General features: G+C 41.6%; 3 protein-coding genes across 6 annotated transcripts; 1 reads left to right on the forward strand and 2 right to left on the reverse strand.

The window, feature by feature from the left end:
- The first annotated feature begins 5,493 nt into the window (after positions 1–5,493).
- On the forward strand, positions 5,494–27,579 carry SHCBP1L (SHC binding and spindle associated 1 like). Its single transcript, XM_036272735.1, has 10 exons — positions 5,494–5,916; positions 7,334–7,483; positions 10,398–10,612; positions 11,590–11,676; positions 11,748–11,966; positions 16,785–16,890; positions 23,519–23,672; positions 25,163–25,413; positions 26,229–26,351; positions 27,331–27,579. The coding sequence occupies exons 1-10, from the start codon at positions 5,509–5,511 to the stop codon at positions 27,577–27,579; spliced, it is 1,962 nt and encodes a 653-aa protein (XP_036128628.1). The 5' UTR covers positions 5,494–5,508.
- Positions 27,580–32,639: 5,060 nt separating this feature from the next.
- DHX9 (DExH-box helicase 9) lies at positions 32,640–76,168 on the reverse strand. 3 transcript variants are annotated; one of them, XM_036272152.1, is made up of 28 exons: positions 76,043–76,168; positions 72,828–72,960; positions 72,028–72,168; positions 63,472–63,586; positions 62,410–62,522; positions 61,631–61,779; positions 59,412–59,458; positions 57,541–57,677; positions 57,127–57,216; positions 56,865–57,026; positions 56,409–56,486; positions 55,710–55,901; positions 50,468–50,609; positions 49,775–49,857; positions 48,346–48,502; positions 46,147–46,247; positions 44,447–44,660; positions 44,177–44,271; positions 43,828–43,901; positions 42,538–42,690; positions 40,671–40,831; positions 39,796–39,907; positions 39,055–39,216; positions 38,838–38,965; positions 37,216–37,445; positions 36,929–37,044; positions 36,006–36,206; positions 32,640–33,281 (listed from the first exon to the last, which is right to left on the reverse strand). In XM_036272152.1, exons 2-28 carry the CDS (start codon positions 72,936–72,938, stop codon positions 32,945–32,947), a joined length of 3,801 nt encoding a protein of 1,266 aa, XP_036128045.1. In that variant the 5' UTR covers positions 72,939–72,960; positions 76,043–76,168; the 3' UTR covers positions 32,640–32,944. The 3 variants fall into 3 exon arrangements, with proteins under 3 accessions (XP_036128045.1, XP_036128046.1, XP_036128047.1); XM_036272153.1 differs by lacking the exon at positions 76,043–76,168 and adding an exon at positions 60,309–60,438 and having other exon boundaries at positions 72,828–72,959; XM_036272154.1 differs by lacking the exons at positions 61,631–61,779; positions 62,410–62,522; positions 63,472–63,586; ... (1 more) ...; positions 72,828–72,960; positions 76,043–76,168 and adding exons at positions 60,309–60,438; positions 61,437–61,599.
- Positions 76,169–80,492: 4,324 nt separating this feature from the next.
- NPL (N-acetylneuraminate pyruvate lyase) lies at positions 80,493–114,893 on the reverse strand. 2 transcript variants are annotated; one of them, XM_036272849.1, is made up of 12 exons: positions 114,860–114,893; positions 111,256–111,341; positions 102,543–102,616; positions 99,806–99,893; positions 96,783–96,840; positions 95,107–95,182; positions 93,014–93,106; positions 91,876–92,024; positions 91,702–91,748; positions 88,724–88,808; positions 85,332–85,371; positions 80,493–81,292 (listed from the first exon to the last, which is right to left on the reverse strand). In XM_036272849.1, exons 2-12 carry the CDS (start codon positions 111,321–111,323, stop codon positions 81,108–81,110), a joined length of 963 nt encoding a protein of 320 aa, XP_036128742.1. In that variant the 5' UTR covers positions 111,324–111,341; positions 114,860–114,893; the 3' UTR covers positions 80,493–81,107. The 2 variants fall into 2 exon arrangements, with proteins under 2 accessions (XP_036128742.1, XP_036128743.1); XM_036272850.1 differs by lacking the exon at positions 88,724–88,808 and having other exon boundaries at positions 81,186–81,292.
- Positions 114,894–144,179: the final 29,286 nt, after the last annotated feature.

Consider the following 144,179-nt stretch of genomic DNA (forward strand, 5'->3'; position numbering starts at 1 on the left):
CCACTCTTATTCAACACAGTAGTGGAAGTCCTAGTCACAGCAACCAGACAAGAAGAAGAAATAAAAGCATCCAAATTGGGAAGAAAAAAAAAGTAAAACTGTAATTTTTAACAGATGACATCATAGTACAAATAGAGAACCCTAAAGATTCCACCAAAAAACTACTAGAATGAAACTGATCAACGAATTCAGTAAAGTAGCAGGATACAAAATAAATATTCAGAAATTGGTTGCATTTTTAGACACCAATAAGTACTATCAGAAAGAAAAACTAAGAAAACAATCCCATTTACAATTACATCAAAAATTGAACACATAAAAAAATAAAAACAGACCACTTTCTTACACCATACACAAGAATAAACTCAAAATGAATTAAAGACTGAAATGTAAGACTTGAAACCATAAAACCCCTAGAAGAAAACATAGCCAGTAAAATCTCTAACATCTCTCTTGGCAATGTTTTTCTCTGATATATCTCCTCAGGCAAGGGAAACAAAAGAAAAAATAAATAAATGGGACTACATCAAACTAAAAAGTTTTTGTACAGCAAAGGAAACCATCAACAACATGTAGAGACAATGTACTGAATGGGAAAAAAATATTCACCAATGATACATCTGATAAGGGGTTAATATACAAAATTTATAAAGAACTCAAACAACTCAACACCAAAATAACAAACAATCCAATTAAAAAATGGGCAAAGGACCTGAATAGGTACTCCTCCAAAGAGGATATACATAAGGCCAATTAACATATAAAAAGATGTTCAATGTCACTAATCATCAGAGAAATGCAAATTAAAACACAATGAGATATCACCTCACACCTGTCAGAATGACTATCGTCAATAAATCACCAAACAAGTGCTGGAGAGGATGTGGAAAAAAGGGAACCCTCGTGTACTCTTGGTGGAAATGCAGATTGGTGCAGTCACTGGGAAAACAGTATGGAGATTCCTCAAAAATTTTTCAAAAAATTTAATGACCCAGCAACTCCACTTTGGGTATATATTTGAAGAAACCCAAAACACTAATTCAAAAGAATAGATGCACCCTCTGTTTACTGCAGCATTATACACAATAACCAAGATTTACAATAGCCAAGATATAGAAGCAACCCAAGTGCCCATCAATAGACAAGTGAATAAAAAAAGTGGTGGCACATCTACACAATGGAATACTACTCTGCCATAAAAAAGAGTGGAATCTTACCATTCACCACAGCATGGATGGACCTAGAGCGTATTCAGCTAAGTGAAGTCAAACAAAGAAAAATAAATGTCATATGATTTCACTTGTATGTGGAATCTAAAGAATGAAACAAACAAACAAAATAGAAACAGACTCGTGGATACAGAGAACAGACTTATTGCTGTTCAGAGGGGAGGGGATTTGAGGGATTGAGTGCAAGAGGTGAAGGGATTAAGAAGAGCAAATTGGTGGTTACAAAATAGTCACAGGGATGTAAAGTACAGCATAGGGAATATGGTCAATAATATTGTAATAACTGTGTATGGTGCCAGGTGGGTACTGGAAATATTGGGGAGATGACTTTTTAAAGTATATGACTGTCACCTGGCAGTGTGGCTCAGTGGTTGAGCATTAACCCATGTACCAAGAGACTGCCAGATTCCCAGTCAGGGCACATGCCCAGATTGTGGGCCCGATCCCCAGTGGGAGGCATGCAGGAGGCGGCCAATTGGTGTTCTCTCTCATTAATGTTCCTATCTCTCCTTCTCCCTTTCTCTCTCTCTCAAATCAATAAAGAAAAACATTTTTTTAAAGTATATGATTGTCTAACCACTGTGCTGTACACTTGGAACTAAAACAAGATAATACCGAATGTAAACTGTAATTGAAACATAAAATTATTTAAATAAATGTTTGCTGTACTGTAGGCCAAATGTAGGCTAATTAGCTATTCTTTCTCAGTGTCCTTTGCCGACAAGACTGACGCGTATGCCTTCTGATAGTTATCAAGGCAAGTTTGGGCCATTAGTTTTTTACCACGGGAGCTATAATCTGTGGTTTTCGGCTGTGCCTTGTCTATACCCTGTATTGCCTCTCGTTAGTAGAATGCATGTGCCCCGAAACATGTCTGGTGATTCTTTTCTTTTGTGTGGCTTATGTAAAATTAAATTAAAATCCTGTATCTACCTCAACAACTGCTAAAAACAAAACAGAACACAAAACAAGTAGCAGGGAGCTAGTCCATATTGTCAAAGTTTGGAGATTTAGCAGAACGTCATGTTTGAGGTGAAAGAGGTGTAAGACATTAGAGAAATGTGTCTGAACTTGTCCTTGGAGCAAAGTGGTGTGCAGTCTGCTTCTGAGTCAGAGGCTGGGGCTGGCGGGACTAAAGGAATGCTTCAGGCTCCACCCAGCCCTTTGGGATGGGGGCCCTTGCACAGCCCAAAAGCTCTCTAGTGCCCTCTTCTGGGAAAAATGAGGAGCTACACGCTTGCAAGAGAGCCGCTCCCCTGTGCTCCCACCGTTCAGAGTATTTGTTTACAAAGTGAACCTCAAAGTGTTAAGAAAGAGGTAAAGGTTAGAGTTCTAAGAGAAAAAAAATTAAATTATTTGGGAATAAATTTCTGATTGGAATACTTATTAATATTTATTTGTTCAGCTGGAAAACAAACACAACTACATTTCACAGCATCCAGTGTGTGCACCTCCATAACAATAAAAACCAGATCTCCACCACACAAAAGTAAAATTCCCAAATCCCCAGATACACTCATTTAGTGTTTTCTGACCGGTGTGAGCCTTATTTAAATGCTTATCATGTAGGGAAATATGAAAATAATATGTTAGTAGTATTAAGAACTTTCTAGAACTATGGCTATTGCGTGTTTATCTGTGCTCCTTATATCTGAACTACCCTTTGGGAATGACCACTTGATGGAAAACTCTTTCCTTCCTTTGCAGCTGTCAAAGTCTAGGATTTTCCTCTCTCCCTCCTTTAGATCTTTACTCAAATGTCACCTACCCTCCCTACTGTGTATAAAAATTGTATTCCCAGCCCACCCTCCAAAACTCCCCCATCCCTGCTTGCTCCTCCCCACATTTTTATCATTCTTCATAGCACTTCCCACCATCTAAGGTACTATGGATTTTACTTTTTCAAATTGAGGTACAATTCATATACCATACTATTCACCCACTTAAAGCATAAGAGTCAATGGTTTTTTGTATATTCAATTGTAGTACATTCTCATTGCCCAGAAAGACCTCGTGGGCCCATTAGCCACATTAGGGCCCTTCAAAACATTCCTTTGCCCCTTATCCTAGGCAACCACCAATCTACTTCCTCTCTAGATTTGCCAGTTCTGGACATTTCATATAAATGGAATCATATGTGGGCTTCTGTGAGCGATTTCATTCACTAAGCTTGTTTTCAAGTTTCTTCCATGTTGTAGCACATATCAATACTTCATTTCTTTTAATGGCCATTTTAGATTCCATTGTATGAATATACCACATTTTCTTTTTCTGTTTATCAGCTGATGGACATTTGGATTCTTCCCACTTCTTGGCTATTATTAAGAATGCCGCTATAAACATTCAGGTATGTTTTTGTTTCTCTTTTTAAACTTTTACTTAAAAACAAAAACACAAAAACACATGTTAATTGCCTGTCCCCCCCAACCAGACTGCAATCTCAGAGATTTTTGTGTATTTTGCTCTATTCCCAGCCTCTAATACCATGTCGGCACAAAGCCAGTGCTCAATACACGTCTGCAAAATGAACATGTTTTGTTCTTTGGAAACCTGAATCTTTTGCTTCATGGAATCCCTCAATTTCTCTTCATTCTGATCGTAACTTTTCACCTAAAGTCAGGTTAGTCATCACTAGGAGGAAAGAAGGTGAATCGTCCAAGCCTCTGCTTCAGTATCACTTTTGTGGGAAGAAAGGTCTTTTCTCCCCACAATGGGTGTTAAAAATATACACACACACACACACACACACACACACATAAAAGTGTATATATATATATATACACACACACATACATGGTCCTCACTAAACACAATAATCTGCTTACCCATCATGGTCCTTACTAAACACAGTAACCTGTTTACCCATCTGCACCGCTCCCTGGGATTATGAAGATGGGAATTTTGCCGTTCATTTCTATAACTCTGGCGTCTATGGACTGCCTGGCACACAGCAGGTTCCTAACTAACAGCTGTTTGCTCGTGGGGGCGGGAAGAGGAGTTGTTTTTTGAATTTTGACTAGGACAAGTGGTCTCTATTATTCTGAACCTAAGAATAAAAACCCCACCACAACTTATTAAAAAGCCAACATTTTGAAGAAATGTTAGAGTAACAGATTTTACCGTGAGTGAAATCTAGTTAGATATCATTTTAAACAAATCCAGGACTCCTGACAAGAAGGAAGAACTTCAGGGTCAAAACATGATGGATGTGGTAATCGTTCCCTGAACTGTGGTAACACAATATTAATACTAATATTTTCCTCAAAATAAGCCCCAAATGCAGCACAGTGTCCTTCCAAAGGAGCGCGGGGGAGGCAGGTGTTCCCCCAGGGCCCTTCTCGGGAGCCGCGGGCCCCAGAGCAACACAGCCCAGCTGGACGGTAAACAAAAGTTATTCCAATTGGCTCACTGTTCCTGCGAGACTAAAATAACAGAAACCAGTGGTCTGTTTTTCTCCAAAATGTATTATCTTGATCAGACTTTTATTGTGAAAGTGTTCACAGTTTGCACACATGAATTACTTCTGAGCTGGAAACGGGCGTCCAGTGTAAGTTACATAATATAATCTTTTTTTTTTTTTTTTTTTTATAACTTTGAGCAACACAACAGAGACACGAAAATAGACGAACTTCTCTTTCTTGGCAGAACGTGGCTGTCTTGTTTAAAATGTAGACAATTTTACTTGGGGAGCTGCGTGAATGGGCTGGGAAACTCCAGGTCCCTGGATGTGGTCACGCGGGTTACCCTAGAAATAACTGGAGGGCTCCGGGCACCAGGGCCTCCCGGTGCCAACGTCCGTCCACTTCCAGGCTGCGTCCGTGCAGACGGGCGTGTGCGGATTGTAGGCGGCTCCCATTTGTTAGGTCAGTGACCTGGAGGGTGACCCACAATCACCTAGACAGGGTACGAGGACCCTAAGAAATCCTACCTTTGGGTTAGAATCCTGTCATTGGGTGATTCCAAGAAGAGAGAGGTGGGGGCACCGCTCAGAATTGTGCGCCTCGACACCCCAGGCCCAAGCCCCGCCCCCGCGGTTGGCCCCGCCCACAGCCCCGCCCTCCAACACCTGCCTGGGAACGGTCTCACGGCCCGGCCCGCCGCGCCCCCCACCATCCCTATCCATCCCCACCACCCACCCCAACACCCCACCCCCAGCTCACCCGGCGGGACCCCTCGAGCCGCCGCGCTCGCGGGGGCGCCGAGGCCCAGCCCGCCCATTGGCCGGCGCGGCGCAGCGCGGGAAAGGTGGCCAACGGCTGCAGCCGGCCCTCGGGTGCAGATGGCGTCGGCGTCCAGGCCTCCGGTGCCCGAGGACTCGGAGCGAACCATGAACCCCGGCAGGCGAGGCGAGCGGGTGGTCTCCGCGCTCGGCGAGGACGCGGCGGCGGCGGGGACCCTGACGGGCCGCGCGGCCCCGGCGCGATCGGTGGTGGCCGCCTCTCGCCCCGTGAAGGGGAAAGCGGGCCGGGAGGCGGCCCGGCGGCGGCTGCAGCTGCTTCCCGTCTCTCGGGCGCAGGGCCCTGGGGAGGGGGCCGCGGAGGAGGAGGAGGAGCCCCTGCCCGCCGTGCCCGAGGAGGAGGAAGGGGAGGCGCAGCCGCTGCCCCCCGTCTGCATGGCCCCCATGAGGGGCATGTGGCGGGAGGAGAAGGTGGCGCTCTACTGCGACGAGCTGCTGCAGGGCTGCAAGGTGAGGGCGAGGAGAGACGGCGGCGCAGGGCCCTGTGGGGGTGGTCAGCGGGTGACTGCGGGTCTGACTCGGGGTGCTGGGCGTACAGAGGGCACAAAGACACCCAGCATTTCAAAACGCCAAACTTACTCAGCATTTATAAGGTTTGCACCTTGTTAGGTGTACCCAGGCCTGACCTAAAGGAGGGAGAGTTAGATTTCCGGAAAACTGCCAATTCCTCAGTTAAGGGGACAACTCTGTTAGTGGTTTTTGTTTTGTTTTTGGATTTGTTTGTCTTTTTTTTTCTAGAGCTTCTAAAAAAATGAAGATAGGCCTTATCAATGCCCAGGTATACATCTTAGTTTCTTTATTTAATAGTTTCTGCCCAAACATAAGGATAAGACTCGTGGCCTTGAGTTTTACACCACAATACTAAAGATATTTACACCCTCAGAATGGTTCCCACACATCAGTTGAGGGTGTGGAATGTTTTGCATAGAACATATACACTGTACCTGTTAATACTGAATAGAGCAAATATTGTATGTTTCTGACTTGTTTTTGTTTTTTTAAGTTATAGCAGAAGAATTTAGGTACCAGGGTATTCAGTGCTGTGATATTTATAAAAATTAAAAATTAGAAACTAATTTCCAGCTAGGGGGCAGTAAAAAATTTGAGGCTTCATATAACAGAAAACCATGCACCTGTAAAAACTATGATTGGAAAAACTACAGATATGCTTATGCAGTGATGTTAAGTAAAAAAATCAGGAGACAAAATGTATGATTCATATGTATGACGAGTATATGCACAGAAGAAAGACGGGAAGGAAATACACCAGAATGTCAACAATGGTTTTATTCTGGCTGCCAAGATTAGAGATGATTTTGTTTTCCTTGTATTTCCTGTATTTTTTCAGATTTTTTGGATATCTTAACCATATTTTATAATCCAAAAATAATATATTTTTTAAAACACCATAAAATTAGGACAGTATTATTGGCTAGGTCTCTTAAAGGCATTGGAAAACATTTATATAAATTATTGTGTCATTAAACAGGGTCTAATGACTGAGTTTCATAATACCTTCGATTATCATTCTTGAGGCAGCTGAATTAAATGTAAAAAAATCAAATGGGAAAATATTAAATGTTTAATATACTCATTTGTTATATAGAATGGAGTACTATTTTAAATTTTTAGGTACTGAATATGTTTTAAATAGCTAAGTCATTACATTGTTAAAATTCAGAAAAAATTACTTAAAATGCAATAATTACTGTGTTTATACTTTCCATTAAATATAGATTCAGTTCTATATTTTTCATTATTTAAGAGTATATTGGGTCCATTTTTAAAATTGAAATCAGTAAAAATATAGATAAATCTAGAATTTCATATAATTTTACATATATATGTATTTTTTTTCTTTTGCTAGGCAGAAGATGCTGATGAGGCTATGAGTAACTACCTGTCAGAAAAATTAAAGTTGAAAGACAAATGGCTTGGAGTCTGGAAGACTAATCCTGAGTTATTCTTTCTGAAATATGAAGAAGCTTCTATCCCTTTTGTTGGTATATTAGTTGAGGTAAATAATTTTTCCCTGATCTTTGTTCTTTTGAGTGAAATGATCAGTTCTTTCTAGACCAAAATATGACCTTATTAATTTGGGGCTTTGATACTTAAACAGAATTGGCAAACGTTAACTTACATTTTAAGTTTCTAAGCAAATTAGTGTAAAAAAGAAGGTAAGGGAGAATATTAGCACCCATTTACGATAGACAGTTATTAAATGTAATTCAGTAGTATCAGACAGTATTTATTAGCCTAGTTTTAATTGCTCAAATAATGTAAAAATAACAAAAACATATTTATTAAAAATTAGTAATTTAGGCTTTAATAAATTTGAGGCTTTCCCCATCATTTCCCTTCTTCGTTTATCTCAATTCTGATATTTAGTTAGATTAGTAAAGAAAAAATGGATCAGTATAATTTGAAATTTTTTCTTATGAAAAGCACCCTTTTAATATAAGACATCAACTTCCAAACCTTCAGCTGATAAGATTTTGCTTTTCTATGTCTCTAGGTTAAATATGGTGGCATATTTGATGTCATAAAGTTGACTCCCTTAAAGGTCAATTATCCCTGTATGGAAATTAACATGTACAATCACAAATAGTGCTCCTGCCTCAGATTTGATATGTCAAATCTGTAGTTTTGTTCACAAGAAAAACTTTTGTTTGCAACACATAGCAATACACACTACCTAAAAACAATTCAGCTCTGTGTTCTGTGGAAAAATAAGTTACTGGTATTTTTACAGATAAAGAATGGCATATTTTCAAACAGAGACTACCCTTGCCAAGTTGTATCAAGGCACACTAACCCCACCACCAGTGGTGTGAGAGAAGACCTATAGGGAAAAAAATGGAGAACTAGAAGGAACTTCCCCTACAAGCCCCCCGCCCCCTGTCAGTGTTGACTACATGGGAAGCCTGAGCTACCACTTCCACAGTGAGGAGAGACTCCTTCCACTCCCTGCAAGGTGGTGTCAGAAAAGCTCTAGTGGAGAATCAGGACTTTCATACACACACGTCCCACTGCTGTCAGTGGAGACAATGAGGGGGGCAGTAATGAGGTGCTTCTCTCCCCCAGCTAGGGCGGTATCAGTGGAGACCTAGTGGGAGGAACCTGAACTCTCACCTCTGAACAGCAGTTACACAGAACCACCCACCTCCAACCAGTGCCCATAGAGCTGAGTGGAGAATCTGGACTTCCATCTCCACCGGGCAGTACCAAGGTGGCAATTCCCTTTTTGTGTCAGATTGATGTCAGAAGAGGACTGATAAAAGATTTAAATAAGCCCAAGAATCTAATTGCATAATACTCAAAATGTCCAGGTTTCAACAGAAAATCATTTGTCATCACTTCTCAGTCGCTTCTAAGAACCAGGAAGATCTTAACTGGAATAAAACAATAAGCACCAACACTGAGATAACACAGATGAACATTTGCTGACAAGGATTTTCAAGCAGCCATCAAAAAATGCTACAGTAAGCAATGGTGAATGCATGTGAAACAGAAGAATAATCTCAGCAAAGAAACAGTCTCTGCAAATAAATGGAAGATACAAAGAAAAACCAAAGTTTTAGAACTAAAAAAATGCAATAACTGAAATAAGCCCAATGGATGTACATGCCCAATGGCAGAAAGAAATCTGAGGAAATAAAGAATTTGAAGATAGAAATGACCTAATTGAACTCCAGGGAGAAAATAGACTCAAACAAACAACAACAAGAAACAGACACATTGAGCTATAACAAAAACCTAACATTCATGTTTTCAGAGTCCCAGAAGCAGAGAAGAAAAGGTGGAGATGAAAAACTATTCAAAGATATAATGCCTATTTCCCAAATTTGGCAAAAAGTATAAACGTACGTATTTAAGAAACTGGCTTTGATAATCCCACTGAGAAGGATTGGGTAAGAACGTTTACTGGTAACTGATGTGGGAATCCTCTTCCTTCTACCCTGACTGCTTCTGGAACACAAGCAGTTAAGTCATATCCCTCCAGGCGTGAAAACTGGAAGATTTTTCTATGATCAGCTCAAAAGAAAAGACCTAAAGATAGAGATATATGGAGTTCCCATGGAAAGAGCCTGGGTAGAACATAAGAGTAGAAAAAAATATTTTCAATTGTGTGAGATCTCAAGAGTTATGTCCCCTCTCAGGAAGTTAATGGATGTTCTCTTCAGTCAAGGAAATAAATCAAGAAATATGAAGACATCAGATCCAAAATACAGAAAGGCCAACATAAGAGAAAAGGGAATTCCCAGAATGATGGTGAAGAGAGAACCGCTATGTACGTAGTGGGCCTAGAGAGCTGGTTCAGATTGGAACTAGCGAACTCTGGAAGGAGTTTGAAAGGAGATGTACACAACTCAGGGAATTTGGGGTTAAATTAATGAAAGACTCCCAGAAAACTGAGCAAATGAAAAGCAGTATAGTTATTGACTCCTGAGAAAATAAAAGTTTGTTCAGGAAAGAAAAATTAATCAGCTTACACTATATGGATCACCTATGAATGGCCTTTTCAAACACGTTAAGATAAATGCTGAATACTAAGCTATAATGGCATTGGTAGACGGTGGACCAGGAGAGTGTGGGTACATGTGATGGGGATGGGGGAGATGGAAGAGAATTAAATTCTTATCTTTCAGAGTGAGATGTCAATATATAATGCCAAAAACTGAAACAAAACAAAACTGTAAATGGCAATATAAGAATATTATTTCAAAACAAAGAGATAAATGTCAAGATAATCAGTTAAAAGAGAAGTATTTGCCTCTAACGAATAAGAATTAGAGGGTGGTGGGAGATTGTCAAGAAATTCTATTTTTCATAACAAACCTAGTATAGCCATTTGATTCTAAACTATATGCATGTATAATACTAATTTTAAAAAATTAAAACTAAAATTTTAAGATATATATTTATTTTAGGCAACTTGTATACCACGTCAAAGCTCATCATCTTGTTTCAAAGTGACTGTTTCTGTTGCTGAGCCTTTTTCTTCTAATATTGCAAATATTCCAAGGAATTTGGTTGATGAGGTTTTAGAAGAACTAGAGCATAGTGTGCCTCTCTTGGAAGTGTACCCTGTTGAAGGACAAGATTCTGACACACATGATATTGCTTTGGCCTTGGAAGTTGTGAGGTATTAGAGTTTTTTACTTCTGACAGTTAAAATGATCATATTCAAAATTTTAATTGAATATATAAGTTTTGTTCATACAAGCACTTTGTGAATATTTATTGATTTAATTTTTACTCACTGAATTCAATTTGTCCATTTTTTAATGAACATATTTGTAACTCTTAGTTAAGGCAGTCTCTTGTGAAGTATTATCTATGAGCAATAAAAGTTTGCTATTTTTCAATCTTGAATTTTACAAAAATTGAATTAAAGAATTCTGAGCAATAAGTACTATTCAATTCTGTTCATATTTAAGTATCTTAAATACATCAGATTTCATTTTTCACATTTAAGGGCATTATAAATATTAGAATGTCATTCACATTATGATTGCTTCTTATAATTTGATACAATTTGAGAGAAGCCATCCATAGACTTAATACAGAATATTCTGGGGGCACATTTTGTTTTTTGAATGCTTTCCTCCCCTCAATATACCAATTTGATGATATCTTAAGTATTATTTTTTTGGTGAACAATATAATAACCCAAATCTATGAATTATGAACCCTGAAATTTACAATTCCATTTAAGGAACATTATTTTATCTGTAGTAACCTAAAATAGAATATAGATCATCACATTTTTCAAGTTTACCTTTAATATTAGTTCATTGAAAGCTCATTTAAAATATTTTTCTGCCTGGCCAGTGTGTCTTACTTGGTTGGAGCATCCTCCTGTATAATGAGAGGTGGTTGGTTCGATTACCAGTTGAGGTGCGTGCAGGAGGCAACCAATTGATGTTTTTCTCTCACATGATGTTTCTCTCTCTCTTCCTCTGTCAAAGTCAATGAAAAGCATGTCCTCGGATGAAAGAAAAAAAATATTTTTCTTGAGCTAAAATTCATGTAAAGAATTTTGATACCAGAATTTTTAAAAATTCTAAATGTGGTGCTTGCTGTTTTTGATCACTTTCATCTTAATTTGACTTATCATAGGTTTTTTTATGACTTTCTTTGGAGAGACTGGGATGATGAAGAAAGTTGTGACAATTATACTGCTTTGATTGAAGAAAGAATTAATTTGTAAGTATACTTTAAAACTTATTCAGCACACTATATAAGCTACACATTGTAATTATATTGATACTTTTCAGGTGGTGTGATATACAAGATGGAACAATACCTGGTCCGATTGCACAACGTTTCAAAAAAACTTTGGAAAAATATAAAAGCAAGCGTGTGGAGCTCATTGAGTATCAGAACAATATTAAAGAAGACCCCTCTGCAGCAGAGGCAGTTGAATGCTGGAAAAAATATTATGAGATAGTAATGCTCTGTGGATTATTGAAAATGTGGGAAGATTTACGCCTCCGGTAAGAATTTGCTCTATTTTAAATGGAAACAAAAATATTACATTGTCATTCTTTTACCATGTCACTTAAACTATATATATTACCCTGATTGATATGATCACAAAAATAGATGTCCAATTCATGAGATAAGCACAAGGTGCAAGTACCAGTATTGGAAAATTGTGTTTATATTTGCTGAGTTGGCTGAAATTTTTTAATGAAAATATCTCAGCGCTGGTCTTTTTCTTATTTTGCATTGTCTCCTTTTTTATTATGACCAAAACATAAGAAAGGAGGTAGACTTCCTCCACATATAATATGCAAAGTAAAGAGAGAGAACTGACTAATTTGGCTGCCTCCTAATTTCTGCCTTTCTAACCAACTTAAGTTGGTAAGTTATTTATTTGTTTTTGCTGCAGAAAACTTTGTTTCCATTTGGCCCAGTGCACGGGAGAGGGCTCCAGGGTGGTTAAAGGGATGGCTAGTGGTTTCAGGGAGAGGCTCAGGCAAAAGCCAGAGGCCAGGGGAATGCAGAGGGGCCCTCAGAGGCCCGTGGGCTCCAGAGGCTCCCAGTCGTGCCTGAGGGTGAGCCTTTCGAAGATGCTCGCCCAGCCCAGCCTGGGGGCCAGGCAGCCTGCGGTGGTGAGTCGCCCATCTGGATGAGTTTCACCTCCTCAAGGAAGTCACAGAGATGAGGGTCTGCACGGGTAGAACCAGGGCATGCAGATCCAAAAGGGCTTGGTTCAGGTTCTTCTCCAATGCCAAAGCGGCTTCTTGAGTTTCGCCCCACTCATCCTGGGAAGGCTTCAGCACGTCCTGGAAGAGGACGCGGCCACCGCGCTGGTGTTGCAGCTTTAAGAGATGCTCAGCGCCCTGGTGCTTCTTCGCCAACTCGCGGAAGAAGTGCTCCCCCACCCCACCCCAGCCACATCGCCACAGAGGAAATAGAAGCCCAGAGAGAGGTGGGTGCAGATGCAGGTTGGCCAGGCGATTGACCGCAGCCGCCACCTGGGTGGAATAGTTCTGATGAATCTGGGAGCTCATGGTTGTTCGCAGTTGGGCGTTAAGGTCAGAAAACGGTGTTGGCTGGTCTCGGAGGCTGAGACGGTTCCGAAGGTGGTGCTTGGAAAAGAGGTTGGGAGGTGGTTAGAGGCTGGAAGAGGGGGCGTCCCTGGGTCTGTTCCGTCCAAACACTGTTGAAGCAAGAGACAGATCCCAGGGCACTGCCGATAAGTTATTTTTGATGATAAATAGCAATGCAGATTTAACCAGCATCATTCTCTTCTAGAATACTTCCAAATGTATTAAAATATGTTTACATTGTTATGCAATATATATATATATATATATTTGTCTTTGTTTTAAAAAGAGGGGAAACAGGGGTTCTTGCTCATGGCCCCCAAATCAATGGAAAAATCTTGATTGGAGCCAAAGAACTAATGACTGTTTCATGTTAAACACCTTCTTTTGTGTTCTAGCTTTACTCATTCTTTCTCTTAGAAATTCTGAGTTACATTTTACATTTTACATATCCGTTAACTGTGAGCCTGCATCTTTTTTTTTTTTTAATCCTCACCCGAGGATATTTTTTCATTTATCTTCGGATAGAGTGGGAGGGAGGGAGAGAGAGAGAGAGAAACATCAATGTGAGAGAGACACATTGAGTGGTTGCCTCCCACACGACCCCGACCAGGGTCGGGGACGAACCGCAACCCAGGTACATGCCCTTGACTGGAATCGAACCCGCAACACATTGGTCCGTGGGCTGACGCTCTAACCACTAAGCCAAACCTGCCAGGGCCCTACATCTTTTTAAATTTTCTTTCTGATTTGATCACTAAGAATCCCATTCCAATGCCTATTTTTTATGTTTCTTTGTTACTGGGATTCCTATGTAACAAACCCTGGGGTTACTTTGAGAAATCAATATGGATACGATTTTTGAAATTCACCTAGAAATGCAGCTCCAACAAAAGTTGAATTTGAATACAAGTTATTCTCACTAGACTTTATATTCTAATGGCATAGGACAACACAGAGTTCTCTCATCTTAAAAGTTATAATCACAGAGAATCTAGTTCTGGGAGTGGTGCAGAAAATTGATTGGTAAAACCCTTCCATAGATAACAATTATAAAATCTTTTAAAAATTTATTAAAAGTATTCAACTATTTTTAAGGCACTATGAAATGACCAAAAGCAGGCAGCAACCAGAAACGTGTAAAAAATAGGAATTTGTGGCTTTTTGGTCTGAGGGTAATCACCAATGCTCACAGCTCTGGCAGCAACAACTGCAGTCTGTTTCAAGGTGACAAAGGACAGAGATAAGGGCCAGCGGAGCATCTGGAAATTTAGGTGGGATGTTCTGAAAGTAAAAGAGGTGCAAAAGGGGGATCCACAAATTGGGCATAAACTCTGTCACTTCAAATCCTTGGATGACCACCAGGTAAACTGTGCTAGCATTGGTAGGGCAGGGAAATCTGGGAACTATGCTAAAAAGGAACCTGGAAGTCGAGAGAACTGAGCAGAGATGTCAGCTGCTGTGTACCTCAAGGGGAAGAATTTGCATGTTGGGACCAGGCAAGTTAACTGCGTCATAGAATACAAGACTAACAGGCCTCAGAAGAACATAACACAATCCAGAGTTACTAAAATATATTATCCAAAATCTCCAGTGTTCACCCAAAAATTAATAGACATGCAAAGAAACCAGAATGTTAGCTCCATACTGAGGGAAAAAGACAGTTAATAGAAACTGATTTTGAGGGGGACTAGATGTTGGATTTATCAAAAACTGCAAAGCAGCTATTATAAATATGTGTAAAGAATTAAGGGAAAACATGATTACAGAATTAAAGGAGCCCTGGCCGGTTTGGCTCAGCGGTTAGAGCGTCGGCCTGCAGTCCTGAGAGACCCGGGTTCGGTTCCCGCTAAGGGCATGTACCTTGGTTGCAGTTTGTCCCCGGCCCTGGTCGGTCGTGCGGGTGGCAGCCACTTGATGTGTCCCTTTCACATCGATGTTTCCCTCTCTCTCTCTCTCTTCCTCTCTCTCCCTCCCACTGTACCTGAACAAAAAATGTCCTCGGGTGAGGATTAAAAAAAAAATAAATAAATAAAAAAAATAAAAAAAAAAGAATTAAAGGAAAACATGATTACAGAATTAAAGGAACATATGGTGTTAATAAGTACATGGAAAATCTTGCGAGTTATCATTACCATGCTTACAACAAGAAAAAAGATTTCACATAAATCAAAGTGATCCATAGGCCTAAATGTAAAACAATACTATAAAACTTCTAGACCAAAACAGAGGCAGAAACCTAGGTGACCTTGGGTTTGGCAATGAGTTTTTAGATACAACGCTGAGTGGGATGGGAATGTTCTATATCTTGATTATTGTGATTGAGTTAAATGCATGTATACATTTGTGAAACCTCATAAAATGATTCATTTAAAATGAGTATCTGGCCCTGGCAGTTTGGCTCAGCTGTTGGAGCTTCAGCCTGAGAACCGAAGGGTCACGGCTTTGATTCCCAGTCAAGGGCACATACTTGGGTTGCAGGTTTGATCCCTGGCCCCGGTCAGGGTCATGTGGGAAGCAACTAATTGATGTCTGTCTGTCTGTCTCTCTCCCCCTATCTAAAAATCCATTCTATCTAAAAATCAATTAAAAATATCCTCAGGTGAGGATTAACAATAAAATAAATAAAATTAGTATCTGTTGTGTGAATTATACTCTAATATATACATTTGTTTTTAAAACTAGGATTGCATAATTATTGTTATTTCCTGAATATAGGATGCTATATTCTTTGAGCAAGTAGTATTTGGGTATATGGTGAAAAAAAATGTATGAGTAGTTCCTATTCTCAGTATCAAAACCACTTGCTTAAATAGGTATAAAAATGCTGATTGGGTTTGATTTTGAAATGTTAAATGAAACTTTTGCTTTGGAGGACATCACTAATATATTGGAATTCAAATTTTAATAACTTGCATGATAAATTCTTAGAGCCAGTTTCCTGAAAATTTAAGCTTCACAAAAATATTTTATAATTAAAATAAAACCTGAAAAATATTGGTACTAAAGCTGCATCCCATGTAGCATCAAACAATAATCAAAGTGCTACAGAGAACCCAAAAGTTTACACCTAAGGAGATTAATGGTAAATTTACATCTATTGGAAAAGGAATATCCCTTCAGCTAATAGTAATGATAAAAGTTACACTCATATTTATTTTCTTTCTTTTGATGACACTTATATGATTAAGAGATAGAAAGCAGGAACTGTAAAGAAAAGGAGAAAAAATGGAATTAATTAGAAGTGCTGAATAGCAAACAATATGAAAACAACTAAGAGAGAAGCTAGAATTGTTCTTCTGGGAGGCCAACAACCAACTATTTCTATGGAGACCCTATCCTTTGAAACAAAACGATCTGTTAATTGAACATAGTATCTAAAATTAGACAAGTCCTATGCCTCAATACCACAGGCATAACCCACCTCTGCTCTGTGTGAGTCTACAAATCAGTGGATTGTGAAAGTACAATCAGGAAAATTGTCTACTGTATTGAAAAGTTGAGGGGACTGAGGTATTAATTGTAGTGGGTTGCATGCAGATTGCAGGTACAAACCATTAAATTGAAAAGATCTTAGAGTTAGAGGGTTTAAATACTCAGTTATCTAAATTATTTTAATCATTGTTCTCAAGTTGCCCTTTGCTCTCAAGGAGCTTAAAATTAGTAAAACCCATTTCTCAAAGATTCTTAGTGCCAAGTTTTTATTTTCTAAGAATCTTTTCTCATTCTTAATTTAATCATAAATGTTTTCAACTCTAGAGTCCATGGACCCTTTTTCCCAAGAATTCTGAGACGTAGGAAAGGAAAAAGAGACTTTGGAAAGACTATCACACATATTGTAGCAAAAGTGATGACTACCGACATGGTAAGAAATACACTCAATTCTTACTCCTTTGAGTTGAGCAGCATGTGATCAGAAAAGCAGCACTTTGAAGGCTGGGTTCTTGTCTGACTCAGGATTGCCTTATTTTCCCGTTACATCCAGCTTAGTGATTGGCATACGGTAAGTACTAAATGAATAAATGTCAACAATTATTGGCTGAATACTAACCTTTGTTGCCAGGCACTATGCTAGTAGTTTGGAAAGGATGGGGAGCAAATATGAGAAAGACGGCACTTGAGGAAGATACAGTGTTGAACCAGACCCACAGTCTGGCTTTGTCACATAGTCTACCAATTTGCATATGGTGGAGAAATGAACAAGTAAATAGGCAATTAGCAATTCTGGCAACGCTGGCTGGAAGAAATGACTCAGCTGAAACCTGCAGGAAGACTGTAAATTTAACCAGCCCAAGAAGGGGAAATGCTTTAAGTCAAAAAGTAAATATTTCCATCTCAATCTCTCAGTAGCATTTTACAGCTCTGTCCTTGAAATACTCTCTCTCGTTGTCTTGTTACTATACTTCCCTGGTTTTCATTCTTTCTAGTTGCCCCCTCCCCCTTCTTCTGTCCTCTAGATGCTTGGTGCTTTTTTCTGCACTATATTAGCCCTAAGTGATTTATCTGATCTCTACCCATGACTTAAGTTACATATACTAATAACCAAAAATGTATAACCACAGCCCAGATTTTTGTTCTAAGCCCCAAACCTCTATGTCCAACTGCCTAGTGCTCGTCACCCCTCGACTGTCTCACAAGAACTTCAACTCAAATGCCCCCAATTAAATGCATGACCTCTTCATTGACTAGTTTATATTTAGAGTTCCCTGTTCCAGTAAATGGTTCCACCACCTACCCAGCTGCTAATTACAATTTTCTGTGTGTTACTCTCATCCCTCATCACCTCACTATCCACTTGGGTGGGTACCACAGAGCTGCCGCACCTCCTTCAGGCCTCACTGCCAATATCCTTTCCCGCCGCCTCAGCCTTGCAGGGCACGCGGACTGCTGTGCATCTTACCAGCACCTGCCCTTTCCCTTGGGGCACTTACCTTATCACGACTGTACTTTAGTTTTTGTTGGTATCTGCTGAATGTCTGTCTCTTACTGGAATATGAGCTTGAGAGCAAAGGGTATATGGTTACATCCATCACCTCGCATGGTGCTTGGCACTGGTAGGTGCCTGACTGTTCTGGTTGAATTAGTACATGGTGCATGTTGGACAGGGAGCATGGTGTGTATGAGAAACTGAGAGGAGTCCAGCAAGGAGTGGGGAACAGGTAAAGCTGGCTTACTAGACTGGTTTTGTCTGCTATTCTGCCCATTCGATTATTTTCAACAAAATTTAGTTTTTCCTTTTAATTGATTATTGGATCAGATTATTCGGTAATATTAATTATTCTACCAATTGCCTTTGTGACAGCTTTATAAAAAGGTATAGATTTTCTGTTTATCTCCAGCCTTATTTTATCATTTTAGTTTTTACTTATTCTTTTCATTTTAAATCTGTTTCTGACTTTATTTTCCTATGTGATGATGAGAGGTTTCCTTGACTTTTCTCCAGTGCTCTGCAACCCAGTCTTCTTAGTGTAAGTAAATATCCTCAACTTGGGAGGCCAGGCTGACGGGAGAGGAAGGTTGCCCTGAAAAGGCAGCATCAACTTCCACTTCCTTAGATCTTTGATTTTATATTTACCTTTGAGGTTCACAAAATATCTGATAGTAGAAGATTCTTCACTCCGCGCCCTTCCTGCTCTGTGCTCTCTCCTTAGTTGTCCCCATGCCCATCGTCCTCATGCTGCTGATCCACACGCGGTGTAGGGAAAAGACATGGCTTTGTAGTCAGTCGGCCCCAGTTTATACAACCTCCCTGAGACCACTTAACTGTGCAACCTCGGGCAGCTGCCTACCCTCTGAACCTCAATGGCCTTACTTGCAGAGTGCTTTAAAAAGGTAGATACAAACTGTGCACTGTGCTGATTAAGGACGTGGGCTCGAGCCTGGCTGGTTTTCTCAGTGGTTAGAGCATCTGCCCACGAACCAACGAGTCTCGGGTTTGATTCTGGCCAAGGGCATGTACCTCAGTTGCAGTTCATCCCTGGCCCTGGTCAGGGTTGTGTGGGAGGCGACCACAGTCGATGTGTCCCTCTCATGTCAGTGTTTCTCTCTATCCCATTCTATCTGAAGATAAATAGAAAAATATCCTTGGGTGAGGGTTAAAAAAAAAAAAAAAAAGAACATGGGCTCGAGCTAAACTGCCTGGATTCAGAGTCTGGCTTTGCCACTTACTAGTTGTGTGATTTTCAACAAGTTATTTACCCATCGATGCTTTAGTTCATCACTTGTGAAATGAGGCTAATACTGTTCCTTATTTATAGAGTTGGGAATATTAAATGAGTTTATATTTGTAATATACTTAGAATAATGCCCAGCACATATCAGTACCACTGCCTCATGGGTGTTTTTGAGGATGAAACGAGATGTATAAAACACGTAGCAGCGCCTGGCACACAGTGGGTTTTCAGTCCACCGGTTGCCTCTTCTCTTTCCCTTCTGGCTTTTATTCTCTGCTGGCCAACATCACTACCTGTCCTTCCGAGCATCCTTTCCTGATGTCTCACAGACATACAGCAGTTCTAAATGTGAGCTTATCTTTTTGGACACAGCCCTTCCTCGTCCTCCTGCATTCTCTAATGTCATAATACCCTCCAGTCAACCAAAGTGAGATCAGTCCTCACTCCTCTCTCGTATCGCAAACTGTGGCGACTGTCTTTGGGTTAGACCCTCTAGCTTTGGGATCATTCCTGGCCAAGATAAGAAGTGCTTGTTCCAGTGCTTCAACTGAAGTTCAACATCAGTCACTGCAGATTCAGGAGACAGGATGGTGTGGTAGTGAAGGACACAGGCTTCGAAATGATGAAAACCTGGGTTTGATCCACAGTTTCGCTTCTTAATATGTGTATGAGATGAAATAAGTTATATAGTTCTCTTATTTCCTCATCTGTAAAAGGAAGCAATGAATTCTGTCCTAGAGTTGTTAGTCTTAAGTGATTTTTACATAAATCTTTTAGCAAAGTACCTACCACAAAAAATGCCAGCTGATATTATCATCATTACTGTTTTGCCATTCATATCCCAGTAATGTATCATCATTGCTCATATTTTCCCTGTGATGCTACAAAAGGTGATAACTGTCTGAAAATATACCAGATATAAAGATGAATTTAATTTCCTTCCATCAGCACTACTGGTTCTTGTTGCTATCTGACTCCTCAGAGACAATGTATTCTTTCTTATGTCTTTTTCCCTTTTTTTTGAGGTAAAATTCGCATAACAAAATTACCGTTTTAAAGTGAGCAGTTCAATGACATTTGGTACATTCACAATGTTGTGCAACCACTAATCTCTCTTCTCCCAAAACATTTTCATCATCTCAAAATGAAATCCCATATCCATTAAACTGGTATCCCATTCCCCTGCCCTCCAGCCCTTGACAATGACTAGCCTCCTTTTCTGCCTCTGTAAATTTACCTGTTCTGGGTATTTCATATAAATGAAATCATACACTGTGACCTTGTGTGTCTGGCTTCTTTCACTTAGCAGTAACATTTTCGAGGTTCATGTAAATGGAGCTTTCTTTTATGTGCTTTCTTTTTATGGCTGAATAATGTTCTTTTGTATGTATATACCACGCTTGGTTTATCCACTCGTCAGCTGATAGACATTTCAGTTGTTTCCACCTTTTGCTGCTGTGAATGGTGATGCTATGAACATTCATACACAGATGTTTGACTATCTCTTCTCAATTCTTTGGGGAATTTACCTAACAGTGGAGTTATTGGATAATATGGTAATTCTATATTTACCTGCTTTAAAGATACTAAACTGTTTTCCACAGTAGCTGAACCATTCCCACCAGCAATGTATGAGGGTTCTGATTTCTCCATATCCTTACAGCATGTTACTACCCCCTCCCCCCAGTCATGTTAAAGTGTATGAAGTTGTATCTCACTGTAGTTTTGATTTTCATGTCCTTAATGGGTTGTGATGTTGAGCATCTTCTTTGGAGAAATGTCTATTTAAGTCCTATGCCTATTTAACTGGGTTGTCTTTTTGTTGGTGATTATGAATTCTTTATATATTGTGGATACTAGATTAGATGTATGCTTTACAGATATTTTCTCCCATTCCATAGTTGTCTTTTCACTTGCTTGATAATGTCCTTTGATGCACAAAAGTTTTAAAGTTTGATGAAGTTCAGTTTATCTATTTTTTCTTTTGTTACTCATGCTTTTAGAGTCATACCTAAGAACCCATTTTCAAATCCAAGATCATAAAAACTTTATATTTTCTTCTAAGATTTTTATGGTTTTAGATCTTATAATTCAGTTCATTGATCCACTTTGAGTTAATTTTTTATATGTTATGAGGTAGGGGTCCAATTTCATTCTTCTGCATATCCAGTTATCCCAGTACTGTCGCTGAAGAGTCTGTTCTTTCCCCCACTGAATGGTCTTGGCACCTTTGTTGAAATTAGTTGGCCATGGTGGTATGGGTTTATTTCTAGGCTTTCAATTATATTCCATTGGTCAATATGTTTATCCTGTGACAGTGTCATAGTTTGATTTCTGTCGCTTTGTAGAAATTTTTGAAATAAAAAATGTGAGTCCTCTAACTTTTCTTCCCCCCAATACTGTTTTGTATATTAAAGGTCTCTTGCAAAGGTCATATGAATTAGAGAATGAGGTTTTCCATTTCTGTAAAAAAAAAAAAGCTATTGGGATATCATAAGGGATACACTGAATCTGTAGATCAGTTTGGGTAGTATCGTCATCCTAGTAATATTAAAACTCTTCCAATTCATGAATATGAGATTTTCCTATTATTAGGTATTTTTTAATCTCTTTCAGCAACGTTTTATAGTTTTTGACATACAAAAGGCTTTCATCTTTTATTTAATATAATTTTATATTAAAATTATCCCTAGACCTTTATTATGTTGGATGCTGTAGTGAATGGAATTTTTTTCTTAATTTCCATTTCAGATTGTTTATTGCTGGTATATAGAGACAAAACTGTTGATCCTGTACCTTGCAACTTCACTGAATTTATTAGCTATTATACTTTTCTGGTGAATTCTTTGGGATTTTCTATGTATAGGATATAGAGGATCATGCTGTCTACAAATAGAGATAGTTTTACTTCTTCCTTTCCAGTCTTTTATTTCTTTTTATCTCATTGTGTTGGCTAGAATTTCTGGCTAATATAATATTGAATAGCAATGGTAAAAGTAGGAGTCTTTGTCTTGTTCCTGATTTTCGGGGGTGTTATGGGCTGAACTGTCTCCCGAAAATTCCTATGTAGAAGTACCTCAGAATGTAATCATACGTATTGGGAGATAAGGTATTTAAAGAAGTGATTAAATTAAAATGAGGCCATTGTGGTGAGCCCTAACCCACTTTTATAATAAGAAGATATATGAATGATACTGCCATTTCTGTTGAGTAAAATAATAGGTGTTTCTCAGAGTACATGTTTAGTTTCCAAATGTTATTTTTATAGTTCCCCACTCTTCATGGCACTAATAATGCCTCTATGTAGTCTTTTCTACCCCAAGTGAAAAATCTTAGTATTTTATTTTTTAGTTCTACCATCTTTAAGATTTTTTGGATTTACCAAAATTGTAGGGTCAGTTTGAGTTACATAAGTATGTTGGAAAAAGATCTGGTGCTGCCCTGGCCGGTTTGGCTCAGCGGTTAGAGCGTTGGCCTTCGGTCCAGAGAGACCTGGGTTCGGTTCCCGCCAAAGGCATGCACCTTGGTTGCAGTTTGTCCCCGGCCCTGGTTGGGTCATGCAAGTGGCAGCCACTCGATGTGTCCCTTTCACATCGATGTTTCTCTCTCTCTTCCTCTCTCTCCCTCCGGCTCTGTCTGAACAAAAAAATGTCCTCAGGTGAGGATAAAAAAAAAGAGAGAGCGAGAGATCTGGTGTCCTAAACACTTGGACCTAAAGTTTTGTTTTATTGCTCACTAACTCTGTGTCTGTAGGCAAACCACTTAATTTCACTACGTATCTATGTCCTTAACCTTTTTTTAAAATATGTTTTTATTGTTTTTTTGAGAGAGAGAGAGAAACATCGATGTGAGGGCGAAACATCGATTGGCTGCCTCCTGCACGCCCCCTACTGGGGGTCAGCCCGCAACCCGACTGGGAATCGAACTGGGACCTCTCAGTCCATGGGACAACCTCTGTCCACTGAGCCACACCGGCCGGGCTATTTCCTTAACCTTTTAGAGGAATAATAATACTTCCCCTCAAAGAACTGCTGTGAAGCTTAGAAGGTAACAGGTAAAGTTCCAAATGTGATTCTGGCACACAGCATCTAACAGCTGTACAATTACTAGGGATCATAAAGAAAATCTCTCTTCATCTCTCCCTTAAATCATGGACTGATACTTGGAGCATTTAAGAAATATAAATACATATAATAATTCAGTGTTTTACTGATACAAGGTAAGTCTTGAGAAAATCACGTTGCCAATTAAGTGAACTGATTGAAATGACCTCTCAGTTCAACCTGTTTTTGAAGGTGCTGCCTTATTTCATCTTTTCAGGTAAAGGACTTTTCTTCAGACACATTTCTCCAACAGCATGACGACTTGGATTTGGCTTTGGACAGTTGCTACAGTGGAGATACCGTAGTTATTTTTCCAGGAGAATATCAAGCTGTAAATCTTGCTTTATTGACTGATGACATCATTATAAAGGGTTAGCAGGGTGTCCTTTGCAATCTTTTTATAGCAATGTGTACTGGACAAATTGTATATTAACGTTAATCAAAATTAGAAATTAGAACAGAGTTGCTCACAAAAATCCCTTATGTGCCTTTTACAATTGGATTTTTCTCACCTGTTCATGTGTGTATTGTCTGTACAGGTGACCTCATTTGGACATACTGTACCAGAGCGAATCAGTCAATGGGACTGCTGCTTCCCCATGATAATGAAAATCTGTTGATAATATTTTCTCTTAGCACCATCTATACTTTTACTAAACAACTTTCTTCTCATTTGTCTCCAATGCACTTCATATCATTTTAGTGGGAAAACCCAAATGTAAGGCTATATTAAAATATGCTCAGCATTTTCTCAAAAAAGTTAATTCACAGGCAAACTTACTAAAATACAAGTAGAAAAGCAGAGCTTACTAACTTTTTCTTAAGGTTCTGAAAATACTTAGTAACTTTAATTCTGCCCTTTTACACTGAAGCATGGGTGTTCCCACTGTCCGGCCAAAAGAACAGGTGACTTAAATGTTGCCTATCTATGCAAAAACTGAGCAGAATTCTCACTGGATTCTGATGATTGTAGTCAGTAGGATCGTAAGGGTCATATTTGTAATTTAAAATATTTGTAGCCTTTTTGAAGATTCAGCCCCTTATTTATGAATTGAGGTTAAATTTAGATGATTGCTTTGACTATTCTAGAACAAAATTATATGTATGATAGCATTAATCTTGTAACCTAATTCAAGTCTCTGCCAGTCCTTTTTAGTATGGTAATTTATTATGGTTTTAAAAGTAGGTTATGGGAAGATACTTTTTGTGTCTTAGATGTTTTGTAGATGACTGCTGATTATAATTTAGGGAAATATATAGTGGAATGAGTATGTTAAATGATTATCATAGGTAGATTTAGATGATCATAAACCCAGAATCTAGCATCAAAATAAGGACAAAAGATTATATTAGATGACCCGTCCCGCAGGTCGAGCAACGAGGACTCTAGAGGGGGAGTGAGGATGAGGAGGGACAAGAGACATGAGAAATGGAGACAAGACAGGATTCTGATCAAGTCTCGTTTATTCAGGGGGAGTTCACACACTATATAGGGGGAAAACAGGTGAAACAGTTAATGAGTATCCCACCTGAAGCCAATTCCAGCAAATACCCCAGGTGGAACAAATGATAAGCAAGAATGGAGTAAACAATTATCTAGAGGAATGCAGACACTGTGTGCAGAGAGACCCCGCCCTGGGGCCGGAGACAGCAGAGCAGACTCTAACAAGATGGATGCCATGCAAATGGTCTCCCACAATTAGAGGTATCTAATTAGTTAATAATTGAATAATTACATATTTACTTATTAAAAATATGTGAAAAGAAAAACTTAGTAATAGCAAGTATTATTGAATGACCAAAGAAAGGGCTTTTCACTTTGGGACTACTGATTTAATTATGTCTTTGTCCTCTGATTCAGGTGTTGGAAAGAGAGAGAAAATTATGATTACTTCTGAACCTTCTCGTGACAGTTTTGTGGTATCCAAAGCTGATAATGTGAAACTAATGCATCTATCTTTGATACAACAAGGGACAGTGGACGGCATTGTGGTGGTGGAGTCTGGTCACATGACTCTAGAAAACTGTGTATTAAAATGTGAAGGAACAGGAGTGTGTGTTCTCACAGGGGCTTCCTTGACCATTACAGACAGTGAAATAACGGGGGCCCAGGTATTTCATCTCAAACACTGTGGTTTCTAGGACTGTAACTGTAACTGCGAGTGCTCTTCATGTGCGAACAAAGGGTAACGGTCACTTCATCTTTGAATTGAATTATAATTAAGCTTAGAAACTGATGAAAATACACAAAATGAGGACGAGTGAAAGAGTGTCACAGTACATTAGGAAGGGTGAACTGCCTCAGTCCAAAGAGAGGAATTACTCGCTTTCAGTGTTTGTTTGTTTTAAATGGTAGGAATCAGTGGCTATAAAATAGGTCATGAATCAGTTACCTGCTGGTTTATTTAAAAAGAAATAGTTCTTATAAGCTGCAGACACTTCTGTAAAGTATTGTGATTAGTTCTAACAGCTTGAGTTTTCAGGTAACAATCAGAGATCGTTAAGGACTGAAAAATTGATTGAGAAGCAAGATTAAAGGAAGCAGAAACTAAGAGGACCTTTGCACTAAAACGAGTAAACAGACTTGAGCAGCACTTTGAGAGATTTACAGTATATATAAGTAAATTTTTGTAACTGAAAAGAATTGCTTAAAGAAATTTTTGTCTCCCTTCTAAAGACTTCATCTGGGAGAGCAACGTAATGGATTATATGATTTCAACCTTTCTAGGCCTGTGATTCTCTTAACATTTAATAGTTTCCTACATTTTAAAAACATCTATACAGTAAATTTTTGCTTGCACTATTGTGTATTTTCACGTAACTTGAGTGTGTTTGGATTGCGAATATGGAGTTACAGTTCTGAGTCTAGAGGACGTGTTAGAGAGGCACGTGTGTTTCACAGACCTGTATTGGCTCTGAATGTACAGGGCGCTGGTGTGGAGCTGTACCCCGGCAGCACAGCCGTTTTGGAGAGGAATGAAATTCATCACTGCAGTAACCTCAGGACCAGTGACAGTTCGAAAAGCATCTTAGGTGGAGTTAATATGAAGGTATTCTTGTACTTCTTAATATGGAATTGTTATAGGAATTATACATAATTAGAAAGATACTAAAATATTAGTTTTAGGCTTAAAATTTAGTCTAAATGTTATCATTGATTTGGAAAAGAATAGTACAAATAACTGAGATGGTTTAAATGATGGCCGATAGGAAACAATTTTAGTCTTATAATTTAACAATTTCAACTTGAAATTTTAGCACATAACTTTGAATATAAGAAAGTGGGTAAGTTTGCTCTTATAAAAACGTTTTAGGCCCTGGCCAGTTTGGCTCAGCGATTAGAGCGTCGGCCTGCGGTCCGGAGAGACCCGGGTTCGGTTCCCGCTAGGGGCACGAACCTTGGTTGCAGTTTGTCCCCGGCCCTGGTTGGGTCGTGTGGGTGGCAGCCACTCGATGTGTCGCTTTCACGTCGATGTTTCTCTCTCTCTCTCTCCCTCTCACTCTATCTGAACAAAATATCGAAAAATGTCCTCGGGTGAGGATTAAAAAATAAATAAATAAATAAAAATAAAAATGTTTTAGATTTTTCATTGAGCAGATGCGTAAAGCAAGAGAGGAATAAATATATAAAGAAATATTTCGCCTTTCAAACTTTGTGTAATGTTTTTCCATAGAAATCTAGTTTACATATCAGTAGTTGCAATTTTTTTCATATTTATCATTTTCATGATCTGAAATCATTTAATATTTATCGAGTTATAGTAAAAGAAAGCTTCTTGGAATACTAGTGTAACCCCATCTAGAATCATTTATCAATAACTGGCAAAACATAAATTGAAAACCTCATTCAATATTTTTTCCTTAGACATTTTTGTAGTTAATATTACATTAACCCAGTGAGAGGAAACAAACTCTTTTTCAAAACTGAGATTCTGTTGTCTGAGTTCTAGAGTTTATGACATGTTCATTAAGTTCAAAATGTATTTTTATAGAAATTACTGAAAAATGCACCTTTGAATATTTTCACAGGTTCTTCCTGCACCCAAATTGAAGATGACAAGTAATCATATTTACAGCAACAGTGGTTATGGAGTAAGCATTCTTCAACCAACAGAACAGTTTTTTATTGTAACAGACGCCTTCAACAAAGGGGCTGCTTCAGGAGACAAAAAAGATGAAAACAGGCTCTCCAAAGTAATGCAAAATATGAATCTGGAAATGAATGATAATACAATAGAAGCAAACTTAAAGGGGGATATCAGAATAGTCACAAGTTAAAGCATTGGGTTTATTGTTCAAGTTTTATATTTCAGAGAGTTGTTTAATAAATCTCATCTCCCACAGAAATGGTAGTTCTAATTAAATTCAAAACCTAAATTTAATTAAAAACATTTAACATTTTAATACTCTTTCATTGAATGATTCATTTTAGGGTATTTTTAAACAACAGTTTTGAAATATAACTCACAAATCATAAAATTCATCTTTTAAGGATACAATTTATAGTGATAGTGATGGTGGTGGTACCATATACTAAAAATAAACTAATTCCAACAACAAACATGGTTTTAAACATTGTTTTTAATACTCTTGTCCAATAAGGAGCATTAGGGGGTTCTCTGTAGAGAATAGAAAAAATTAAGTTTAGCCCTGGCCGGTCTGGCTCAGCAGTTAGAGCGTCCGCCTGCGGTCCAGAGAGGCCCGGGTTCGGTTCCCGCTAAGGGCATGTACCTCGGTTGCAGTTTGTTCCCGGCCCTGGTTGGTCGTGCGGGTGGCAGCCACTCGATGTGTCCCTTTCACGTCAATGTTTCCCTCTCTTTCTCTCTTCCTCTCTCTCCCTCCCACTCTGTCTGTACAAAAAGTGGAAAAATGTCCTCGGATGAGGATTAAAAAAAAAAAGAAAGAAAAAAGAAAAAATTAAGTTTACAGCTAATTCCTGATTCATTCCCATTTATATGTGCTAGTAACTGGATTAAGGTAAGATAGCCCTATATATAACACAGGAGCAGGTTCAACTGCAGGAAACATTCAAAATCAGAGAGGTAACAATATAGAGCTGTACGTCTCCTTCATGTTCAAGAAGTCCAGAGGCATCAGTCTAGGCTAGTAGATGCCGCCTGTGGCTCCTTAGTGTAGGGCTAGTAGGCGTAGGTGTTCCATGCTAGAAACTCGAGTTTCTTCTATCTTGTTTTACCATCAGATGGTTTCCAAAGTCACATGGTCAACATAGCAATGGTTGCTCAAGCCATTATGTCTAAATTCCAGCTAAGAAGAAAGGATAGGGCCTTTCTATAAAGCTGCACACGTTTTTAGCTTCCATCCCTCTCTCCAGTTAGAGTCTAATCATCTGGCTACACCTAACTGCAAATGAAGATAGGAAATAGAATCTTTAAGTCGGATGGCCATGTGTCTTCTAAAAGGGGGGCTTCATTTATAAGAAATTGGCTTTTCCACAAAGCAAAACTTATATTGACTTTAGGATAAAACGGGAAATAAGCATTTAGGTTCAAATACTTAAATGTTTCCTTCCTCAATTTGCTTTTCACTTTGTGTTATCTGTAACCTAGCAAGTGACCCTGTGTTGCCATAGAGAATCTCTTGAGGCTGAGTTGAGTAAGGAATAGCAGTTCAGTGTTTCATTGAAGTCTTTTTCTTAAACATAGGTCTTGTTAGCTGGGTGACGTGAGATAATTCCAGGGATTGTCCAGGGGTCCTTAACAAGAACAATCTTTCAGTGAACTGAATCAGCAGGGGGGCTTCAATGGGGCTTCTTCCTCCACGTCCGTTTGTGGCTTCAGAACGGTGACAGACAAAGGAAGGATCTTCCGAGAGTGAGCAGACAGCAGTGGCCTTGTGGGGCAAACGTGCCACTCACTGGCATCTGCCTCCTTTCTGTGGCTACCACTGGTTTCTAACCATCTCTCGCCCCAGGCCCACTTTAGAAGTGTTCTCCTATTCTCATACTCCTAAAGCACGCACAAAGCAGATTTTCTAAGAAATTGGATCTTTCATAAACTGTTTTATCTCCCTCCTTAACCTTCCCACCCCTCCTTTCCCCCTTCACAGTAACAAATTACCTCGAATTTAGAGGCTCGGGCAACACTAATTACCTTACAGTTCTGAAGGTTTAAGTCTGACATGGGTCCCACTGGGCTCAAACCAAGGCGTTAACAAGACTGTTCCTTTCAGGGTGTTCTAGGGGAGGGTGTTCTCTTGCTCATTTGGGTGCTGACAACTCAGTTCCTTGCAATTTTAGGCCAGACGTTTTCTTGACGGTTGTCAGCCAAGGGCTATTCCCAGCCTCTAGTGGTAACTGCATTCCTTGGGCCGTGGCCACCCCCTTCCATCTTCAAAGCCAGCAACAACGGATCGAGTCCCCTTCATGCTGTGCACTTCCGCTGCCTCTTCTCCCTGGCCCACTCCTGTCCGCCCTTCCACTTTTAAGGACTTACATAATTAGACTGACCCCTCCTGGATAGTCCAGGGTAATTTCCCCATCTCAAGGTCTTTAACTTGAATCACATCTGTAATGTCCCTTGTGCCACATAAGTAAGTATTCACAGGCTCTGGGGATTAGGATGTGGACATCTTGCGGGGTTAGGGTGGTAATGGTGGTGGTACTCTGCCTACCACCTACCTTAACCAGTTTTCTAGGTTAAGGGAAGAAAAATCCTAACTCTAGTCCTCAAATGGGATTTAAGATGTTTCCTCCACCATGACCAGATATCCAATACACAGCCTGTGTACTTTTGAAAGAAGTTCTGATTTAGTACCTAAAGAGATGGCTCCGTATTTCTGCTGTCCTTCCCATGTGTGCACACGTTTGGATTTCCTACTAGCCTGTACATTTCTTGGAGTACAGGCACTGGGTCTTAGTAACCCAGTGCCTATGTTGCACTGTGCATTGCAACTAGTAACTGATAGTTTTAAGAGAATGCACTAATGGGTCTCTGCCTTACGTGAAAGACTGAAGTGAGGTTTAAAATCCGGGACTTGAAGAACATTTCATTACAGTTGCTGGGGGATGAAAATGCTAGGATTCTAGAGGTGAAGATGACAGTGCTAGGATTCTAGAGGTGAAGATGACAGTTGGAGAGGAGGAAGAATCAGAACCCCTTTGCCTTTGGTAAGGGGCAGGCGGTGGGGGGGGGGGGTGGGCGCAGAGCTCTCCTCTGGTCCACGCTTTGCCAGCAGCAGCTAGGGTCAAGCCTCATTTGAAGAGCAGAATAGGAACCGTAATGCTAGAACCTCTTTTCAGTTTGTGAAGAAGCAGTCAGTAGCGAATAGCTACAAACCAAGACTGAAAGGCACTCCTCAGCAGCACAAGGTACAGAAGCTGCTATGACTGCAAGAGACACCCAAGTTGGGAGGTGCATATTATCTTATAAATGTAATGGTTATAACCAGAAAGCAATACATTTGAGTACAGGGGTCTAATTTTTCTAAAGTATTAAAGTGGAGAATGAGAAAACTATATACTTTCAGTGATTGAATCAAATCAGTTGTTATGGGTTCCCTGTCTGGACTACCTGAAATTTTAATTAAAAAGTTGTTACATGCCCTTTGTGGAGAGTCCATAGCTCCCATTTTACTCCGAGAGCCTCTCAGCCCCCAAATGCGCAAGAAAGCACGCTGCGTTGCTGAGCCCGAGCTCGGCGGGGCTGCTGGGTGGACGGCGTAGAAAAGGAGTGAGGGAAAGGTGTTCAGCCCTTGTCCTGAGGGCAACATTAGGTTTGTATGGGAATGTTGACCCCTGGCGAGTGTGGGAACGCACTGCAGACAGGACTATAGGCAGCAAAGATCAGTTTAGAGGTGGCTACACCCAAATTGATGTCACCCAGAACAGTATGTAGGCAGCTGCTTTTAGAAAGCATGACTGGAAGTTGTTTTGGGAAGTAGAAGTGACTAGATTGGGTAATATATATGGCTTTGGCAATTAAGTAGCTGAAACTCCTGTGATGAATGAAAGAAAGAGAAAGAGAGGAAGGAAGGAAGGCAGGAAGGAAGAGGGGAGGGGAGGGGACAAGAGAAGAGGGCACAGAACACAGGGCATAAAGTGCATTGGAGGGTTTCCTGCAGTTTGGAAGTACAATTGACCCTGAACAACACAGGCTGGAACTGCGAGGAGTCCACATATATGCAGTTTTCCCACAGACAGTCCTCTTTATGCCCAGGTTTTACATTCACAAGTTCAACCAACCACGGATTGAAAATAGTACTTCCAAGGGTTAGACTATGCATTGTTCCATGCCATTCTGTGTAAGGGACTCGGGCATCTTCAGACTTTGGTATCTGCAGGGGCAGGGGGAAGAGGTTGTAGAACCAACTCCTGTGGATATTGAGGGACAAAGGAAGTTTTTGGAGAGTCAAAAAAGTTGTAAGGGAATTTTCGAATGCGTGAGGAGTTGGCAGCCCTGACCCTTGTGTTGTTCAAGTGTCAACTGGACTGAGCTTTGAAAACATTTTCAGTAGGACATCTAAGCAGAAATGTAAATAACCATTAAGGTAGCTATTTATACTGTCTGTAAGTACGGTAGTCTGATGCTCAGAAAGAAAACCCGAGTTGGAGATACAGATTTGAGTCTGTAGACTGGAGCCTTTGGCTTATCAACAGTAACTGCTGAAGGCAAGCTACAGAACATGTCGACTGAGAACAGGATTATGAAAAAGACATGAAGGCAAAATAACTTGCCCACCACCACCTACGTGTCAGAAAGCAGCTTAATGAACCCAGTTCTGTCTAATCCAAAGCCTTTGTAATCTCGACTGTACTGTGCTATTTGTCAAATGCGAATATGTAAAAAAATTAGTAAACTGTAAAGTGTTACAAATGTATAAACATCTCTACTAATATAAACTAGCTTTAAAAATACCCTTTGAAATATATGCATGTTAATGTGGACAGAATTAACTGTCAAATATATAAACTTAATGCATTGGTGAAACTTACCTTCATTCTTTGCCTAAAAATAACTTTATTCAGAGTTTTGTAGGTTAATTTTTAATAAATTTTTACACTGGAAACTAACTTAGAAAAGAAAATGCTGACCTTGGCCTCAGATTTTTAAAAAAACAAAGCTTGGGAAAAAGCCAAAATGTTCAGCCCTAGGTCAAAAATCTTACTTGCATGCAGAGAGCCATATGAATTGTGTACTGGCCACTATTTATTGCAAAAATAACAATTCCATTCCAAGGCTAATTATTCTACTATAAATAATATCACTTCATATACTCTGAAACAGTAAAAACAGTTTTTCCGCTAATGTTTTAAACTAAGAGATGTAGCTGGCATTATAAAATTATTCTGTGTAAGATCAATAATCACATTGCCTGTATTTGGTGTAGTACTTTATTTTCTATTTTATTAAACTAAAGCCAAGAGAATATCAAGTTAATTTTAAGGCAAATCTTTACTCCTTAAAGAAAAAAATACAAACTGGTACTTTTATAACAGATCATTATATTTTACATAATATAAACAAAATCACTAACGTGTCTATATGCTTGGTTTCCTTACACTACAATGAACCACAGAGTATGTGAAAAATGGGTTTACTTATCAACAGCAAATAAACAACTTGGGAAAACAGGTAGCATGCATTTTTGTCTACTGTCTATGCATAGGCCTGAAGATAATCAAGCTTTAATAGCCACCACCCCCTCTTCCTTGCCCAAAGTAGCCACCCCCATAGCCCCCTCTGCCCCCTCCTCGCTGGAAGCCCCCGGATCCTCTGTATCCTCCACCACCACTGTAGTCTCCTCCGGCACCACCTCGATAGCCACCGCGGGATCCTCCTCTGTAGCCTCCGCCACCACCTCCACCATAGCCTCCTCGATAGGAGTTAGAGCCACCACCATAGCCGCTGCCATAGCCTCCGCCAACTCCGTAGCCTCCACCGCTGTAACTAGAGCCTCCCCTTCTATATCCACTTCCATTGTCATATCGGGCCATCTTGGGAGGACGCGGACCATCTCCATACCTACAAAAAGCACAAAGCCAGCCCTTCAGCAAAGTATCCTTAATACTTCTCAACTAGTTGCAAAATATAAACGTTTAGTCATATTTGAAATTGTTAGGTATAAAGGAAATAAAGCCAACTGCACAAACACAAACGGAAATGAAATGAATCTGCTGTCCCACAACAGACACGGCATCACTGTGGCCATCTGCTTTTCTAAAGTTCTGGTTCACTCTCAGAGATCTTCAGTTTGGGCAGTAAGTCTTTACAACTTTAAGACGTTCACTTTCCCTCAGCTCAATTATAGAGCATTCTACGAAAGCAGTAATATGTTAGAAAGAGGTTCCTGGAGCTAGTAATAATTTATTTGATCTTGACACCAAATTTTTCCTGCGTTGACTCTGAAACATGTTTTTAAAACTGTCTGGGTAATCTGTTTATGCCTAAATCTGTTTCATGTGACAAAGAAAGTGAGGGGTAATGGAAAGTCGCAGAAATCAAGATGTCTTGCCAACAACTCCAGCAACACCCCAAACTGCTAGTCCTCCTGTGTAGCTTCGAGACTCGCACTACCAATCGGCAGCTGGCGAAGTCAGGGATGTGGCTGGGATCAGCCGTCATTCCTTCACTGCACTGCGCTCGCCCCCATTTCAATTCATCACCAGTTCCTACTGACTCGACTGCTGGCTGTCTAAATCTATTCGATTCTCCCACTTTGATCCTCCCTATTATACAACCCAGGGCACCATCATATTCATACATCCTGAACTTGTTCTTACATTTATCTCATCCCTTCTAGTTTCTGGACTTTTGTCCTTCACAGAGATTATCTGTGAAGCCCCTTGATCACCACCCCTCCTGCCAAAAGTAATAGCTCCTTTTCTAAACATCTATGAGGACTGCATTTGTTATCTGCTTACACTTTTTTCCAAATTTGTTTTTTAAGAGTCTCCTTAATAATACTTCTATGCATTTGACCTACTGAGAGGACCGCAGTACAGCTGACCCTTGAACAATGTGGGGGTGAAGGGTGTTGACCCCCCACCCCTCCTCTGCCAAGAGACTTCAGTTATTCTTCAGTATTTGTGGAGGATTTGTTTCAGGTTGCCTGCCCCATACCCAAATCTGCAGATGCTCAAGTCCCTTATATAAAACGGTACAGAACAATGCAACAGTCGGCCCTCCTGCATCTGTGAATTCCCAACTGTAGACTGGAAACACTGCTTTCAATCTACAGTTGATTGAATCCTTAGATATGAAACCCAGGAATAAGGAGGACTATTTATTTTTTTAAACCCACGTATCAGTGGACCCACATAGTTTAAATCCATGTTGTTTTGGGGTCAACCATAAAGCATCATAAATGAGAGAACCGTTTCGGGAGCCGTCATGCCTGACTCAGCACCCAGCTTTCCCCTTCACTAGCTGTACATCGTTGGGTCTTTATTCCTCTGTGCCTCATTTCCTTACTCATATTAAAGAGAACAACAATCCATGTACATCATAGGTAGATCACATATGATATTAATGAGTTAGTATCAGGAAAGCATTTAGTACAGTGCTTGGCACATACTAAGTACTATGTGTCTGATTAATAAATTTAAAAGCGAAAGAAGTAGGCATGTATGTAATATATACTTTCATGAAAGCAAGTGTCTCAGAATTCTGAAAATTAGTGAACCTAAGTTAGGAGACTGTATGGGTGTTCACTATACTACTCTTTTCTGTAGATAACCAGTTGTTTGCAAATAAGAAGTTGTGGACAAAGACAAATTTAAAAGGTACAAAAAATTTAAAAAAAGAAACATTTAAAAGAAATTTCACACTTCTTTGCTTTAAGATATTCGTGTTCTTCTACGTCCCTAAGATAAACCCTGATGCTTTTCATTTGAAGCAGCAGCAACTGAACCCGTCATCATCTTTTCTTTGGAGATGGCAAAACAACACTATGGAACGAGGACTAACCGGGTTCGGTCACTTTCTTGAACTCTACACAGCAGGCATACCTTGTTTTACTGCGCTTCATAGATACTGCGTTTTTTACACACACAGACAAGACCCTCTACCAGCTTAAACATGAATCATTGAAGGCTCCGATGATGGTTAGCATTTTTAAGAAACACGGTATTTTTAAACTAAGGTATCTAATGTTCACACATAATGCTATTGCACACTTAATAGACTATAGTATAGTATAAATGTAACTTTTATATGTACTGGGAAACCAAAAATTCATGTGACTTGTCTTACTATGGAGGTCTGGAACCGAACCAACAATGTGCCTGTATATACTGAAGGTTCCTTAAGATCTCTAGCATGCACTGATGTAAGAGATTATCAACACAGAGACAAAAGTAAACATCTTTATTCTGAGTGTGTTAATCAGAACTAAATTTCATATTCAGTGTACGTCTAGAATTTTAACTTAAATAAGATCTCTATCAAAAAACTGTGGAACTTGCCCTGGCCGGTTTGGCTCAGCGGTTAGAGCGTCGACCTCCGGTCCTGAGAGACCCGGGTTCGGTTCCCGCTAAGGGCACGTACCTCGGTTGCAGTTTGTCCCCGGCCCTGGTCGGTCGTGCGGGTGGCAGCCACTCGATGTGTTCCTTTCACATCGATGTTTCTCTCTCTCTCTCTGTTCCTCTCTCCCCCTCCCACTCTACCTGAACAAAAAAAAAAAAAACTGTGGAACTTTTTAAGATTACTGTTTAGTTTAGTTCAAACAGAAGTTACTGTGGTACTCACCGTGGACTGCCAATCATAAGGTTGATACCAGCAGCCGAGGGCCGGGAGATCTGGCGGATCGTGTTCAGCATACGTTCATTTACAGGGTCCAGCTGGCTGATGATACTTGGCTGTTTGGTCACCTCAACAACCAGAGCCTCCATGGCTGCCCGGAGAGCAGTGATACAGGCAGCAGCTTCATGAGATATCTGCAGCCTGATCCTAAAATAGAGAAAAATGATAAAAAATGAGAGGGGACACATAGGAAAAAATCATTATCTCTCCACTTCACACACGGCAAGTGATGAAATAAATTTTAACTTCTTACCAAGCACCAATACTTGCAACTACTGTGATGCCCCTCTCCTCCACCCAGAGACTTAGGCAAGCATGAAAATAACAATAATCTACCCTAATGTCTTAAAGTTCCCTGCTAGCTGCTGGCAAGAGTTGTAAACCGCAAAATCCTGTTAGCAATACAGGGCACTCAGCTTCCAAAGGAAGAAAATAAGACATTCGGGTCGTTGGAGTTCTGTAAATTTTCAAGGATAAGACTAAGCCTACTTACTGTTCACTAAGCTCTACTCCATTTTTTTGCAAAATGCATACTATATGCTTACCCTTAATCTGTAACCAAAATATAGAGAACATGAAAGAGGTACCCAAGCTCCAGTGTGGCTCTACTTCCTTAATGTAGTATTATTCATGGTGATAGATGCCTAATGCATCTACTGCTACTGGTACAGTTGATTTAAGACTTACTACCAAGTATAAGCCATACTACCAAGATGTAAAGAGAATGAAGAGAATGACAAAGTTGTAAAGCACCTCATTTGTGCCACCAAACTTTGCCATGTTTGCTTTACAAATGAAGTTACATCAGCAGCTAAATTTTATGACATCTGTTCTCAGAACTGATGGGGTTCACATCTGAAAATCCATACCAGTCATCTACAAGCACAAGCTGCCCATCAGACTGGACTTTCTTGGAGGCAAAGAGAAGCAACTGCAGGGGAGTGACTAAGGTCATGCCTTTAGCAGAGATGGCCCGGGTTCGAATCTGCAGATGGAGAAAGAGGCAAGGGGTAAGAGATGAAATGCCATCTGCAAATCAACCGCTACATAATGATAATGAATAATACTTTGAAAATTAAAACTCATGTTCCCACTGAATATTAATAAGACAATTTGAATTTTAAACCTAAACTTTTCTAAACTAATCTTTTCTTACCTTTTCACCAAATACAAAGAAGGGAGATGGGTACTTCATGTCTTGGCTGCTAAAAGGACAATTAACGGATGACTTGTGGATAAGTGCATTACGCCCTTCAGTGGTAAGAATCTTTCTCTTTTCCTTATGATAGCACACATTGGGGTACACGCCAAAGGCCAGAAGGGAAATAACAACATCCAAATTATTATCTGGTCCAGTGTTAGTAAACACTTGTGTCAACAAACAATCTGTGAAGAGGAACAGTGTAAAAAAAAAAAGAAATTAGATATCTGGCTGATCCTCACATTACATGTAAGCTATTCAAGAGAAGTAGGAGAATTGACTTCTCCAACCTTTTTTCAAATAACCTGCCTAACCTCCTCTCTTTTCAGAATCCTTATACCCAGATTCAGTTCAAGAAGAAATTCTGCTGAGTCTCCACAATAAAAAAACTAAGATATCTGTATGTTCTTATACACTCAACCATAACAAAAGTTTGATTACTTTTTAAAAAACACACACATTAAAAAAAAAAAGCCCAAAATTATCTACTCTCAGAGTTAGACTGATAGGAGCAGTTAAAGTAGTCCTTCTGATGTTCTTAAACAGCTGGTCCTTCTGGAGAAGACAGAATGATTATTCAAGGGAAAACCACTAGAACGAGGTGGACGTTTTCCACCAGACTCCACTCTAGGAGGACTTCACCATCGTTTGAGAAAAGAATGGTGGCGAAGTGCCCACTGCATGGATATAGTTTGTTCAAGACAAACCTGACTTCTGGTCTTAAAGCCTCCTAATTGAATGAGTTTGGACAAGTAATTGCAATTTCTGTGTCATTTCCTTATTCATAAAATGGGGTAATAGTATCTGCATCTCAGGACTGTTGCAAACATTATTATCATATAAAAAAAGCTCTTCCTTTCCTTTGATATAAATTAAAAAATATCAATTAAAAAATTAAAAATTCAGCCAGTTTTACAACAGAACTACTTTGTTTAGTTTAGATCATATCCTTTTAAAATTCGCCATCCTGCCAACTACCTTCTAACAAGCCCTACTTTTGGTTCTGTGTTCTAGTTCCCAATGTTCTGGGGAGTAACTGTCTGCTGATCCAGTTGGGGAAGGAAAGCACAACTTCATATCAAGATGAACAGCTGGACCACTGCTTCTACACCACAAGTCCTCTGTAACTGCCCACACACTGAAATTCTTAAATAAAGCCACTTAAAATGTAACATAGGCAGGGGTTTACTTCACATGTAAAAATGAACACATGGGCAGATTGATGAATCACTTCATAAACCACCATTTGAGGTTACTCAACAAACTACTCATCTCAGAGTACTGAAAGCTAGATTGGTCCTCTTCACACAAAAAAAGATTAAAAAACCTCCCAAAGTAGTACAATTTTTAAATCTATCTTCCACATTATAACTTGAGTATCATAACCTTTTGCTTCCTTTTTAAAATGACTGAATTAAAGTGAAAAACTGATTCCCACCGTAGTTCAAAGAACTAATAGCCAGGAACAGAGAAAGCACAGGGTGCGAGTCTGAATGAAGCTGAGACAGACTGCCCTGTCAGTGTATACTCTACATAAATGTCCCTCCAGATGTGTCTTAAGACTGTATGAGTCTTACCTTCTGGAAATCCAGAATTGATCAGAATCTCTTTGAGTTGAACTTTGGCTTCCCAGGTCATTCTTAGTGTAGCCATATTGAGTCTCTTGTGCTCACAAAAACGTATCTCTGCTTCTTCTCCGCCCATTCTAAAATAAATAGGGAAAAAGAGTCATTTTCAAAGCCCAGAGAACTATTAGAAACTCGATCTTACAACTGTCCTCTTCCAAACCCATACCTAGCATCATCCCAAGCTTGGAATACCGATAAAAGGGCCACATGATCAGAAAATCTATTTCCTGCAAAATTTCGATGAATATAGCCCAGTCGCTTTCCTTCGCTGATGAAAGGTTCTGGGAAGCAGGTGGCAGCGGAGATGGTACAGATAGCATCTCCTACACTGAAACAGAGACAGGAAAATTCAGTCTTAATCACATTCTTGTTCCAGCACCTCAGGCAGTATTGCCAACTGTGGGTCAGCGACTAGCTATGATACCGCTTTATTGGCACTGAAACTGGTGTAACAAAGAACTTTACAGCTGCTCTCTCCCAAAGCAGAAAGGGAAAAATAATAAGCTCTGATATTAATGGATGTATCTTTACCATAAACTTATGACCAACTAGTGTGTATTTTTCCTTTCCTATTCTCTCTTCCCCCAACTTATGAAATCTAATCCTCAAAACTTTCTGATAAAATATACCTGTTTTCCTAATGCTAATTCTATTTCAAGAATAACTACTTAACCAACCTCTTGAGAGGAGTAGTACTTCTGAGAAACCTGAGCTTTCCCCCAACAAGTTGGCCCAGGTGTTCATACCCTCCCCATCTCATACTTCTTTCAGTGCCTAAGGTATGCCACTCCCCTACTTCAAAATGGTTAGGTTTCTCGATCTGAGCACATCTTGTTTTTATGGGGAGGGTATAAGACTTTGAAAATGTCCAACCATTTGACTATCAGCAATAAAACAAAGTACTTACTAGAAAATACATCCCATTATCATCATTTTGCCAAAACGAGGCTCAATGGGGAGTTTAGCCAGGATTCGGCCCAGAGGAGTCAACTCATCATTGGCGTCTAATGCATCAAGCTCTGTGGGAAGATATTTCTTTGTGAGCAGAAACAGCACCAAACACCCTTTAGTCTAGGCAAAGACGAAACATTTCTCTATAGATTAAGGTTAGGATAGTGCACTGAAGTTTTCATCACAGTAGTCAGGCCGAGTGCCAGTACCATGCCCACAGCCAACAATTTTCTTCACTCAAAAATAGAACAAAACCAAATTCTGGAGCACCTAATATGAAGACATACTAGAATTAGACCTTGCAGGTTGTAAACCTGAATACAGTCCACGAGAAGTCTATAAACACAGTAATAAACATTAATAGCAGCTAAGTGCCTATGTGCCACGAGTCCGGTATCTATGGATAATTCTGAGAAAGAAATGGTATCTTTAGCACAAGTCTGAAGTTCACCCAGTACCAGACTCAAAATTCGAATTCAGATCCCCTGGCTCCAATGCTCTTATTTTTCTCCACTATATTATGCCGCTTCAATTAGGTGTTCTAAGACATGTACATAAAATACTGTATCAAAAGTAATTCATGTTCTGATTGTTAAATACTGATTAAGAGATGCTATCCTACCTTTTCTCCATTGTCCTTCGAAAATAAGACATTAGCTCTTCCTTATCTCATGCTGCTCAATTTTAGTCCTGATCATACTAAGCACATACTAACACTGGAAGCCTTAGCATCAGAGCCCTGTGGACTGTATCTTCTTGATTCACTAAGTGTTACTTGCCAGGACAAGACAGATGGTGTAATTAACGCGTGCTAGGTCTATTTGTAGGTACCTCTGAGAGTGTGCTCTGCTTCAATCACAGCATCCAAAGGTGGAGGTTCAATCGCCTTGGCCAAGAATTGGCCAATTCCTCCCAGACGCAGAAGTTTTATGCTCAAAGCAATTTCATGTAATGGTGTTCGGAACATCTCTGGTGTCATGTGGGTTTCGAGTCTAAGAGAAAACAAGCATAAAATAACCATCCTCCCTTGCATATACAGCCATTTAATTAATAAAACCTTTGCAGAGATAATCAGAAATACAGAGCTGCACTTCCCCCAACCCCTTACAATGATCAAAGAACGTTCTATATTTATTGCAAAAATCGTCTCTAAACAAGACCCTCTACACTGATTCAGTAAGGGCTTATGCACTTATTCAGGTTGATAGCATTTTCAGCTGAGGAGTGAAGAATGAAAAAAGTATCCCAAAACCCAAATGTCATTATCCTCGCCCATGACTTCTCAGTTCCCGCCTGCTGACAAACATGGGCTAAAAATGGTATCAAGACCTTTTTGGGGGATGCAGGCTAATCCTAACATTTTCCTACAACTGCCTCCCTCCTTTCCTAGTCCATGTAATTTTAGTGCCACTGGACTGAATCTTACAGATCTTACTCTTTAAAATTTATATATTTATTTACTTTTGTTACTACTCAGCAGAGGATATTTTTTTATTGATTTTTACATAGAGTGGAAGGGAAGGAGGGAGGGAGACAGAGAGAAAAGAAACACGGATGTGAGAGAGACACATCAATTGGTTGCCTTCTGCATGACCTTGACTGGGGCCAGGGATCAAACCTGGATCTCAGGTATGTGCCCTTGACCGGGAATAAAACCCAAGACCCTTCAGTCAGTGGGCCGACACTCTAACCACTGAGAGAAACTGGCCAGGGCTTACCCTTTGAAATTTAAATAATGAAAGTTATTACTATAAATTAATAGTAAATAACAATAGTTAACATTTACTGAGCTTACTATGTGCTAAACATTGTTCTCAGTATTTTACACTATTAACTCATTTAATTCCTGAACAAATCCCATGTGCTAGGTAGTACACTATCTTTCTTTTACAACTGAGGAAACATACAGAATGACTAAGTAATGTAATCTTTTTTAAAAAAATATTTTTTCTTTATTGAATTTTAGACAGAGAGAAAAGGAGAGAAAGAAACATGAGCATCGATTGGTCACCTCCTGCATGGCCCCCACTGGGAATCTGGCCCACAACCTGAGCATGTGCCCTGCCCGGGAATCGAACCTGCAGATTTCTTGGTGCATGCATGGGTCAATGCTCAACCACTGAACCACACCGGCCTGGCATAACTTAATCTTATTTTATAAAATGAGAGGCCTACAGCCCTGGTGGGTTTGGCTCAGCGGTTAGAGCGCTGGCCTGCAGTCCCAAGAGACCCGGGTTCGGTTCCCACTAAGGGCACATACCTTGGTTGCAGTTTGTCCCCGGCCCTGGTTGGGTCATGTGGGTGGTAACCACTTGATGTGTCCCTTTCACGTCAATGTTTCTCTCTCTCTCCCTCCCACTTTATCTGGACAAAAAAAATGGAAAAATGTTCTCCGGTAAGGATTAAAAAAAAAAAAAATGAGAGGCCTACAGAGTGTGAATGTTTAAGTTCATGCGATATACTAGGCACAAACAGTATTAAAATCCAGGTCTCTACCTACATCTTCTAATCCAGGCTTATTCCCTATAAACTATTCATGAAGAAACTTAAGTATAAGTTTCCTCTAATATGCTTAACTGGAGGTATTTATGCACTTAGTTCATTAAGTTCCCGGCAGACAGGGAAGGGGAAGGAGGGAGGGAAGAAGTGTATAGAGGGTTAAAAACAACCTCCATCTTTAGTCCACAATTGGTCTCACCTCTCAAAACGAGCTCGGCTGCAGAGGTGAAAGCAGAACCCTGGCCGTACACGGCCAGCTCGTCCTTTCCGCTGCTCCAGGTTGGTTTTGGATGCCCACACTGTCGCGTAATTGGTCATATTATTGTGAGCAGTGAACAGCTTCACCTTTTGCCTACAGAGCAGAGTGTGGTTAATTCTAAGACTGATGTGAACTACCGATACATAACTATTATACTTCCACTAAGTGGGGATGATTCTGAGAGAGCCATGTCTACCTGCAATGTCTACTTGTGAACAGTTCCAATAAGAATTTGATTCTGTACTCTCCTATCAACTTACTGAAAGACAATGTAATATACATGTGCCACTTACCAGCTGGATGATTTTGGCTAAGTGACTAACTTATTCTGTGCCTCATTTTCCTCATCAGAAAATGAGAATAATATTATTGTCTACCTCATATGGCTTTTTACTTATAAATATTAAGTAAATTAATAAATGTAAAACACTTAAACAGGATGTTACATAAATGTAAGTAGACATTATATGATCTACACTACCTACGATCTAAAAGTCATGTGCTAACCAGGAATATAGGGCACTTCTCACAACCTTGTCAGTGCCTGCATGGTCGTAAACCCTACATGACCCACAAAACTTTCAATGTTACACATAGGCGCTGGCGCTAAATGATTGGGATTGGCACCGAACAGCTGCATAGTATTCACCATTCCCTCAACTGGGCATTGGCAAATCTTTTCCAACTGCCAGGCAGGCCGAGGGACTACATAGAGAGGATAGGGGCACAAGATATAACCAAATTTTGACTTTGTTGTCCTGTGTATCAATTACTATAAATACTTTATACACAGTGCCACCATGTGTATTTCCCAGGCTCATCTCATACCAAATATGAAGTCTTATAATTCTGAAATGAGTGTCCTACAGATAGGATATTTATCATGTGCTAAATATCGGTAATCTTTATACACCACACAGCTTGTTACTGTAAGGAAGTTGTCAATGGAAACACCTGGAAAGTAAGCAAAACACCCACAGACAAAAGCATTGGGAATCAGTCAGAAGCTAAGAGTGCTAAGTTTTGTCAATTCCTCCCATACTTGATTTGTGATGATCAATACCAAGAGGAACTGTTAATAAGCCTATAGTCCAGTATATGTAAATGCACAGTAACTTTGATAGTATAAGAACCCAGAACTTAAAAATAAGGTGTTTTTATTCTGCTGACACTAGATATTACATGGAACATTCTAAAGATTCCACGCTAACAGGTTCCTTGGGAACTTACTTGCAGGAGTCAATGACATAAACAACATCGTTTATGGTAATGCTTGTCTCAGCAATATTTGTGGACAAAATAACCTGTAAAGAAATGACATTAAAAAATGTACGTCAGGAATTATTTTCCCATATGATGTTCTGAAAAGACTGATTTGCTTATGTAACAAATGACAAGAGAATTACAAAAATCACTCAGTCATGGACTGAATAATGAAAAGCTTATTAAACTCAGAGAGAAGATCCCCTTTTCCCTCAATGTAGACAAATACAATTTTTTCATAGCTCTTTAAGGCCATTAACATTTGTTTAATATCTATGTTACTCACAACCCCCTAACTGTAATGTTCATTGTTTACCTTGGTTACTCCAACTGGTACTGGGTCAAATACTTTGCGCTGTTCCTCTCGAGGAATCTGAGAATGCAGAGGCAGAATCTGATACCTGTGGCTTCCTATAACAAAATGGAAAGGTTAAGGTCTAAAAATAGGAGCCAGTTTAAAACCGCTCTACATTATTGGTACTCAAAAATGGACACAACACTAAATTTTGTTTTCACATACTGGCTAGAGCACAAGCAAAAATATTCATTTTCACTTTCATTTATGAGCGAATTCAAAGACTCATACCAAAATGTGCATTCATTTCCAAATGTTTCTGCATAGTATAAATCAAATTCCAGCCAGGCAGAAAGACCAACACGGCTCCGGGAACATTGAGGGTCTCGATGTACTTAAGTAGAGCCTCAATAAGCTCAAAAGAAGTTTCCTTTTCATTCAGTTGAGCCATGCTCATCCTTGTTTCTGGACCATATTCATCACCACAGATCAAGTTGCAATTTGCCTGTAAAAGAGACATATTTGGGACTTTCTCAATTCCTACAACTCACGAGGTAAATGTCCTATGTCTATTCTTAATATTCAAATGACACCTAATATCCATTGTAACTCCAGCTGATGAATCCTTTCTGGCATACAGAAGAAATTTAATTTCCAAAAATGTAGAACCTGCAGTACGTTGTTGACCTACTGAGTTTTATCTACTGACCAATACTTCCCATAAGGTATGACTAAATTTTAAGCACAAACCCTTACATTTGACTCTGAACTTCTGATGGCTCATGACTGACGATAAACTTCTGGTTTTTCAAAAATATTTTCCTGTTTAATGAACTGCTCATGGTCCTCTGTGTGTATCAATTACCATATAATTACTTTATACACACACAATGCCTCCCTGTGTAATTCTCATGCTCATCACATACCAAACTGGAAGTCCTTTAATTCTTAAATGAGTGTTCTGCAGGCAGGGATTTGATCACTTTCATCTATTTCTGAAATAATCTGGTTAACATTTTCCAAAAAGTCTGCCTTAATATCAATGACAAACCAAGCCTTCAGTAATGGGAAATAGAGTTGTTACAACTGGTCTTCCCCCCCCCCCCAATCCTTACCCAAGGATATTTTTCCATTTATCTTCAGACAGAGTGTGAGAGAGAGACAGAGAGAGCAACATCGATGTGAGGGAAACACATAGATTGGTTGCCTCCCCACCAGGGCCAGGGACGAACCACAATCAAGGTGTGCGCCCTTGGCCAAAACTGAACCTGCGACTTTTTGGTCCATGGGCCGATGCTCTAACCACTGAGCAAACTGGCCAAGGCATAACTGGTTTTTCCCCCTCCTGATAAACTATCTAATTTGCTTTTCATTTACATCCTTGGATCTTCTGATCGAAAATATCCATGCCCAAGTTATTTTCTATCAAATATCCAATCCAAGCCCGTTATGTTCTATCAAATTCTGCACTGCTGGTTGTCTTATATATTTATTTGCAGGTCCAAGATGGATTTTTACCTTATCACTGGTCCAACTTTATAGCACTACAAAATAAGAATCACTTCCCTGTTTTTTCTTGGGAAATCTCTCCCTAGTTTATACTCTCTCCATCTGATAATGCTCTCACCAAATTGTCTGTCTTATTTACTGCGAAAGCTGCTATCATACACATGGGTCACCTGAACATCTAGTTAGAATATAGATTAATTCAGTAGATCTGGGGTGGGGCACAAGCTTCTGCCTTCCTAACATCTTACTGTTTCTTTTTCTTTTAACTTCTGTACCAGAGATTATTTAAATCATGGTATGAAAAGAGCTTGTCATTGAACATGAAACTTTTGGGAGTGACATATATCAACTCAAAGATAGACATCATAGTTTTTAAAAAAGTTTTCTGCAATGCTAACATATTTCATGTTTTTAATAAAATCCATTCTCTTCTCTAACAATGTGCCTGCCCATAATGAAAAGTCTTAATAAAATTCACTTACATCATCATCCTCACCACAATCATCATCCTTATCCTTCTTCTTCTTGTCCTTTGGTGGAGGAACAAAGTGGGTCATCTGAATACAGTCTTCCAAAAAATATTCTGCCAGGACAATCCAGTCAGGTTAAGTATTATCAACTTTCAGAATGGAGCAGTCTTTAAAACTCATTTTTTAATTCATAATTCAAAAGTACCTAATACCTATCAACCTGATTCTTCACAATGGCCAAAAAATTCCAGTGGCAATAACCTCTCTTCCCAATCTAACTCAGTGTTCCCATCTACTGAACTTTGAAGGAGAGTTAGGAATATTACACATGTTCCCACAAAGCCAGTCAAGGTATCTATATAAAATGTTCAAACATTCATAGAATGCCTCCTATGTACATGCACTATATTGTACACTCCAATGGGGTGGCAGTTACGCTCTGAAGAAGGACCTCAAAGGTTAGAACATCTACTGATCAATTATGCTCCTGAAGTTCTCTAATGGGCCCAAAAGCATCTCATAATCTAAACATTTGCTCTCAGCCCTAAGGGCCCAAAGTGCCATTCTCTTCACATTATATCCAAGGCACACACTATCAACATGACTTATCCCTGATGTTAAACTTGATCACCTGAGATAGTGTTTGCCAAGTTACTACACTACAGTTACACTTGCTTCCCCCTTTCCATACTCCCCTCTTCGGAAACAAGTCACTAAACACAGCACACTCACAGGACAGGGAGTTAAATTCTCACTTTTTTGAGAGTATCTACATAGTTTTTTGAAATGTTGTTTGAAAGATGTCTTTATTACCTATTTTTTATTTAGCTACCATATAGCTACATGAGCATTTATTTTATACTTAGAGTTACAATCTAATACCCATTTTATTACATTTTTTTGATCAAACTATTGTAGTTTTTGGTCACTGAGATTTATCTCTCAAGTTGGCTCCTAAAGTCCCTTTGTCTCCATCACTGGGGTTTTTAACTTTTTTTTTTAAACTCTTACTTTCAGGCACTACAAAATATTTCAGGCTCATCTTGTATATCCACTTCCTTAACTTTAGAATCAGCCACTTCTCCAAGGACATCTGGTTCTTTAACCGGAAAATGGTATTTGAAATAAGATCTGGGGGGGTGGCACGTTCCTTGCTACTGGGATGTCACTGTTTCTAGGGCTGCTGGGCACATAGAGCTAGAAAATACATGTATGTATATTAACCATGCATTCATTCATTATAATTAATTCTCTATCTATCCACTTGTAGTGACATAAATGTACCAATCTGCATGTACCTTTACAAAATTACAAAGGTATGCGGCCCTTTGTATCTATACAGATGCATCTATCCACTTGCATCTAAAATACTAGTTCTTACTGATGTCTCCAACTGTAATCCATGGTTCAGCCAAGCCTTCCCTCCTACCTCTAACTCTCACTGCAACAGTAAACACGGCTCCTACTATCTGCCATCCAGGTATTTGTTTTTTTCAATCCCAGTACTTTCAAAGAGCAGTTTTAGTACTCTGGTGAGATACAACTACACTGGCTTTTACTTCAGAGCTACCTTTACTTTAAAATTTCAAAAAGTAGCACCGTGAACTATCCATTCATTTCATACCTGCACTACAAACTTTCTAGCTTATTTTCATGCCTTCGATTAGATTGTGCCCTAATTCTTTTTAAACCCAAGCTACTAAAAAATGGTGATGACAAAATCTTTTTAAAAATTGAAAAACTATTTATAACTCTCAGAATCTTCACTATTAGAATTACCTGACCTTGAAATGTTCACCTTTATCTCATTTCAAGTCTGCCTGCTCTGGCTCTAAGAAAAAATATCTTGGTAATTGGACCCTGGCTGCTTAAACTTTCAACAGCATTTCCCATACACATCTATAGATGATACTGATTTACCCTTGACTGTAATAATTTTAAGTTAAGTCTGGCTACAAAGGCAGGAAATTGACTAGATATGCAAACTCTGCATGTAGTGAATGAAACCTGTTCTCCCTCCTCAGACTGTACTCACTCCTGCCTGACTAAAACCCCAAGAATGCTATGATGCATTTGATATTCTCATTTGACCTATATTTTAAATGTCTTTTAACATACAAAGAAATTTTTCTTAATCTCCAGAATTAAGAAACTGATCAATTATGCTCCTGAGGACAAGAGATAATCATTCCTCACCCCCACAATACTTACCCTGAACTGGGAAAGTCCTCCCATAAACTTCAATGATGGGGCAGTTGAAGAAATATTCACAGAACATGCTGGTATCAATAGTAGCAGACATGAGAACAATGCGAACTTCAGGATAAGCCTGGACCACATCACGCAGCACCACCAAAAGGAAGTCTGTCTGTTCAAACAAATACAAAACAAAACTGCATTAAAAAGTCCCTGTTAATGAGACACCCCCCCAAATTTCAATTTCTCAGGAGGCTTGCAAAGGCCTAAAACAAAGGCTTACCGTGGGATGCAGTAACAGTATTTTAAAGAACATTATGTAGGCCAATAGCTATGGGGATTTAAAATGAGTGCTATTCGGGTAGAGAAGAGGAAAAAACATTTGAGAGCAAAGAATTCATCTCAAATTTTTCACTGAAATTTATATTAGTAGGGACAGAAACTTTAACTAGAAAAAAGGGGAAACCCATAATGAGCCAAAAATCAGTTATCTAACCACATGTAAAGTGAATCTTAAAAAGGTTGAAAAGGTCCCAGCTGGTTCATTCAAACAAAATAATGGCCAAGACATTTATTATTTATCCACTGACTCACCAAAAAACATGAAAGCTAGAACTGCTAAAACTCTGACAAAACTTTTCTCTAGCTGTGTGGTCCTCTCACCCATCATTCTGCCTTCTCCCACTACAAAAACCACAATCCTGAATCTTTTATTTATTATTATTTTTAAACATCTTTATTGTTGAAAGTATTACAGATGTCCTCCCCTACCCCCCGCCATTGACTCCCTCTCCTCCCTTGCCCACACTATTGTCTGTATCCATTGGTTATGCATATATGTACATAAGTTCTTTGGTTTATCTCTTACCACCCACTGCCTCTCCCTCTTCCCCGAGGTTTGTCAGTTTGTTCCCTACTTCCATGTCTCTGGATCTGTTTTAATGTAGTACTTGTCTTTCTTTGACTGAATATTTTGTTTATATTCCTTTCCATATATATAGCTTTCATCCCATCTATACAAATACTTATACTTACATATAAATCTACATACATGGGAATATGCATTTTATATAATCTTTGAGATTTCCTTTTTCACATACTGTAGCACTGCTAAGATTCATCCACGTTATTAGCTATTCTTTGTAATGACTGTTTAATACCCCAATTTGTGAATATACCAATCAATTCACCAGCAGGTATCTGGTGGTAGCTATTGCAGGTAATTGGGTTGTTTCCAGATTTTACTATTGTGCATTTGCCATGAACGTTCAAAAAAAAGTTTAATAGCCTCAGCAAAAAAAAAAGTTCAACATCTTAGTGACTAAAGTTCATAGTTTTGATAGAATATGCAAACAGTGGGGGAAAAAAATAGACATTCTATTTTGATTTCTTTTTATTCAGAATATTAGCATTAGTACCTTAACATAAATGCTCAATTACTTACATTTATGTCTCGTTCATGTATTTCATCTACAATTACGTGACTGATTCCTCGAATGCCTGCTTCTAATTTTCTCAGGAGCACACCTTGAAAAGAAAATCAGAGTAACACTGGAGATGAGTTTCTAGGTTGATTAAAGTAGGGAGGATAGAAAAGTGCAGAGAAACAAGTTTTTAATCAATCAACTATGATTCAACTAATATAACCCCAGCACCATTTATTATTTTTTTTTTCTTTATTAATTTGAGAGAGGGAGAGATGGAAACATCGATGAGAGAGAACGCTGACTGGCTGCCTCCTGCATGCCCTGACCAGTGACCTCTTGGTGTATGGTTCGATGCTCAACCACTGAGCCACACCAGCTGGGCAACCTTAGCATCATTTTAAGAAACAATCATCCACATATTTAAAATTAATAAAAAGGTAATGAGAACTCTGAAATATATTTGTTTAATGAATAGAGAATTAAAAGATATAATTCTAGTGACTTAAGCTGATTTCATTTTTCTAAGTTACAATGTCCAGCAGATATATCATGCTCTTCATAAAGGAAAAAAACTGCCCAAAGTTATATTAAAACAAGATTTCTGAGACTGGCTCTATGATTTATAATTTCCAGCCATTCTGTGCCATTACCAAGTTTTCTTTAAAAATAACTAACTCCATGTGAAAGACCAAAATAAACCCATTACTGACCTACAGTACAAAACATTATGCTGGCATGAGGGCGAGGAAGTATAGACTCGAACCGCACACTGTAGCCACAGCTTTTACCAGGTTCTTCTCCTCTCTCATATGCAACTCGCTCGGCCACAGAAACGGCACTGATTCTTCTAGGCTGAGACAGAAAAAAAGAAAGAAAAGTGATTTGAAAGCTCTAAAACCAATTACACTTGTTTATCAGGGTTACTAAATTATTACAGTAAATCTGTAACACTGCCAGCTCAGTAAATAACAGTAATGATCTTTATTTTTTTTTTTAATTTTTATTTCTCACTCAAGGATACTTTTCCTTTTTTTTTTAAAGTGGGGGGCGGGGTGGAGAGAGAAACATCAATGTGAGAGAGACACATCAATCGGTTGCCTCCTGACTGGGGCTGGGGATTGAACTTGCAATCAAGGTACATGCCCTTAACTGGGAATTGGGTCCACAACTTCTTGGTCTACAGGCCAACTCTCCAAACACTCAAACCGGCCAGGGTAGCAGTAATGCTATCTTAAGTTCCAAATTTTATTTATTTTTTGAAATTTGGGACAAAAAAAAAAAATTACCACTTAATTCTATGGCAGACATAAAAACATGCCATTTTTCATTTTGTTTGTAAAGTGATCAAAGGTTTTTATAGAAAATACAATTTCTTCACCACTGGCCTAAACTGTTAATGACCTTCAGAGTGATTTTCCAGCAAGGAAGGGGAAAGAGCACAGTTGGGGAGCTTGTCTTTAACTGCCAACCATAGTGAAGGTACAAATCTAAGAAATTTAACTAAAACGCCTGGGTACCGGGAAGGTGAGCAATCTCCTCTTTTGCCATACCCACTGTCTTTCATCCATTCACTAATTCATAAAGGAAGCACTCATTGCATTTTGCATCAGATGCTACACATGGGGCGAGACAGGACACAGAATGAAATCACTCCTGTTTTTGATGAGCTTATGCAGTGGCGGAAACATTGTACATTACTGTTTCCAGCAATAAAAATGCTGACTCTTAAAGGGAATGCTATCTATATATAGGGTAATGTTTTAAGTGCTGGACCTTGATTTTTCTGAAAACTGTTCTGAAGAGTTCCATATTTTCTTAGCACACAAAGCATTATTTACTTGGTGGGTGCACATCCTAAAGGTATAACCACATAGGTATGTGAAGATTTATAAAGACTGAGTGCTTCTAAGCTGCCTTGAATTTGATTTTGTCAAAAAGTTCCTGGCGACAATTTCTGAGTTTAAGATCTAGTTAAGTACCTATATTAAGATATCCCAGATTATGACATGGCTATCTAGGAAATCAAAGGCTGATAGAAGCTTAAAAAATAAACAAAACAATAACTTCACTAGAACCATCAATACCTTTGAATTAACATAAAACACAATTTAGTAATTCCTATATCACTAATACACAGTACCTTAGGGTGTGGCGCTAGTAACAAATATAGGCTAAGTGTACAATCACTTAGTTCCTATTTACCCTTGCCAAAGATAAGGGATTAAAAGATGCCTTCTTGAACACAATGTATTGAATTTTTCTGAGCTTATATTCTAGCTGGTTTATGTGCCTGGACTTGCTGAACTATGCTAGCTTTTTACTGACTACTAGTGGTCAATATTCTGTACCTCACCAACACTGAATAAAAAGCATTCCATGAATAACTGAATTCTGCATTTATCCATCAAGAGAAGAGTTATGCTATATACTTGTCAGGAAATGTGAAAAACACATTCCACAAGATACAAAACACCAACTGTTCTGGGCCCTTTCAAGAAGTTCTTTGCAGGCCCTGGCTGGTTTGGCTCAGCTGTTAGAGCATCAGCTTGAGGACCAAAGAGTCGTGGGTTCAATGCTGGTTAAGGGCACGTACTTTGATTGCAGCTTGGTCCCCGGCTGGTCGGGTAGTGTGGGAAGCAATGACTCGAGATATATATATACACACATACATACATACGTGTGCGCGCGTGTGCCACCCCCCACTTTCCTTCCCTACCTCCCACTCTATCTGAAGATAAATGGAAATATATCCTTGGGTAAGGATTTAAAAAAAAGTTCTGTGCAGTCTATAAATAACAGGTAAATGCTCAATGTTAGTATTATCCCCTTCCTCTCTGCTTCCTACAGTTTTCAGCATTTACTAAATAAATAGGGGGCTAAAATTTAAAACCTAGTAGGATATTTGACTCTTCTGAAGTATATTAATATGCTACTGAGTTCTCAGGGGCCACTTTTATCACTCTGGGCTACTTTCAGGTCTACAAGCCATGTAGATTCCAGGCTTTTAAATGAATACAGGCAGGAGATGGCTTATTCCCCATTGTAGTTCTTAACTCTACTGCCCCCAAACACAACTGTCTTAAGAGACGCAAAGTCATCCATAACAGAGGGTGTTACAAATTAATGTAAGAGGGGCTTTTTAAAACCATCTTCAAAAGCCCAGTTAAATCAATTTGAGTATGAACAGAAAACATCATTATCAAGATGAGTATTCAGACAAAGAAACAAATGACCCTGTAGTCACCTTCCCATATTTTGTATGCTTCTCTGCTTAACTTCCAGTTTCAACAGACTTGACTTTAAAACAACAAAAAAACATTTAAAACACATACTAAAAAGAGAAGCATATTTTTCATCCATAATTGATCTGATTAGAAATCAGTATGATTTTCCCAAGGGTATTATGGCAAAGTGCATCAAGTTAAAATACACATACCCTTTAATCCAACAACTCTATGTCTAGGAATTTAATCTAACAAGTGTATAAAGATGTATATACAAGTACATTCACCCCACTATATGTAATAGCAAAATATTACAAACAATAAAAAATCCCCATCTCTTAAAAATAAAACAAGGTGCCTGGCTGGTGTGGCTCAGTGGTTGAGCGTTGACCCTTGCATCAATAGGTCGTCAGTTTGATTCCTGGTCAGGGCACATGCCAAGGTTCTGGGCTGGATCTACAGATGGGGGGCATGCAGGAGGCGACCAATCGATGTTCTCTCTCATTGATGTTTCCCTCTCTCTCCCTCTCCCTTCCTCTCTCTCTAAAATCAATAAAGAAAAAAATATTTTTTTAAAAAGAGTAAAATAACGATATATACATAAAATGGGAAATTATGAAATCACTAAAAATTATGCTGTTGCTCTAATACCACATTGTAGTTACATAAAGGGAACAGGTTAAGATGGTGTACATGTAGTATACATATACTACAGCCTAAGATGAAGACCAAGAATAAAAATGTTTACTTCTGGATGATGGGATCCTGAGTGGGCTTTGTTTTCTTTAAAATTTACTTTATTTTCTAATTTTTTTTTACAATGGCTATATATTCCTTCTATAGTCAGAAAAAGGTAACTAAAAATAATCTTCTAATTCTCATAAATATTCACGAGATAAGCATTTTGTGTAGAACACTGCTCAATGCAAAAAACTACTAGTGAATGTTTAAGCACTTCTCTGATTGTATACCATCCGATAGCCTAAGAAGTTTGTTCTACTTATCCCTTGGATAATTTACCCCTTTTCCCTTCACCTTCAGTGCTTCAACAATTGTTTTACATGCTGTACCACAGTGAATAAGCACAAGGCAAGGCTCACCACTAACACATCACCTATATCTATCTGTAGGACTCTTTCCCCATATGGCTTACCTACTCTCTTAACTGTTCTATGGTATATAGAAATATTCTATATTGTACAAATAAATATAAAGAATCGAGACTATGGAGACCTCTAGAATAATCATAATTAATGTCTGCATAACATAACAGTTAATACCATGGTTGCATATACTATTTTATTTGTGCTTCAGAACAAAACAGAATTTTTTTTTATTCTGATAAAAAACAACAATAAGTGCAGGGAATTTAATTATTTTGCCTAAATTCATACAGATGACTTTAGATATAATATGAATTTTCTTTATTCCTCCTTTACCCAACTATTTCGCCTTACTGTTCTAGCTTTATGTTGTATTTGGATCATTAAATATATTAAAAACAACATAATAACTGATTAAGTGAAACCAGTTAGAAAGTAGTGGTGATGAAAACAAGGATGATGTTAAGTCATTTCAACAGAATACTTCAATTATCCTCCAGGGCATAAGCTTCTTTACATTCTCATTGCACATGTCTGACTGCACATGCCTGGAGTCCAGTCTTAGTAGTAGGTAGGTTTTTTGTTTTGTTTAATGTTTTTATTGATTTTTGAGTGAGAGAGGTAGAGAGAGGGAGAAACAGAAACGTCAAGCAGCATCAACATTGATTGGCTGCCTCCTACACACCCCCTAGTGGGGATTGAGCCTGCAACCTGGGCACGTGCCCTGACTGGGAATGGAACCAGCAACCTCTTGGTGCATAGGTCAATCACTGAACCACACAGGTCAGGCAGCAGCAGATAGTTTTTAAGTGATTACTACTTCTTCACAGTCCATCAGTGTTAACTTTAACTGAAATAGCTAATACTTACTGAGGATTCACTGAGCTCCCTGTGTACCAGACACTTTCTTCACCACAGGCAGCAGAATGCCTGTCTCAAACTGCTCTTTTATTCTAGGATCCACCTCTTTGATGTACCCCTCTTGACATTTATCTAAAACTAACAACTTCTCTGATCTTAGAGTTGTCTAACTAAAGGGTACAAGTCCCAGAACTTGACCTCATTTCTCTTCTGGATACTTAAATACATGATAATAGAACAGGACTTCAATAAAATGATTTATAAGGCACCAGATATCACAAACATATCTGGGCTCCATTTTTCCTATTTCCAAAGTTTATTCTACATGGGGGACAGCTATATCCTGAAATGATAGCCTACATTAAATACTCAGTAAAAGTCAACCATTATCTGTTTTGCTAGCTTGCAAGCTCTTACTCTAACTAGTTTTCACTGAAAATTATCAGGTGGTAGGATAGAGAGGACAGATTTGGATGTGAACTTGAGGAGAAAGTACTGTCTTGTTTGATTCTAAGCCCAAAGCTCCCTTCAACCAAGACAAAAAGAATTTTCTACATGGTTCAGTGAAGAATACTGTCGATTAGAATAAGATGTTGTTTTTTTAATTTTAAAGGGCCTGATGCTCTACTATTTTCGAAACCTTATGTGGCTACAAAGGGAGTTGATCAAAGAATTGGGAACAGGATGGCCTCCAGGTACTTTGACCTTCAATCTCTATCCACAACAGACACATATACTGCAATAAAAGTTAGCTTGCTACTCACCTGAGTTACTACAATATTACACTCTGCTGCTCGGTCATTCTGGATAAAGTCATCGAGAATAAACTGGGGAACCTGTGTGGTTTTCCCACATCCCGTGGCTCCTCGGATAATGACAACTGAGTTTTCACTAATTGCTTCCAAGATTTCATTTTCAAATTTCTTCACAGGGAGTAATTCTCTCTCCTGCAGTATCTGTATTAGAAAAGTTACACCTCGGTCAAATTTGCTTTAGTAAAGTAGAAGCAATTATCCCACTGTTTTAAAAAAAAAAAAAACGCCATCTCTACAAAAACTCATTCCTTTCCATTGGCTTGCTACTCAAAATACACTTTTTCATAAAAGAATATATATGCATTTATCTAACTATTGCCCTTTCTCACTAAATTTCTGAAGAATCTACCTAGTGGCCTTGTCCACACCCTTATTTTCCTCCTTTCTCCCTGAATATTCCATATGCATTCCCTTTCTTCTAAAACTTTAATATTGTTTTATTCGAAAAATACCAAAAAATGCCAAAACAGAGTTATTACCTCAAATCTCTCCACTTAGGTTAACTAAGAATTCCAGGCCCTTCACCTTAACTCACAACTATTTCCCTCCATAGAAAGGGTAAAATATATTATTCACTGTCCTTTTCCCCACACATAGAAAGTTCTGAAGCTCTGGGCACCACATATCTATTATACTTCACAGACTTACAGCTTGCAAATCATGATCCTGTTCCAACTGGTACATTAATTCACTCTTGAGGTCCATGCTTATTTGTTCTGGAGTAGCCTGTAATTTAGGAAGGCAACAGTCAAACAAAAGCACGTAACTCATCTTCAAATGGAATCCACTTTTTATCTAGACATTCTAATGAAATACACTCAAAAGTGCCTGGCCGGTGTGGCTCAGTGGTTGAGCATCGACCCATGCATCAAAGAGGTCTCTGGTTCGATTCCCGGTCAGGGCACGTGCCCAGGTTGTGTGTCAAACCCCCAGTGGGAGGCATGTAGGAGATGGCCAATCAATGTTCTCTCTCATCGATGTTTCTCTCTCTCTCCCCCTCTAAAAATAATAAAGAAAAAAAAAATTTTTTTAATTAAAAAAAGAAAAATACACTCAGAAGTAAAATATTAAGTAAGAGTCTGATCTCAAGAACGATGAACTTACATAAGCCAGGGGCCCCTCATCAATGTTGCTGCTAGTCCAGGGATTCCAGTTGGATTGAGGAGGCGACCAAGGAACGACTCCCGTTTGGTTTTGTCGCTGAGATGGCTCAAAGTGAGCCAATTTGCCGAGGTTGAGTACAACAGGTATAGAAGGATCATCAGGCTATTAAATAACAAGACAAACAAAATAAAAGTCCAATACCAGTGTCTTGTCTAACTAGAGAATTTCTATACAAAAGTGAACTAAGTAACTGTATGCTTACTGGGGGCATGATCTCAAGGTTTAGCTCTTGAACGACGTTTTGCAGCTGATGCTCTAAATCTTGAGAGATGTTAACTTTGTAAGGCTCCACCTACAAAAAAAGGATGGCCATGAAAATCACGCCACATACACACGAGCACTACTACAGCAGGGTTAAGAGTATATGGGCAACACTAGGTCTATAATATTCCAACAATAAGCCAGTTCCCCTCCCCCCCATGGAAGAATTACTTCAATTATTGCCTGCCCACTGTGAACACAGCCACCCACCAGGCACAGATGACTAATAAGGCCATTTCCAGTTCTTAAGGCAAGACTCCTATAGCTATAACTTAAATTTCTTTAGTCAAATTCTAATCAACGGCTAAATTAAATTTTATAATATCTCTCTACATAACTAAGTCTAAAGACTCACTGTCTCTCCTTCTTTCTTCTTTGTAAGTCCAGAGTAAGCTTCAATCACTCCAAGGTGGTAGAGTTGTCTGACAAGTGACAGGGCACAGGACTGTGCTGCCAGTTTTTTATTTGATCCATGTTCGCGTGCAAAAATCCCTATAATTTAAGGTCAGGATTACCAAAGACAGAAGAAAAACTCAACTAAGTAAAGAAACGTCTTATTTCATAAGCAAGTAGGGGATTAGGTACAAAAGCTGCCCTAAAATACAGAGTAATGGGTTCCAAGTTCTTTTTCATTCTTATCTGCTAATCAAAATCAATTCCACAATAGCTGATCAACTGAGTAACCAACCATCTTGACTATAGGCTAAGACACACATAAATCACCACTATAAAAGCAATAAACTATTTCAATAAAAGTTATTATTAATATCATTTGACATTTAAAAGGGTTACAAAACATACTTTAACTTTGTAAAGAGCAAAGAGTCAAGAAGCAAAACAAAATGGAAATGAATTCAAAGTGGTTATGCAGAGCAGGAGTTAGCAATCTTCTATAAAAAGTCAGATAATAAATATATTAGGCATTTGCAGCCGCATGATCTTGGTCACAACCACTCAACTCTACCTTTAAAGTGGGAAACCAACCATAGATAATACTCAACTAGGGTTTGACAAACTACAGAACAAAGAGCTAAGAATAGTTATGTTTTTAAAATTGTACAAATAGGACAAAAGTAAGTGTGAGATTTAAGTGACCTGCAAAACTTAAAATGTTTACAACCTGGCCTTTTATAGTTTGCTACCCCCGATGCAAACAAGTAAAACTGTTCCAATACAACTTTCACAAGACAGGCAAAGAACCGTCTTTGGCCAGAGGACTGTAGTTTGCTGATCCTTACACTAGAGTGAAGCTAGCAGGTACTCATATTCTTAAAGAACATGCTAACAGAAAGTTTCGTCTCCTTCAGCATTCAGCTTTAGGAGAGATGACAAAGTAAGAAGGGGCACAAGTCCTTCATGCCTAATTAGCCAAGTTAGTCAAATTGATCCCAATGGTCAGATCAATGGGCTTACACACATTAGACTGCCTTTAATCCTCTTCCCTTAATATCCCAACCACTGAAAATAACTTATTTTTAAAATCTGGTATAAAAAATATTCAATCTTCTGATGATTTATTAAAAGGCTTTATTCTATCAGATATGCAATTTAATACATAAGTGTCTGTTGCAGAATTCTCTAGATAGAATCTTAGGCCATTTCTCTCACTCTACAGATAAGTAAATTGAGTCCCAGCGACGTAAGGTGTGACATTCAAAGTCACAAAATCTGTTAGTAACAAAACCAGGTACATAGGACTAGTTCCTTACCCTTCAAGCGTAACACACTGCCTGTTTTAAATTTACTCTCTAAGCACAGAGAATACATGCATCATACCTTTGCCTTCTTACTTCCCTTATGAATAACCCCCATCTAGTCTTTGTTTTTCAAGGTAACTTTCTCACCTTCTCTTCTTGACTCTATGTCAATGCTACACATCCATCTTCTAATGCTATCAACCAATTTACTCCTTTTCTAAATTTCACCTAGCTAATTTTATCTAAACTGCAAGAACACTTTTGTGTAGAAAGAAAAAATGTATTTTAAAGTTCTTTGACACTGGCAGACTACTAAGTAGCCTACCATTTTCTTACCCTTTGAAATATAATACTAATCTTTTTTTTCACCTGCAAATTGGGAAACTGGGCCCATTATTTCATATAATTACTAATATCCTAAAACACTGTAGGTGTTTATTCTAATTAATAAAGCCCATGTATAGTAGCTCAAGACTTTAATGTGAATATTACTCTACTATACAAGACTCAGTTTATCAGTAACACTTACTTCTGCCCAGCTGCTTGATATAAATGGTCATTTCTGCAATAAAGCTCCTGTAACGACATATACAAACAAGGTTAAGAATTTCACTGTTAGAAATTACTAAATCCAGGACTCAAATCAGGCAGGCTTTCCAACTGCTTAAACAAATCACAGCAAAAAAAACCACACGCACACAAAAAAACATTGTAAACATTTGCTTCTGTTCAATCCTAGAACAAATGGAGTATGTAAATTTCAAGTAACATATAACATGGCACAAAACTGCTATAATCAAAGGTAAAGAGCCAACTTTTCATGAAAAGAAAATGTTAGGGTTTTAGATGCTATATTTACTTACTCTTATTCCAAAGGTTGTACTCTGAATAGCTAGAAAACATTCAATGAGAAGGAATTTTCCACTTAGCTTGGGGCCAAGAAATAAAATAGAACCAAAACTCTTTAAATTATAGTTGTGGTCATTTTAAGATTCCTTTGTGTGGGCTACCCACTAATGATTCTAATCTGTTAAGATAAGCTAAATATATGCATGCGTGCATGCAACACATGGACAGACAAACACTGCATGTATCAGTGGCTCCAGAGGCAGGGGTCTGGTATCTGCCTACAGTTGGAAGCAGCCCCTGATAACAAAAAACTTAGTGTATTTATATTACATTTACTTAAATCAGGTCCTGGAGAACAAAAAAATTTTTTTTAATTATAGTTAAAATTGCTAGCAGATTCTAGGGAATGGTTTAGGTTTCAATAAGAAAAAAACTGCCCTTTCAAAACTATGCTTTCTGATCCTTCCACTGCTCAGGTACATTCTAACCTTGACTTTGAGCTGTGAAAAAAAGGTTAACTGAGGGTTAAGAAAAAAAGTAAATGTTAGACTCCTTCCTATACATCTTGTGAACTGACCTTCAGGCACAGTTGCTTCAGGGGTCAAAGGCCACTGACTTTCAGGGGAACAACATCCACCCTTTCAATAATGACACCGATGCCAGTATGTTTCTCAGCCAGGCTTAAAGTCAATCTCATTCTCCTCCACCTAGGGGGAACAGCGACACCAGAAATCAGTTTACAATCGTTTCCCATGTGATTGCTTAGTTCAGCCTAAGCAGCAGCACATGTGTGTATGAACACAGACCTCTGGTGTTGCTGTCTGTTATGCCTTTAAATAAAGGACATACAGGGAGCAATGCTGTCCCAGCTCCCCCAACTGTCTTTGCCTCTCTCATCTTTATATCCTGAATTCTTCAATTCCTTGTATCAGAAGTCAGTGATAAGATAACGATATCAAAAATTTTTTACAACAATAAGTTGCCGGCACACTTAAGTTATCTAATGGTTCTGAAAGTCACCAAGTGCTGCCAAGCCCAATCAGCTCAGAAGAACAACATATTAAAGAATTAACAAATGCGTCTTTCCTTTACAACCTCTGAGGGTTTTAAAGTCTGACGCCAGAATTGAGTATTTGAGAATTCAGGATTGAACAAAACAGTGGGATGCAGGGGTAACAATGCTCTAAACATCACTTTGACCACAATGTCAAAGTTTTATTTTCGTAATAATTATTTTAGGATTGCTAGATGCATTCAAGGAAGAACGCTTTGATTTTCAAGGAAAAAACTTTTAATGTATTTTGAATAATTTATTTCTTATAATCCCTCCCTTCCAATAAAATACAGTGCCCCAGAAGAGTCTAATCCATATGAGCCTTCCTGGGAGTAATAATTACTACACCCTGGAATGCTCTCAGGAAGAACAGCAAGCGGGCTGAGAAACATACTGTCATTGTTACAATGACCTCCCTTCAGTTTTACGAAATTAACAGGCTAAGAGTAGGCTAATTCACATACAAATACTGAGGCTAAGCTCTTAAAACTTCAACAGGACTCTTAAGAGCTGGCAAGTTTCAAAGCTGAAGGGAAATCTGGATTAAGATGCAATACAATCTACAGAGATTCCAAAACTTAAATGTCTAACTTGACCCATTAAAGAAATAATCATTAACACTACCTCTAGTGATACCACAGTGAAACTCACCACCTCTGGCTGATAGCACCACCTACGGCTATCATTTTTGCCTTTCAGATTCAAATGAGAACCTTTAAAGTCTCGCAATACAAACAGCAGAGTTTTGCAGAACTTTTCTCTTACACAGCTGTACAAATCTAGAACAACGAATATCCAAAACAACCCTGGACTTACTACTGAAGGAAAGAGAGAAACCAGCAAACCTGTTATGATCAGGGCCCACTTGAGTGTACTTATATTCTCCTTGGATCTTTTCTTTTTGGAAATACTGGTTCAGTCGAGCCTTAGCATTTTCCAAGGTCCAGTTTCCATGAAGCCCAGCATTTAAATCCACTTCTTCTGACTCTAGAGTCTGTTGAATGAATAAAAATTAAATTCGGCTGCACTGATTTTAGTTATGTACAAAATTAAAGGTACAAAAATTTATAACAATAACTTCTTTGTACCAATCCTTTGTAATACAAAAGCTTTTTAAAAAACTTCTTTTAATAGTTTCTATTCCTAGTCAAAATGAGCCAGAATTAGTTTATATTGTATCTGACGACTCTATTAGCTAACTAATATTAGCAAATACCAATATGTTAGGTTAACGTAGTGTATTTAAATTGTTTCTAAGAAACCTTTGACAGGTTTTTGTGTGTGCTCGTTTCACTGCTTTAAACATTTTAAGTAGGAAAATAAACTGTCTTATCAAGGCATTTTTACGAGGCCTCACAAAATGAGGTTTACAGAGAGAACTATTATTTCCTACAAAGTACATGAGATCTTTTATTACAACCAAGAAAAACACTGTTTTATTTCATAGGCAATTCCAGTGACCATATTTAATGAATAGCTTAGGTTTATGGTGTCATGTTTGATTAAGTTGTCTCAAATAACCACAGAAAAGAATCACCTAATTATTAAGTTGCAAATACCTTAGACCTTGCTATGAACTAAGCCCTAGTTGACATTCCCAGAGACAGGTTGGTAACAGCCTTACCGCTTGTACTTCCTGTTCTTCCTTTCTTGTGTAATAATCCTTCAAGTTGGCTCCTCGATCCCAGGTGGGTTCAGGAACACCATAGCCAGAGGCTCCAATTTCAGAGTTATTTTCTATTAAGGAAAGAAAATGACTGTTCTCTAGATGAATCAAACTGCAGGAAGACCCTGAATATTTTAAAGAATATTCCTAATTGAGATTTTGGCACTCCATAATTAGAAATCCAAGGTTTTAATTATTTGGAAATGGGCCTGAAATCCCATGATTTACTTGAAAAGTGTTACATTACTACAGTACAGATCTAAATTGCTAATTCCAAGGTTGGTATGCAGAGGGAAGCCAGCAGTACAGATCAGAAGTGACTGACAATCTATCCATGTAGCTTTGTTTTCCAAGTTGCTACTTACGAAATAACTGATTAATAATAAAACTGTTTCTTTGCTACGTATGACCCTGGAGGGAAGCTATCTTCTAGTGCAGGCAATGAAAAATGAGAAGCTAAAAAGAGTTAGGACTGACGGGATCATTACTTGTACTGAATTTATTATATGCTTTTCAAAAAATGTATTTCTCACAATAATCTTAAGAAGTGAACACCACTGTTATTCTCATTTCATAAATATTGGATATGACCAAATATCTTAGTTCATCTACCCTACAGTGGACATACCAATGAAAGTTTAGGTAATAAGTAGAATTCAGCAGTGGCTTGAATCTATAGGTAAACAAGTCTACAATATACTTGGTAGGAGTAAGTTAGAAACAAGAAAGGGCAATAAATAAAATTCTTTAACCAAACGTTCTAGCCTGTGCAAAAATCTATTTAGAGATCAGAAAGCAGTAAATGCTAATTATAGAAAGGAATTAAGCTGTACCACACTCTATAAGAAAAAGTAAATGAGCTGGTGGTATTTGCAAACTTATGAAGGCTTTGAGCTCTCTCTCAACATCAAGAGTTTACTATAGTTATTTCTTTCCATCCAAGTGAAAAAGAGAGATGATGACCAAACAAGATCATGTATAACTTATTCTCAGTCATGTGCACACATTCAAGTCCCCTACCTGCCTTGAGAGCCAGATGTGGGGGAAGAGGTCCACCCAAGGTTGTTGGTAAACCACCATCAGCATCTGCTGTGGTGTCAGGTGTATCAGTAGGTGGGAGGATAGGAGGTGCTACCTGCAAGTGAAAAAGTCAAGGCACTATAAGCAATTTCGTTTTCACAGGAACTAGTAAATTCTTTGCTACTTAAAGCAGGCCCACATGCTCCCCTCCACTTCCCCTATTAACATCTTTGTTTTCAGTGACTATAAAACGATGAAGTTCTCATTTCAGGCAGAAAAGATAAGAGTAATATATTCATAATTCTTCATCCGGAAATTTTATATATACACACAATATGTACATAAATATAATTTTTCCACAAAAAGTGGAATGAGTTTATGCTACATAGTTAATTTACTTTCTCTCCACTTACTATCTTTATAAATACATTCAACTTTCAAAAAGTTATCTGCTAGGAGCCTTCTACATGGTAACACTGTTCTGGGTACTGAGGATAAAACAATGCACAGACAGATACACATGTTGTACTTACAGAGCTATATTCAAATAACTATATTCTAATTCTATATTCTTACAGATCTAGACAAGAAATAAATACATAATATGTTGAGTGATACAATACTATAGAGAAAAATAAAGAAAAGAAAAATAGGGACTGTGAGAGATCACTATTTAAATAAAGTGAACCAGGAAAGCTGCAATCATAGGTGACATCTAAGAAGAGATATGAAGCAGGTGAAAAGCCAACCAAAAAAGAATCTGGGAGAAGAGATTTCCAGAGAGGAAACATCAACTTTCAAGACAAATGTAAAATATTTTACATACAATTTCTACTTCTTTAAATATTGATCTACATAAATTTTAAGGACTTACTACCACTGTATGAATATACTATACAAAGAAAAAGTAGCAATGATTTGAAATGACTTCTGATGAAAACACCAAGCAGGACTGCATTTGAACACCAAGAAACAAAAATCATGACTACAGACAAAATATACAACTTTAACATAGACAATAAAGACACTGAAATTGTTGAAGATTTTGCTTACCTTAGTTCAGTATGGAGACTGCAGCCAAGAAAATCAAGAGAAGACTGAGACTCAGAAAGGCAGCAAAGGAAGAATTAGGAAAGATCATCAAGAGTAAAGATGTGTCAACAGAGATCAAAGCTAAGATTGTTCACACCTGGAGTGTTCCCAATTGCTATGTATGGATGTGAAAGCTGGACAGTGAAGAAGGCTGATAGAAAAATAATTTTATTCATTTCAAATATGGTATTGAAGAAGAGCTCAATGGATACCCTGGACTGCCAGAAAGATGAACAAATGCATTCTAGAGCAAATTAAGCCTGAAACATCACTGGAGGCAAAAATGACAAAACTGAAGCTGTCCTACTTCGGGCACATCATGAGAAGGCAGGTTCTCTGGAAAAGAGTAATTCTGGGACAAATAGAAGGCAGTAGCAAAAAAGAAAGACCAAATATGAGATGAACTGACTCCCCAGAAGAAGTCACAGGCAGGAGTCTACAAGAGCTGAGCAGGGCTGTTAAGAACAATACACTGTGGCCATCACTCATAACATGTCGCCAGGAGTCAGAACCAACTCAACAGCAGGTGTACACACACACACACTCTCTCACTCTCTCTCTCTCTGTGTGTGTGTATCTCTATCACAAGCAATACCATGTTGATGGATACTTGGACTGTAGCCAATCTTGAAAAAACTATAAAACATTGCTTTAAATTCTTTGTACTTAGGCTTATTTCTTTTAGGAAAAATTCATGCAAGTTAAAAGGCATCAACATTTTAAAAAGCACCACAGTACTCTACAGAAAGGTTGCTGAATTCCATACTCACACAAGCACTATACACGAGAATCTCTTTCTCTCACATCCTCTCCAATGCCTGGAATTACAGAATGTGCTTTACATCTTTACCAATATTAGTTTTGGTTTTTGTTCTAGCAACCTATTATTTTACATTTTCTTTGCCCATTATTTTAACTGATATTCATTGTTATCAATAATTTCTAAGAATTTAACACTTCAGCACGATTCACTGTCAAACAAGTTCCAAAAAACTTTGTGTCCATCCTTTTCCTTTTAACTTTAATGCTGCTTACTGTCCAAAAAGATATTTTGTTAGTTTTGTTTCTGTAGTCACATTCTCCATAAAATGGCCTTTCCTATCCTGAGAACTATTCTGATTATTTAATATATATATATATGTATTTTTCATTTGGAGCTAGTATGACAGCAATTTAGTTCCTGTAACCTTAAAATAACGTTTTTTTTTCCTAGGTTCAGTAGTGCTTTTAATTTTATTTTTAAAAAATCTATTGGAGCCCTGGCCGGTTTGGCTCAGCAGAGCGTCGGCCTGCTGCTAAGGGCATGTACCTCGGTTGCAGTTTGTCCCCGGCCCTGGTTGGGTTGTGCGGGTGGCAACCACTCGATGTGTCCCTTTCACATTGATGTTTCTCTCTCTCTCTCTCTCTCCCACCCCCACTCTATCTGAACAAAAAACGAAAAAATGTCCTCGGGTGAGGATAAAAAAAAAAATCTATTGGGAGTGACATTGGTTAATAGGTTCATATAGGTTTGAAGTGCATGTTTCTCTGATACATGATCTGCATATTGCATTGTGTGCCCACCACCTAAAGTCAAATCTTTCATCACCATATATTTGGCCTTTTTCACACTATTACTACCCCTACCCGCCTTCCACCTAAAATAATTAATATTCTTTATTTATATGAGGTAGAATTGGCTAGATACTTTTAACTTTTTCAAATTCCTTTTGGCTATTACTAAGCAATTATTTTTCCTAATTAACTTTTTTGTTCACTTACCAAGCAATGTTAAATTTACACAATTTACTCAGAGAGAACTGACTTCCTTATTGTGAACTGACATTTTACAATAAAGCAACCTCTCACCCAGAAACATGGTATGGCTCTCCATTTTATCAAGTCTTCTATTGAGAAATTCTCCATGGATATCTTGTGTTTCTCCCAAGTCTTGTCTATCATTTCAAGGATGTTTGAACAACAAATAACCTTGGAAGAAAGAGATCATATCCTCCCCTCCAGGGTAGAAAACAGATTTGTTTCCCAAGAGATCTGGGGACAAGGAAGAACCCATGATGCCTGCTATCCCATGAGTAATAACATCTCTTGTCTCTGATTCAGAAGTATTTTGTCTTCTGCCAGCATCTCTGAAACTGTGGCAGGATAATGATTAGCCTACAAATATGGTAAAATCTCAGACTCTTAAGAGGTCTTCACACTATCCTTCAATAAAAATCTGCTACATTGTTCTTGCAGGTCCTACAAACTTAAGTTCCTTGTAATTTTGACCACTACAGTGACTAGAAAAATTTTCCAATTAATTTATAATATTTATACTTTGTTTCTTTCTCTTATTACATATCTCTTTTATTTCTTTTTATTTACTGCATTAAACTAAGTAATGATGCTGATAACAGACACCGCGGTCTTATCTTAACTTTACAGAAATTCCCCTGGGGTAGTGCATCTCAAACTATCTGCAAAAGAGCTGGCTTTTGAGAAAGACAAGTATCACATGATCTCATTTATTTGTGGAACATAATGAACAAAATAAGCTGATGAACAAAATAGACCCAAAGACAGAGAAGTAGAGTACATACTGACAAACCTCAGAAGTGGGGGGAGGAGATAAACCAAAGAACCTATATGCATATATGCATAACCAATAGACATAGACAACAATGCCATGGCGTGGGGGGTGGTCAGGAGGGGGTGTCAATGAGGGGAAAAAGAGAAAACAACTACAAAAAGATAAATTAAAAAAATGTGTACTTTAGAACTTAAAATATTGGGCATTTGGACATTACATGCTATAGTGTCAGTGTTAAGTTTGTTAATAAAAGAGTAACTGTGGTTACTTAAATTTAAAAAAAGGTACTGTAACAGGCAGGGGTCTGGTTAGTGGAGCATAATCTAGGCATACTGATGAGTTGTCTTTTCTGCTCCAACCCACTCTTCCATTAAGTAAATTACCCCATAACAAATGCTCTCATAATCTAAAAAAAGAGAAGAGCTGGTTTTTAGTTTTTTCCCCTGGGAATAATATTTTTTGTAAAATACAGCAAAAACTGAACACACATAAAATACAAGCCCAAGTTTCCCATTAGAGTCAACAAATGTAAAATTGCTATCATAATACTCTGCTTCTAAATGTTTAGTCATTTTTGCACTGAGTAGCACTGCTCCAGGGCCCATTTTTAGTAGTGCATGCTTATCATTATTTTTAGATGATACCTTTTAGCATGTCAAGGAAGTATTTTTCTACTCCATTTCCTAACTACTTTATTGGTAATACACATTTAATTTTATGAAATGCTTTTTTTAAAGACCTCTATTAACCACTGAGTAGATATTTTTCTCTTATAAACTAGTAAGAAAGTTTGATTATAGGGTTCTACCTCAGATATGCTAGAGATGTCACATAAGATATGGTATTGTGCACCACATTACTTTTCTAAAATACAAAAAATTCTGAATTCTTAAACCACATGGATTTTTTCATAAAGGACTGTGAATCAACAGTATTTACTTAACTTTTAAAAATTAGACCTGGAATGGATAGACTATTTCATATTTATCTTTCACAAAGAGCACATAAACATTTTACTTACTATTTTTACTTTCTCATTCAGCACTTTGATTTTATCTTCACTAATTTCTTCCTATTTTACCTGTTCTATTTTCCTGAGCTGAAACTTGTTAGTTTATTCCATTTAAAATCTACTTCTTGTATAATAATAAAAGCATTTCATGAGCCTTTGAATACATGACTCCTCCTCTGGCCCTCCAGAGTTTTGATAGACACTGTTATCCAGTCTGTAACTGTAACTCTAAATTTTCATCCAGAACCAAGTGTTCAAATACCCAGGATTTTTTGGGTCCCTTTGCTACTTTCTCACATTATCATTTTAGTTTTACTAATATATATACATATACATTAGCATTTCTAATGCTAAGGGGATTGGCACACTGAACAGTTTGTCTTTTCTGCTTTCTCCCTTAAAGTTTATTCTGATATTAATAATGCTATTTCTATTTTATTTGTACTTCATTTGCCTGATAAAGCTTTACTTATATCTTTATTTTCAATGTTTCTGATTGAAAGATTTCTATATTTTATACAGAAAGGTACTGGAACTACAAGAAGGCCAGTGCAGCTGGAATACAGGAAGTGAGGGGGAAAACATGCATTGTCAGCCTGGCCTGCATGGCTCAGTGGCTGAGCGTCGACCCATGCATCAGGAGGTCACTGGTTCGATTCCCTGTCAGGGCACATGCACAGGTTGTGGGCCCGACCCCCAGTGGAGGGCATGCAGGAGGCGGCCAACCCATGTTCTCTCACATAGATGTTTCTCCCTCTCTCTCCCTGTCAGAGCATTCAATGGAAAATATCTGAGCATGTTAAAATGTAACTAATGAAAAGACAATAGGTCTTGTTTCGGGTGTAGCCAAGCAAGCTTCTATAAGACTATCCTCCTGTAGGTAACATGAACTCCAGGGAAAAGAAGACCAAAGATTCCCACGACCAGATGCAGGCACTAAAAAGTGAACAAAAGCTAGCAAACTCTGGAGGGACCTTAAAAGTGAGAGAAACCAAGGGATAGCAAAAGTGTAAGTCCTATTTGTTATGGCTTTTAGTCTGAGGGAAGACTGAGAGGCAGCTAAAACTCTATAGACTATCCGGTCTTTCTGGCCTGAAGTATCAGATGGTAAGAGTTTGAGGAAACCAAAGCTGCTAGAACGTGAGGAGGAAATCCTGGAAAGGAAAGAGGGAGGAATCTCAAATTTGGTGTATGAACCCTGCCCAAATCTCTAACCTTTGAACTACACATACATGGGACACACTCCAAGTTGTCTAACAAAGGATCAGAAAACTGGAGTAATATCGGAACTGTTACTCAAAAGGCAGTATCTGCAGAGTGAGCCCAACCAACTTAACTACTTGACAACACAACAAAAGCAATACTCTTTGGAGAAACAATAAGGATCTCCACAACATAATATTTACAATGCTCAGACTATAATACAAAGTTACTTGACATATAAAAAAAAAAAGAAAAAAGAAAAAAAGGTAATCCAATCTCAAGAGAAAACGCAACGAACAGAGCCAAACCCTGAGATGACTTGTAATTTAGTCAAGGATTTAAAAGCAGCTAGTATAACTATGCTTAATGACATAAAGGAAATTCACATTCATATTATGAATGTATGCTTATAATGAATGAAAAGGTAAGAAATGCCATGGGTGGGGGTAGAAATGAAAAGGATAATATCTGCAATAAAAAAATCACTGAATGGACTTAACAGCAAAATGGAGTTGACAGAGAAAACAATCAGTGAATTTGAAGATAATCATTTGAAATCATCCAATCTGAGGAACAGAGAGAGTAGGGGGGAAAAAAAGGAAGACAGACTCGGGGACCTTTGGGATACCATCAAAAGCTTTGCCCTGGCTGGTATGGCTCAGCTGTAAGAGCATCGCCCGTGAACCAGTGAGTCCCAGGTTCAATTCCCGCTAAGGGCACATACCTCGGTTGCGGTTCGTCCCTGGCCCCGGTTGGAGTTGTGCAGGTGGCAACCAGTCGATGTGTCTCTCATTGATATTTCTCTCTCTTTTTCTCCCTCCCACTCTAATGGAAAATTAATGTAAAAAATATCCTCAGGTGAGAAATAAAAAAAAAGGTTAAATATACATGTTAACATAGGTCCCAGAAAGAGAAGAGGAAAAAAATGAGGCAGAAGAAATTTTGAAGAATAGTCAAAGTTTCCTAAATTTAATGAAAGACATAAATTTAAAGATTCTTGAATCTAGCAAGCCCTGAAAGGAATAAGTAGAAAAAAGAAAAAGCCCCTCCAAAATCCACACCTAGTCACATCCTAGTCAAACTATGGAAACCAAACATAAAAAAAACAAGCAAGGAAGCAAGCAAGCAAGCAACAATCCTGAGGACTAAAAGGTCACAGGTTCAATTCCTAGTCAAGGGCACATTCCTGGGTTGCAGGTTCAAACCCAGCCCTGCTTGGTGTAGTGTGGGAGGCAACCAATCAATGTATCTCTCTCACAGTGATGTGTCTGTCTGTTTGTCTGTCTGTCTGTCTCTCCTCCTTCTCACACTCCCTCCCTCTCTTAAAACAACAACAAAAAATCAATAGAAAAATATCTTCTGGTGAGGAATGACAACAACAATAAGCAACCAAACAACACATTACCTCCATTAGAAAACAATGGAGATAATAAGACAACAAGGAAAAATTATCTTTAAAGTGCTGAAAAATAGACACAGGTGCCCCCCAAATCCTATAACTGAATATTTTACTCAAGAAAGAAGGTAAAATGAAAACATTTTCACATAAAAGAAAATTAAAGAGAATCTTCCACTGGCCTACACTGCAAGACAAAAAAGAAGAGGCTAAGAAATACAGAATAGGCCACAACATGCGAAGCAAATGCCAATAGTTCAAAATGTGAAAGAGGTGCATCGTTGTGTTCATAGCCTGAAGCAAAGTCAAGAGCATCTTGTCTAATCTCTTCACTTTACAAACACTCAAATCAATGTAATTTAAAATTCTGTAATTATCTACAATATACTAGAAAGTTTCTTGACTGGGTCAAAAGCAATGGAAGAAAATAAAACATTTATTTTTACAAGTTGGAATATAAAAGTTCAGTGAAAATAAATTGTTAAAACTTGTATAGATACTATTCCTAAAGATTTTATAAAACTGAATCTTTCATTTAAGTTACTTACGGGATCTACTTAAATCATGTGAACCTTTTTTATTTTGTGAAAATTCAAATTTTCTTTTTATTTCTTAAAAATGTACTAGAGAAAGGTATTCATTACTTACATATAATTAAAGTAAGCATAGTATCAAAAACACTAGAATAGCCCTGGCCAGTTTGGCTTAGTGGTTAGAGCGTCGGCCTGCGGTCCAGAGAGATGTGGGTTCAGTTCCCGCTAAGGGTACGTACCCCAGTTGCAGTTTGTCCCCGGCCTTGGTTGGGTTGTGCGGGTGGCAGCCACTTGATGTGTCCCTTTCACGTCGATGTTTCTCCCCCTCTCTCTCTCCCTCCCACTCTGTATCTGAATAAAATATGGAAAAATGTCCTCAGGTGAGGACAAAAGAAAAAACCCAAAAAACCAAAACCACACTAGAACAATATTTCATTGCACAAAATACTATTTTCTCTCTGCTATGTAAGAAAGTGTTAATGGGACCCAACACCGCGTCTTAAAAAGTTACCAATTTTTATATTCTGTTTAACATGTTATCTTTGGAAATACACAGAACACAAAAGGCTCTGAAAAATCAATTCGCCAATTAGTGAAATATATAAAACCATAAGACATACAGACTGAAAGAATTTCACAAGCCCACAAGTCAGGTACATAGTAAGAATGAAATCAATCTTCAGAAACTCATCCCAGTACTCTGAGAAAACCTGATGCCAAGGTATACGAAGGAAAACATTAATGTACTTACCCCAACAGCTGGGACCTCTTCACTCTTTACTTCATTTATTCGAACCAAATAGTTAACAAAGTCTCTGGCAGCATTGCTCTGTGCATCTTTTTTATTGGTGGAATTGCCCATGCCAATGTAATTATATCCTTCCACTCGAACCTTTAACAGTCAAGAAAAAATATTTATTAAGAGAATGACCTGGGTAATTCTGAGACCTAAAAAAAAAATACACCATAATTCAACAATCCATTAAGAGATAACAGTTAACTGTTGGAGATATACTCCATAAATACACTGAAAACGACACGCCTAAGAGAATTCATGGACTGGTTGCCTTATGTAAAATCTCAAATCATGTTGTCCAGTGATAGGCTAATCCCAAAACAATAATATTAACTTATGTGACTCACATATTCCCTTCTCATGTAACAGAATGTTCCATGTTAAAATCTAATTTTATGAGACCCAAGAACAAAATCTCCATTTGTATTTATTTTAAGCACGTTGACCTAAAGCAATCAAGAATTGTTCTACTTTCTATAGGAGTTAGCAAAACTGTGAATAGCTGATCCAACTTTTCTAATTTGTACTACTAATACTGTACAGAAAATACATGTTCTAATTAGAATTTACCTATCAGATTGTTCTCAAAGTAATGCTCACTTGAAAATGATTTATAAAGGTAGAATAGCAGGTAAGTCACAATAAAGAATGTTACCCAACGTGCAACACTAACATTTCCAAGTAGAAAACAATGTTCTTTTAATACCAAAATAAGCCTCAAAAATCATAGCAATGTAAAGTGTATTCTTTAGTACCTCACACATGAATTTCTGCCTGTTTTTGTTTCCCACTGCTCGTATTTCATAGGTTGGGGTCATCTTCCTTTTGCCACACCAGGCATACAGAAAATTTTTAACATCACCCATGATTCAGGTGTCTTCTTCAGACCTAAGAAAACAAAAGTTAGTTAAAAACTGCATTATTTATAAGAGTAAACATGGAAATTACCAAGCTAAAAATAACCAAACAATTGGAATTTACTGGAAATCTAGGTTAAATATAGGATATTCTATTGCACTGCTATTAAAACTGCCAATGAAGAAATTTTAATCCAATGAAGAAATTTTAATGACATAGTAAGAAACAGTCATCCATCATTTTGTATGAATATCCAATAGTTTATTCTCATTCTGATTATGTCTCTTAGCAAATGTCCTCAAAGCTGTAGGCTATATGTTGTAAATCCTAATACATTAAATATGCAGTACTTGAACTAGAAACAGTAATCGGTTAACTTCAATCTCTTCTTTAGGCCTTGTTCTTTATTACGATTTGATATTAATTTTTTTTAGAGAGGCAACATTCCACACTTGGCACTCCCCCTCTACTCCTCAGTTTGTAAGATAACAAAAGATGAGTCTAAAATATGGATGTAAATTATAAGCAAGATATCTGAGACGAAATTTAGAACAACAAAAAGCTATGAATTGCTTGCTGAGAGAAGAGACCCTGTAAGTAACATCAATTTTTTGTCTTCTGGCCCTGGCCAGTTTGGCTCAGCGGTTAGTGTGTCACCTGCAGACCAGGGAGTCCCAGGTTCGGTTCCCGCTAAGGGCATGTACCTCAGTTGCAGTTTGTCCCTGGCCCTGGTTGGGGTCGTATGGGTGGCGACCAGTGGATGTACCTCTCTCACATCGATGTTTCCCTCTCTGTCTTCCCCCCTCTCCCTCCCACTCTGTCCGAAGATAAATGCAAAAAAAAAAAAACAAATCTTTGTCTTCTGTTAATTAATGTTGTGTATTCTGTGAACACATAAATCTAATGTCATCAAACTGGACCCTGTTTGTATAAACCTGTTCAATCTGTAGCTGCAGACTAACTTTGGGGACATCCTATTAATAGGAAAGCTGTAGAAACGTAAAGGTCTACAAATTCCACCCCTGAATAATTTAAAAAACAAGCCTTCAGAGTGAAAGAGGAACAAAAAATAGGAAGAACTACACCATTGATTTTCTTCCTAAGTATAATTTCATAATATTCAACATCAATTACATGCTTGATGCCCCAAAATACAGTGAAAATGTAGTCTGCCTTGGCTGGTTTGGTCCAGCGGGTAGGGCATCTGCCTGTGGATTGAATTCTAGTAGGTCAAGGGCATGTATCTGGGTTGCAGGTTCATTTAATATCTGATCCCTGATCCCTGGCCCTGGCCCAGGGTTGTACAACCAATCGACGTTTCTCTCTTGCTCTCCCCCTTCTTCCTTTCCAATCTATCTAGAAATCAATGAAAAAAATTTCCTTCCCAGACTTGTCCTCATGTCATCAATCAACTGGGAGTCATCTACTCCCTCCGGATTCTCTACAGCTATCCTTGTAGAGCCTTTACTACATGCCAGACAGTATCCCTCGATCATCTACATGGACTATTTTACAACTATATAAAAAAAAGTGTTATCGTCTCCTTTTTTACTGGTGAATAAACTGAGACAATTTGCCCTAGAAGACAGAGCCCCTAACTGGGAAACCCAGAATTTCAAGGCAGATAATCTGACTCCTAATCAACTATACAATTCTGCCTCTGAACATATTTCTGTGGATGAAAAAGGGGCCACATACTAAACCTGACAAGTTCAGGGGAAGCCAGCACAGTAGACTCTACTAACTCAGAGACCGGAAGTAACCACATAGGGTGGTCTGAACATAAAAATTCCTAACTAAAAGTGGGTCATGGCTGGTAGTCATGTCCTAGGCCTATAGCTTCCTTTACAAAGGTCAATCTTAAAATCAGTCTTAGATCTTTTTGGATCTGAGACAACACACCTTTGAAATGTCAGGGCAATCTTTTCCACATCCTTCATGGAACAACCTGCTGCAGAATCTCTCATTGTTATCTTGACCCTGCATACCACCTTTCTGTGCTGTAAATGTTAATTAACTAACCTATATCCACCAATGCAAAACAATTATGTGATTGTTTTACTTTTCATCCAATCCCAGAGATTTCCCATTTGCCCCGCCCCCTTAATCTACCACCAAGCAAATTCATGTCACCCTCCTTACACCTCCTCCTGAGTCTACTGTATAAAAACAAGCTGCAAAACGGCCACTCTGGAGCATTTTCTCAATCTGTTGCGATTTAGCTTCCCGGCAATTGTCAACAGTTTGGCTCAAATAAATATAAAAAATCCTCTAGGTCTGGACATTTCTCTCCATCTCCCCCCCCCACCACGACTGCACACCGGCGGGTTGCAATGTCGTCCTGAATGACTCCAGTTGCACTCTGGCTACCCTGAAGTCCCTTCTCTTAAACCCTTCTCGCCACACTGCAGTCACGGGGCCTTTTCGTTTCTCTCCAATCTCTGCCCTTAAGCGCTCACTAATCCACGCTACCTCCACAATTGTTTTTCCTTGTCATCACGGCTACTGAGCCACCTCGGTCTGATCAAAGGTCTCCTTCCTCCGAAACGCCTTCCCGGTCCACCCTAATGCAGCTCTCTCCCTTTACTGTACTTAATTTCCCGTATCTTTTTATGGGAACCTGCAGATGTTTTTTGCCTCTTGCCCCGGACCCCCCACGGCCACCGCGGTGAGGGGCAGGGCTGCGCCTAACGTGTTCACGGCTCCGTTCACCGTGCCCGCAGGCAGCGCCCAGCGTGCCCGGCACGAAGGAATGAATGAAAGGCCCTGGGCGTGTGTGGCGTCAGGGGGGATAACTACCAGGCGACGGCCCCCCTTTCGCAGGGTGGGACAGCGCCCCTCCGCGGACGGAGGAAGAAGTCGGTTTGTTTCGGGGGCTTGGGAGACAGGACCGAGAATTGGTGGGCTAAACGCTGGAGGCCACGACGCGCCACGGACAGCGCAAGCGCAGTGTAGCGAGCAGCACGCACCCCGCAATCCCGGCACGCGGCGCGGCGGCTCGACCCCTCCCCCACCCGCCACCGCCGCCCGCGCTTCGCAACAAAGGCCGGCTGCAGAGCGGCGGGGCCCCACCCTGCCACGAAGGGTGGCAACGACCTCTTCCCCTACCGACCTCCGTCGCCCGCTGCCGGAGAGCAGAGACCTCTGAGGACCGTCCGCGGTTCGGGCCTTTCTCGGAGACACCCCGCGAACGCACCACAACTTGCACCGAGGCGACGGCGAAATGGCTCCTGCGGCGACGACGGAGGGGCGGGGTCAGTGCGCGTACGCAGGCGCAGAAAGCGAGCTTGGCGCCAAGGACGCCCCGCGGGAGGGGCGGAGCCTGAGCATCCGGTCGCCTGGGAGATCCGCGCGCCTCGCGGGTCGCTTCCGGAACTGCGCAGACCCCTTTTGAACGTTTTGGGGAGTTGGGATCATGTACCATTTTGATGTAGCAAGATGTTTGGCAGTTTTTGTTATAGGGATCACTAGTAGACGAGGTGCCCTTCGAGACCGAACTGGAAATCATAGGTGCTAACTTTATAGGGTTCTTGTGATGATTAATTGAGATGGCATGTGAAAGGTGCTTAGCTCAGTACTTGGCAGGTAATAAATTGGTGTTCAATAAATGTTGTTATTGTAGCGGTTTAGATACTGTAACGCGAACGTCTTCCGAAAAAGAAGTGAGCTAGTGAAGGCAGGAACCCTGCCTGGCCATTCACCACCGTGCTGGACACGTTGCTAAGAGCTTAGTGAAAACTAGTTTGAGTAGGTACATCCTTCAGGGCTGTTTGGGCTTACGTTGGAGATCCTTTGTCTTAGGAATTTTTGGCATAGTTTGTATCCTGAACTACTGTAGTAGTCACTGTTAAATTTTGAGCTCAAGTTCTTCCCATGAAAGCAACAATACAAAATATTTCAAGTTGGAGTTGTTCCAGAGAATCCAGACTAATCAGTAGCTGGGCCCACTATACCTATACATCCTTATGTTTTCACCTCTTTCATTACTTCTTTTCCTAATTCTACTAGCTCATAGTGATCAATCCCTTTAAAACTATGTGGCTCTTAAAATTGGAATAACAGTTTAGCATTTGTTTATTCTTTTACTTTTTGCCATGTATTTGCTCTCCACTACATCAGTTTGTACTTGGGCCTAAATCTCAGGAATAACACTGTCTTAGAGGTGTTGTTAAAAGTGGCCGTATGAGCCCTGCTGATGTGGCTCAGTTGGTTGAGAGCACATGCCGGGGTTGCAGGCTTGATCCCCAGTAGGAGGTATACAGGAGGTAGCTGATTGATTTTCTCTCTCTCTCCCTTTCTATCTCTCTAAAATAAATAAAAACATTTTTTTTACAAGTGGACACATGAATTTAGGATTCTTGGTGTGAAATACAATCTGTTGTCACTCTGTTAAGATTCATATTCTGGCTCTGCCACAACCATGGGTGACCTTAAGATATTTAATCCTATTTGCCACAGTTACTTCATTTTGGAAATGAGAAGATGCTATATTGTATCACTTCTAAAAAACACTTAAAAATTTTTTTTGAAATCTCTGTCAAACTTTGTCAGAAGTATATAAAATAATGTCTTACCATCAATAGCATCTGAGATTCAATGAAATATTACCTACATCATAAAGTAATTATGCCCAGCCGGTGTGGCTCAGTGGTTGAGCGTCAACCCATGCACCAAGAGGTTGCCAGTTTGATTCCTGGTCAGGGCACATGCCCAGGTTGTGGGCCTGATCCCCAGGTGGGGGCATTTAGGTGGCAGCCAATCGATATTCTCTCTCATCGATGTTTCTCTCTCTCTCTCCCTTTCTCTTCCTCTCACTAAAATCAATAAAGGAAAAAAAATAATTATAAAGAATAATATGTAAATTTAAGTACCTGGCATATACATAGTAAAAACATTTTTTCTAATTAAAAAAAACCTACAGCATCTGAAAATTACCCTGTCTTATTGTACTCATGCATGGTTCGAAAGGCTGAGGTCCTATCACGAGCAAGAATGGCAAGAGGTATGCAGATCAGTATGTCCTGGAGCACAAAATGATGTGCTACTCTTTAGAGATAAAATGTACCAACACAGAACACCCCAGTAAGAATGCACATTTCACCCACTAGGCATAATTTTGTTAACAAAACACAAAGTTGATCAGAGGTAGAGTTTGGATGGTTCTTTTAAGATTTAATTTTGAATGTGTTACTCTAGTAACCCATGGCTCAAAAGCCAGAGAAGCTTTGATTTAATATTAAGTTCAAACTGAATACTCTAGACCAGTGGTTCTCAATCTTCCTAATGCTGTGACCCTTTAATACAGTTCCTCATATTGTGGTGACCCCCAACCATAAAATTATTTTGTTGCTACTTCAAAACTGTAATTTTGCTACTGTTATGTCTTATGCGTCCCCTGTGAAAGGGTCGTTTGACCCCCAAAGAGTCGCGACCCACAGGTTGAGAACCGCTGCTCTAGACCCAGAGAAAAATGCTGTTGAGTGGAATTGTGGGCACCTGCTAACAGAGCAAACAATTGGAGAAAATAAGAACAGACCTGAAATGTGCTGGATACAGCAAGTACAATACATTAAAACAGGAGAAAAGTTAAATCATTTTTACAAGTGGAATTGATAGTGATACTGGTAATGGCTTAATATTTAACACTGATGACTTTTAGTGCGATGAATGTCACAGATTAAATATATAATCTGGATTCCAGCAGAAATGATTGTCTAGACTTTGAGGATGAAGAATAAACATATCTGATACCTTTAAAATTATTGGTATTCATTGAAATGCCAATTTCTTTTAGAATTCCTTTTTCAAGGCTTGCTGTGCTTATGTTATTATTTTGCCAGCTATTGAAAGGGTTAGCAGTGATGTAATGTTTTTCACAGTTGGATAAAGAACATATACTAAATTTCTCGGATAGCTACAAAAACCAGTAATAACTAACACTTCACTGTGCTTATGATATGTCAGGCACTGCTGTATCCGTTTTTTTAAATAAGCAAGCATAACATTGGAGGTCATTCACATGTATTTTTCTGTATCCACTGTATCAGTTTCTATTGAAACATTTATCTACAAGCCCTGGAGCTTGAAAGAAAATACGGAGATGCCCTAAATACACCTATCACTAAAAAAATACAAAAAAAAAAAAAAGCTGACTACAGTAAAACATATTGCAGTGCTGCCAAGAAAGAAAGAAACTGCCTTCAAGGTAAACAAAAATGAGTGAAGAAATGAATTCAAAGAGGCAAGGGAACCCTGATTTAAGGACCTACCTTAAGAGCATCTCTGCTGATCACTAAGGAGCTTGAGCTGCCTTGTCCTGAAAGCTGCTTGGGGCCAGGAGAAAGGAGACCGAGCCTAGAGGATGCCCAAAGTGAATAGACCCATCCAGAAAGCCAGAAGGACTTACAATAGCCACAATAAAACAAAAACTAAATGAAAAACGAGTATAACAATAACAATAAAACAAACCTAGAAGAGGAGCATATGAAGGAACCTTGTCTGTTACAAACTAGATGGTGAGTAGAGGGAAAAGGAAAAAAAAGACATTAATATTGTGTTGAATAAAATATTTCATGTCATGCCCTGGCTGGTTTGGCTCAGCAGTTAGAGCATCAGCCCACGGACCAATGAGTCGTGGGTTTGATTCCAGCCAAGGGCACGTACCTCGGTTGTGATTCATCCCCGGCCCTGGTTGGGGGTCATGTGGGAGGCAGCCACTCGATGTGTCCCTTTCACATCAATGTTTCTCTCTCTCTTCCTCTCTCTCCCTCCCACTCTATCGAAACAAAACTGGAAAAATGTCCTCAGGTGAGGATAAAAAAATGTATATATATTTCATGTCATGACTTTAGTTTTAACATTAAAAACTAAATTCAGCCCTAGCTGGTTTTGCTCAGCAGAGCACCGGCCTGCAAAGAGAACAAAAAATGGAAAAATGTCCTCAGGTGAGGATACAAAAAAACAACAACAACAAACTAAATTCAAAGATGACAGTTTATAATATTCAAAATTTTATGTTACCTACTGCTTGCTGTATGATACTCATTCATTTCTATGGAGTTGGATGTTAAAATATAGAGCTAAACGCAGCCCTGTTCATTTTATTTTAATCATTATATTGCTCTCTGTGTTCATCAGATCTCACTATCTTAAAAATTCTCCAAGCACTGACTTCAGAAAATTAGTATATAATTAACATGTAATATAGAATTAATAAATCACTGAAGAAAAGTGACTGCTTGACAGTGTGACTGGGAAATAAGAGCAGTCCCTGGGCTCACTGCAGAAGAGACAGTGGCCTTAACTTCCAATAATTCAGGTTGCAAAATAAAAAATAAAATAAACAAAAAATAATAATAATTCAGGTTGCTGTGGGAGAGACACTTCCTTCTCAGTGGGGTTAAGGGGAAGTCTGTGGTGCCCAGAGCAGAACTCTAGGATTCTCTTAAACTTTGAGCTTTATTTTGTTCCCATATAGCAACAAGTGGAGACTTGAATTCTTTTTGGAAGGCCTTTCCTTTGTTATATGCAAGCCACCCTAATGGGTCTTTTAGTTGTAGGAACTGAAACAAGTCTTCACCTAACCCAGTGTTTTGGGGAAAACCTGTGACATCACAATTGATCTGAAAGCAGGTGTTCTCGAGTTAGACTGAACAGCCAAGCCAGCGGGTGTGTTCTTGGTTGTGTATAGTTCAGTCATGCTGTAATTTGGCACTCAAGTTAGCACACCTGCCTACATGCCATAGCTCAGAGTTTTCTTAGATTCCAAATGAATATTTATTGAAATGAAAGTACATTATTGAGGTTTAACATGAGAAAACTTTAAAATAGGATTAAGCACCAGAAATCAAGATAATGGGAGCTCCCAAAGGCAGATGAAATTAAATACAATTTTCCTCTTGATTCCATTTCATCTATAAGCAGAAATTTCCCCACAAAAGACTTGTACAATATTGAATGAGTCAGGGCTCATGACTCCTTTTGGAGCTGTTGCCCCTTCACAAAATAAAACTTTCTAAAGATCGCAGTAGGTACTTAAATACTTGTTGATTGATGTGAAATTTCATTTGCTAGGAAAGAATTTAGTTCAAGCTCATCTATGAAGTCCTTGAGAAATGAATGCACTATTCAAGGTCGATTATAGCTCAGTGTATACACCCTCACTTGATAGAAAGGCATTAGCTACAGGCTTCTAAGTTCACATTCTTTAAATCAGCAATAGAAAGGAAACCCAGACTCTTCAGTTTAGCCTCCACATTATCAGTAAACTCCTTGGAGGCTCTCTGCAGTGGGAGCCGGGGTGGGCCCATTGGAATCCCAGACACCAGAGTCATGATGGCTTTGGTCTGTGACACTCCAAAACCTATACAGAAAAAAACAAATGAAGAAACATTACTGGACTGTCCATATCACTGTTACAGTGTGATATTAAGCTAGGGAAATTCCAGGGCAGGAGGAATAGGGAAACTGAGACAGGAAAGTTAAATCAAGGCCAAAGAGTGTGGGCAATTTGCAGCTGGCCTGCACACTGCAAGCCATTCTCTTCCCCAGCAGAGGACACTTGAGAGCAAACGGATAAAAGCCTCCCTGATGAGAGAATGCAGGAAAGGGGGAGAGAAGGGAAGAGTATTTCTCAACCACTAAACAAAGAAATCAGCCATTTTGGGGAAGGGGAAAGGGAAAAAAGGGCAGCTTTATTTTTTACTCCCTAAGCAGAAAAGCCAGCAGTCTCAAGCCTTGGCAGGATAAAATTGCCAGGTGCTTCTCATGGATTCTGGGAAGGCCACAACAAAGTAAAAAGGGACCTGGAGAATTAATCTGTACCAAAATATTCAGCAGAGGAATTCTGAAACCGATAGATAGGAGGGTATATAAAGCCTCAGACCCCCATCCAACTTGCTCTTCAGATTAGCTGAGCGCCCATCTACACTTCATAAGCCAAATGTATAGATTTACTTTGCTTGGTTCTTGAATAAAATTTGCTTGCTTTATTGCTTTAATAAATTGGTTTAATCACAACTCAGTCTTCTGGAGTTTTCTTGTATACATTTGTTTTTATGAGAAGACAATGATCAAGGTTGGGGCTAGTCCTCTTCCCTGACTCAGGGGGCTGTCCTATACTACCTCTCTGGTGTTTGTGAGAGGTGCCTCTTTCATCACCACAAACATCCCAAAGAAGGTGGACCAGAAGAGGGGTACATTTCTAGTCAATATGGCAGACTGAAAAGACATAGGGAATCCCTCTTCCTGACTCAAATACATAGAAATGCCGGAAAACATGTTTTGAACAAATTGACAAGCTGTAAAAACAAAACAAAATCAGACTCAAAAGTTAACCTCAAAAGCAAGAAAGAGGCACCAAAGTTATCGGGAATAAAGTGGTCAGAATAGTGAGGAGCTGAAGCCAAATGGTCCATGAGAATAATCTGATTCAGGGGTATGGTGTTGTTGATCTAATAATATAGGACCTCATCGCTAGGACAGAATTTAGTTCAGGCGTATCTAAGAAGTCCCTGAGAAACACTCTACATTAAAGGTAGCTTATGACTCAGTGCTGCTGTTCTGGGGCGGGTGTTATAAAGCTAGGGCAGGAATGCAAGAGGAAACCTTGGGTCTGTGCATAGCAAGGTAGACTCTAACTCCCCATGTAAAATTGGTAACCAGCCTGCTATGAAAAGCAAGAGAAAAAACCTGGCCCAGTGCCTTAGGGCTAGAGGCACAGTGCTTGACTTCTGCCAGGGTTGTGGATGGGAAAGAGATCACATGAAAGAAACCCCAAGCTGTACCATATATAAATGACAGGTCCACATTTGCATTTTGCACTCGGTGTAGAAACCAGACTAAGAAAATGAGCTAAAGACTGGTTAGAACTGATGAAACTATGTTTCTCAGCAGAGGAAAAATAAAACCACCTCACAACCTAGAGCACAGTGGGTTCCCCGGAAAACAACAGTCTCTGAAGATGAATTCGGAGTTAAAAACGACGGAGCATTTGAGGGAAAAGAAGCTGCATGGACGCCAGCAAACACGCAACTAGCAAATTTGACATCCTGCGAACTGATGCCAAAGTCTGAGACAAACCTCACAGAGGCAAAAGGAAGAAGTAGCCATGGGCTAAGACAGGGGCATACACATAAAGAACAGGAACACTTGGGGGAAAAAACAAACAAACAAACAAAAAACAAAAGAGACTGGCCAGTGTGGCTCAGTGGTTGAGCGTCAACCCATGCACCAAGAAGTCACTGGTTCGATTCCTGGTCAGGACACATGCCCAGGTTGTGGGCCTGATCTCCAGTGGGGGGCATGCAGGAGGCGGCCAATCGATGTTCTCTCTCCTTGATGTTTCTGTCTCTCCCTCTCCCTCCCCCTCTCTCTAAAAATCAATAAAGGGGAAAAACAAAGCAAAACAACAGCCAAAGAGAAATACTGGAAATGAGAAACATATAAACAGTGAATCTAAACATAGCTAAAGACAGTGATTTTGAAGGTAGATCTCAGGAAATAATATAGAACAGAGAAAAAGATATTTGGTTTCTTAACTGGCTATTGCTTTTGGATCCATGGTATAAGTAACTTTCTTTTGCTAAGTTAACCTAGTTACAATAACCATTTAGCATTGGGAAGGAAAATACTAGAATGATTCAGTATATAGCATATAGTTTGATGAATGCAGAATGACCCTCCCAGGCTTAGTATGAATTGTCGGAAGAGGGAGTCCTACCTTCATGATAGGACTACAAGTTTCTTAACTGTCTCTTTGACTAAGCCGTGAAAACTCTAACTCCCAAGAAAGTCTGAAATGGGCTCTTTAAGATATGTTCTTTTAGAGCATAAAAACTATCTTCAAGAGTCCTCTTTAAAAATGCAAATATTCTGGCAAGTTAATCCTTTCAGTTAATATCTTAGAGCTATATTTTATAAAAACTATTATAGTATTGCTGCTGGTATGCAATACGATCTTATATATACAGGTAAACTTTTAGTTCTTTTAAAAATTCAGTAGTTCAAGCCCTGGTTGGGTAGCTCAAATGGTTAGAGCAATGTCCTGATATGCCAAGGTTCCAGGTTCGACCTCTGGCCTGGGCACATACAAGAAGCAACCAATGAGTGCATAAGTAAGTGGAAAAACAAATTTCTCTCTCTCTCTAAAAATTCAATAGTTCAGTAACTACTTCAATGTACTTTGGGAACATAAGCTATCATATCAAAACCACAATTTTGTAAAAAGTACTGCTTAGGGCGAGGGAACAACAAGAAGTCATTAATAGTACGGGTGGCACACAAATATGACAAGTCATGGGAGTGGAAGAGCAAATGGGAAACACTGTCTTTGAAGAATTAAGAGAGCAAGCCGAGAACCCGGAGAGACGGAGGGACATAACACACACTAGGTGCTCCGGGTTCAGAAGCAGTTGCTAGGAGAAGTCCGAAAAGCTCTGAAAGGAAGGCAGGAGCTTTGCCAAGAATAAGCCTAAAACTTCTCCTGGACCTGACCCAGGTTCTCAGGAAGGGCCAGTCTCTCGCTGAAGTGGGCTGAATGGTCGCATTTGTCATGTGTCATAGGATAAGCTTAGGAGACTCTGGAAAAGTTTCTCTACTCAGATGCACGATATTTCCCTCAAATGTTACATTGTCATATTATCCAATCCTCCATCCATTTAAACCTAGTTGTGTTTATAAACTCTTTTTAAGTTGCAAATACTCCTGGGAGAGCTGTCAGTCATTCACAATTTAGTAAGATCTATATTCAGACTGCCTTTCTCCAAGCACTTAGGCTGAAGTCGGCGACTGTGGCAGGAGAATTTTAATGAGCAGAGGCAACGAGGGAGGGAGAGCTGACAGTGCAGGGAGGCGGGAGCAAATGGTGTGTGCAGAACAGGGGGTGGCGGTGAACGCAGTGTGGAGGGAGGACAGAGGTCTGAGGAAGGGGCCCCAAGCCTTCCAACGAGGTCTGCTTCACCACTTTGTCGGGCTGGCCCTGAAAGTTAGCATAGAAATAGCTCTGCTTGCAGCAGAGCATTGAAAGGTGTTCTTGTTCTTAAGAAGTACAAAGTGGTTGTTAGACTGATGAACTTCGAAGGGAAAGGGGGAGGGAGGACAGGATGAGACAAGCCAAAGAACTTCTATGCATATATGCATAACCAGTGGACACCGACGATAGTGTGGGGAAGGCAGGAGGGGGGCGGGATTGGGGGGGGCAATGGGGAATAAAAGGGGGGACATTTGTAATACATTGCACAATAAAGATGAGTCAAAAAAAAACATTGCTCCCTCCCCAAAAAAGGTGTTCTTGTTGAACCTTCAGAGGGAGTGATCAAAACGCCTCACGACGTTCGCTGCGATCCTTAGATAAAGCCCGTTTCCTTGGCAATCTCCAGCCGCAGACAAGGCAGGAAACTTACCTAGTTTGAGCACAAAGTTGATAAATCTCTGGATACAAAACTGGAAAGGAACAAACAAATCTAGAGTCAGTATTACTGAACTGTGATAACAATGAAAGAAAAAGAACTTAGAGATCAAACTGTAGAAACCCCAAACCCAAAAGTCCACACACCTTAGTTTTCGGAAGGTCTGTCAGAGTGAGAAAACCAGCCCAGTGAGGATGGTTGAGACCCACCCAGGACCCACGCGGAGAAGAAGCCCCAGTGATAGAATTGGGTAACAGAGAGGTAAGACAGGGAAGATAGTCTTTGCCCATCAAGTGCACGTGGGTAAACTTGTCAGATAGTGCAGTAGTTTCCAAACTGGGATACACTAATCTCTGGGGTATCTAAGGGGCAACTGGCCAAGGCAAAGATTTATGGGGATCAGTTTCTAGATCCTCAACTTCCATAAGTGCTAATTTCTAAAACTGATCAGAATAAGAATTCACACACAACGCAGGCGTGGACTGTCCTTTTATATTTCCCCTTTCACAGTCCCTTTTCTCTCACTTTTGAAGAAATAAAGACATAGCTCCCCCATCACTGCCCTGAGACACCTCTGGGAATCAAACAAAGGAGCAAATCAAAATGTTGGTATTGGAAACCCTGGCTGGTTTGGCTCAGTGGTAGAGCGTCGGCCCGCAGACCAGTGAGTCACGGGTTCGATTCTGGTCAAAAGCACCTACCTTGGTTGCGGTTTGTCCCCAGCCCTGGTCAGGTCATGCGGGAGACAAACAGTTGATGTGGCTCTATCACATTGATGTTTCTCTCTCTCTCTCTCTCTCTCTCTCTCCCTCCCTCTTCCTCTCCCTCTCTCCCTCTCTCCCTCTCTCCCTCTCTCCCTCTCTCCCTCCCACTCTACCTAAGGATAAATGAAAAAATATTTTCAGGTACAAAATTTTAAAAAAATCGTTGGTATATTGGCATCAACATAGAAAGTGACTGAGTGATTCCTCTAACTAATGGATAATGAGTCCCCTAAAAAAATCAGAGGTTTTCAGTTTTGTGTTTTTAACACTGCTTTCAATGTTGCTACTCAGGTTGTCAGGTGAAAGTCGTTAAATGATCGGGCATTCTGCTTTTGGGCATGTGACGCAATGCAGTGACACTGTTATAACCAAATTTCTTCCATTCTTATCTGGTAATTTATATGAACAGGATTTCTCAGCACTTATTTCTCTAAAAACAAAAACTAAAAATACTGTTGATGCTGAACTTGAACTCATCTTAGCAGTAAGTAATATTCATCCATGATTTCATGAACTAATTCATAAAAAAAAAAGACTTCCATCTATCTCATTAAGAAATGTGTTTTCAACAACATTTTACTTTTATGTTGTGTTAATTGTATACTAGTCATGAAAAAGTCAATGTAGCCCTGGCTGGTTTGGCTCAGTGGTTAGAGCATCGGCCTGTGGTCCAGAGAGACCCGGGTTCAGTTCCTGCTAAGGGCACGTACCTTGGTTGTAGTTTGTCCCCGGCCTGTGCGGGTGGCAGCCACTCAATGTGTCCCTTTCACGTCGATGTTTTCTCTCTCTCTCTCTCTCTCTCTCTCTCTCTCTCTCTCTCTCTCTTCCTCTCTCTCCCTCCCACTCTACCTGAACAAAAAATGGACGAATGTCCTCCGGTGAGGATAAAAAAAAAGTCAATGTAGAATAAAATTTTAATATCCAGAGCCTTACAACCATGTATCCATATTTCCCCCCTCATACTCAAACTATAGCACATCGCATTCACAAGTCTACACTTAGCTGCTTTCTTTTCACTTACTATATCATGGAGATCTTTCCAGGTCTGTACATATAAAACCGCCTCATCCTTTTAATTGATTGTGTCACTCAACCATAATATCTTTAACCATTTTCTCATAGATGGGTATCTGGGCAGCTTCTCTCTTTGGCTATTATAAATAATACTGGAAGGAATGTCTTTGCACAGGTGTCATTTCACTGATGTAACTGTAACAGGCGGAACTTAAGGCCATGAGAACGACTAAGGTTGGCCCTAGTTTGTCACTTGGCTGCCTCTCCCCTTGACTGCAAACTCCTTTAGGGCAGAGACCCGCTGTATTGAAACTATGCACTCTGGTCAGTCACTTGCCTTCAAGGAGAAAGAGAGGATGCGGTAAACGGGCTTCTTTACCAATATTCCTTTGACTGGGATGATTTATTCGGGTGGGGCTAAAGGGGAAAAAAGATAGAAACTGGAGCGGCCAAGAAAGGGAGCCGCTAAGGGTCCATATCACAGCTGTTCCGCCGCTTACTCCCTCCGATCTTTTAGCTCAGGACCGGCTGGAGTTTGCAGAGGTAGTTTCTTCTGGGAAACTAAGGAAAAAGGAAGCCAGGAATGCAAAGGGATGTGGAGTCCACACACAGACTTCGTATTGTAATTTAGATCAAAGTCTTGACAACATTTACATTAGTGGGCGTAGTTTCCTAAGGCCTCACCCAGTTCCTGCTCCCAGCTTCACCGGCCTGGGGTTGAACAGGGGTAAATATTTAAATGAGCTATTTAGACTTTAAGTAGGAAGCGGACTTAGGCTGGCTCAGTGTTCAGGACAGGCCACCAGCTCTGATCTTGCTTATGCCTTTCATCCCACTTAGTTTCTTTCTTTCTTTTAAAAATACATTTTTATTGTTGACAGTATTACAAATGTCCCTCCTACTTAGTTTCTTGGGATACTCCTCTCAGTCACTTTCATTATCCTGAAAAATCCCTGAGCCTCTTGGCCTCCAAAGTCGTTCTCTTGTGCCTACTCTAGTTCTTTCCAGCTCATTCCATGTACCTGAAGTGCACACACGGCTGAGGCCGGTTCCACCAGCGAGGCTCTGTGTTCCCAGGACACCAGGCTGTCCTCCCTGTCACATTCATGGCGGTGCCATTGCCCTGGGCCCTGCTGCTCTGCTTCCCCTGTTCCAAAGCCAGGCTCCTGTTTGCCATGGTGAGGAGGACTGGCCTGCTCTGACTTTGAATGAAGTCTCCCCATTTTAGGTCACAAGCTTCACCGCTCCTGGGGACTCAGATGGGACGTCCTCAAGGGGATGGCAGGCGGTCATTTCCCCAGAAACCTATGGCTATTCTTTTACCGTCACAGAAATACTTTGAACAGAGAGAAAAAATAAGATCCTTTCTAGGAGGAACAGAGAGGAGTCATCCCGCCTGGGCCTGTCCTAATCGGACATGTAGGGAGCACAGACCAGGGGGACAGGTCGGATTTTAAACAAGAAATAAGTAGCAAACAGAAAGGAAGGCAAGAAAAAGGCGGCTAGGCAATTCAAACGAGGCCAGGTATGGGGGATGAGAGGGACTAAGAATTCGCAAGCGGGAAAGAACAGAGGCTGTGATTTAGGGGAAGAGGAGAAAAAGTTAACCTGGTAATTCAGGGCTGAAGAGAGGTCCTTCCGTTCAAAAGCCTCCAGCATCTGGTTAGTCTTTTTCCCCAGGTAGTTATAGGTACTGAAAAGAAAACAGCACATATGCAGCACCAGTAACCCAGCGGGAAAGGTCTGGATTTTCGAACCCATCTGCTGCTTCCAAGGCCCAGAGATGCCGAACTTGCAGAAAGTGTAGGTTTGGGCTGTCCCCTGTTAGAGGGCCAGGCTCTCCAGTACGATCTCCAGCAGCACTAAGCAATGCAAGAGGAGGCAGAGAACACTCAAGCGAATGAAGAAAAGTGGGAAAAGTAGAAAAAGGAAGAAAAAAAAGAAAGATAGAGGTGTGTTTGGTAAGGAAGCACTGAGGCCACCCCTGCTCCAGGGCACACACAGGGGCACAGCGCTGGGTAAGAACCGTGGGTCAGCCCGGCCTGTGTGGCTCAGTGGATAGAGTGCTGGCCAGCGCACCAAAGGGTCTCGGGTTTGATGCCCGGCCTGGGGCATGTGCGGGAGGCAACCAACTGATGTTTCTCTCTCCCATGGATGTTTCAAGGTTTCTCTCTCTCTCCCTTCCTCCCTCCCTTACTTCCACTCTCTTTAAAAATCAATGGAAAAATCATCCTGGGGTGAGGATTAACAGCAACAACCAAAAGAGAACTGTGGGTAAAATGTGAGTCCTCAAAGCCTGGGCTGAGGAAGCGGGTTAAGGGAGCTACAGCAAAAAGCAAATCCCACTGGGTTACCTAAGTTCCTCGACAATTTATATCTTATCTAGAGACCAGTTTCTAGAAAGCAATGACAATAACACAATAAAACGAGAGGCCATATATTCTAGGTGCCTGACATAAATCAAGCCTCATTCTCTCTAAGCCCTGCAAGGCAAGCCTGGTTTCTATGGCAACTGTGATGAAACTATGGCTCAAGAAGGGCTGCAGAGTTATCACAGTTTCCATCACTTCGTGCTGCCCTCTGTACAACCCAGCAAAAGTGATTTGATCTGATAAGATGATCTGTGGACTTCAAATGAAAACGCTCTGACTTTAGCAATAAAAACAAATCCTTTGACTAATCACTAAGATCGTAGAGAAACCAGAAAGATAGGTTATAAAAATGTCTAACTAGAATGTTTCCACATATGTTAACAATTTTCTTTTATCCTTACCCGAGGACATTTTTCCATTTTTTGTTCAGATAGAGTGGGAAGAAGAGAAAGGAAGAGAGACAGAGAGAAACATCGACGTGAAAGGGACACATCGAGTGGCTGCCACCCACACGACCCAACCAGGGCCGGGGACAAACTGTAACTGAGGTACGTGCCCTTAGCGGGAACCAAACCCGGGACTCTCTGGTCCGCAGGCCGACGCTCTATCCTCTGAGCCAAACTGGCCAGGGCTGTTAACAATTTTTATATAGTCGGTCAGTATCAGAAAATGTGCTTATCTTGATGTACCAAGAATAGAATGTCCCCCATGTATGTAAACCCTGCAGTCAACAGCAAGAGATTCCAAGGACATGAGGTTCATTATTATCGTCTGGTAATAAAGTGAAGACAATAAAATATCATGGCTGAGAAAAATTCGCTTGTAGGGGTGAAACACTCCTAAGTCCTAATATGTACATGAATGTCTTAGGTGTGTCCTCAGACAGAGAGGAACGTGATTCCTATTAAGAAGACATGAAGTCTAACCAAATGCACTCTGCTTATAAATTATGTTGACAGAATTAAAATGTCTAGTATTGAGGCGAAAAAAACAAGAGTCCAAACAGTCGCAATTTCCAGGGGAAGAAAAAGCTTCTGTGGTCAGCCGATGTGGGCATTCAGGTTCCCTTGGTAGAGAACGGCCTTACGGTGATGATGGAGGATACAGGCCATCGGGGCTGTTAGCAAGCCACTAGGACTGTCTAACTCAATCACTCTTCATCAAAGCCATGCTCACCAAGACATGTTATGATATTACTTCTGCAAGGAAGAAAGTCACTTTCAGTTAGTGCAAATATTTCAATCAATCTGCTTGCAGGCACATTTCCAATGAATTAGGTTAACATGCAGTGGACATGCCAATCAGATCGCCTGCCTTTCCTAAGCTGAGTAGGCAGCAGGTAACATGATTCTACTTTGCTGCCTGCAGCTGATAGGACCTTAGGTGGACACCTGACTATCTGCTGATATCCTGAGATGCCATGTTTGGGAAGCCAAGATGGACCACGTGTGTGCAAAAGCAGAGAAAGCCCATCTGGAGAGAAAGGAAGGGGAGAGGGATGTGCAGAGAGATGCAGAGGGGAGCATCTCCTGACGACCACAAATGGAGAACAGGCTGCCTTGGCTGTTGAGAGCTTTGTAGTTCTGGATTCTCATCTTCTTCTAGGCCTGGCTACACTTCCTCCTCTTGAGTTTTATGTAATGTCCTAGAATTTTATAATAACACCTTAGTTCGCATAAACTAGTTCCCATGGGTTTCTGTTATTTGTTAGCAAATGATTTCTGACTAAGAAATTTTGTGCATGCTCTCAGCTCCTGTGCCTGACCTCTAACTGCTTCTAATAACTGACTGAGTTGCTAAGCCCAACTTAATTCCCCCTCAATGAAAGATTGTGGGGAGCCCTGGCAGGTTTGGCTCAGCGGTTAGAGCATCGGCCTGTGGGCCAGAGAGACCCAGGTTTGGTTCCCGCTAAGGGCATGTACCTCGGTTGCAGTTTGTCCCCGGCCCTGGTTGGGTCGTGCCGGTGGCAACCACTCGATGTGTCTCTTTCACGTCGATGTTTCTCTCTTTCTCTCCCTCCCACTCTATCTGAACAAAAATGTCCTCGGGTGAGGATTAGAAAAAAAAAAAAGAAAGATTGTGGGGAAGTAAGGCAACTTGTATAGAAAGGCGTACATACAAGCATTAACTACTTAGGAGATGACTGTCTCTAAGTGGGGACTTTATATTTATACGTTTACACATGCGTAACCACTGGGGATGAGCCCTGCTTACCTGCCCACTGCTCCGGTTGCTCCCATCACCAGAGCGCTCAGCAGTTGCTAATCAGAAACAGACAAAGAGTATTTACTTTTCTAAAAAAGAGAGAGAAGACGCTACTCTATAAGCAGCGTCGTAAATGGTTTTGGAGGGAAACTAACCTGTGGGATATGCCAAGGGGAGCCTTACCTCATCCACCCCAAAAAGGAAAGCAAACTGTCGCTGGCGATTCTGATCAACACACTGCCCAAAGTCTAAGAGGTCCGTGTCACTAAATTTCAGCCCTTGGAAGGTGGGGATCTTCTCCTGAATCCCCTCCAGCAACTCCTCGGCACGAACTGCTCCAAACAATGAATGCCTCGTTAGTCCGCACACCTCCAGAAAACAGCAAGTAACATCCCACTGCCCACACATCTGCCCTGAGTTGCCAGGAGCTACTCTCAGCCTTAATTGACGCAGGTTGGACACGCCCACTTGCCCTCACCTTGCAGGCCCTAGGTACTTGTCAAATTATAGCCCCAGGTCTTCCGTTCCTTGAAGACTACTGATGGAGATTTATAGAGCACAACTTCTATTTTGCCTTTTAAGAAAGTTAGAAAGGAATGGGATTTAAAAAATAATCTCCTAGCCCGGCTGGTGTGGCTCAGTGGATTGAGCGACACCCCATGGACTGAGAGGTCCCAGATGGGGTCCCTGATGGGGTCCCGGATGGATTCCCGGTCAAGGCACATGCCCAGGTTATGGGTTCGATCCCCAGTAGGGGGCGTGCAGGAGGCAGCCGATGCACGTTTCTCTCTCACATCCATGTTTCTATCTCTCTCTCCCTTCTTCTCTCTTGAAAAAAAGCAATAAAAACATTTTTAAAAATTAAAAATAAATAAAAATAATCTCCTAAAAATTTTCATTTCATTGTAACAACTTCTTACCAGAAAGGTATAGTAATAATCAAAGGAAAGCTAGAAGAAAAGTGAAAAAGGTCAGAGTACCTTCCTACGTGCCAGGCACTGAGAATACAGTAGGTACAAGGCAGACACAGTCCTGTCCTAGCGGGGCTTCCACGCTGTGTCTTGCTGAGTGTGACAGACACAGGTGTCTGCTGGAAGTGCCTAGGGCGCAACTCCTCATTCACACTTGACTTCCATTATAAGGGGGTGTCAGTGATTGACAAGGGCTGACTTAATTTTTGATAAGTGCAATTGGAACGATGTAGTCAAGAGTGGTATGCTTTTAGGCCCTGGGGTGGGTGGGAAGGGGTGGGGTTTCTCAGTGCAACAGGGTGAGATGTGAGAGGGGGAGGGAAAGAAACATGGACAGAAGCAGTACTTACTCTTTACCCCTGTCAAGGCGGGAATGTGATAGTAATAAAAAGGCACGGCCGGGGCAGCCGCAGCCACCTCCTTCAGGAAATCAGTGAGGTCATCTGAAAGAACAGCAGGACAAGACAGGATGTGGACGCTGTAAACACTGGCTTTCGCTGGGGGATGAACCCTCTCGGGAAATGCAGCCATCCCTTTCGGAAGCCGAACGTTCTTGGCCCTCTTAACATCCCTGAGATTGCGTACTGCCCTGTCTTTGCAACTCACTTCATTCGGAGTTTTCTTTCCCTTCTGTAGAAAGGCCAAAATAAGTCGGTCGCTTTCCCGTCATTCTGAAGTACTATTACAACACTGTGTGAACCTTCCCACCTATTAAGAAAAGCTCACGAGCCTGGGCCGGTTTGGCTCAGCGGTTGGAGCATTGGCCTGTGGTCTGGAGAGACCCGGGTTCAGTTCCCGCTAAGGGCACGTGCCTCGGTTGCAGTTTGTCCCCGGCCCTGGTTGGGTTGTGTGGGTGGTGACCACTCGATGTGTCCCTTTCACATCAATGTTTCTCTCTCTCTCTAAAAAAAAAGAAAAAAAAAAAAGAAAAGCTCACGAGATGCTCTTACAATTATGAGGAGCCCATCAGGTAGGACCCTTGTCCTCTCGCCCCAGAGGGGCTAAGCGTGGTCAGTGAACAACAAAGACTTTGCATTCGGGTCAGAATAAGAAAGTTGTAATTGAGGAAATTCTACAACAAAAGGATAAGCAGCATTTGCTCAAAGAGGGAAGTTACCGGACTCCCACTTTAGCCAGCATGGGTGCTTCTCCTTTTGGGGAGAAATCCAGGTATATCAGAAGAGCGCTCACTCTCGTTTACTGAGGAACTGGGACTTTCTACATCAGCCAATGTGAGCTTCAGCTGCAACATTGCTGCAGATAAATAAATCCAGCAGGATTGCTTTTGATGCCATTGGAGAGTGGGAGAAAGGATCTTACATTCTCCACCCGAATACTGTGATGATGTGTTCTGCTTGTGATGAAAATTTCTGACAGAAGTATTACGTATCATTTGTTCTTTTTCCCTTGTCTGTCTTTTGGGGAAAGTATTCATGTAAAAAATTTTAAAGCCATGTGAAAAAAAAAAACCCTACCTTTTCAAATGTTCATTTTAAATTCCCCAAATAGCCCAGCCAGTGTGGCTCAGTGGGTTGAGTGACACCCCATGGACCAAGAGGTCTGGGTTTGATTCCTGATCAGGGTACGTGCCCAGGTTGTGGGCTGCATCCCCAGTGGGGGGCATGCAGGAGGCAGTCGATTGATGTGTTGCTCATTGATGTTTCTATCTCTCTCTTCCTTCCTCTCTTTCTAAAAAAACAAAAACAAAACATATTTCAAAAAATAAATTCCCCAAATAGCAGTATTTAAATTACTTATTGATATTAACAACAATAATAGGTGTTATTACATGATCATTTCAGCCCATTATACATTTAGATATGGATTTATTTAATCAAGTGTGCAAATAACATTTTGTCTGTTCCTAATCCTTAAAAAAATTGTATTTCTTTCTCTCTCTCTTTTGTTTTGCTAATCAAAAGGATTAAAATGACAGTGTACTTGGAAACCACAAGTACTTTTTATAGAGAGTGTAGAGGAGGGAAAAACAATACCTTGATATTTTGGAAGATAGATGTTTCTGTGAAATATCTTTTCAAATTCATCATTCACTCAAACTTGTATAGAACATGTAATCTCAAAATGCTCAGCACTTATATTCTTCTTTTTTGAGAACAATGATCTCAAGCTTGGCCATGTGACTCTGACACACTGCACAATTCATACAATAAGGAGTGGACACCTGACTCAAACACAGACACTTGCAGGTTGACCCGAGCTTGATGCATGACCCAATCAGATTACTTGGCAAAGGAAATGAGATCCTTTAATGAAGTCTTTTCTTTTACGGATCCAGGAGGCCAGATACTCTGGAGAACTGCTGTACCACTGCACCGTCATACCTACAGTCCATAAAACTTCACTTTCATGAGTTAAATACAACCACTGTGGAAAAAGGCGAAGAAGTGAACCTGTGAGATACTGTGCATTTAGACCTAATTACCTTTGTTCTGTGGCTTGAGAAAGAAAGGTGCAATGACAGCGATGCCATCGGCTCCTATTTCTGCTGCATGTTTGGCCTTCAAAAGAAGAAAGACCATTATGGATCTGGTCACAGTTCTGATGTGTGTAGGTGTGGGGGTTTCCCCGCACCAACAAGCAATTCTCTGACACTAGCTGGGCATCCTACAATTCTCCCTGGACACTACCTACCTGGATAGTCAGATTCCAGAGGTTAAGGGCTTAGTCCCCTATCCCCCTCCTCCCACTTCAGATGCCAGTCATAAGCTCAGGTTATCACCTGTGGTGTTGACTCACTGGCTGTAGATCAGAGGTTCCAACAACCTCCTCCTTGGGTTGTAAAAGGTCTGAGCCGGTGGGAGATCACATTCACAACACAAGGCCAATGTAGAACAAAATGATTTTATTGCATCTGCCTGGGTGCAGATGGGCTGAGCGCAAAAAGGGGTCAGACCCAAATAACAGTTGGGGTGTACGTTATATACGCTATTTCTAGCTTCCGGCAGTTCCTACTGACGTACTCTGCCTGACCCATTGTCCACTTTGCAATTGGACTGGTCTGGTATCACATCCTGCATCTGCTGGGTGATTTATTGTCTTGCAGATAATCTGATAATCCTTACTCAACAGAAGGCTGAGCAAAGGTCATGCAAGCAACACATTTTTCACAGTTTCCACCTTTTGCAAGGTTTTACCTTTACCCTTTGCAATGTTACTAACCCTTTCAGGTTGATTGATTTGCTAGAGTGGCTCACATAACTCAGAAACATTTTACTTACTAGATCACCAGTTTATTTTAAAGGATATAACCCAGGATCAGCCAGATGAAGAGAGGCACAGGGTAAGGCATGGGGAAAGGGTGCGGAGCTCCATGGCACTCTGCCCAGGTCTCCTCTTGTTCAACCTGGAGGCTCTCTGAACCCCCACCCCCACTTCTGAATTTTGATGGAGGCACCGTTTCATAGGCATAATTGATTAAATCATTGGCTATTGGTGAGTTATTCAACTTCCAGCCCCTTCCCCTGTAATCTATTAGTCACTTGGTTGGTTTTCCTGGCAACCAGCCCCATGCTTGGGTGCTTTACAAAAGTTACCTCATTACCTAACAAGAGACACTTTTATTGCTCTCATCACAGGACGTTCTAGGGGTTTTAGGAGCTCTGTGCCAGAAAAGGGACAAAGACCAGATATCACAGTCCCCACTTATCCACATGGCTAGTCTTTTTCACTTAACATATTGTTCTCAAAGTGGTTTCATCCACATGGTAGCATATAATAGGATGGATCTCCCTCCTTTGAAGGCTGAGTAATATTCCGCTGTCTGTGTACCTATTTTGTGTTATCCATTCATCCTTGGACGAGCATTTGGGCTGCTTCCACCTGCTGGCCCCTGTGAGTAGTGCTGCTTTGAACATGGGCGGGGGCGATCTTTCCTGTTTCGTTCTCTCTCCCTCTCTCCAGGCAGCAATGCTCAATTTCTACCACTCATCATGGCTGAACCCCATCTCCCATCTTCTAGATGGCAAGCTCTCTGAGTTCCCACACCTTATACTCTCCAGCAGAGCATCCAATATATAGCAAAAGTGGTATTGATTTTAACTTCAGCATAAAAATGGAGGTCCTTCGAATGGTCTCTCCCGGATGGACCTACATACATACCAGTTCTTGCGACTCCTTCAAGCTCAGGGCTCCTACATGAATTACCACCTGGTCCAACCTACAGAAGAAAAGCACGGTTGCGTCACTTGACATTTATGACAACAGAGAGGGGCTACACTGTCTCGGTTTGTGCTGATTTTAGCAGTTAGCTAATATCTGATTAACTTCAACCTCATGACTATTAAATTCTGTAGTGGTCTATTTCTAATTAATCTAATCGGGATTTATAAAAAAAAAAAAAGAATGTCCAGAGAATAAAATTTAAGGTCCCGCTGAGGAGTAGAAATTTGAAACCAGTAACTGGTTAATCATTACTTTGTTACATTTTTTTGGACAAAGCATTGTTCTAGATGCTGTATTTGATGGTGATTATGTGCATAAAGATAGGTGTAAAACTGAGATTTATTTTGTGTGGAAGATAGACATAGAGAGGTCCCTCAAGAGTACAACCAGAAACCAGCCGTATGAGAAATTCATTCACTGTAAGAAGCTTTTTCCTATCTTTAAGTCCCTAGAATTTGGCCCTAAGAGGTTTTCTCTGAGACTCCAATGCTCATCTCATGGAAGAGGCACAGTGAGACTGGTCTACTCAGAGGAGGACTAACAAGACCCTGCTACGGATCCAGGTGTCCGAGGGAGTCTTCTGAGGCACTCTGAACGACACAGACCCGTCCTCGTCCTCGCGGGAAGGAGACACCACGTTTCCATTTAGGCCCATTCACTGTATCCTGCACTGATTCTGAGTTGTTCTGTCTTAGGTAAAATGAGACCTTGCTGGGAAGGGATCCCGTGATCGGATTTGCATTGTTAACAGATAATAAAAGACTTCTGAAAGGAGACAAGAAGTTGACTGACTTGTTTGACTCTTACCCACGGCTTTATTGCATGACCTCCTTGTCTCTCTTTCCTGGCTTAAGTTAAAACAATCATCCATTTCTTGCTCCCCTCCACCCGGTTGCTAGATGCTGCTAGAGAGAACCACCATATGGCTTTAATGCAAACTGATCATTTCCGATTCAGGAGAAGGAGGCTCCCGAAGGCCTTCTGGTTGGCCTGACTTACTTGCCTCTTTAATTCCCTGCAGTGGCTATTTCATTCTTGAGCTTTAAATTTCACCCCAACTTCGTGTTCTGGGCAGATGCCTTCGCCTCCCGGACACCAGAGATAAAGCTGCTTCCACACAGACTCCTCTCGTTTCCTCCTCTGCATTGAGCCGTGTCGCGGCTCTGCTCCCACCCCCCAATTCCTGGCTGTCTCCCATTGCTCCTCTCCCTACCCTCGGTTTTATTTCACTCCCCAGCCGAGACCCTCGGTTCTCCATTCTCTTTAATCTCTTTTCCCACGGCGGAGTCCTGTCGGCACAGAAACATGCTCAGGACTTTCCTGCTCGAAGCAAAAGAGGTGGCCCGTCCTCCTCCCCAGTCTACCACTCCATCTCTCCTTCCTCTCCAGAAATCTCTCCTGAGAATAAGCAGGCTCCGGCCCCCGTCACAGGTCCGCTGCGCTCGTCGGCCACTGCGGCCTGCTTCTGCTACGACCGCCACTGGCTCTGCTCTGTCCAGGGTCACTGGCCATGTCCCCCATGTCCTCCGTGTGCCTTCTCAGTCCTCCACCCGCTGACTCTCACGGCCTCTCAGCCACTATAACGAGAGTCCTAATGAACACAGCCTTCACTGCGAATAACCCCGGTGAATTCTTATGTGACAGTCGGGACCACGCCAGGCGCTGTTTGAATCCTCACCACCACCTTGTACGGGAGGGACTACTTTTATTCCTGTGGTACATGAAGCACAGGGTGATAAGACTTGCCCAGTTCACAGAGCTGGCAAGAGGCCCCCGGCCCAGGCAGCCTGGCCTCCAGTCCCCTTTTCAGTTCCATGCGACATGGACACTTGCTGAACCTGTCTTTCTTCAGTGACACTCCCAACTCCCGCCTAGCTTCCCAGGGCTCTCTGTCCCCTTCCACGCCAGTGTCCCTGTTTCTGGAGCTTCTTCTAAATGTGTCTCCTTAGCCTTCTTCTTCTTTGACTCTGCCCACGGTCTCGAAACTCCCTGGGCCCAGGATCTGCCTGAGAATTAGCCGACAGCTGGTGGATCACCAGAAAATGTGTCTGTGGACCTGTACCCAAAGCTGGCTTATAGTTCAGGGTGCTGGCGGTGCTCCGGGGCCCCTGAAGGCTCACGGCTCCATGTTGCCGGCCTCTGCTCCAGGCTCTCTTGGGATTTACCTCTAATTTTTTGCTTCTACTTCCATTCGGCAGCAGCGCTCACTCCCTCCTCTGATCCCTGTTCATACCATTTATCAGAAGGATCAGAAAGTTGTTTTTGTGACCTGACATCTCCACTGGGTGATAAACAACCTGAGGGCAGAGGTCCCGTTTTCCATCCCCGGTGCCGGCTCGGGGCGTCACACACAACAACGTGATAGACAACAAAGAAAACTTGGTTAACTGAATGTGCTCGTCGAACTGACACCATCCTGTTTGTTTGACCATGACATGAACTGAGAATTGTAATGAAAATATGCCATCACACTGAAGTTTAGAGGATGCAGGAAATGCGCCGAGACAAGAGGAAGCCCGTAGAGAGCATGCTGATCGGCTGCCCAGAGAAGACCTGTAAGGGAGCAGGGCTGACAGAAGCATCAGGTACCCATCCCGAGAAGGGAAGGAGCAGGGCTCTCTCAGCAGAAGAGCCAGGAGCCCAGCAGAGTCAGCCACCAGCACCTTCCCCGCTTATCCCCAGCCCAAGGCCAGGTAACCCAAGAAGACTGATTGATGGATAGATGAGAGGCAGGCTCCATTTCTGGATGGAATCTGAGAGCCAGGCTGCCCTTCCCCACAGAGAGGAAGGGCGCTTCCCTGCCTGGGCTCCTCATCCAAGCGCTGGGATCCTCGGGTCCCTGCTCATTTCCCCACAAGCTGACCTCCAGCCTGACTTGTGACTGGAAGGCAGGGAGGCTGTCCCAGGGAGGAAGAGCAATGCGTACAGATGAGTATTTTTATGCGAATGGAGCTACTCACTTGTTCCTCCCTTTTGTCACCCACTCCTCTGCGACCCGGCGGCGCTCTGAGATGCTCAGAGACAGGCCTTCTCCCGTTGTGCCATTCACTGTTGCAAACAAAGAGGCAGTCAGTGGGACCAGCCAATACCTTTCACTCATCCAACACCAATGCTGGGGGGGTGAGGAGGGGGGCAGAAATCCCGGATCAAGAGGACGTGACCTGGAGAAACATCAGAGGATAGAATCCGGGAGGGGAATGCCATGTTTCCACTTGCACCTCGTACTCACTCTGTTTTCCATCTTCACCTTGTCAAAAGTAGCAGGAAGTGAATTCTGACTTATAATTATAAATCTGTCATTGTTATCAGGGTAGAGAGCAAAGACACAGATAATTGCCCTTGTTTTGGGCAAATCTGCAACACACCACCCAGTTTGATATTTGGGCTTGAATGGCAGGAAAATCAACACCATCCGGTACTGGGATGTCCAGGGGTCATGACCTCTGCCTGTGGTTCTGCATTGGTGCACTCTAGGACATTTGTTTCTATAATAATTCATAAGAAAGCACCAGATTGTTACTGTCTCTTGTAGCAAGCACTCTTCTATATTCACTTCTTCTCACAACAGCCCTGCAAAGTACAAATAATTCTTCCCATTTACAGGTGAAAATGTGAGGTTCTGAATCACTAACTAGAGATCCAATTTTGAATTCAGGTCTCTGATTCAAAAACTTTTCCTTCTAGTCAAGTAATCTTTCTCTTTTTTTTTTTATCCTCACCCAAGGACATTTTTGCATTTATCTTCAGATAGAGCAGGAGGGGGCGGGGCAAGAGAGAGAGAGAAACATCGATATGAGAGAGACACATCGACTAGTTGCCACCCACACAGCCCCAACCAGGGCTGCGGACAAACCGCAACCGAGGTACGTGCCCTTAGCAGGAACTGAACCTGGGACTCTCTGGTTTGCAGGCCGACGCTCTAAACCGCTGAGCCAAACTGGCTCAGTTTGTAGCTCAGAGCTAGTCAAGTAATCTCTTAATAGGTCACAGAAAGGATGCAAATGGCACAGGATACATCACTGGGCCTAATGCATATGGCAGCACTTTGGATCTCCAAACACTGAGCACTCGGCTGGGACAGAGGAGGAGGGTGGGAGGCGAGGAGGGTAGAAAAGTGTTTTTTATCACTCTTTTGGGTCCTCAAGACACTTTGAGCATGCTCCCCACAGCCCTTTGAGGAGGCAGAGTCTGTCCCCCCACTATGGCTTGGAGCCACAGGGGGACAGAGTGGTTCTGGAATCAGGTTTTGGTTGTGACATGTGGCCCAATCACCTTTTCACAGAAGTTTTAACCTGCTCTGATTACAACCGTGGTGCCCCCAGTTCTGAAAGGACCTGTTGGTAGAGCAGTAGCTCAGGCCCAAGGTGTAGTGACCTCAGAATGACAACCAATCCAAGGGGCTGAGGCCCAACACAAGGGGCAGCGTAGTTGCAGGTAGGCATAGTCGTCAGGCTTAAACAGGTCAAGCCTGATTTTTCCGATTTCCCTCTGTGCAAAATGAGGGTGACTGCTAGACCTGTGATTCCTTTATGTGCCACTGTTGGAGTCTTTCTTACAGGTACACTAGGAAAGGTCTGGGTGAAGAAAGAATAAAGCCCATTCTTAAGAGATAGAAGCCTGGGCCTAGCTGGGCAGCTCCGTTGGCTAGAGTGTTATCCCAATATGCCAAGGTTGTGGGTTCACTCCCCAGTCACATATAAGAATTAGCTAATGAGCCCTGGCCAGTTTGGCTCAGCGGTTAGAGCGTCGGCCTGCGGTCCGGAGAGACCCGGGTTCGGTTCCTGCTAAGGGCACGTACTTTGGTTGCAGTTTGTCCCCGGCCCTGGTTGGTCGTGCGGGTGGCAGCCACTCGATGTGTCCCTTCACGTCGATGTTTCTCTCTCTCTCCCTTCCTCTCTCTCCCTCCCTCTCTATCTGTACAAAAAAAATGGAAAAATATCCTCGAGGATAAAAAAAAAGAATTAGCTAATGAATGCATACATAAGAGGAACAACAAACATGGATACTTCTCTCCCTCTCTCTTTCCCTCTTCTCTCTGTCTCCCTTCCTCCCTCTCTCTAAAATCAATAAATGAGAGAGAGAGAGAGAGAGAAGCCTGGTTTTTGTTGTTCCTCTACCACTTCTTGGCTGAATAGACTCGGGCATCCTAAATAATAACGTACCTAAACCATTGAGTTTCTTCTTCAAATGGGGATAAAAATAATACTGTATCTGTTTTGAAGGCACACCACTAAATTAGATAATCTCTTGAGGTGGTTTTTTTTTTTTTTTTCCTCACCTGAGGACATTTTTCCATTTTTTGTACAGACAGAGTGGGAGGGAGAGAGAAGAAGAGAGAGAGAGGGAAACATCGATGTGAAAGGGACACATCGAGTGGCTGCCACCAGCACGACCAACCAGGGCCGGGGACAAACTGCAACCGAGGTACATGCCCTTAGCGGGAACCGAACCCGGGTCTCTCTGGACCGCAGGCGTCTGGACGCTCTAAGTGCTGAGCCAAACCGGCCAGGGCTCTTGAGGTGGTTTTTTGAGGTCTAAAATTGATGAGTCTACAGATTCACAAATTTGACGTAGCTCAGTCATAACCTGTGACACAGTGATGCTGTGACATCTTGGGTCCTGGCTAGTAACCAGGTGACAGCTACTTTCTGAGGATTGAATTAGAGTTATGTAGAGAAATCTCTGAAGATGACTTACCAAAGATATTCTTCACTCCTTGCTTTTCCACAAGATAATCCACGTACTGACCAATTACCGAAAAGTTGATTTCTCTAAAAGACACGGGAAAAAAGTATATTTAGTCTTTTTTAGAATATTATTTAATCAGTCCCCAAACCTATAATCTGCTCTATGTTGATAGTTTTGAAAATCCACCTAGTCAATGAGATTCTTAGCCACCTCCAAACAATACCTGTGGTTTTTATTCTTCTGAGTCTGGTGATTTCTCTGCTCAGCCAGGTATTTCTTATGTGAGCAAAACACTATTAATCAACAAAGGCTTTACATTTAATTATTAAAGATCATCACAAGTAACATTTCAAAAGAAGTTACTGAATCATCTTTTGTTCTTTTGGGGAAGAGCGATGTTAGGGGGCATGGTTAAATGAGAACATTTTCTACTTGGTGAGAAATAATCATCGCTTAGGCTTACAAAATAGAAAAATTCAATCTTACCAATCTAAGAATTTTAGTACTTAATATTTGGGACAACAAATGAAAGCTTAACTCCATCTGTATCTGCTAGTTTTAAACGGAAGAGGATTCCTAGTCGGAAAGGAACTTCGCTGTCACTTTGCGCCCCAAAGTGTGGTCCTCACGACAGTAGCACCTGGGGGAGTCTGTTAGAAATGCAGAGTCCCAGGCCCCGCACAGTCCTGCAGTCAGAATCTGCATTGTAACAAGAGCACCTTGCCGAGTACTGAGCTTGCAAACATCTGACGCTTAAGGCAATAAGGGCTCTTCTCCTTCAAATCCTATTATTGCAAACTCTAGAAAATGACTCAAACACAAACCATATAATGCCACCTGCTCTTATTCGAAGTATATAGGCGCAGAGGGTGGGGGATGGAGGGTGAAAACATGAAGGAGGACTGTGGGGCAAGTCGGTGTCAAACACTGTGGAATCCATGGTTACGTTGCCAAGAAACAAAGTGCTAGTCAGCCGCAATTTGCACTTTGTCAGTGGGGCCAGAGAATCCTAATTTAATTTTACCTCTATTAACATTCTTTCCTTATTTACCAATTGCAGTCCTTAAAAAAACCCAAAATGAAACAAAAGAGCCTGATTCATATGGAAAACGAAGACACTGAAGAGTATTGTCAAAGGGCATGGGAACAAGAGAGACCACAGCAAGGAATTCACAGGCAATGGTGCCCACCCCAGGCAGATGACAACCAGCTGGGCTTGCCCCGGAACAGGTGTGCTTTAGTGTAGTCAGAAGTCTCCAAAAGGAGCAGACTCCCTCCCTAATGGCTCGTGTAGTAATCACTGCCCTCCCTGCCTCACTTGCTCAAATGCCAAATCCTGGCCTCTCAGATTCGCTGAGCAAGGAGGCTCCCTGAATGCGTGGCAGGAATGGATTCAGGTTGCTCCTACTGAAATAAAAAATGGGGGCATTAGCTGGCTAGATGGTACATCTCAGGACCCTCCTGTAGGTCAGCTAGACCTGCTCAACGTCTTGAACTCGCTCTGCCTCAGACGTCTGACTGCTGGGAACCACACCAGCTCCTTGCTTCTTGCATCAGCTCTTTCCCACTCGGGGGGCTCTGAGACGCAGGAACAATCCGGAGGGGCTTCGCTTGTGTGACACGAACTGGTTTTGACCAGTGATGTCCATCTACTCACGCAAACAGCCAAGAAACAGCCCCAGCAGACCCAGGGGACTCTGAATCACAGATGGAAAACTGGGACGCACCTCCCTGGGCAGCAGCCTGTGCTGGAGTGACAGCTCCCAACACAGCAGCTTCCGCACGCTCTCACCGACGCGTTAACACCGCCCAGGCCCGCTCACTCACTCAGGGCCCTGCCAGAGGCCCTGCCTTTGTCACCAAGGAGAAGAGAGAAGACCGCAGAGCTCTGGACGGCCCAGGCCTGGGGGGCACTGTGCCTTCTTTTGGTTTAATCTAACGCTTTCTCACTGGGGAGAGAAAGCTGGAGAGCTTGTTTACATCCTCAGAAATTCTTACAGAGAGAAACGGACCTACTCAGTCTGTTAGGCTGTGTGGGTGTCTCCCCGAGGTGGACTCCCAAACTCAGCAGCGACCCCCTCCACCAAGTGGGCCTCGAAGGCCAGGCCACGTGCTCAGCACTGTGTCTGGCTCCAGTGAAATGCTGTTCTTACTCCGCAGTGCCGAAAACCAGAAATCCTCACACCTGCAGCCGAGTCCACGTCTCTCTTATTATCAACATCAATTATTTGTGCCCACCTCTGAGTGGCAGTGAGAACGTCCTGAAGGCATGGACTGTACCCTGTATACCTTGCAATCCCTCCTCTGCACCGGGCTGGGACAGGAGTTGCCAGGCGGGAACGGACAACGGTAATGAAACACCCGTGATCTGCCTTGAGAGTTGCTCATCCTCACTCTTGCACAACCCCTTTCAAGTCCGCTATTACGTTCACTGGGTGAAGGAGCTAAACTAAACCACGGCGGAAAATAGGGAAGGCTATGAGTTTAAAATTACGTGAACGGAAGTCAGACTTCCACAATGTTAAACTTTTCATACTAAAAAAAAAAAGATTTTATTTGAAAAGTCAGAAGCTCTAACAGGCCAGGTCCACGTTTCCATTCAGCACCAACTGGCTGGGAAGCGTAGTGGCTGCCCCACGGAGCCCCGGGTCACCTCAGGAACGTCAGGTCCCTGCCTGACTACAGGTGCAAGTCTGCAACCCTTGGCAGAGATGCTCGGGGGCCCCGTCACAGTGAGCTGAGTGAAATCACCCAGAGCTCTTTCCATGTGTGTCACAAAGGCACCCAAAGAGCAGGGCCAGGGTGGTGACCGGATGGTAATTCTCTCTGGGGACTTTGCTCCCTTCCCTGTTTCCCCATCTACTCTACCTCCCCCCAGTGTCTGGGTTTCCGTCCACTGCTGCAGGCACTGTGTCAGTTACCAGGAAGTCACCAGAGAGAAGGAAACAACGAGAATTAATTCTTCTTCTCCTCACTGGCTGTTTGGGGTTTGGTGCTCAGGGAAGTGAGAAGTGGCACCAGCCAGCCTTTTGAAACAGCTGGACTGGCTATCTCTGCATCTTCTCTCCCCATCCTTCCCCTGAGATTACATCTAACCACTGGCCACCTCGGTGGGGGGACTGGCCAGGAGCCAAACCCCATGCTTGCTGTAGTCACTTGCATTCTTTTTTTTTTTTTTTTTTTTTATCCTCACCCGAGGACATTTTTCGATATTTTGTTCAGATAGAGTGGGAGGGAGAGAGAGAGAGAGAGAGAAACATCGACGTGAAAGCGACACATCGAGTGGTTGCCACCCACACGACCCAACCAGGGCTGGGGACAAACTGCAACCAAGGTACGCGCCCTTAGCGGGAACCGAACCCGGGTCTCTCCGGACCGCAGGCCGACGCTCTAACCGCTGAGCCAAACCGGCCAGGGCGTCACTTGCATTCTTAACTCAAACTTAATTTCAGTTCCTGTGGGTTCAGATTCTTTGCCTTAGGTCCATCATTATATTTTAAATAAAAGTGTTTAACTTTTTTTCACACAGAAGCTATATAACATATTTTAGAAAGTATACACAATAAGAAGGGAAAAAACATCCACGCAGGGTCTCTCTGGAGATAATTGCTCTTATTAGTTTGATATTTTTCTTTTTTATCCTCACCCAAGGACATTTTTCCATTTGTTGTTCAGATAGAGTGGGAGGGAAAGAGAGGAAGAGAGAGAGAAACATCGATGTGAAAAGGACACATCGAGTGGCTGCCACCTGCATGACCCAACCAGGGCCGGGGACAAACTGCAACCGAGGTACATGCCCTTAGCGGGAACCGAACCCGGGTCTCTCTGGACCGCAGGCCGACGCTCTAACCGCTGAGCCAAACCGGCCAGGGCAGTTTGATATTTTTCTATTCACAAATACACAATATCGTATTTTCTTTCATGAATGTAGGCATATTATACATTATTGTAATATTTTTTTACAGCATTCCAAATTGACTATTTCCCCAGATATTCTGTTACTATCCTGGCTATACAGCATTTCACTGTATAAATGAACATAATTAATCTAGCTAATGCTCTATTCTTAGACATTTAGTTTACTTCCAAACTCTGTAAGAGGAGGGCCCTCTAATCCAATTATTTGAGCCACAAATCAAGGCCCTGAGCGGGTGAAACCGCATGTACTGTCTCTCTCTCTCCTCTTACAGTGTAAGGATGACAGAATTTTTCTGAAATGTCTTTCGAGGGAAAAATCCCCATTCCTGTTTGTTCCCTCTCCTGGCACACGATGCACAGGAAAGACTTTCCTCGGAGAAGACAGATCAGCCGGACGGGCTCTGTTCCTACGGGCAAGGTCGGCCTGCGTCAGAACCTGACGTTCCAGTTGTTTGCCCTTCACCTGTGTCTTTCAGCACCGCGCTCAGTGCAAGTTACATGTGCTTTTGGCAAAGTAACTACCTGGTTACTTCGAAGCTCCTGCGGCACAGAAGTGGGCAGGGATCATGTCTGCCCACCTTGCCAGGCCTGTTCTGGGTCCCGTGGTTTCCCAAGCACAGTTGAAAAGGCAGCGATCTGTACTCCCACCCCAGCAGGTCATGGGTTTTGTTTTACTAGATGATGTGGTGAAGATTCCCCCGGTGAAGTCAAGGGTAGAGAAGGAATTTCCTTTCCGGCTATGTGGCTAGGGGAAAGAGCTTTAGGATCTCGGTTTCATTCATTCATTGCAAAAACAGGGCTAATAGCTCTGCCGCAGAGTCGTCGTGAACATTCAGTTGGAACGTGTACATTAAGATGCCCAGCATGGCCCCGGCTGGTTTGGCTCAGCGGTTAGCAGTGGTTCTCAACCTGTGGGTCGTGACCCCTTTGGGGGTCGAACGACCCTCTCACAGCGGTTGCCTAAGACATAACAGTAGCAAAATTACAGTTGTGAAGTAGCAACAAAAATAATTGTATGGTTGGAGGTCACCACGACATGAGGAACTGTATTAAAGGGTCGCGGCATTAGGAAGGTGGAGAACCGCTGGGTTAGAGCATTGGCCCACAGACCAGAGAGGCGCAGGTTTGATTCCAGTCAAGGGCATGTACCTCGGTTGCAGTTTGATCCACAGCCCTGGTTGGGGTCGTGGGGGAGGCAACCAGTCCTTATGTTTCTCTCACGCTGATGTTTCTCTCTTTCTCTCTCTCTCTTTCTCCCTCACACTCTACCTGAAGATAAATGGAAACGTATCCTCGGGTGAGGATTTAAAAAAAAAAAAGCCCAGCATGACGACTGACACATAGTGTTTAGCCAATTACAGTTAGCTTCCTTTCTTCCTTTTCCTTAACCATCAGCAATAGTCATCCCTGCAGTATATTCACTCGTTAAATACCATAAATTCACCACACACTGTGCTAGACGCTGAAGATACCAAGATAAATCAGATACATGCTCAATCCTTGTGTATTGCCTGGTACTAGAGAAACTATCTGTTGAACAAGGTTAAGCCGTTCAGAGCCTGCTGGGAGAGGCAGGCATGTAACAAACAGTTATTGTAATACTGACTGTAAACAAATAATTCTGACGTAATGGGAAAAGGTATGCACAGGGTGCTGTGGGATCACAGGGGAAGGAGCCTCTCACTTCTTTTAGGGAAAATGGGGAACAATCACCAAAGGATGGTATTGAGGAAAGTGAGTGTTCGAGTGGAGAAGAGAAAGAGAGGGTGGTGGTGGAAACAGGCAGAGGAATGCGAAGGTGGAAAGGCGCAGAGGATGGAAGGGCATGAGGTGCTTGGGGAAATGCAAGTGTAGCAGAACGGGTAGACCGAACAGGACTTCCTCTGCCACCCAGAGGGTTTAGGTTTATCTCAGACGTCAATGTGCTAACAAGTCATCTAGAATTATGGTTAAAATGTCCGTTCTGATTCACTGGTATGAAGTAAGACCTGAAATTCTGCATTCCCAGCAAGTTCCTATGTGACGTTAGAGTAAATGGTCCATGGATCGTACAATGAGTTGCAAGGAGTGGAGTCAACAGAGATTTAAAGAGGAGAGTGACGTGATTCCACTGGTTTACGAGGAAGCTCACTGGGCTACAGTGTGCAGGAGAAACCGGAGTTGCGGGCATTTTATTTGCTCTCATTTAATGGGGATCACCAAGATACCCCGATGACATATCCTCAGAGGACTGCAGACTCCCAGCATTTGCATGGGTCTTAGAGATCACGTGGTTGTCTTTCCTCTCCTTACAGAACATGAAAGTGAACTTTTAAGAGGTGACAGGACACCCCCAGGGTCAGACAGCCAGTCGGTGGCAAAGCCGAATGAAGGTTAAGAACTCTATCTAACATGTTCTTTTTGCCAATTTTCTCACTTGAAGACATCAACTTATATCCAGAGAGTTGCTTTGGTGATGAGAATTCCTTAGAATCATGAAGAAAAAAGGATGCAGGGGACTAGCTCTTGGTCAGCCATTCCCAATCAATGAGGCCACGGTATACAATATGAGCCAAGTAGGAAAACTCCCACAGTGGCGGGCCACCAGGCAGAATGTCCAGGCGTGAGAGTCCACGTGACCCTTCTTTTCATTCTATCTCTTGGAAATGTGTCCAAAGTGCAGATTCCCTTCTGGGCAAGTAAGTTAATGCCCGCCTGCTCCTGGTGGGTGCCCCCGACCTGCTTTGTACGAACAGACATGTTTGGATGGAGCAGGTGCAGGGGAAAGGGAATGAATGGAGCTATGTGCCTACTACGTGCTAAAGACTTTTAAAGTGTACTAATTTAATTCTTACAAGTCTCTTACAGAAAAGTGCATTCTTATTTTGATTTGATGACAAAAAAGAGGAAATAGTGAAATTAAGATAAGAGGGCCAGAGGTATGTGGAAAATGGAGAAAAGGTCTGTTAGTAATTTCCAATACATGGGGCCTGGAGTCCCAGGAAAACAGCAGAATGGGGGGGGGGGGGACACCAGCACTCTTAGTGGGTCCCAGATGAACAACTAAGACTGTTTTAAGAAGCCACGTCTAGGCTAAGAGGGGTCTGATTGAAAAGGTTAAAGTACACCCTGGCCGGTTTGGCTCAGGGTTAGAGAGTCAGCCCACAAACCAGAGTCACGGGTTTGATTTCGGTCAAGGGCACGTACCTTGGTTGCGGTTCAGTCCTTGGCCCTGGTTGGGGTCATGAGGGAGACAACTGGTCAATGTGTCTCTTTTCTCTCTCTCTCTCTCTCTCTCTCTCTCTCTCTCGTCCACTCTATCTGAAGATAAAATGGAAAAATATCCTCGGGTGAGGATTTAAAAAAAAGAAGAAAGATTAAAGTAGCATCAACCAGATGTAGTGTTTTGAGTTTGCAAACAGGATCTTATTCCATAGCAGGAAGTAGTTCTGCCTGCTCATGCAATCACATGGCCTCTGTCTTATCTGTCCAACAAGTGGCTGACAAAGAGAAGGAGCTGACTCCAGTCTTTCTTAGAAATTGTGGAAAGTAACAGGGGAAGAAATGCTACTAACCATTGAATAATCCAAATGTCATCTCAGCAAGAATCTGACCTAGCAAAGATGTGATTTTTCATGAATCTTAGAAGCTTGAAGTCTTGAGCTCACAATGATCTAAAAGGAAAACTGTACTATGGCTGACTTTGAATGAGAACAGTAAATGTTATAAGAAATCTACTTTAAAGGGGTAGGGTAATGTTTACAAATTCAGCAACAGACCACCAAAAATAAGTAAAAGCCTTATTTAAAGATACCTTAAATTCCTCATCTTCCTTTTACCCCTGTCTTATGCTACTAAAGCAGTTCAAACTTATGGGCCTAAGTGCATACTGACCCTGTGCCAAATACTAATCTATAGATAGTCTCACTGAATGCTCATAACTCCATGATGTAGCTATGATCATCGTATTTTGTAGAGGAAGAAAAAAAAAACCTTAAAGCCGGAATTCTGATGGTTTTTAGTCTTTCTGACTCCTCTAAAAGGTCAAAAACATTTAGACCCAGGAGGTGGAAGAATCTCCTTTTTCTAAGTGGCAATATCCAGGGAGGAACTGTATGTCATGCATGGACATGTATGACACATGACCATTATCTGACAGTCTAAGCAAAGGGACTGCCACACTATTCATTTGGAAGTCATCTGCTTGTTACTTCCCTCTTTTGCTTGGCCAGTGATTTCTCAGCAATTATCTGTTGTTATCCCCGCTCTTGATTGGCCAGTGATTTCTCAGCAATCATCTGTTGTTACCCCCACTCTTGCAGGCTCCCCAACAACACTTAACCGATGTTGAAATGAGACTGCAAACACGCCTAAGGTGTCTCTCTTACAGCAACGTCCCCACTTTTATCACCTCTATATACAGCCTACTGTGGAATCATGCAGATGTCCAGAGACAGATCTAGAGGGGCCAGACCAGGGTTTGAGGTCAAATCCTGCTGAAATGAAAGTCTCATCCAATTCCACTGGCTTTTTTGGGGAAAGCCAAGGGTGCGATAAAGTCCAAGGAGAATTTGCATTGTGGACTTACAGACACTGGGGAAAAGGTGAGCTGCTATATCGTATCCTCTCTCTTTCTGCACTTTGAGATCTAGAGACCTGGTCTCTGACTTGGGGCCACAGACAGTGCAGGTGAATGACTGACAGAAGCTGCCACTTGGCAACGGTACCACAGAAGTACAGAGTTTAAGTGACTGCTATATAGAGAACATCTGTCCATTTTAGTGGCGTGAGAACAGATCCCTTTTTGATCCCAAATGGTAGTTACCCATGTTCAGTCATTGGCGTGATGGTTGCAGCAACCAGACCTTGAAGCTTCTTCTTCGAGGAGGCCATTGAGCTGCTGAAGAAAACCTGGAAAATACACAACAGAATCCCTCTCTTCTTCAGGGAATGTCAATTAATAATAAAACTCCCGGGCAAAGTCTCTTCACCATTTAGGACTGTGAAAAATGCTTACAAGCATGCAAACACAGAGAGCAAGAAAGAATGTAGAATTTTAGGGCTTAATTCCAAAGGAGAGGAAACTATTTTTTAAAGTCAGGAGAGCTGTGGTCTGGCAAGATACCATGGGAAATGCCTCTGATTTTATCTAGATGTTTGACGCAATGTCGAACTTCAAAGAGCAGGGATAAAAAACACTGGACCAAAGAAAGAACATGCACCTAACTCAGGGAGCTCAACTATATAAAGAATTACTAGTACTTAAATTGAAATATGGTCAGGAGAAAAGACACATTCTTAACTCTTTCTAATCTTCATTCTGTTAAGCAAGATTTTCACCCAAAACCAGCTCTTATAGTTTTAAGGCTTCAGTGTGCTTTCTGTAGCTTGTTTCAGATTTATTAGCTCTCCTTTCAGATGCGAATTTTGACCAGTTTTGTCTTGTTTTCCTACTTCTAGTAAACCACAGAAACTACATCGTGATTATCCATTCACCTCTCTCTCACTAGTATGAACTCCCCAGGACGGGCAATATGCTTCATTTGCCTTTGCTTTTCCTTCACCAAGTGCTCTGCAGACACCTGTATCCAGTTCAAAATGACTTTCTGGTTGACTGAATAAAGTGTTCAGATTGTAGCTGGATGATGACTTCCACATGTGGGGAGATCACTGTTGAGTCAACCTGACCTAAGTCATTTGGGACAAAAGGATCCCTCACCATCTGTTAGACAGTGTGCCTGTCCATAACCAGTATAAAAAAGCCAAGAAGTTGTCCAAAACAGGTAATGAGAGGCAACAGGGCATCCAGGTTAAAACCCTGGGTTCCACAGGCAGACTGCCTAGTTCAACCCCCAGTTCTGCCAGTTACTAGTTATAGACATGTTATTGTTATTTTTGTTGAGCTGCAAGACACAAAAATCTGAAGCCACCGATGCAAAGCCTCAAAACTGAAGAAGAACATAAAATATAATCAGATAGTATTTGGTGACAATTATATAAAACATGGTTGGCTTAGAGCAAATACACTAATGTCTACAGGTAATCAACAAGAGGAGGTATATTATAGTTTTGAGGACAATGGCACATTAAAAAAATCCACTGTAACTGTTATTTAACCCCTCTATATTTCAATTTCTCCTCCTGTAAATGGGGTTAATAGTAATCATACTTCCTAGGGTTGTTGAGAGAATTAAGTGAATTAATTCTCATAACGTGCTTAACAACAGTGGCAGACACAGTGAGTACAAGTTCAGGCCCTTCCATGAAGTCTTATCCGATGGCTAAAGGACATTAGTAAGTACTATCATTACTCCCTTACCAGCATCCTGTTTCCTGTCATCTCAGCTCCACCGAAACCTCCTCCCCAACCCCAGCTACTCTCTGCTATTCAGGTACTAAGTCGTTTCAATTCTGTTATCTTCTTTCCTGCATTCCTTCCCTGCCCCCTTACTGCCCCTCTTGTAACTTACCCTTTGTTACCTCTTATCTACACCCATGGGCACAACCCAGGTCCAAGGGGCTCATGGGGGCTCAAGAAGGTTCAAGCGATAAGAGTCCCAACAACTGGGTTCAGCATGAAACGGCTCCGGAATTGAACAGTATGAGGTTGTTTACACTCGACCTTTATATGCTTGGGCTGTTGGCTGCATTTATTTCATGCTTGGGGCAGGTACACTGATATTCTTATGATGAGCAGAAGCTCAGGCTGGCTGTTATACACATATTTGTCTTTGATTGAAAGAATTCAAGTTGTGACTTAAGCATAGTTTGATTAGTTAAAGCTTTCAGGTTTTTTTCCCCTTTATTTTTAGAGAAAAAGGAAGGGAGAGGGAGAGAGAGATAGAAACATCGATGAGAGAGAACATGGATTGGCTGCCTCCTGCATGCCCCCCACTAGGGGTTTGATCCACAACCTGGGCATGTGCCCTGACCCGGAATCAAACCAGTGACCTCTTGGTGCGTGGGTTGATGCTCGACCACTGAGCCACCCAGGCCGGGCCTGATTAGTTAAAACTGTCAAAGCATGGGGGAGTGAGATGCGAGTTGGGAATCACGGCCCAACCCGCTTATCTTCTTTCAATCCACTCCGGCTGCCAGATTAACCTTCCAGTCAGCACGGACATTTCTGACCTCGCCTTCACCAATAGCTTCCCATCCTGGCTTCCAAGAACTAAATACCAAACTCCCTGGCCTGGGTCTTCGTAAAGATCCCTTCATGCCTGCAAGTGCCCTAGCCCAGCTGTTCCCTGTTGCCACCTGCCCTGTCCCATCTGGCTGCTTGCCTTTCTCCGGTGGTTCTCCCACCGGGGATGCCATTCTCCCCCACTTCAGCCTTCAGTCTAGCCAACTTTTAAAAAGCTAGGAAAGATTCCCTGATCCCCCAAGATGAAGATAATTTTGTACCCCTTAACATTTCCCCAAACACTGGCTTTTAATTTCAAACCTTACATCAGAGTCATGAACAGGGTCGTTTGGGCTCCTCTTCCAGACAGTAAGCCATCTGGGGGCAGGAACCACCTAAACATGTATCTTTGCACAGAGCAACAAACCAAATAAACGAGCAGTTTGCTGACTTTGTGAACCATGAAAACTCTTACAGGAAGAGATGGGGTAAAAGGTCACAGCAGCTGTAACTAGAGAAGCATCCATGTTCTGTCCATTTAAGTTTAAAACGAACCTGGCAATATTATGCTTGACATTCTTTATAGCTTGTATCAAAAGCAAGTGGTTAGAATATTCTCCAGCCTAAAGTTTAATGTGAATTTAGAATATCATTACTGAAAACACGGAGGAGGGGCTATCGCTCTTGAAATCTTAGGCCTCTATCCGCAGACAAGAACACTTAGCACAAATGATTCAGGTTGCCTTAGTCAAATTCTCTGAAAAGGGCAAAGGGAAGGAAGGAAGGAAGGAAGGAAGGAAGGAAGGAAGGAAGGAAGGAAGGAAGGAAGGAAGGAAGGAAGGAAGGAAGGAAGGAAGGAAAGAAGGGTGGGTGGGAGGGAGGGAGGAAGACCATTTCTAGGGGCGAGAGAGGCTGCAATTCCGGGTAAGGAGAATGACATGACAGAGAAGTACTTGGAGAGGAAGAAAGAGAAACAGAAACAAGCAAAACCAAGACACAGAACTACGACCAACTTCCCCTAAAATGAAGAGTTTGTATCAAATTTAATCACTAAACTCTCTTCTGCTCAACCGCTGATTCTGGTCATTTTGACAAAAGGATCTTGAAGGAATCCAAGACTTTGTCCCAAGTCTGTCTGGACACTTGCTCCCCGGGGGTGTCGCCTTCACACTTCCTCCCGCCCCGCTTCCCAGTTTGTCTGCCTTCTCCTTTGCCTGGGGAGCCTCCTTCCCACCCACCCGAGTCCCGTCCCCTGCGAGTCCCCCGGGGCCTTTCGGTCCCGCCCGTCCATGCGGGCCGCGCTCACCGGGCGCCGGGGTCCGCCGCCTCCGCCGGGCCGTGGCCGCCGCTCCGCGCGAGTCGCCGTTCCGCTCCGCCCGCCCTTTCTGCCCGCGGCCGCCCGGCCCGCACGCGTGCCCGCCACGCCCAGGGGCCCGGGACTGTGTCGCGCCGGTGCCAGCGGAGCGCGAGGGCTGCGGGGGCGCGCGTCCCGCACCCCAGGGGCGCAGTTTGCGCCTCCCGGGTGTCACCCGACCCAGGTGGCTGGGCGGCCCCGCGGGCTGCGAGCACTGGCGCGGGCACCTGGGCGTCCGCAGCGCGTGCTCACGGGATCCCGCTGTCGCCTGTCCGGCTCCCGCTGGGGGCGCCCCCAGGGCGCCTTGACACCCCCTGCCCCGGGCCCTGAGGCCGCAGGTATTTCTGGGCGGTGGGCCTTGCGCCTCCCGCTGCTGTTCGAGAAGCGGTGGGTGCCCTGTCCCAACCCCGCACATTCTCCTGTGAAAAAAGGAGGTGACCGCGTAATAAAAAGAGGTGACCGCGTAATAAAAGCGGATTAGGATCTAATGCACCAGCGTTTCTGGCTTAGTCCTGAGAACAATGGGAAGAGTTTTGAAAGGGAAAAGTATTTCGAAGCAAAGTACTCCTCTTGCAGGAAGAGTCAGAGTTTATTGTCTCATGTCAGGTCCTGTGCTAGGAAGTCAGAAACACCGCCCAAAACAGGTCCTCGGCTTTGTCGCTGATGTGAAGTAACCTCCGTTTGCCGACCAAAGCCATGGCTGATGTCTATTATCTCACTTAGAGAAAACAGATTTCCGAAAGGGCTTTTTAGTTTGTGAAGTGCCTTTAAATCTATAATAATCGTTCTTTTATTGCACAAAGCACTAGAAATGAATTCACTAAACAATCTATGTTGTGGGCACTGGTTTTTAAATTCATATTTTACAGATGAAGAAGCATCATCCCACTTTACAGATCAGAAAAAGAGGTTTAAAGTGCTTAAGGGCCCTAGAGCCACAGCGTGGTTGAGTTGTGATTTGATTTGATTTGATTTGATTTGATTTGAGGTGTCTGAGAGCTGGTACCTTTAGCCATTACTCTATGTTCTCCTTCAAAGGAGGAAGGGAGGGAGGGAGAAGAGAGGGAGGAAGGGAGAAAGTGTCCTAGTTATATCTGTTTGTTTTATAACGTTAACAAGAACATTATATTCCAATGGGACAATATTTATAATTTTTTTTCAAAGTCATATTTTTAATGTATGCAAAATTAACTATGTCAATACCCAAAAGGTCTGGGTCATGAGGCTTAACATCATCAACCAATAAACCGACATTCTAAATGACACGGCAGTACAAAGCGGTTCTTTATGATAATGTGTTAGGGTCACTAAGAAGCAGATGCTAAAATGGGGTTTGATGTGCAGGGGACTTAATGGGGGAGGGAGTTACAGATGGCAGGGAGAGCCTTTGGGTTGTCATGCAAGGCTGATACCTGTGGAAGGAGAGAGGCTACCCCATCTTCCTGGGCCAGCGGTTGGTTCCACACTGCACCATTGATGAGCAGGATTGAATGGAATTCATAGGAATGGGAGGGCACATCACAGAATCCACTATATGCCCTTAAGAAACCCACAGCCTCTACTGTGAATTGTGGGAAAGACATTTATCTTTAAAAACATGGTAAGTGCAGTGATAGACCCTCTGCAAAGATATTAAGAAACACAGAGTGGAGACTAATCTGGGCTGAGAAGTGAGTGAATGAGAGAGAGAGAGAGAGTGTGTGTGTGTGTGTACACACGATGAGACGGGAGATTTTCAGAAATTATTCCCGGGGGAGGTGACAAGGGAGCTAAGTCGAGGCAAGAGCAGGGCCTAGAAGAAGGGAGAGGCAGCAAAAGGCTTAGTACTAACCTCTGTCCTCTAGCACTTTGCAGACAAATGGTGAGGGCTCGGTGACATTTCTTATGTTGTTGTCCAGTATTTAAAAATCATCACCATTTAACTTTTCATGCTTTTGTCTCTTGACCTCAACCTTCCCTGGGAGCTCCTCAAGGCCCAGCATGTCCTGTTTCTTTGTTTTCCCACAGTGCAGAGCACGGCCAAGAGGGCGGGGTTGGAGAAATGTACTCCCTGCACCTCTTTTTTTCTATGTGGGTTCTGCATCATATTTCTCGCCCCCCACTCCAATTCAAGTTTGAAACCCAGTGATATAGGGGAAAGAGTTTGGGGTGTCTTTAGTTCACCCCATTAGTTTGTCAGTTTCTCGAGGACAGTGATGTGTCTGTTCTGTTCCCTGGGACACACACAGTGCCTGCCATGTGGTAGGCACGCAGTAAATCGTTGAATTAGTATGCAATGCAGAATGAATGTTGGTAACGGAGAGCAGCTAGCTCTGAACATAGACTTTAGCACCAATGGGAGGAGGGTGCCTCCTTGTTGACCGGTGTTGATGCAATAGTACAGACCCTTGTGGCCAAGAGGAACCGTGTCGGCACAGAGAGGGGCAAGCTAGGGAGCACAGAGGACGCGGGCTGGCGGAAGAGGCCTGCAGTGTCCCTTAGGGAACGGGAAGGGGAGAATTCTTGGTGTGGATTAAATCTGGACATTGTCGCCTCATTGCTGACTTCGAGACCCTCTTTCTGAATTGTACCTCTGGATTGATGTGCCAGTGGGTTAAACACATTATTTTGTCATCTTCTAATAATTGTAAATCTCTTAGAAAATTTGAGCCTAGTTTGACTACTATAAAGGGAGAATTGTGAAGGTGCCATAGGTTGAAAACAGAAGAGAAATCTAATTAACTTTGCTTGTCAGGGCCTCTCTGACAATATTTAAATAATTACAGAGGCAAAACTTCCTTTTGAAGGAGGTTCACTGTGCATGAGCTATTGCCTAAATGAGCATTAGGCCCTTGGGAAGCACATGAGTGAGTCTATTCTACTTGCGACAATATACTAAGAGTTCCCCAAGGATCTAAAAGAGAAATACCCCTGTCCTCCAAAAGCATCCCTAAACTCAGTAGTAGCTTCTCATGTTACGAATAATATGTAACCACTAGGTGGCAGTCTATCAACAGAAATTGCTTGCTCTTTTAATGAAGCTTTTTCAAACTGCAAGTTTCTGGGAATATCAGTAAAAGTAAAATTATTAGATAATCTTTTCCTGATCCCATTTCCCCAAAGTCTGTGCAAGTGACATAGTCAATTTTAACATTCTTCTTTAATCCGTCTCTTTATATTAAAATAATGAAAAAAATGATGTTTTGAAACACAGAAATTAGACAAGGACAATTAAGGCCCCCATACTGTGTGTGTGTGTCGGGGGGGGGGGGGGTTTGAAGATAAATATGGCATAAAAAGAGTACACTCAGTGGTCTTAATTTTTTGATATGTAGAGGATACTTAAAAATCTGGTTCAAGTTAATTTAGTATTTTCTCCCTCATGAATATAACTCTGCTTCTTTTTAGTATTTGAGGTAAAAAAGGGGGGGGGGCAATTGGAGGAAATATATTTTATCTCTTTTATGAAGAACTTTTATTTTATGTTTCTTTTGAGTGAAGGGAAAATCCCTGGAAAGAATTCGATGAGATAAGTGCAATTTGAAATTTAATTTGCTTCCACCCAAGGCGGGTTAGGTTCTGGGGGACAGCTGAATTTGGCTGCTAGCAGCCTGGGCTCCGGAAGGCGCAGGCCCCTCCTGTCAACTGGGGAAGGGAGCAGGCGCCCAGATCTCTGGAGGGAAGAATTCTCACCTGGGGAGAACTTGTTGCTGTTTCTCTGTTCCTTCTGCCCAAACCACCAGGGCCTGGTTATCCTGGAGCAGCTCACACAGGTTGCAGCTTTCAGCATCATTTCCACTGTCCCGTTGACCAAGTTCTTCTGGGCCCCTGGAAAGCTCCCATAAATTATTCCAACATTTTACTGCGCCCCATTGCTCAGGTTAGGTGTTTTCACAGTACCCAAATTATTAGCTCCGAAGGAAAAATGTGCAATCTATACTTGGCCTTGCATTCAAAGGTGGACTAAGTAGGTTAAAAGAAACAGCTAAGTACATAATAGTAGTTATTCCATTTTTCAATTAGTATTCACAGAAAAGAAGGAGGCCTGTGTAGGGGTATACCTGGATACGCATCGATAGTTTCTGGAAGGAAAATAGTGATGCTGAGAATACTGAACAGCTAGCTGAGCCTTGGCTAACAGGGATGCTGGCCTTGGAGCCGGAGAGATGCTGGAAGTCCTCTAACGGCTTAGCTTTAACCCTTTAATGATGGATTGAAACTTTCAGGGGGAGGGGCAGCACTCCAGGGGCTTAAAGCAATGGCTGTTTACCAACCTAGTGGGAGATATTTATTTTTTTTAAAACCAGTTTTATTGTATTTGTGTGTATGTTGTTTTTTAAAAATTTTTTCCCCTTTATTGATTTTAGAGAGAGAGGAAGGGAGAGGGAGAGATGGAAACATCGATGAGAGAGAACATCATTTGGCTGCCTCCTGCATGCCCCCCACTGGGGATCGGGGCCACAACCTGGGCCTGTGCCCTGATCAGGAATCGAACTGGCGACCTCTTGGTACATGGGTCGATTCTCAACCACTGAGCCACACCAGCCGGGCTAGTGGGAGATATTTAAATATTTTGACAACTTCTACATTTATACTACTAAGCCAGCGGCTATCAATCATTTCTTCTGGGAAAGGGGACTGCGAGCAAGAGAGACTTATTTTTCAGTGTGGTACTGTTGGAAATGTTTTTTCTGTTTGCTTGTTTGAATTCTATGTGACCATGTGCTGGTAGACAGCATTTCATTCTGTTCAGCGCAGGAAGTCAGTCTGATTTTTAGAACTTGGTTCTGGACATTGCTCTCGTCATTTGACTCCAGCCTGTCGAAGCCTCAGGGCCACGTTCTTTAGTTCGTCTCACTGGGAACCTCTCCACCAGAGCTTTGCTGAAGCTCCGCCACTGATGGGGAAGCAGCCCGGCTGAGCCCCCTCTCCCCGTCACTCTGTCTTCACCCCAATCCCGATGTTGGTCTCTGAACTCCCCTTGTTACCTCGGACCTCTGGTCTGTCCACCCACCAGACCGCAGTCCCATTAGTAACTAGTATAGACATCACTCTGCTTACTCTTGTGGCCAGAAAATAAGTGCTTTCTTGTGTTTGCACACTTTGGTATGTAGGAGCTGGGGTGCCCTGCGTTTTATCTGGGCCTCAGCACTAATGGAAATGGTCATTATGTTAGTGTCAATAGCTCACGTGCCATTGGCTTGTGCCTCCACCTGCCTAGCACACAACCACCTTGCCCTCCAAGTCTCCCCCAGTTTGTAGGGTGGGCATGGTGGTACCACCTAAGTGCCCCCTCCTGTCCTTTCCTGTTTCTGCTTTGAGCTCCTGGTGGGTGTCCCCTGCTGCAAAGCCACTAGGGGGCAGTGTCTCATCTCAGACATTGTCAGACACTGGGCAGAGGTTGCTCTCCTCCGGGGCCTGAAAGACTCGAAGAGAAGCCACTTCTCTTCTACTTTGCCTTATTTTTTCCAGGTCCCAAAGCAGCGTGGCTTGTGTCCAGGGTATCACTGAGCCCCCTCCCTGTTTACCTGCAGGATCTCCCTCCACAGGCTCAGGCAGGGGTCTGGGAGCTAAGGCAGGGACAAGACATTTAATCTTTGCCACCTCCCTTTCCCACTCCAAGGCAGTCACTTCCCTCTGGTCTAATCAGCTCCTCACTGAGTCAGCTGCTCCCCGAGGCCGGTCACTCTCTCAGGGGTGGGCACAGCTGGGCACAGGCTGGCACCCTGGCCACACATATTCTACTCACATTTATCTCACTGCGGGGCAATGACTGTGGACATGTCTGCTTCCCCGTTAGACTGTGGGTTCCTCCAGCACCCTCTCCCCGTCTGTTACATGGCAGACCTTGATAAATCCTTTTGAAAGAATAACCGAATGCAGTCATCAGCATCGCTACACAAAAGGAAACACCCACACGGGAGGGCAGCTCTTCTTACCGGGTGTCCTCCGCCCTCCAAAGCAGCTATTGAAAGCTCTCTAGGCTCCTTGGGTCGTCCCGGGTGGAGACTATGCAGGGTTAGAGGGGACCTTCCAGGGGAGGCTTAAATTGACCTCTGTTTTGAGAGAATAACATGTTGAACAACTATTTGACTAGTTACATTTTAGCGTGTACCTGTCAACGGAAAAAACAAGGACAGAAACATGAAAACAGAAGCAGTATGGCAAAACATATTGATCAGAGTGAGAACAAGCAGATGACAGGGGACAGAACGTTTCATTTGTTTCATCCCAAATTCAGAGAAACACGGTTAGCTCAGCGCTCGCTTCATCGAAGTGTTTGTAGCGGAGGGAAAGTGACAGCGTGGATTGGTTAACGCTGGTGTGAGTGTTTCTTGTTAGTCACTGGAAGTAACTGATGTCATGGGACAGATCACTAGCAGTAAACGACTCTTCAGCAACCCAGAGGGATAAATTGTGTAGCTACCTGACTTTATTTTCTGAGAAGTAATCCCATAAATCATAGCCAAAGCGGATACTCTTTAGCTACTGGGAGACAAACAGAGGTACTAATTATGTTTATTATGATAATAATAGTACTCAACACTTACTTCCCGGCATGGTATTTGCAGAAATGGAAAAAAAATAAGAATATTCCAGTAGGCTTACGGACACTCAGTGACAATATCACAAATAATTATAGTCATTGGAATAATTTCAGAGACGAGGAATGAGAGTTTCATTTCAGAGACAGAGACCGTTAAACAGTTTGTTCAAGATCATGCAGCTCCTAAGAAGTCTCTTCAATTGCAAAGCATGACCTCTTCCCTCTACATGGTAGTGTCTTCCCAAGTGGACAGCGTTATAATATAAAATCTTGAGGCGAATAACACGATTTCCCTGCTATTTAAAAAACAGTATTGCCTGGTCACGTGTTTTGGCTTACTTGTTCTACACATGCAGAGAAAGGTAGGTAGAGAGAGGCTAAATAACTTGCTAGGTGACAAAGCAGGTTGGGCTGAAGGACAGAGACTGGAAAGACCATGGTGCCAACTTTCGTATTACCCAACACCTCATCTATTTCCTACTCCAGGTTCTAGATAACTCAGCCTACTTACAGCCCATCAGAATATCAATAAACCAGTCTCCCAAACCACCCACCAACCAATAAGCCGGCCAGTGTTCGCTGAAGAACACGTTGTTCCCGGAACAGTGTTTGGAACTGTGGGGAACACCAGAGCATGACCAGACGGGGTCCTTGCCACCTTGGCGCTTGTGACCTAGGTGGAGAGACAAGACAAAAGCACATGACATGATGACAGAATGTGACAGAATGTAATAAAGTGCTAAACTGTGTGCTACAGACAATTAGAGCACAAGACAGTATATAATAAAGTGCTAATTGTGTGCTGCAGACAATCCGTACAATAGCAGTGCAGTGGAGGGGTGGGTGAGTGTGGGCTGCAGTATTCAGGGAAGACTTCTCAGCATGTCAGGCTGCCGAGTCTGTGCAGTGCACCACGGGAAACGGAATGTGAAACAGACAACAGATGAAGAGCAGAATCTCTGTGCTGCGCGGTGGTATCTCTTCTCCATCTGGATGAGGACCGAGAGAGAAGGAATTCTTTGAGAGGTGGCATTCTCCATTTAAAACAAAAATCAAACAAATGCCCTATTTTCTTTATTGTGTCCCAGAAAATTTTCACAGAAATGTAAAATCTTATTGGGAATTGAATGTTTTACATGTACTAGGAGAGTTCAGGGTTTGAATAAATCATGTTGTAAAGCCTTTTCATTAATGAAGAATACGTTTGCATGATAGAGAATCACTTGTTAATTTATGTTTAATACAAGATTCCTTAAAGCGAGTAAATAAATACTCTTAAATACTACTGGTGAGACTGACTGAGGTTTTGCAAGGTAATTTGGCCACGTGCACCTCAAATCTTGAATGTGTGCATATTATTCAGACCAAAGATAAGTTTTACTTCTGGGACTTTATCCCAAGGATATAATCATGGCTGACTGCAAGAATCAGTTTTCCACAAGGATAGTTATCACAGAGCCCCCAAACATAGAGCTGATGAAACAAATGAACACATATTTATAAATTGGAATCTATAGTCACTAAAATGTTACTCTAGAAAGATATTTAATATTGTGGGAAATATTCACTATGTATAAATGAATGAAAAAAGAAATTCTAAAACTTGTGGAGCATGATTCCATTTTTGTTAAAAATATGTTTTATGCCGAGAAACGTACCTGAATGGTGAAGATATATGTGATTTCCACCTCTTTATGTTTTTGTATAATTACCAAATGTTTTTCAGGCTCCATAGTTAACTCTAATAAAACATGTATTAGAACCCTGTGGTTCTCTGATTTAATTAGTTTTCAGAGTCTGGGTGGTCATACTTTGTCTTCCATGCGTTTTCTTAAAGTGGGGCAGACCTATTTTAGAGAGATTCCTGCAGATCTAGGGGTAGAGGTGGAGGTGGTTAGAGCCAAATATTTCACACAACAAATAAGTTCTGGGATAAGAGACAAGCACCAGGAGCATTATAATATTTCCTTTTTTTTTTTTTAATTCTTATTGATTTTTTTTTTTTTATCCTCACTTGAGGACATTTTTTACATTTTTTGTTCAGATAGAGTGGAAGGGAGAGAGAGGAAGAGAGAGGGAAACATCGACATGAAAGGGACACATCGAGTGGCTGCCACCCACACAACCCATCCAGGGCCGGGGACAAACTGCAACCGAGGTACGTGCCCTTAGCAGGAACCAAACCCAGGTCTCTCTGGACCACAGGTCGATGCTCTAATCACTGAGCCAAACCGGCCAGGGCTGTATTGATTTTTTTAGAGAGAGAGGGAGAGGGAGAAACATTTATGTGAGAGTAAAATGTCGATCAGCTGTCTCCTGTACGCCCCTTACCAGGGACTGAGCCCAAATCCAGACATGCACCCTTGACTGGGAAATGAACCAGCAACCTTTCGGTGCACAAGATGACGCACAACCAACTGAGCCATACCAGCCAGGGCTCCACTGCCTTTGAATTAGAAAGAATTCCTATTGAGCAGAATGTATACCTTATTTTTGTGAACTCACATCAAGGTAGGAGATGTTTGGGAGGCATGTACATTCTGAGGCTTACAAATCATGAATTTTTTAGCAGCAGAGCCTATCAGAAGGGGCAGAAGTCACAGGGCATGGATCAATTTACAAGACTTCTGGAATGCTATATCTCTATCTATCTATCATCCATCCATCCATCCATCCATCCATCCATCCATCCATCATCTATCATCTATCTATCTATCTATCTATCTATCTATCTATCATCTATCTATCTATCAATCATCCATCCATCCATCCATCCATCATCTATCATCTATCTAGCATCTATCTATCTATCTATCTATCTATCTATCTATCTATCTCAAAACAGAGTTTTAAAAATGTGGTGTGTTTTAAATTCTTACTTTGAACAAATTAATTTAACACAGAGAATCCAAAAACAGAAGGTAAAACTTCCTTTGGAGATTATGTCCAAAGCCCTGCCTGGAAACCATGTGGGGGATGTGGAATTATTGAAAAAAATCGGAAACTATCTGGACAGGGCTTTGGAATTTTTGGCCCAGAGGATTTTCCATGTCTAAAGTACAAAACAAACTCCTCTTTTTCTATTCCGAGAACTTTATTTAGAACTATTTTGAAAGGGGCCTTTCTCTGAAACATTTCAATACAAAAGCACATTGTTTTCTCATCCTATGACTCGGTGTCTTCCATTTTCTAGGTTTTGACTCATCTAAGGTCTTAAAATATACATGTTTCAACCCCTTTTGGCTAATAATTTTCTATTTTTACCTCACTATCTTCTCATCTCTCAGTTGGCCTAGTGAAAATAAAATGCGGCCAAGTCAGAACATTTCTTCCTTTTCTATGCCCCCAAACTATAGAGAACATCTTTAGATAGCCAGGTTCCTTGGAAGTCAAATCTTAGCTAAAACTGGGACATGTTTGCCTCTCTTTGAAAAATCCGCCCCTTCCCTTCCAAAAAAGAAAAAAGAAAACTTCCTTTTGCTGAGATGGGCAGCAAATTCCCTTGTCTTCCCATTAATTTGGGTGAATTAACCCCGCTGTGCTGCAGGCTTCCCATTGGATGGCGTAGGGGAGCATCCAACTGGAGGACGAGATAAAGTAATTCAAGTATGTCTGACAAATGGCTGACAGCTGCCATGGACGAGTCTTCCCTCCCACCACGGTCACACTGAAAGCCTAGAGAAAATGTGGCAGCAGTTAAAAATATTTGTATACAAGTATTAAAAAGAGCGAAGGGAATAGTCCAGTTTGCAGCATGAAAAGGAACTTGGGGCCAGTGTGAAAACTAGATGCTGCTGCTGGACCTGCGTGTAGGTGTTGGAATCTGGGGGCTGCAGTGTTGGGGTCCAGGTAGCATATGTGGCCTCAGGCCAGTGTTAGGCACAGCACTGTGACAAGGGTTGTCAGACTTTGCAAATAAAAATTCAGGAGGCCCAGCCCTGGCCGGTTTGGCTCAGCGGTTAGAGCGTCGGCCTGCGGTCCTGAGAGACCCGGGTTCGGTTCCCGCTAAGGGCACGTACCTCGGTTGCAGTTTGTCCCCGGCCCTGGTCGGTTGTGCGGGTGGCAGCCACTCGATGTGTTCCTTTCATATCGATGTTTCTCTCTCTCTCTGTTCCTCTCTCTCCCTCCCACTCTACCTGAACAAAAAAAATGGAAAAATGTCCTCGGGTGAGGATAAAAAAAAAAAAAAAAAAAAAAAAATTCAGGAGGCCCAGTTAAATTTGAATTACAGATGGACAATGAATCGATGTTTTAGTATGGGATAGACTTATACTAGGTAAGGTATATCTAAAACTCACATCTAACTGGGTGTCCTGTATTTTCTCTAACCCTGCCTGTGACAGACTTCTGTCAGTGAACCCTGCAGCCCTGGGGGGCTGCCTCACCCATGAAGGAGGGACAAGAGGAAATACTGACAACTGTTGTGGGGAAGCAGGAAGGAACTGTGGAGTTGGTCTGGGGCTGTGGGAAGGAAAATCTGTGTCATCCATGACTTGCCGTGAGTAAATGGAGGATTCAAATTTATACAGCCTCCGAGATCTAGAAACCTCAACTTGAGAAATTGCCATAAGAACTGGCCCAGGACCTTTGAGCCCTCTGAAAGTCACCAAAAACAAAGCAACTGCTCTGTGGGAGGAGTTGTACAATTTAAGCACACAGGCGTCCGCAGGGATAACCAGCCCTGCTGAAGATGAAATCTTCATCAAAAAAATTACAACCCAAATGAGGAAATGAATCACCCTGAAGGGGAAACTGAAGATAAACAGGAAAACCGGCAATCTGAGAACGGAGTTAACTTAAAAAAATCTGAAAGACTAACGTCATAATGAATATGAAATAAGTAACTTTTAAATGTCAGAGACACAAAAGAAAGCATAGAATAAAAGAACATTCTATTATGAAAAAAAGAGCCCTGGCCTGTTTGGCTCAGGTGTTAGAACAGTGGCACTTGGACCAAAGTGTTGTGGGTTCAATTCCGGTCAGGGGCAGGTACCTCGGTTGCAATTCGGTTGGGGTCATGCAGGAGGCAACCAATCAGTGTGTCTCTTTCACATGGATGTTTCTCTCGCTCGCTCCCTCCCACTCTATCTGAAAATCTGCTGGGGTGAGGATTAAAAAAAAGAAAGAGCAGGTTTATTTTAAAAGAATCCAAATAGGAGTTAAAAATAGATATTTTGACATTAGAAACGTGCTAAATAGCAGATTAGGCCCCTGAAGAGGACAGTCGACCTTGAAAAAGATGGAAGTCAATCACCTTGAAGCAGCACGAAGAAGAACGAGGTGGAAAATAGAAACATGAATAGGAGAGGTTAGAACGAGAAAGTGATGCACACGCACAAACACATGAAGGAAGGTATAAGGCAGCAGTTCTCAACCTGTGCGTAGCGACCCCTTTCACAGGGGTTACCTAAGACCATCAGAAATCACATATTTCCCATGTTCTTAGGAACCAAGACACCGCTCCTCTATCTGTCTCCAGGAGGGTCCGCCCACATGCAGATCCGCCCACAGACAACATGCGGACCTGTAGTAAAGGGTCGCGGCATTAGGAAGGTTGAGAACCACCGGTATAAGGAAAGGGGAGAGGAGAGAGATGGAGGGACAGTTGTTAACAACATATAATAGCAGTTGCTTAAAAGATAAGACCCCCGCCCTGGCCGGTTTGGCTCAGCGGTTAGAGTGTCGGCCTGCAGTCCTGAGAGAGCTGGGTTCGGTTCCCGCTAAGGGCACGTACCTTGGTTGCAGTTTGTCCCCGGCTCTGGTCAGTCGTGTGGGTGGCAGCCACTTGATGTGTCCCTTCACATGGGTGTTTCTCTCTCTCTCTCTGTTCCTCTCTCTCCCTCCCATTCTACCTGAACAAAAAATGGAAAAATGTCCTCGGGTGAGGATAAAAAAAAAAAAGAAAAAGAAAAAAAAAAAAAAAAGATAAGACCCCCAAATATCTTGTCTAAACAAGATAGAGATTTACTTCTCTCCCATGTAACAGCCCAGATAAGAGCTGGCAGAGTGGCCCTGTTATTTTGCACTTGTGTCTTCTGTTTCTGGATCCCACGTGGCTTCTTTAGCTTTCGTCCCCAGGTCTGCATCTCAGGCCGGGTGGTGGGCAAGGAGTTCGCAGGGAAGAAGAAAGGGGTGTGCATGCCTGTTTTCTGTCAAAGCGCGACCCAGAAGATGTACATATCCTTTCTCATATCACTAAGCCGCTAGGAGGCGGGAGAGGCTTTAGGTATGTTCCCAGAAAAAAAAAAAAAAAAAAAGGGTAGTTCTATTCTCAAAGGAGGTAGAGGAAAATGAATATTAGAGGACAACTTGCTGTCTATCCCACGGGAGTGGGGCAATATTGGAGGAAATCATGAAGGGGAGTTTTCCAGAACCGATGAAAGACAAGTGTCCTAAGAGTGAAAGTCAGAGCATGTCCCAAGCAAGCTAAATAAGAACAAACCTCACACTGGATTGATATTGCAGACTATTAAAGTAAAATAAAATATTAAAAACTACTAAAAAGCAGGTTAATCACATAGGAAGGACAAGTAGATCAATAGCAAACTTCTGATCAGTCACAAAGGTACTAGAAAACAATGAAATAGTATCCTCAAAATGTTGATGAAAAATAATGTTCAACCTAGAAATCTATATCTAACTGAACTATCACTCAAGAATGAAGGAGAAATAAAGGCACTTTCTGGTAAACAATTTGAAAAATAGACTTCTGCTGAAAGAACTACCTAAGAATAAATTTCGGTAAGATGGACATTGAATATGGAAGGAAGCCGTGGGGTGCAAAAAGCAAATCATAATCTCCTTCCTGTGTAATAGTCTTGAACTCAATTGCACTTAAAAATTCATCTCAAAATATATAAAGCAAAAATGTGACAGGATTATGACGATGCCCAGTACCATGGAAAGCACATCAGAGCATAAGATTTGGATTGTGGCTTCTGTTTTGCCACTTTATTTCTCAGAACTTCAGGTTAGACTAGATAATTTCTATAATTTATTCTAACTTGAGAAAACATTAACAACTTTGATTGGCCGTGTGGTATAATGGATTTTGGATTATGATAGTCCTGGTTTAAGTCCTTGCTCTATCATTGACTAACTTTGTGATCTTGAGAGGTTTAACCTCTTAAAGCCTCAGTTTTCACATCTGGGAAATAGGGAAAGTGATTGTATCAGTCAGAGTTCTTGTGTTAGTGTTTTCTGGGCAATAGAAGCTGACTCTTGCTGAATAAATGGAAAAAGCATTTTATTTAACAAATACTGGGAGGATTACAGAACTGTTGAGTGGACTGCAAAACTGGACTTTAGGAGAAGCCTGGAGGAATGATGCCCCAAACTGGGGCAAACTGCTGCTGTTCTACAGGTGCTGCTTCTGCATCAGAAAGACGCCACTGCAGTCCCTGGGAAATAGCCACCACTGCTGCTGCCACCACAGAGTCACCTCTGCCTCCCCCTCAGCATCAAAGATGCAAAGAGGGAAGGTCTATGCAGAGCCTCTTTCTGTTGCTTATTTCTGAATCAAAATCTTGTGATGACATCCCTGATTGACAGTATGTATTCATGTGCCTGAATTCTAGCTGCAAGGGAGGCTGGAAATTGGCATCCTGACTCTTTTGTTGGACTGGTGATGACTCATAATTTGGATATTTCCCCAAATTTAGGAAGGAGATTCAAAAGATGATAGGCTATCATGAATAGGTTAGATGCCAGTAATAATAACAACAACAGTTATACAGAATTTGAGCTTCCTTCTGTGTTTGAGAGCACTCACTGTTTGTGAGCCCTGCTAGTTTCAGGGTCTTCATTCTGTGTTTGAGAGCACTCACTGTTTGTGAGCCCTGCTAGTTTCAGGGTCTTCATCTAACAGCAGGTGCCAAAAAAAAAAAAAAAAGACCAGATACTGGTTTCCTTGAAATTTTGACATAAGACTTAATGTATGGACATGAGATTCAATCTCTTGTACTGAGCTTAATGACTGTAAGACTGATGTAAAGAAGCAGGGGCAGTTTGGTGGTTTTTCTAGTGGCAGTAGTGTTAATAGCTATGACATTCAGTTTCTAACATCCAGTAGCAATCATGACAGTAAGGTGCAGAGTCCACAGCTCTTATTATCATGATGGACATCTTTTTCCTCCTCTGAAAATGGGTGCACCTTACTTTATAGTGTGTGTGTAAGTATTAATTGAGAATTGTGTTTGAGAAAGGCCTCTGAGAACCACCAAGCACCTTATATATCCAAGGTGTTATTCTCCTTTTCTATCACAAGCACCAGCCTGGGGAAATAGCATAATGTTTGGAGTTCTGGGAGAAAAAGAACAATCCATGTAAACTTGAAGAGAATAGACAAAACATGTGAAAGGAAACAAAGACTATTCATTCATTTGACCCTTATGTGCTGAACGGTTCCGAAGGCAGCACTACATGAGCTCACTGGGATAAATGACAGATCACCTGTTTGACAAGTTGGTTATTCCATTATTATATTACCCTCACTGTGCAATGAAGATGTTTGAATTCTAGCTGTAATATGACTTTTGGATATATTCACTGGAGGCTCCAAATAAGGCTGATTGAAAATTCCCTGGCATCTTACAATTACTCTCAGTTTTAAAAAAAACACCAAAGCACCTCATTGCCAGAGCCTCACTTGGTGAGAGTGTGCAGTTGATATACCGGGTTTTTCTTTTTTTCTATCCTCATAATGTTGTATCTCTGTAATATTCCCCCTCTAGTATTTGTGTGTGTTGCTTACTTTATGTAGCATTTGGAATAGAGAGTGATGGCTGAGGGTATCTTGGGTCCTCTGGGGCTCAGTCAGTGGTGTGCTGGTAAGATGCTAATTTATAGCATTTGTCGATTGCCAGTGCTACTGAACTGGAGGTGGGAAGCGAGGTGCAGAATCAGCTCTGGCCAGCTGGAGGCAGCCAGCTCCCGAAGCTCACCACAGTCTGTCTGCATCTTAAAAGTTTGCTCCTTGGGTAAGAAAAGTCTACGGAAGCCACGAATCACACCGTGTGGTTTCACGTATTTCAAAGCTCATGACGGCCAAAGAAAAGCAGATTTCTAGTAAAAGTTTTATGCCAAGAAAACCTTTATGCCTGGTGTCCTGGTAAACCTCTTTAAAACTTGCTGATTTAAGTGAAAAGGAGGCAGACCTCTCTTTCAGACCTCGAGGGGAGAAGGTGGAGAGGCCTCTGTCCAGAGTGGGAGCCCTTCAGTGAGTTCCGAAAGGGCCTTTACCAGCTACATAGCGAATCACTTCTTACATCTATAGGGTGCTCTGTAATTTTCATCATTTGATTCTCTATTTTCTTTTTTTTTGGATATTTTGTTCAGATAGAGTGGGAGGGAGGAAGGGAGAGAGAGAGCGAGAGAGAGAGAGAGAGAGAAACATCGATGTGAAAAGGACACATCGAGTAGTTGCCACCCACACAACCCAACCAGGGCCGGGGACAAACTGCAACCGAGGTACATGCCCTTAGCGGGAACTGAACCCGGGTCTCTCCGGACCGCAGGCCGACCCTCTAACCGCTGAGCCAAACCAGCCAGGGCTGATTCTCTATTTTCAAGAGGAGAAAGTCAGCTCATCAAATGGAAGAATTAAGATGTGATTACTTTGCCCTGGGCGGTGTGGCTCAGTTAGTTGGAGTGCCATTCCATACACCAGAAGGTGGTGGGTTCGATTCCCAGTCAGGGTACATATCCAGGCTGTGGATTCAATCCCTGGTCAGGGTGCATACAGGAGGCAACAGATCACTGTTTCTCTCACATCGATGTTTCTCTCTCTCTTTCTCTCTCAAATCAATACAAAAATTCCTTGGGTGAGGATTAAAAAAAATTTTTTTTTTATCTTTAAAAAGATTTGATTAATTTGATTTTACACCTGGTGCTTTCCCTGCTGCTCTGCACTGCCTTCCCAAGGTGGCCAGAGCCTGCCCCCGCCCCTGGCTCCTCTCTCCAGGTCCATCTCAGACAGGATGTTAGCTTCTCATTGCCAGGAAGCTGCTCTCTCCATCCTCCCCTTCCCACTTTCACAAGGGAAGTTCCCTTGGCCTTCAGCAGACTGTCTATTTTTAGTGTCTCCTTGGATCACATTCCTGCCAGGATCACATTCCTTCTCCACTTGCAGATTGACTGTGACTAACCACTCAGAACTGTGACATGTCACATGGCCCAGCAAGGCTGGAGGGCTGCAGTCCTTGGGAATCTGCCGGGGGGGAACTTGAAGGCTCGTCTCCAGAAATAACGTGTGCTAGGTGCAGTCACTCTGCGGGTTCAGTGATAACATTAATCCACGGTGTTTATGGTGCTAATAACGAATGCTTATGATTCCAGTGATTATTGTATAAACTCGGAGATAGTTCATAATCTTACCTCATTTGACTTGAGAAGCAGCCATAGCAACAGCAATTACTCAGTGGTTTCCTGCAAGGAGGAGAAAATACTGACTGATGGGAAGCTTGTAAAGCTTCGATAGCATTTAATTAATGCATTCATATGCTGAACAAATATCGATTGAGCATCTATCATGTTCATGGCTCTTTGTAAGGCCACAGACTCTCAGGGTAGAAGGGTGGTGTTTGCACCCTGGCCGGTTTCGCTCAGCGGTTAGAGCATTGGCCTGTGGACCAAAGAGTCTCGGGTTCTATTCTGATCAAGGTCACGTACCTTGGTTGTGGTTTGGTCCCCAGCCCTGATTGGGGTCATGCAGGAGGCAGCCAGTCAATGTGTCTCTCTCACATTGATGTTTCTCTCTCTCTCTTTCTCCTACCCTTTCACTCTATTTGAAGATAAATGGAAGAGTATCCTTGGGTGAGGATTAAAAAAAAATGAAAAGGATGGTGTTTGCTTTCGCTACATTTTTGCATTGTGACAAGGCAGACATGCACGCAGATGGTTGGGACTGAATATGGTACTCACCACAGCATAGACAATTGCAGGCATGGAGGAAGAGGAATGTCATTCTGCCCAGGGTAATAAAAGAAACTTCCCAAGGGTCTAAAGCTGGAGCTAGGATTCAGGACAATAATGACACTAATTATATAGTGCTTACTATGTTTCATGAACTGTCCTATGCTAATATCTACCTTTGTAATTTTCCCCAAGCCCTACTAGGTTGGCACAATTATCATCCCCATAAGAACCTGAGTCACAAAGAAGTCAGGTAACTTGCCTAGTGTCACTTAGCCGGAGAAATGTGGAACTGGGATTTGAACCCATGCCATCCATGCCACTAACCTCTGTGCTATGCCACTATTGCTGGGACTATGAGGGTAGGTGGGGACAGAATGGGGGTGTGGAGGACATTCCAGGCTGAGGGAACAGCATGGGCAAAAGCCCAAAGATGTGGGAATTAGGACATGTCTGTGGTTTTTGCTTTGAATTTTGGTGGGAAGGCCACACAGGGCAATTGTTCATACATGCCTCATTTCTCTTGCATCACAGAAGTTTTTCTAGAGAATATTAGAAAAGGAATTTATCAACACCCTTTCTTAAAATGAGAGTGTGTTTTACATGGCTGTTGTCTAACTAGTCACCCTGCTAAGTTGTTGGCTGAGGGTTACTTTATGTTTTTTTATCCTCACCTGAGGACTTTTTTTTTTTTTTTTTACTTTTATCATCAGATAGAGCAGGAGGGAGAGATGGAGGAAGAGAGAGAGAGAGAAACATCAATGTGAGAGAGACACATCGACTGGCCACCATCCACACGACCCCAACCAGGGCCAGGGACAAACTGCAACCGAGGTACATGCCCTTAGCAGGAACTTAACCTGGGACTCTCTGGTCCAGGGGCCTACGCTCTAACTGCTGAGCCAAACCGGCCAGGGACTGAGGGTTACTTTAAATCCCAGTAGAAGGATACACGTTTCTTGATTTCCCATTATTCCTGAAATTGATTTATTCTAATGCTAGTTGAGGCCAAAATTGCAAGATCGAGTCCCACAGAAGGCAGTTAGTATTTTTGGGAGAAAATTCTTTGGCCTAACCACAAAATATATTCCTGACCATGGCTGCAGTTCTTGCCAATATCAGCTGTTGGCCAGCAAGTGGGACAGTGTCCTCCATGTAGCGCCTCACCACCACTTCAGGAGGTGTGACAAGGACCCGAACGAATGTGCTTCAGCAGCAAAAACAAAATGTGGCAGCACGTAGCCCAGAAAAGCACCTAAATGGAAGATAACCTGGCCAATTCCATCTCACTTGGGTAATTTTCTGCTCTTAATACACCCAAGGATGGGTCATTCATTTACTCATTCAGCATCGTCCAAGCGCCAACTGTAATAAAAGCTGCTAATAATAGTTGATGTCAATGGAGTTTACTCTGTGACAGGCAATGGGCTAAGAACCTTAAAATTATGAGCACATTCAAGCCTCATAATTATCCCAGGAAGTAATAATATTATCCCCAGTGAAAAAATGGAGGGATTTGGAAACCTGCTCCGTATCACATAGCTGACTGAGTTGGCGGCTCTGATTTCCATCCCAGTCTTAGTCCAGAACCTGCTGCGCCATGTGGCCTCCTGTCAGAGGTGCTGTAAGAGGCATGGTTAGGGGTGCAAACCACAAACCATAATCAAGTCAGAATGAGACAGGCATACAACACCGATTCCCAGCCTTCTGCCCGCAGAAATGTGTGTCAGCGATATATGCATTGTGGGATGCATTTTGGGGGTCAACACCAGCATTATGCATAATGTCACCCCTTTCACTCCGCCCGTCTACCCCAGGAAAGCATTAGAATGCTCATGAATAAGAGTGACATTTTTACAGTCATGAGGGTGAATCAGAACTAATTACAAAGATGATAAATCCTTGGCACGTTTTCATACAAGAAGGTAGTGGATATAAATCTCAGGACACAAAGGTATGACTAGCCTTATTGGTTATCCAAGAGTCATCTGAGAAAATGTGGAAATAGCCTTGGCTGGTTTGGCTCAGCAGTTAGAGCATAGGCCCGCAAACCAAAGAGTCGCAGGTTCCATTCCAGTCAAGGGCACATACCTTGGCCTCGGCTGTGGTTCATCCTAGCCCTGGTTGGGGTCGTTTGGGAGGCAACCAGTTGATGTGTCTCTCTCACATCGATATTTTTCTCTTTCTCTCCCTCCTTCCCACTCCATCTGAAGATAAATAGAAAAATATGTCCTCGGGTGAGGATTAAAAACAAAGAAGAAAATGTGGAAATATTCAATAAATATTATTGGAAGAAATTAGTAAACTTTAGCAAAATGGCACACATTTTGCTGACATTTGCAAAAACCTTCGTGTCCTCAGATTTTAGCTTAAAATTGTCTTCTTTCAAGGCTCATGAACTTACAAGATCCAAGTGTTGTCCAGCATCCTTTGCAAATGAAATAAGCGTTCTCTGTATTTCCCCAGAATATACAGTGTAGCTGGGATTTCGTTATAAATGTCCCCCTCCCTGGGGTTCAGATGGTGACACTCAGAAAGCTTTCCTTGGAGCATTCAGCAGAGAGAAGGAACAGGAGACTGCATCAAAGCAATATTTCTGGAAGCCCGATAAACAGACCATGATTAAAGTCAGTGTGCAGTTACGTCTGCTGAGACGTCCACACCAGCTGCTTGTCCACCCCACAGATGACAGATGTCTTACTGCTATCCCTACTGCTCTCTGGAATGTATCCGCAGAAAAGAAAATGGGGAAAGATGATAACTCCCAGAGATTCCAAAATTCTTTCTGCAACACTGAACAGTGAAGGCTTGTGTGTCAGTTATGAATGATGCATCCCTGGGTGTTTGTTTATGGGTACTGGGTTCTAAGCACCTGCTCCTAGTCACATTTCCTGCTGACTGTTTTCTGAACCCTACTTATCATTACTGAATCTGGAGAGTTTGCTTTATCCCCTCTCTTTCTTGCCTTAGGAAGTAAAAAATGAAGTGATAATGAAAGGAAATTTGCTTTAATTTCCTGAAGAGAAGCTGTGGAATAATAATTTGAATACTTATTATTTGTTGAGCTTTGTAAATCTGAGGTACCCTTGTGCAGAGGTGCCGTCTCTGTTTTAGGACTATGTAATCCAAGAGAGAAAGACACCCTAGATGCCAAAGGCAGCCTGCGTCCATGGACCAGGTGCACGGTCTCCCAGCTATTGTGTTTGATGGTATGAGGACTTCATTGAAGCATTGCACCATGTAACCTCTTATAGCCTGTCTCTGTGTCTGGGAAACGGAAAATCAGCTAGGGTTCACTCTACGAAGCTGAAACTGCTCCAGGCATTTCAAGTAGAAGGGGGATTAGTATATGAGATTGGGTGCTTCCAAAATTGGTGGAAGAGTTAGGGGTGGGCTCTAGGCTGGGCCTCCAGAATGGTCCCTAGAACTTCGAACTCACCCACAAGGGAAATGACAACCTCGGTCTCCATTAGGAAGGGCAGTCGGAGGCTGGGACCGTTGACTCTTCTGACACAATGGCATAGATCTAGAGGTCAGTAAGACAGCATTTAGGGTGGACACTGCTATTTTGCTCTCAAATGGTCTGGGTGATGGACTGTGGAGTCTGGCGATCTCCATTGCCCAGCCACCTCTCAGCATCCATGAAGATAGAGCCCGGGTGTTGAAAACACTGAAATCTTCTCTGCCAGAAGAAAACCCCCAAAGCAGCGGGAAGATGACATCCACCCTATCCCCCTTCCAAATCTCTCGTGACTACATTTAACTGGTGGAACCTAGGTCATATCTAGTCTCCTAACTAGAATCGGGAAGAGGTAGTGTTTTGCTTGCAGCCTCGGATGCACTGGAAGGCACCTAGAAATAGGTGAGAAGAGATTCTGAGCCACAGCCAGTGGAATCCTGCACACTGGCCCATTATATGCCCCTTGAGTGGTCTCCAGTCCAACAACATGTACTCAGCAGGATCAGGCCAGGTCGCGGAGGGAGAGAGGGATAGTCAAACACGGGGGCAATTGTGTGGACGCCCTGCGCAAGGAGGAGCATCAGACCTGGAGTGAGGATGCGATGAGACTCAGACCTTCTGTTTCCTCTGTGGCTCTCAGTTCCTGTGTGTCTCATGGTGGGAGAATCTTGCCTTTTTTAGTTTTATACCCTAAGTGAGTAGAGCAATGAAAGAATCATGTCTTTGTCATGATTTGGCCCCAGACTAAGGCCAAAGCCTTTGTGCTTACAAGTTAACATGGTAGACAAAAAGAGCATTTTAGGAGAGTCATTAAAAAAACTTTTTATGGCCTGGCCGGTCTGGCTTAGCGGTTAGAGCGTGGGCCCACAGACCAGAGAGTCCCGGGTTCGGTTCCCGCTGAGGGCACGTACCTCAGTTGCGGTTTGTCCCCGGTCTCGGTTGGGGTCGTGTGGGTGGCGGCCACTCGATGCGTCTCTCTCACATTCATGTTTCTCTCTCTCCCTCCCTCCCGCTCTATCTGAAGATAAATGCAAAAATGTCCTCGGGTGAGGATTAAAAAAAATGAACAAATAAAAACTTTCTATGATTTTTTGTCTTCCTGGTTGAAAGTTTAGACCCCTCCTCCTCACCCTAAGATGTGGTTTTGTTGCACTTCACGGAGAATTCAGTGAGAATCAAATCAAGTGGGAGGTCCTGTGGAAGTTCCGCAGACGGTAAGGTCCTGTGTGATATCAGGTGTTAACATCACATGTAGTGCCTTACATGTAGTGGCTGCTGTTAGCGTTTTGCCAAATTTGTTTTATCATTGTCTCTCTCTCTTTTCTCTTTACCTTTCTCTCTCTCTCCATATATATAAAAACATAAAATTAAAAACAATTTTTTCTTTATTGATTTGAGAGGTAGAGGAAGGGAGAGGGAGAGAGAAATAGAAACATCAGTGACAGAGAATATCGATTGGCCACCTCCTGCATGCCCCCCACTGGGGATTTGGCCCACAATCTGGGCACGTGCCCTGACTGGGAATCTAACCAGCGACCTCTTGGTTCATAGGTTAATGCTCAAACACTGAGCCACACTGGCTGGTCTAAAACCATAAAATTAAATAGGGACAATTGTAAAGTCTTCTATGTAAGTTGTGAAAATTTGTTCGTAGGACATACAATGAGCACTGTGTTCTCACTGGTGTGTGAAAAGGAGAATAAAAAACAACAACCAGTTTTTGTGCTAGGTCTCACTCAATAAAGGACAATTAGAAACCACAGGTCTTTCATAGAAGAGAGTCCCAAGTAGAGAATTATCTGAAAATTATGCCAAACATGTATTTTACATATTTGTTTTTAAAATATATTATAGATTTATATAATACAATGTTTTCCTGAACCATTGGCAAGTTTTTTTTAGAAGTCGTGCTTCTTTGTCCCTAAATACTTCAGAATATGTTTTCTAAGAAGAATATTCACTCAGGATATTTAACAATGGCATGCTATTATCTAATTATAGATCATTTTGCCATTTGTTGTCATGTTTTTTATAGCACTGCTTTCTTTCTGGTCCAGGATCCAATTCAGAATCATACATCTGGAATAATTTTCCGGCCTTCCTTTGATTTTCATGACATTGACAGCTTTGAAGAATTTAGGTCAGTTATTTTTTAGAACGGGTTTTATCTGCTGTTCCCTCACAATTAGAGTCAGATTATGCAATTTTGGCAGGAATATTAAATAAGTGGTTAATGTTTCATGAGCTAAATTGAAAACACAATTCAACATAGATTCACTAAATGGCAGTTTGAAAATCACTGGATGAGGAGTCAGCCTGATTTGGAAGCCAGGTTCTGCCATTAACCATGCAATACTGAGTTATAATAATAAAAATGTTGATGATAAGGATGATAGTAATAATGACTTTATTTAGCAATATGCAAAGGGCTTTTACATTCATTATCTCATGTAATCCTTCAACAATCTTATGAGGTAAAAATGATTTTTACTTTATGGATGAGGACATTTTGGCTTGAGGAGATCAAGTTCCTTGCCCAAGGTCACACAAGTGGGGAGGGGCAGAGCCAGAGGTCAATCCCTGGTTTGAAAACCAGGTTCTGAAGTTTGTGCTTTTAAACTCACATACTGAAACAATAAAAAATGCTCCACATCTTATGTCACTAGGGAAATGCGAATTAGAACAATGAATTTCTTATTAAAAGAGCCCAAATCCAAACACCGACATCACCAAATGCTGGTGAGGATGTGGAGCAACAGGAACTCTCATTCATTGCTGTGGGCATGCAAAATGGTGCAGTCACTTTGGAAAACAGTTTGGTGATTTCTTACAAAATTAAATAGACTCTTGCCATATGATCCAGCAATCTTGCTTCTTGGTGTTTATCCCAAGTAGTTGAAAACTTATGTCCACACAAAACCTGCACATGGATGTTTATAGCAGCTTTATTCATAAGTGCCGACTTAGAAGTGACTGAGATGTCCTTCAGTAGATGATGGATAAATAAACTATGGTACTTCCAGACAATGGAATATTGTTCGGCACTAAAAGTAATTGAACTAGAAAGCCATGAAAAGAGAGGAGACGTAAAAGCATATTACTAAGTGAAAGAAGTTAATCTGAAAAGGTAACATATTGTATGGATCCTACTACATGACATTCTAGAAAAGACAAAAACTATGGAGATAGTAAAAAGATCAGTAGTCACCAGGGGTCAGAGACGGGGGAGGAGAGATGAATAGGCAGAGCACAGAGACATTTTAGGGCAGTGAAAATATCCAGCATGGTGACATGATGGATACATGTCATTATACATTTGTCCAAACCCATAGAATCTACAACACCACAAGTGAACCCTAATGTAAACTATGGACTCTGGGTGGTAATGATGTGCCCATGTAGGTTCATCAGTTATAACAAATGTCCTCCTCTGGTCTGGGATGCTGATAGGGGGGAGGCTATGTATGGGTGGGGGCTGAGGCCATGTGAGGGAGTACCTTCCCCTCAATTTTGCTGTGAACCTTAAACTGCTCTAAAAAAAATAAAGTCATTAGAATAAAGTAAGCCAAGCCGATGGGATTCTCAATGGTATTTAAATGAAACAGTTTGGAAGGAATTTGCTGATTGGGAAGGAGGAAGCAGATGGGTGGCTTGTAGATGAGTCACGTTAAAGGCGACTTGTCTGTAAAAAGGCACTTGAGCTTCTGCTGCTGTAGTTTCTAGACCACCTTAAATTCATATCACAGTCCCACCGGTTTCTGCAGGAGGCCCAGGCCTACTCTGGCTCCATCTCCTGGATTTCTCCGGAGCCCCTTAAAAGCCCTGTAACAATCCCAGTTTACTTGAGCTAGCTTGAATGAGCCTCTGTTGTTTGTTACCATAACAACCAAACTACAATAACATACATTCACATATTTGGAAACACTTGTGCATCTCCTTGAGCTATCCCTTCTCTAAGTGAAAATTCCCAGTTCTATCAGGTACTCCTCCTGCCATGTGTTAGCTCCCTCTCTTGGGCCGTCTTCGCTGGACCATACAGGTGTAGCCTTTGGAAATGGACTAATAGGAAGGCTGCAATTGGAAGCTACTTTTATGGAGCCATTCAAAAGGAAAAGAGTGGGACCACCAGCCTCCAAATTTCTTCCTTAGCCCTTGGCAAGACTCATCTTCAGAGCCTTAAAAGTGGTTGTTTAAAAAAATGGGTCCTTCCAGGGTTTACAATAGAACGGGGGCAATAATGACCAACCTCTGAGAGCAAGGCACGGTACCAGTGACAGGGAGTAGGTCCCCAGAAAGGCAGGGAAGATTGGGGTGGGAGAAGGGCCTGTGGGAAGTTTCTCCTGAGCCTGCTCTGGCTTGAAGGCATTGCCAAGGAGACATCCTGGTGGAAAACTGTGTCCTCCAAACTCGGGGGAAGGAAAGATGTGCCAACTGGCAGATGACTCGTTTGCAGCAGAGAGAAACTGGTCTGTTCCCCCTTGTGGTTGTGTTCAGGTCAGTACTAACTTTAGCCCTGCAGTCCTCAAATGGGGACAGTCCACTAGTGGATTAAATCTTTCTTAAGTGACTGGGAAACTTTTAGCCAGAGATCAAAAGAAAGGAAAGGGAATTATTTAATCTATTCTCTGCCTGATCGTGATGACTTCTGGGGAAGACATTCTCCAGTGTTTTGCGATATAAGAACACTTTCTATTCATATAGCATTGATCTCCCAGGAGCCTGGAGTCCTCCACAAGCATTTTATCAGCTACTTTCCCCTGGTGTACCTGGCAGGAGGGAGGGAGCAAGGCCAGCTTGTTTTCTTCCTGTGACCTCAGGCACTCTGAAGGATTTGGGGGAGAGCAACCAGAGGACTTTCTCACTGTGTAGACAGGTTCACCCTTTTGCCTCCCTACTGGCTTCATGCTGGGTGTCCAACCACTCCAAATACACCATTATGGGATTAGCCTCATTTCATCATTTATTTACCTCATTTCAACGTGGGGCAAATATCCTCATTTTTGGTTGGGGAAACCGAGGCACAGAGAAGCCATGCAGGAGACCAAGTTTTCATGTCAGGCTATTGCCAAGTCTGAGGCAAGTGTTGTCAAATATTCAGCTACGGATATGTCTCTCCACCTTCTTCCTGCTACAGTGGGCAGGGGACATTCCAGAGCTCAGGTGGCCTGTGACTCTCTTATCCTCAAACTTATTTCAGGACAAACTTCCTCAGGTTAAGAGGGAGGTGTCACTTGAGCTGGAAGGCAAGACCTCAAGGTGGTTGGCTGACCTTCAGACACACTCTCCTTGGACCACAATCCAGTGAAATTCTCATCGGATCAGGCTGCCTCTCTGGGACTTGAACAAAGACCTGAGGATGTTTCCAATGGTGCTGGGACATAAATAGCTGTTGCAGAAGGACGTGCCTCAGTGACGGGAGCACTGAATCAGCACCGCATGGGACTTGCAGCAATCTGGTTCTCAGAGGAATAACGGCGTGATGGTAAATGAACATTATTCCATTTTTACCCAGCGACTGAGTCCTTAGTAAAAGAGATAAATAGCTTCCAGGTGTCTGGCCACAAGATCGAAACAACTGAGTCACTCAAGCTTGATAGAAGAACAAGTGGCAGCATAGAATCTCTTCCGATTCAGCGGCCACCAACTTGGATGGTCCCCAGTTCCAGCTGCTTGCTGCAGTCAGTTCCTCTTCTGCAGAGGCACAAGAGGAGGAAAGTGGAGGAAGGGGGCAAAGCTGCCTCTGTCCCGTGTGACCAAACATCCCCAGATAGAGCGGTTTGCTCATGCCAGGAGAGGCTGTTCCTGAGAGGACCCACCTGCTGATATTCCACGTCAGGCCCCGGAATCACTGGCCATCCCAGAAAATGCTCGATTGATGTGCTGACACCTATGGTTGCCAAGGATGCAAGGTAGTCCATCAAGAATGTCTGATCAGGTGGTTCAGCCCAGACCCTGCTGTCATGGCAGGAGGCGGAATGGAATGGAGGAGTATGGGCTTGGAGGTCTTGTCTCTGTGTGACATTAGGCAGGTTGGATCTCTCTGGGTCTTAGTTTTCTCATCTGTGGGGTTAATGACCCAGAACAGTTGGGCAAGAATTAGAGAGGATAAACTCAGGCTTAAAAGCATGGATTATATAGTGTTCTCCCTTGACTATTAAAAATTTTTTTTTCCCTTTAGTGCTGTTAGAGAGAGAGGGAGAGAGAGATAGAAACATTGATGAGAGAGAACACTGATTGGCTGCCTCCTGCATGCCCCTCACTGGGGATTTGGCCTACAACCTGGGCATGTGCCCTGACTGGAAATCAAACCGGTGACCTCTTGGTGCATAGGTCAATGCTCAACCACTGAGCCACACTGGCTGGGCCCATTGACTTTTAGATAGAGTGGAAGGGAGGGAGGGAGAGAGAGAGAAACACCCATGTGAGAAAGACATCCATTGACTGCTTCCCACATAACCCTGACCGGGAATTGAACCTACAACCCAGATACATGCCCTTGACTGGGGAATTGAATCCTCGATCCTTTGGTCCATGGGCAGATGCTCTAATCACTGAGCCAAACCAATCAGGGCTTTGTTGCCTATTTTATAAACAAAAAGACATTCATTGCATTTGTGTTGAATGATAAAATGGAGAACTTACATTTATTTGATGATGGTGGACTTGGGTGGGGGCACAGTTAGAGAAATTCTCAAACAGATGAGTTTGGTGAAAGAACAGGATACTCTAAGGAAAAAGTGTTACCTTTTGTGACTGAATTTGTTTGAAAAAAATATAGAAAACCTCCAGAAGCAATCTAGCCTTAGATATACGGACTAGTTTGCCACTGGGCTAAAGTGTCTTCCTATTGACTATAATAACCATCTGTAAAAGCGAGGATCTGAAACTAGTGTTGATGTCAAAAGGGTCGTGTTATGATGACACGTGCCAGGAAAGGGTGTTGTCCACACAGAGCCTGGAAATAGAACATCTGGGAAGTGTCGCTGTGTTTTCACTGTTGTCTAGGGAAGAAGGCAGGCCATTCTAGCTGACTGGTCCCATCTTCAGACAGAACAGAGAGGGGGCAAATCATGAGCCTGTCACAGCCTGAGAGAAAGTGTCCTTAAACACACCCCTACCCTGTGTTGTAATTCTGAGCTCACCAACCACATTTCTGATCTGTAATTTGTGTACTAGTCACTACTAATGAGCACCTACTATGTGCCTGGCCCTGTTTACTGCACTTTATGTATATTATCGTACATGACTCCTCACGACAACCTTTTGAGGTAGGTATCCAGAGCCCCACATTTATTTATTTTTTATTAAAAAAATTTTTTTATCCCCACTTGAGGACATTTTTGCATTCATCTTCAGATAGAGAGAGAGGGAGGAAGCAAGAGAGAGAAACATCCATGTGAGAGAGACACATGGAGTGGCTGCCACCCACACGATCCCAACCGGGGCCAGGGACAAACTGCAACCGAGGTAACGTGCCCTTAGCGGGAACCGATCCTGGGTCTCTCTGAACTGCGGGCCGATGCTGTAACCGCTGAGACAAACTGGCCAGGGCCAGAGACCCACTTTTAGATGAAGAAATAGACTCAGAGAGGTTAAGTGATTTTCTCAAAGTCATTCATCAGGAATGGTGGAGCTGTGATTGAAATTCTGCTCAGGCTAACTTTCAATGTGTTCTTTCTTTTCTGCGTGCTGCTGTCCATTGGGAGGGAGCTGCTTGATCAAGCTTCTTCCTTGCTTCATGCGGGCCGGAGATAGCTCCCTGGTTGGAAGTTAGGAGTAGCCACAGTAGGTGGGACTCAAGCTTCCAAAGGGGCTCACTTCTGGGTGAACTTGTTATTGTGCTTGAATGTATAGGATGGAAACAGATTAGACCTTGAACTGCACTAGTCTCGTTAAGACAGTGTCTCCAACAAAAATAGGCTGTTCTTATCTTGCAGCACTGATTAACCATGGGAAGGGCTTGTGAAAACACAGACGCGTCTCTTTGCGGCATCTTTAAATGGAAAGCACGCTGAAATTTACTTTTTCTCCTTGGGAAAGCTCCAAATTAAATGGATACAGAAGCTTGGTATTATTGCTTTTGTTCTCACAGCTGCTGAAATAGCTCTGGCCCTCTTGGTTCAGTTCATGATAACTTCAGTTGAAATTACACGTGTCTAAAGATAGGACGCACAGGTCAGAGCTCCTGAATGGATACTGTCCTTTGTTTAAATGGGATCTGCTCATTTTAGCTCAAAGCAGTCCTTGACCCACAAATGAAAGTGAAAATCCCACAGAAGTCACTAAACATAGATGAATTCATCTATATACCCTCGACAATTCATACACATTGTGTTTGCATTTAAGAGGTTATTTTAGCAATTCTCAGGAGGCAT

The sequence above is a fragment of the Molossus molossus genome, unplaced genomic scaffold, assembly GCF_014108415.1.
Source record: "Molossus molossus isolate mMolMol1 unplaced genomic scaffold, mMolMol1.p scaffold_m16_p_20, whole genome shotgun sequence".
Classification (NCBI taxonomy): Eukaryota; Metazoa; Chordata; class Mammalia; order Chiroptera; family Molossidae; genus Molossus; species Molossus molossus.

Coding starts and splice junctions, on each gene's coding strand:
- NPL (XM_036272849.1), bottom strand. CDS start 111,323: ATGGCCTCCTCGAAGAAGAAGCTTCAAGGTCTGGTTGCTGCAACCATC. Junction 88,809..91,701: donor GCAACCGGAGCAGTGGGCAG/GTAAGCAGGGCT, acceptor TTTTCTTTTCAG/TACCTATAACTACCTGGGGA. Junction 85,372..88,723: donor CTTCAGCCCTGAATTACCAG/GTTAACTTTTTC, acceptor GTTCCTTTCCAG/TTTTGTATCCAGAGATTTAT.
- SHCBP1L (XM_036272735.1), top strand. CDS start 5,509: ATGGCGTCGGCGTCCAGGCCTCCGGTGCCCGAGGACTCGGAGCGAACC. Junction 10,613..11,589: donor TTGGCCTTGGAAGTTGTGAG/GTATTAGAGTTT, acceptor GACTTATCATAG/GTTTTTTTATGACTTTCTTT. Junction 11,677..11,747: donor ATTGAAGAAAGAATTAATTT/GTAAGTATACTT, acceptor GATACTTTTCAG/GTGGTGTGATATACAAGATG.
- DHX9 (XM_036272152.1), bottom strand. CDS start 72,938: ATGGGTGATGTTAAAAATTTTCTGTATGCCTGGTGTGGCAAAAGGAAG. Junction 57,027..57,126: donor ACCTTGAGATCATGCCCCCA/GTAAGCATACAG, acceptor GTTATTTAATAG/CCTGATGATCCTTCTATACC. Junction 56,487..56,864: donor ATGAGGGGCCCCTGGCTTAT/GTAAGTTCATCG, acceptor CCTAAATTACAG/GCTACTCCAGAACAAATAAG.